This window comes from Ochotona curzoniae, unplaced genomic scaffold, assembly GCF_017591425.1.
Source record: "Ochotona curzoniae isolate NIBS_2020 unplaced genomic scaffold, NIBS_Ocur_1.0 scaffold_1852, whole genome shotgun sequence".
In the NCBI taxonomy this organism is placed as follows: domain Eukaryota; kingdom Metazoa; phylum Chordata; class Mammalia; order Lagomorpha; family Ochotonidae; genus Ochotona; species Ochotona curzoniae.
In genome coordinates, this window is record NW_024467087.1 from 1,959,218 (window position 1) to 2,099,258 (window position 140,041).

General features: G+C 50.8%; 7 protein-coding genes, 1 long non-coding RNA gene and 2 pseudogenes across 18 annotated transcripts; 5 read left to right on the forward strand and 5 right to left on the reverse strand.

The window, feature by feature from the left end:
• The first annotated feature begins 7,997 nt into the window (after positions 1-7,997).
• LOC121169441 (extensin-like) lies at positions 7,998-10,442 on the forward strand. Its single transcript, XM_041000039.1, has 2 exons — positions 7,998-9,741; positions 10,048-10,442. Exons 1-2 carry the CDS (start codon positions 7,998-8,000, stop codon positions 10,440-10,442), a joined length of 2,139 nt encoding a protein of 712 aa, XP_040855973.1.
• A 96-nt stretch (positions 10,443-10,538) lies between these two features.
• Positions 10,539-16,927, forward strand: EOLA2 (endothelium and lymphocyte associated ASCH domain 2). Of its 6 annotated transcripts, XM_041000152.1 has the most exons (4): positions 10,539-10,682; positions 11,051-11,064; positions 15,505-15,792; positions 16,469-16,927. In XM_041000152.1, the coding sequence occupies exons 1-4, from the start codon at positions 10,645-10,647 to the stop codon at positions 16,690-16,692; spliced, it is 564 nt and encodes a 187-aa protein (XP_040856086.1). In that variant the 5' UTR covers positions 10,539-10,644; the 3' UTR covers positions 16,693-16,927. The 6 variants fall into 6 exon arrangements, with proteins under 6 accessions (XP_040856086.1, XP_040856087.1, XP_040856090.1 ...); XM_041000153.1 differs by lacking the exon at positions 11,051-11,064 and having other exon boundaries at positions 10,539-10,689; XM_041000156.1 differs by lacking the exons at positions 10,539-10,682; positions 11,051-11,064 and adding an exon at positions 10,690-10,725.
• Positions 16,928-18,816: 1,889 nt separating this feature from the next.
• On the reverse strand, positions 18,817-20,036 carry LOC121169442 (heat shock transcription factor, X-linked member 3-like). Its single transcript, XM_041000040.1, has 2 exons — positions 19,758-20,036; positions 18,817-19,392 (listed from the first exon to the last, which is right to left on the reverse strand). Exons 1-2 carry the CDS (start codon positions 20,034-20,036, stop codon positions 18,817-18,819), a joined length of 855 nt encoding a protein of 284 aa, XP_040855974.1.
• Positions 20,037-30,282: 10,246 nt separating this feature from the next.
• LOC121169443 (melanoma-associated antigen 8-like) lies at positions 30,283-43,729 on the reverse strand. The gene is made up of 5 exons (XM_041000041.1): positions 43,543-43,729; positions 42,065-42,155; positions 39,005-39,431; positions 34,282-34,287; positions 30,283-30,897 (listed from the first exon to the last, which is right to left on the reverse strand). Exons 1-5 carry the CDS (start codon positions 43,727-43,729, stop codon positions 30,283-30,285), a joined length of 1,326 nt encoding a protein of 441 aa, XP_040855975.1.
• A 4,704-nt stretch (positions 43,730-48,433) lies between these two features.
• On the reverse strand, positions 48,434-49,006 carry LOC121169541 (annotated as a pseudogene).
• Positions 49,007-51,401: 2,395 nt separating this feature from the next.
• On the reverse strand, positions 51,402-86,175 carry TMEM185A (transmembrane protein 185A). 2 transcript variants are annotated; one of them, XM_041000138.1, is made up of 7 exons: positions 85,980-86,175; positions 65,747-65,923; positions 63,301-63,508; positions 58,861-58,944; positions 55,556-55,732; positions 54,568-54,691; positions 51,402-53,010 (listed from the first exon to the last, which is right to left on the reverse strand). In XM_041000138.1, exons 1-7 carry the CDS (start codon positions 86,015-86,017, stop codon positions 52,766-52,768), a joined length of 1,053 nt encoding a protein of 350 aa, XP_040856072.1. In that variant the 5' UTR covers positions 86,018-86,175; the 3' UTR covers positions 51,402-52,765. The 2 variants fall into 2 exon arrangements, with proteins under 2 accessions (XP_040856072.1, XP_040856073.1); XM_041000139.1 differs by lacking the exon at positions 65,747-65,923.
• Positions 76,494-76,621, forward strand: LOC121169613 (annotated as a pseudogene).
• An 81-nt stretch (positions 86,176-86,256) lies between the features above and the next one.
• On the forward strand, positions 86,257-94,903 carry LOC121169543. The gene is made up of 3 exons (XR_005885855.1): positions 86,257-86,503; positions 93,157-93,256; positions 94,692-94,903. It is a non-coding gene; the product is annotated as an uncharacterized LOC121169543 (long non-coding RNA).
• A 15,590-nt stretch (positions 94,904-110,493) lies between these two features.
• Positions 110,494-111,126, forward strand: LOC121169445 (melanoma-associated antigen 10-like). The gene has a single exon (XM_041000042.1). The coding sequence runs from the start codon at positions 110,494-110,496 to the stop codon at positions 111,124-111,126; it is 633 nt and encodes a 210-aa protein (XP_040855976.1).
• A 13,154-nt stretch (positions 111,127-124,280) lies between these two features.
• On the reverse strand, positions 124,281-130,755 carry LOC121169342 (EOLA-like protein). Of its 5 annotated transcripts, none has more exons than XM_040999915.1 (3): positions 130,562-130,755; positions 125,460-125,747; positions 124,281-124,783 (listed from the first exon to the last, which is right to left on the reverse strand). In XM_040999915.1, the coding sequence occupies exons 2-3, from the start codon at positions 125,710-125,712 to the stop codon at positions 124,560-124,562; spliced, it is 477 nt and encodes a 158-aa protein (XP_040855849.1). In that variant the 5' UTR covers positions 125,713-125,747; positions 130,562-130,755; the 3' UTR covers positions 124,281-124,559. The 5 variants fall into 5 exon arrangements, with proteins under 5 accessions (XP_040855849.1, XP_040855851.1, XP_040855852.1 ...); XM_040999917.1 differs by lacking the exon at positions 130,562-130,755 and adding an exon at positions 130,526-130,556; XM_040999918.1 differs by lacking the exon at positions 130,562-130,755 and adding an exon at positions 130,227-130,244.
• Positions 130,756-140,041: the final 9,286 nt, after the last annotated feature.

Below are 140,041 nucleotides of genomic sequence, written 5' to 3' on the forward strand. Positions count from 1 at the left end.
GGCCCTGTTCCTATGTTTGAAAGAACAATTGATTTCCAGGACCTAAAGGTAGATTGCTGTATAAAGAAAAAAAACCCATTCATTTTATAAAACTAAGATCATGCTGACCACAAAAACTGATGAACACACACACACGAATAGACTGTGAAAGAAAACTGAAGGGGCCTGGCGCAGTAGCCTAGTGGCTGAAGTCCTGGCCTTGCATGCCCAGGATCCCATATGGGTGCCAGTTCATGTCCCACCCATTTCACTTCCCATCCAGCTCCATGCTTGTGGCCTGGGAAAGCAGTCCAGGATGGCCCAAAGCCTTGGGACCCTGCACCTGCATGGGAGACCTGGAAGAATCTCCTGGCTCCTGGCTTTGGATTGGCTCAGCTCCTGCCACGGCAACCACTCGGTAAGTGAACCAGTAAATGGAAGATCTTTTTCTGTGTCTCTCCTTCACTTTGTAAATCTGACTCTCCAATAAAAATAGATAAATCTTTTTTAAAAAGGAAAGAAAACTGACTAATGTCATGAGCACAGATTCAAAATCCTAAATGAAATGCAGCAAGAGGTGTGTGATGCATCACTAGCAACTCCAGACTCACAGCTGATTGCAACTAATAGTTGCAGAAGAAAATCTACACAGATGACAAGGGTGATGATGTGATGGTTATCAGTCAAAAATAAAAGCCAATACAAAACCATCAAATTTAGCAAAAGGAAAAATAAAAATGTTCAGTTTCACTAGTAATTAGATAAATGTATAAATGTACATTTAAAATGAGATATCAATTCTATGTAATTAAGAAAACTAGCAAAATGATCAATGGTATCAAGGACTCACAGGACAAAATTAATTCCTATATTCTGCTACAAAAAAAAAAAAGAGAGAATTGGGATAGGCCATTTATGGATAGTCATTAAAAGTCTAAAGTTGCACATACAGAACCATTAATTACTCCACTAGAATTTTATTCAAAGTAAAGAATATAACAACTTTTATAAAAACTTAGCCACAAAATACTCTTTTTTGCATTGCTTATAGCAGTTTAAAAAAATAGGCCAGAACGTAAACAGCCCCAGTCCTTGGACCCTTGCCATCCACGTGGGAAACCAGTGAAGCCCCTGGTTCCTAGCCTTTCCCTGGCCTAAGCCTTTGAGGTCATTTAGGAAGTAAGGAAGACTTCCCTCTCTCAATATTGCTCTCTCTCAATATCTCTCTCTCTCTTTCCTTCCCTCTCTCTCTCTCTCTCACTCTCTGCTTTCATGTAACTACGCTTTTCAAATAAATAAATCTCCCCCCTCCAAATCCCACCCCTGACAGATTTTTCCCCATGTTGCTACAATATAGTCCTTCATAAGGAGTCATGATTCCATCAGTCTGTTATTTAAGTGTGCCCCGACATTGCTGGTACAAAATCTTTTTTAAAAAAAGAAAAGAATAGAATCTAAATATCCAACAGTAACAGCTTGATTGAATAAATTGTGGTATGGTAATACAATGAAATGTTTGCAACCAGTGAAGGTGCAACAATGGACTTAAAAGGATGTTCAGGATACATTTAGTTAAAAAAAAAAAACTTACAAAAGAGCATGTAGAATGGAAAACTATATGGTTATAAGAAAATGTTAATATTGGTAATCTCTGAATAAGGAGAATATGGGTAACTTTTGAGCTCTCTTTGGTATAGCTTTCTTTTCTGCATGTTCTATTAATTTGCTAAGGAAAATACAATACAGAGTGTCCTTTAATGTTTATACTCTTCAACTAAGAAGCCTCATCACCAGAAATTCATCCGGAGATGAACACAGTGTCACAGCAAAAAAGAAGCCAACTTATTGTCTAGCAACAGCAATTATAAAGTACAATATAAATGTATTTCAAATAGTTTCTGGGACTATATGATTAATAGATAAGTTTGTTTTAGTGCATAAATACTGAGATCCAATATAATATTTTCCTTTTTAATCATAATATTTTTTTATAACACTCATGTTGTATGAACTTTTTGAAGATTCCTCATTTATCTATAGGATGGAATTGTAGACCACTGTTAACATTCATGAGGTAGGACATAATCAAACAATAAAACCAGAAACTAATTTTTAAAGCTATGTAGAAATGGAGGGAAATATATAACAATTAAAATAACTATGGTTCTATTCAAAACTTAGGACTCCATGTGATTTATTTTCCCACTTTTGTCTTTTGCATATTTTCAACAAAATCCAGGAAAAAGCAAAGTGCATTTCAGGAGCAAGGAGAGAAAAGGTGGAGAAACATGATGCTTCTTCTCTGTTGCTGTTATGCTGTGAGACATTTGCGAGAGAACGCGTTTGTAGCCCATAACTCCATTCAATAATTGGCCCTGTTAGAGAAGGACAGGCACAGATGAAAGCAAATGAGAGAAGGGAAAGTGTAGTAACATGTTATCTGGGAAATTTTCAAAAGCATAAACATATAAATTTGTAAGCCAATTTATCAAGAGATTAAGAGTGATTCACTCTTGTTGGTAGGGACATAGGTGATGGTTATGCTCATGCATGTGATTTTCCAGTGTCTTTATGTAAAAAAAAACAAATACAAGCAAACGATAGAGATCTAAACGCCTTCCTCCTTAGTGTCTCAGCCACGCAGGCACACTTGATCCTTTGTCTACGATTATGGGAGAACTAATCAGTTCCTAGGGTGGGAGGGAGTCTTCCTGGCCACTGGCGAGTGAAACGGCTCAACAATGCTGGCCTAGCCATTCAATGTATGCCAGGTAGCCCTCACCTTGTGCCAACAGGGCGGGGAGACAAAATCATGAATCCCCAAACCGTCAACACCTCCAGTCACTCAGCATACCCAGTCAGAAGCATGTTCTTACACATCATGGCCCTCTCTCCAAATTTTTATGCATCTGGCACTCTAATAGTAAACTATGAGTTTCTGGTTTAGCTCAGATCTTGCCTCTCCGTGCTTGCCATAATGCCTGGGCTAAAATAGGCATTCAGTGAATATTTATGAGGCTTTGGGGAGGTAGAAATGGGGAGGCTTTTGGGGAGGTGTGAAACAGCATTTAGGTACCTGCCTTGGAAGTGCAAGGTCATGCATAGTGGCAACCCAGATATCTCTCACCTTAGCAAAACACAGCCCAGCCAGGCGTTTGGCTATTTCTTCACGAGCTTATTGCTAGGTGTTGTAGTTTTATGGGTAAGAGTGTCACCTAGTGGTCAGCAGGTGGCATGAGCAGTGAAGAAAGCAAGTCAAAGAAAAAAACTGAGTTCAAACAGCTCTTTGAAATTAGACATATACACACCCCGACCCCCACACACATGCATGTTATCACAGTAATTGCAATGGTGAATATCAAATAAGCAGTCTATATAAGATGACGTGAATAAAGTAAAAATGGAATCATTATTCAAACTTACCTATAACAAAACAGGTTTTCTTTGATCCAAGGAATCCAAGGATGCATCCCATTTCATTGTTACGGAATCACAACTGAATTCGAGCATTAAGGCTCCAGGGAATTATTAAAACTTCCTGTGTATTCTGTGACAATCCCATAAATATCAAAGTGACCCACAACCTCACATCTATTACAACACAATTCACACTCGCAGAAGACATGAAAACCCAGACGCTTGTCAAAGAGAAATGAATAAAGAAACCGCAGTACATCTACTGCATGAAATACTACTCTCACATTAAAAATGAAATTTCACTATTTGCAACTGGAGACCATTATACTCAGTGAAATAAGCCAGTCCCAAAAGGATAAATACCATATGATCTCCCTGATATAAGGCAACATTCATGCAAAATGCAGCTTAAATAGATATATGGGTAAACATGCATTATACACATATTTTCCTTTTTTAAAAAGATTTATTTTTATTGCAAAACAGATATACAGAGAGGAGAGACAAAGAAGATCTTCCATCTGTTGATTCATTCCGCAAGTGAGCGCAATGGCCAGTGCTGTGCTAACCCAAAGCCGGGGGCCAGAAACCTCCTCCAGGTCTCCCACATGGCTGCAGGGTCCCAAGGCTTTGGGCCGTCCTCGACTGCTTTCCTAGGCCACAAGCAGGGAGCTGGATGGGAAGTGCAGCTGCCGGGATTAGAACCGGTGCCCAGTATATGAGCTCTACAAATGTACTTGTATGCAAATAAGCTCCCAATCAGTACCAAGTGTGTTGCTATATTTTCACGGCAACACTTATTAGGAACCTGTATTTGTTTTACCATTCGTTGTGTGTGTGTCATCTGAAACATGCCTTGGAAAAATTAGAAATATGGAGAGTGTCGGAGTTGAAACCTTGCCAGCAGGCCCGAGGTCACTGAAGCTGACGTGATACTTTTTCCCATGCAAGAACCAGAAAAGACAAACTGGTGAGGAATGTCTGCTTTATTATTCACAAGTTCCCAGTTGTAAAGGTGCAGCACTTCCCCACCTCCCTACCCAATAATGCCACTGATTGGCTAAAGGGCATGTCTATTCCTCTTGACCTTCCAGTCATGACACAAGTCACTTTCCACATTTGTTCTCCAACTCAGACTGTTATACACAGCACAAAATCAACCCCGTTGTGGGGCCTGAAGGGCTCTGATCCCAACACCCTGCTTTCTCCTTCTTCCCTCCCCACAGCAGTCCTCCAAACTGACAGACCTGACATCACAGCTCCAAGCATCAGCCTTCAGTCAGGAACAGGAAGCGGGAAGCCCCTGCAGGCCCGAAGAGCCAGGTCACCTTTGGGTTGGTCCCAAGGAAAAACCAGAGTTCAGCAGGGGGGGGCCAAGAGCCCCTGGCAAACAGGGACTGCACAAGGCTGCATCTTGTCAGCCGCTGCCCTCGGGGTCCACACGCTGCTGGCCCAGCAGAGGGACACCAAGGCCTGCCAAGCCACAGGCCACACAGCTCAGCCCTCAGGGCCTGAGGGCTCAGAAGAGGTCCAGGCAGCTGCTTTGCACACACTCCCAGGGAGCCCCTGAGCTGCAGCCCAGACTGGTCTCTTCTCCCTCCCGCTGCCTCCACAAAGAGCTGTGCTTCAGCCAGGAGCCGTCTCTCAGCTCCCTCCGGGCGGCTGCTCCCCCACTGCTCAGCAAACAAAATCCCTTTGAACAGGACACAGCTTGGAGCCCCTCCTGTGTGAAGCCTTCCCAGAGTGAGCAGTCTGCTGTTCACACTGACCCAAGCGCTCCTGCCTCACTTGAGGCCTCACAGCCCAAAGGCCTGCCCGCAGGTGCTGTGGTACTAGATTTTGAGATCCCAGAGAATCATCCAGTGTGATGTGGCTGCGAACGCATAAAGGTGGTTTACTCAAGCCAACCTGGGTCCCCCAGCCTTCCCCTGCAGCCCAGCAGGGCTGAGGCGGGGAGGGGCAGCTGCAGCTGCGGCTGCACAGGAACAACAGGGCAGAAAAAGAGTGTGTCCACCAGCACAGGGTTCTTGTACACTTCAGGCCAATTCCACGTAATTATACAGTCATGATGGGTCAGTTTCTCTGTTAACTTTTTTAAAAGGAACAAGTTGACAAGCTTGTGTTGGTGGGTTTGAAGCAAGCAACTTTCAGAAAGTACAAACCGAGGGGCTATAGGGCAGCGGGCGACTCACCTAACAAGCACACGGGGTCTCCTTCCTGAGGAGTGCTCTGCCTGCCAGGCATCCTGCCGCGTGTCACGTGGACTGTCAGGCCTGGACTTCACACAGCCCCCAGACAAACCAGTCAGGCACTTGGGGTCTCCAGTGCCCCAGCCCCCAGCAAGCCCGGAGGACCCGAGCAGGGACCGTGTCCCTTCCAGGGGCTCTTGCAGGAGCAGAGTCTGCCGACTTCAGCCCGCTTTGCGCCGTGAAGCCTCCGGGCTCAGATCTGCCCTCTGCCACCCCACCGCGGAGAGCAAGAGATACTCTGTTAGCAAACTCCCTGCAGGGACATCCCCTTCACAGCCTGGGCAGCCGTGCAACACCCCAAAACACGACCTGGGAACCAGCTGCCGGGCTGGACACGGTTCTGCCCCTGGGAGGGAAGCAGCTGGGTCCTTCCCTGTGCTGTTGGGCACACATGCACGCCCCAGGAGCTTGCTTCCGGGTGTCAACTCACCTAGTCAGCCAGTGTGACTTGCATGGCCTACTGCAGCCCAAGCACCAAAAGGACCAGCAGATCTGTGCCCCACCGGGTCCCTCTAGTGGGCAATCCTTGCTCTACACCTCCTTGTCGGGTAAGTGCAGAGTAGCAGGTCAGGCCCAACCTGCTTCGCAAGCCTGCAAGCTTTGCCAGCCAAGCATCCTTCCTGTGCCAACAAGCCTTGGCCTCTGCTGACGGCCTCTCCGGACTGCTTCCTGGAGGACCCGATCGGAGGCAGCTGGCTGCAGAGAGGGCCAGGGCAGCAGGCGGCAAGAAGGGCCCTGGCGTAGGAACATCACACTGCCTCTGCTCCTCCAGCAATGAGCATCCCTCCCAGGGGAGAGGCCTGTGCGCAGCCCCACGCACAGGTGGCAGCGACCTGTGCTGCGGGAACGTGGCCAGTCTGTGGGGAGGAAGTCCCGGGAGATGGAGGAAAGGGCGTCCCCCAGAAGCTAGTGGTTCTGCAGTGTTTCTGTGGGGTGAGACTATGGGGGTGCTCCAGGAGCAGGCTGCAGCCTGACTCACCAAGCGCGGGGAGTCACGCCCACTGACGAACAGAATGTAATGTGCTAGCAGGCCTCCCAGGAGCGGGGCACACCTGATGAGGAGGCGCCAACTCCCGTAGGAACGGCCGAGCAGCCTGGTGACAGCAGTGGGCCCGTGAGGGATCCCGGGGGCCTCCACGGCGAGGCAAGACGAGGACGGAGCGAAGCAGGCCTGTGGGGCTCAGGGAGCCAAGGGGAGGCAAGATGAGCCCTGGAGCACTCTGCTCCCGACAGCACCCAGTGCATCATCGCGAATGCAGTGGAGAGGGGGCGCTGGCACCATTTGGAAGCTCACTGCGGGCTGGGAGGCCACTCCTCTGCCCTCCCAGAGGGCAGGGCCGACCACAGGACAGGGCCCACCACGCCAGGGCCCACCACATCACAGCCTGTCACGGGGCTAGGCCCGCTGAGAGCAAGGCCTGCTGGCCTGTGGCCTCCACGTCCCCCGTGGCAGCGGCAGCAGAGGTCAGGGGCAGCACCGAGCCCAGCCGAGCACAGAGCCCAGCCCAGCCGGACTGAGCAGCCAGAAGCAGGGGGCTAGGAAGATTACTCGGCTCCCAGCGGGGAGTGATGGGCCTCCCCGGGTGCACGGCCACACTGCTACAGTCCCCACGGACAGGCAGAGAGCAAGGGTGAGAGAGCGAGTCTCCAGCCCTGCTCCAGGGTCTGTCACCGTACCAGCCCCTAGAGCTGGAACCCTTGACCAGAGCGCTGGCTGGGGCCCCGGGGGAGGGGGACGCCGTGCCTTGGGCAAGGAGACTGCGGCACCAGGTCGGTGCCTTCTCACAATAGGCCTTCTCACAGAGCGCGGGAGTGGGCCAGCTCGGGTCTCCTAACCACGGGCCGCCAGCCTGTCCTCCAGCCCCTCAGCTAAGCCGGGTCAGCAGCAGCACCGCCGCGATGCTCACGTGGCCAGGGCACCGCCTCAGAGTCCTTCCTCCAGCGGCATGGCCCCGGCTCGTGGGGCACACACTGCACAAGGCCTGAGCTCTCAGGCTTAGGGGGCAAGGAGGAAAACCCCAGCCCAGTCCACAGCTTGCTCAAGGCTCCGCCCCACCCTGCCTTCGCACAGCTCCACCAGCTGCTCTCCCCAGGGGCTGCGAGCCACCCAGCTTGCGCCAGGCTTCCAGCCGGTTCACTCCACAGCCCGGCCTTCAAGTCCTGCTACTACAGCCGCTCCTCCTGTAGGACCAGCTTCCCTTGCGCCGCTCGTCCCACTCGGGTGCCCTCAGCGTCTCCCCCGCTTCCTGCAGCCGGGCCCTTGCGCCTGCTCACACAGCTCCTGCGCACCCAGCTTCGCCCCAAAATCTTGGCCACAGCTCCGCCTAAGCACCTCTCCACCTCGCCGCTCCCATGGCCACCCTTGTCAGGCCGTTCCGGCTGCCCTCTGCCCCAGGGCCGCTCCTGCTGCTTTCCAACCTCTGCGCAGTGGCTCGGGCGAAACCACCCCTCCACCTCCGCCCCCTTTCTCTCCATCACACCGGCTCCAGCTCAGCTCCTCCGCCAGCACGAAAGCCACAGCCACGGACCAGCCCCTCCTTCCGCACTTTCTTAGAGCCGCTCCCCTCCTCCAGCCACAGCCTCAGGCTGCACTCCTACCCAGGCGGTTGTTATGGGTCCCATCTTAAGCAGCCCCGCCTCCGAAAGTGCTGCCCCAATGCTCCCAAAGGACACGCCCTACTACTGCTCCCCCTACAGGCAGCCAGGGACTCAAGACCAGCCCTGCCTCAAACCCGCCCCCCGGTCCTCACAGCCACGCCCCTTCGCAGGCCCGCCCCCAGGTCCTCACAGGCACGCCCTTTTCAGGCCCCGCCCAAGTCCTCACGACCACACCTTCCTCAGGCCCGCCCCAATCCTCACAACCACGCCCCCTCTCAGGCCCTGCTCCAAGTCCTCACAGCCACGCCCTTCTCAGGCCCTGCCCCAAGTCCTCAAGGCCACGCCCTTCTCAGGCCCGCCCCCAAGTCCTCACGACCACGCCCTTCTCAGGCCCGCCCCAAGTCCTCAAACCACGCCCCCTCTCAGGCCCTGCTCCAAGTCCTCAAACCACGCCCTTCTCAGGCCCGCCCCAAGTCCTCACAGCCACGCCCCTTCGCAGGCCCGCCCCAAGTCCTCAGGACCACGCCCTTCTCAGGCCCGCCCCAAGTCCTCAAACCACGCCCCCTCTCAGGCCCTGCTCCAAGTCCTCACGACCACACCTTTCTCAGGCCCGCCTCAAGTCCTACGACCACGCCCTTCTCAGGCCCGCCCCAAGTCCACACAGCCACGCCCTTCTCAGGCCCGCCCCAAGTCCTCAAACCACGCCCCCTCTCAGGCCCTGCTCCAAGTCCTACGACCACGCCCTTCTCAGGCCCCGCCCCAAGCCCTCACGACCACGCCCCCTCTCAGGCCGTCCCAAGTCCTCACAGCCACACCCTTCTCAGGCCCGCCCCCAAGTCCTCACAACCACGCCCTTCTCCTGCCTCGCCCAAGTCCTCACAGCCATGCCCTTCTCAGGCCCCGCCCAAGTCCTCACAGCCACGCACTTCTCCTGCACCACCGAAGTCCTCACAGCCACGCCTTTCTCCTGCCCCGCCCAAGTCCTCACAGCCACGCCCTTCTCAGGCCCCGCCCAAGTACTCACGACCACACCTTTCTCAGGCCCCGCCCAAGTCCTTACAGCCACGATCTTCTCAGGCCCGCCCCCAGGTCCTCACATCCACGCCCTTTTCAGGCCCGCCCCAAGTCCTCAGGACCACACCCTTCTCAGGCCCGCCCCCAAGTGCTCACGACCACGCCCTTCTCAGGCCCGCCCCAAGTCCTCAAACCACGCCCCCTCTCAGGTCCTGCCCAAGTCCTCAAGGCCACACCCTTCTCAGGCCCCGCCCCAAGTCCTCAAAGCCACACCCTACTCAGGCCCGCCCCGAAGTCCTCAAAGTCATGCACCTTCCTGGCCCCGCCCCCAATGCTCCCACAGGACACTCCATACTACTGCTCCCCAGCCTCTATGGCAGCCATGGGCTCAAGACCAGCCCCGCCTCAGACCCCGCCCTCACGTCCTCAAAGCCACGCCCCTTCCAGGCCCCGCCCCAAGACCTCAAACCCACGCCCCTCTCAGGCCATCACCAAGTCCTCGCAGCCACACCCTTCCAGCCATGCCCCCAATGCTCCCACAGGACACACCCTACTACTGCTACCCAGCATCTATGGCAGCCCCGGGCCCAAGACCAACCCCACCCCAGGCCCCGCCCCCAAGAACTCAAACCCACGCCCCTCTCAGGCCCTCACCAAGTCCTCACAGCCACGCCCCCTCACGGGCCCTGCCTCTGACACCCCCCTGTACGTCCTTTCAGCCCGGCCCCTTTCCCCAGCCTAGCCTAAGACTCCACCCAACACGTCGTCTCGGTCCCGCCCCCTTTCCCAGCCTCGCCTCACACCCCGCCCCGCACGTCGCTTCAGCCACGCCCCTCGGCTCCACCTCAGGCCCCGCCTGCACGCGCTGTCAGCCCTCAGCAGCCTCAGGCCACGCCCCTCACGTCCTCTCAACAAGCTCTTGCACAGCACGCCAAAGACCCCGCCCCGTACGCCACCGCAGGCCACGCCCACAGGCCCTCTCAGACCCCGCCCCGCGCGTTTTCCCAGCCCCGCCCCTCACAAGACCCGCTTCAGACCCCGCCCTGCACGCGCTCTCAGCCCCGCCCACCACAGCCCCTCTCCTACTGCCCCCACGTCCCCGCGCCGGAAGCTGCTCACAGCCAACCAGGCAGCTCCGCCTCCTCGCCCACAGCCTCTCCCACGGCCGCGCCTGCAGAATGCTGACTAGTCCCCTCTCCCCGCCCCTTCCGCTTCCGGCCCCGTTTCCTTCCCCTCCCCTCGGCGGGCCGCTGGGTTCCAACCCTGGCTCTCTCCCCAGCTGCTCCCCGGAACCCGCCTCGCCATCCCAGAGTCAGTGGAGACGCCTGGTGCCCCATGTGAGCGTGCACCAGTGCGTGACCGTGTCCGTGCGTCGCTGCGTGACTGCATGGTTGTGACTGACCCGTCGAATACGTGCGTAGTGCGTGCATAGGTACGTGGGTGTGGGCACTGCGTGCCTTGTACGTAGGTGCGTGGGTGTGGGCACTGCGTGCCTGGTGTGTGCATAGGTGGAGTGGGCACCATGTGCCTGGGACGTAGGTGGGTGTGGGCATTGCATGCCTGGTACGTAGGTGGGTGTGGGCACTGCGTGCCTGGTACGTAAGGGATGTGGGCACTGCGTGCCTGGTCCGTAGGTGGGTGTGGGCACTGTGTGCCTGGTACGTAAGGGATGTGGGCACTGCGTGCCTGGTACATAGGTGCATCAGTGTGGGCACTGCATGCCTACTGTGTGCATAGGTGGGTGTGGGCACTGCGTGCCTTTTACGTAGGTGCGTGTGTGGGCACTGCGTGCCTAGTGTGTGCATAGGTCGGTGTGGACACCACGTGCCTGGTACGTAAGGGATGTGGGCATTACATGCCTAGCGCATAGCTATGTGATGTGGGCACTGCGTGCCTTGTACGTAGCTAGCTGGGTGTGGGCACCGCGTCCCTAGTGTGTTCATAGGTGGATGTGGGCACCATGTGCCTAGTAAGTACGTCAGTGGGTGTGTGCACTACATACCTAGTGCATAGGTACGTGATGTAGGCACTGCGTGTCTGGTACGTAGGTCGGTGTAGGCACTGTGTATCTTCTGCATAAATACGTGGGTGTGGGTACCGTATACCTGGTAGGTAGGTACACCCCCTTCCCTGGCTCTGGCCCGTCCCTCGTTGACCGGAAGCCGATTATCCAGGGCCTGGCTGGCAGCCTTGCTGAGAACTGCCCTCGCATATGTCCGCAGGCGTGCCCACTAGTGCTTCCACTCCAGGGACCGTTATAATGGTCAGGGGGCAGTGAGCCCAGACACAGCCAAAGGCAGCCCGGGCACGTCGTGCCAGCGCTTGAGTGTCTGCCTTCTGCAGAACACCCCTCTGGGCTGGGGCGCTCCCGAAGCCATCTTGCCTGTGCCCTCCTGCCAGCCTCTCCCTCCCTGCCAGCCTCCCCCTCCCTGGCAGCTTCAGAGCGTGTCCCTGGGGTGTGGCAAGCGAGTCAACTGCCGCACACGCCCTGGCCTAAGCTTGGCCCACTTGGTGGCCTGTGTGCTGTGGGACCCGTGGCTGCTGGGCCCTGCCTACACTTACACACAGGGGCCTGGGCTCCCCCACCTCTGCCCTTTAGCGCTGTGGGCGACGGGGGTGGGGATGGGAGCAGCTTCCTCCTCTTAGATCGGGCTTGCTCCCTGCTGCCTGGCGCTGTGCGTGATCCTTGCCTCAGACAGCCTCCCCCAGCCGTGATAGCAGGAGCCGCGTGTGCCCCGCATGCTGGCCGCCCAGCTCTTGTTGGCCTGCGGCCTGTGCTGGGACAAGCCCTTCCCGTGCCATTGGACCCCGGTGCTGTCTTGTGCACGGAGACCTTCTCCCTCATCCATTATGTTGGTGTAGGGCACCCGAGGCAGGCAGAAGGGTGCCCCCTGCTCAGGCCAAAAGCGGGGAGCCCCCTCCTCAGGCCAAAAGTGGGTGCTGCGTGCAGCGCCAGGCAAGAGGAAACGGAGCACCCCGTTGCCTCTAAGGGTGCCTCGGTTCTCTGTGCCCGCACCACACCTGCACAGGTCACGTGGGATTGTGGTGACGTGCCTGGGAAGCTGAGGGGCTGGGCACACCCACGTCCTTGTTGCATCTCTGAGTACAAGTAGAAATGGCTGGACCACGGTTTCTGCACGCAGGCCCCCTCAGAAGCACCTCCGAGCCCAGGGCCGGGGTGACTGTCACCCAGGAGCAGCAGCACCCTGCTCAGGGCTGACAGGTGTGTGAGAGCTCCCTTGGTGAGTGCAGTGTACCCTGGTGAGGCTTTGTGCGAGGCCGTGGGTGGCGCAGGGCAGCGTCTTAGATGCCCTTGCCCTGAGAGCAGCCTCTGCCCCACGCCCTCAGGGAATGTCAGGGCCCACGCCCTTGCTGGTGGCAGAAAACAGAAAGCAGCTTGCGAGTCTCTGTGTGTCGGAGGAGCAGTGGCTCGCTCGGCTCTGAGATGAACAGCGGTGCGACAGCACAGAGACAGTGAGGATGGGGGCAGGGGAGGTGTTCCGATCCAGAGTGCTCACGGTGCGGGTCGTGGGAGGAGGGTGCTCTGCCCCGTGACGTGCTCAGGCAGTGTCCCGTAGCCGAGGGTGGGTGTGCAGAGCCGCGCTGGGTCAACAGCAGCACGCTGCTGTGCCACACAGCTCTGGGGGCCCCGAAGTCGGAGAACACGGTGTTCCTGGCAGGGTGCTTGTCTCCGAGCGCCGTGAGGATGTGTCCTGTTCCTGCCTGCTGCCTGCTGCTGCCTGCCTGGGACTCGATGCCGCTCCTTGCCATGAGGAAGCATCTCTGCTCCGCCTTCCTCTTCTCACGCTGCCCTCCCTGGGTATGTGGCTAGCTGTCTCTGCATGTGCTGGTTGCATTGGGTGTTGACCCATGTCCTTCCGACGTGGTGGCCTCTGAGAAGGCCCTGTCCTTCCACGCATTCTCAGTGCTCAGGTTAGCCCTTCCAAGTGGGCATTTTCTGAGTGTACACTGGGGCTTACCATGGCCCACGGAGGCCTTGGGCTGGGGATGGAGTTGGCGTGGATGTGAGGCATGTGGCTGCAGAGCGGTGGGGTGCAGGCGACAGGAATGCAGGAAGCGGCCGGGGAAGCAGACCCCGAAGGATTGCCCAGGGAGAAATGGCAGTCTCTTCTGCTCGGTGCAGGAGGGCCTTCGTGGGTTCTGACAGAGGCGTGGCGGGCCCCAGTTGTCCCCGTTCCAAGGTCATGGACAGGCGAGGCAGAGGGCACCAGCCAAGGCCCTGAGAACGCTGCCCAGGTGATGGAGGCAGGCAGCGGATTGTGACCATGGAGGCTTGTGGAAAGGGGTGAGGTCCAGGGAAAGTTTTGAGGTAGCGCCACGTGCCGTGGGGACTGGAAGGAAAGGGAGGGTAGGTGGCCTGTAGGTGTGGAGCAGCAGCCCCAGGTAGATGGTGACGCCACTTAGAGAGGTGGGAGAAGGTCATCTTGGGGTGGCCCCAGATAGGGTCCCAAGTCTGGGCTGTGACCTGGCCAGGTAAGGCTGGGACTGAGAAGGAGCGGCCTGTGCGTGGGGAGGCAGAGCGGACAGCAGGAAGCCCGCCCGGGAGCCTGGTCAGGAGAGTGGAGCGCCACGTCGGGTCTGCAGAACTGATGGCGGTCGACCGTGGGTGCCTGTTGGGACCTGTTGGTTGGCGAGGAGCAAGAGGAGTTAGCGGGAGCGCATGGCCACCCCGTGCACGGCTGCCTGCTGTGCCACGGCTCAGAGAAGGCCGCCTGGGCTCAGAGAAGCACCTGTCTTGCAAGGAGGAGTGCGCAGGCTTCGTTCTCTGGAAGCAGAGTTTCCTGGCGGGAGTCAGAAGCAGCAATGCAGAGGGCGCACAGCGGCGGCACCTGGGCCTGCAGTGAGCTGCAGAGGCAGGATTTGGGCATCCCGGCTGGGCCCGAGAAGCCAGGGGAAGGGGGGTGGTGGGGCAGCTAGCCCCGCAGGCCTGCCTGCAGGAAAGCGGTGAACCCCCGGTAGCTTCCCTCCTGACCACGCCTGGTCTTCTGAGGGCGGGCCCATTTCCTCAAAGCTCCAGGACACACTGGTAAGCTCTTGTCCTGGCTGAGACAAGGGGGGCCGGGCTCGAGCTGGAGTAGAGGCCCATGGCTCCCGGGTGGGGTGGAGCCCTGGGGAGGGGCTGCTGGCCCAGTGAAGAAGATGGCGATAATGAGAGTCGCCACCTTGGGGGCGTGTCTGATCAGAGGCCAGGTCCTGGCTGGGGGCTCTCAGTGCCTGCTCTGCGTCCCCCCAGCCACGTGCAGACTGAGGCTGCCAGCCATCTGGTGCTCGGGCGGAGGTTTGGGCTTCAGGCTTGTGGTTCCCTGTCTCTGAGGACTGTGCTGCTGCCTTTGCTGCACGGTACTGCCTTCCACTCAGGGCGAGCTGATGCCATGCCAAGGGACGCGTGGAAGCAGCAAGGCCCAAGGTGTGGGAGTGTGCAATCAGGGCCCAGGTGGCTGTGCTGTCACTCCTCAGCCCCGAGGGGCCTGAGAGCAGATCCTGCTGTGCAAGGCAAGGGTTGAACTGGGGGATCACAGGCCCGGGGCTGGCTCTAGGAGAGGCACGCTCACTGGGGGCCCCTGGTTCTCTTTCTCACTATTCGTTTTTCAGCTCCACCCGCGGGGCAGGTCCTTGAGGGCTGGTGGGGTCAGGAGGCCCAGCTGGTGGCAGCCATCGGAGATGTGTGCTGAGGTGGGCTCCCAAGGCTTTGTCCTCAGCAGCCCTGGGTGTGTGAGGGGGAGCCGAGCAGAACCAGGCCGACCTTGTGGTGGGGCAGAGGTGCCTGGGAGCTGAGAGCATTGGCGGGGAGTGGGGGGGCAGGAAGAGAAGCAGAACCCAGCATGGCACCTCTGTGGGGAGAGGCGATCACTGCAGTGCCTGCCCCTGTTGGCTGTGCAGCCCCAACCCTCACGCAACCAAGGGGCCTGCCTTCCTCTGCGGTTCCTTTGAGCTTGGTGTCCCCGGTTGTAGCGTTCACCACGTGCCATCATTCCTGGACCTTCCCTGTCCTGCCCTGTTCCCCAAGCTCCCCAGAGGCCCCATCTGGTGGAGCTGCGTGAGCCCAGGCTCTTGTTCCATACCTGCGTGGGGCGGGCCCTCCGTGAGTATGTGATGGCCAGTGGAAGGCGGCGAGGCGTGAGGTCAGTGCGGCTTCGTGACCAAGTCTCAGGGGAGACATGGAGGAACGATCAGGCTCCCTGGCCGCGAAAATGGCGGGCTGGCATGTGATTCTGTGTTTCCGCAGGCCCCCGGCCCCAGGGCCCTGGGAGCTGGCGAGAGATGAAGTTTGGCTGCCTCTCCTTCCGACAGCCTTATGCGGGCTTTGTGTTAAACGGAGTCAAGACTCTGGAGACACGGTGGCGCCCTCTGCTTAGCGGCCACCAGAACCATACCATCGCCGTCCACATTGCCCACCGCGACTGGGAAGACGTGGCCTGGTGGGAACTGCTGGTGGAAAGACTCGGGATGACTCCCGCCCAGATCCAGGCCTTGCTTCAGGAAGGAGAGAAGTTCGGCCGGGGAGTGGTAGCTGGTGAGTGAACAGGTACCTGAGCTTGGCAGTGGCTTTCCTGGGAACGAGTGGGTGTGTTTGTGCGGCTTGCTGAAGCAGCATGCCTTGGGACAGGTAGCAAGGGCCTCATTTTCCCATTGGAGTCTGACGGGCTGCCTTAGGTCCGTGACCGCATGTGGCACCTTTGTGTGCCTGTGCACGCAGGGGTGCGTGGGAGCAAGTGCAGTGCAGTCCAGAGCATCTCTGGTGCCCTCCAGGGGCAGGCTTCCTGCCGGGCCTCACGGGCCTGCCCCACCTCCAGGGCCATCAGTCTCCTGGGCGCGTCCCCTGGCCTCTCAGTGCGAGAGGTCTCCTCTCTTGCATCACCTGTCACCTATTACCTGCCACCTGCTTGGGCTTCCTGTTGCCTGTTGGCACCCTATCAGCAGTGGCGCTGGGACCCATGCTTCGCTTTCGCGCCCCCAATGAGGGCTGCCTTTTTTCGGGAGCCTTCTGTCTGCCTCGCCCAGGACTCCCGGAGCCCTTGTGAGAATGTCATGCGTGCTCAGTAACAAGGAGCCTGCTCACTGCGTGCCCCTCGCTGACGTCATCTTGGTCTGCAGCACTCCACACCTCCCACAGCCCCGTGGTTATGCAGGTAGGTCCTGTGCAGGGAAGGCAGCGTCAGTGGTGCGTCTCTCTCTCTCTCTCTGCACAGGGCTCGTTGACATCGGGGAGACTTGGCAGTGCCCCGAGGACTTGGCTCCTCAGGAGCTTGTGGAACTGGAAAGTCAGGCTGTCCTGACCAACCTCCAGCAGAAGTACCTGACAGCCATCTCCAACCCCAGGTGGCTGCTGCGGCCCATCCCTTGGCCAGGAGGGAAGGATGTGTTCCAGGTGGACCTCCCGGAGCACCTCATCCCTCCGGGACACAAGGCGTGATGAGCGTGCAGCCCTCAAGAGAATGTTGCTGACGGGGCAGCTCAGCAGCCTGGTGCGGGTTCCTAGCAGTAAGATCAGGTGAGAGCTGCCACTGCGGAAGACTGCTACGCCAGGTGCAGTTCGTATCCATGGACTGCTTTACTCCCATGCAACAGAGGGGCTGGGCTTATCTGAGCTCACTGACCTTGTGTCAATGGTAAGGAAATGTCTTGGCTCGATGATGATTGGGGTCCTGCTGATTTCTGCACCGTTCAAATAAACGCGCTGAAGATGACTGTGCAGCGTTTGCAGCTCCTTCGTGTGTGTTTCCCCTCTCTTTGTTCAGCACGTGTCTGAACGGCATCCAGGGCTTGTTGTCGGGTGTCTGGGAGCAGGCACTGAACGTGTGCCTGAGAGTGCCCAGCCATTAGGCTAAGTCAGACACAGAGCAGCTGTCCCCCTGGGGCGCTCTCGCCCTGCTCTGAACGTGATCTGGCATCGGGAAGCTCGTGTGTCACGCGTGTCACATGACCAGCTGCTGGCTGCTCAAGTGAAGGGTCCTAAATACAGATACGCTAGAGGGAGGTTCACGGTCTGTCTTTCTTTTTGAAGATTTACTCATTTTTATTGGAAAGGTAGATTTGCAGAGAGGAGGAGAGACGAGATCTGTTCGCTGGTTCACTCCCCGAGTGGCTGCAGTGGCCGAGCAGAGCTGAGCCAGTCTGAACCCAGAAGCCAGGAGCCTCCCCCGGGTCTCCCACGCAGGTGCAGGGTCTCAAGGCTTTGGACCACCCTCAATTGCCTTCCCAGGCCACAGGCAGGGAACTGGATGGGAATTGGAGCTGCCAGGACGTGAACTGGCGCCCAAATGAGATTCCGGCACATGCAAGGAGAAGATTTAGCCACAAGTCTACCACGTTGGGCCCCGAAGTTCACTTTCAATAGTGATGGAGTGGTATTCCTTTTATAGCAAGACTCTTTTCTCCAGTGTCTCCTTAGCAATGTTTCTAAGGGGTTGTTCTCTGTGAGGGCTCTGCCCCCTTCCCTGGGCACTGAATGGACTGGCAGATGGGACGGGGCGTTCCTCTTTGCAGGGGCCCTGGGTGCTGGATAGCGACGCTCGGAGATCTGAAGCTTGCTGGCAACACTGAGGGCCCCGAGCAGAGCATGTCATCGCGAGATCCATGAGTAGTGTGATACCCCCGATGCCAGAAGGCAGGCTCTTCTGTCTCCTGACCAACAGCAAGTCCCAGCGTACTGGATCTCTTTGGGCTTCTCTCAGCACTTCCTAGCAAGATCACTTTGCCAAGTATGTGGAAAGCCTGTTGCTTTAAAAGAGAGAAAGAGAGAGAACGACAGGGACCACAACACCATGTTAGAATTTTCTGCTTCCTCGGGCTCCTGCCAGTGAGTTGGTATACTCTAGTCCGTGGTTTGCAGTGACTTGACGTAAAGGTTCATGTGTTGGCAGTGGGGCTCCCTAGGGTGGCAGTACTAGGCGGTGGTGTCCCTTCTTCCGTCTGCTGGTCCACTCCCCAAATGGCTGTTAACAGCAGGCATACACCAGCCCGAAGCCAGGAGCTTCTTCCAGGTCTCCAACATGGGAGCAGAGGCCTAAGTTGGTAGCCTAACATGCTGTGCCACAGTGCCAGGCCCGATGGTGGACCTTTCATAGGTGAACCTAGGAGGAGGTCCTTAGATGCTGGGCAGGTGTCTCCCCACGCCCACCCTGTCCTCGAAGAGAGCGGTGGGACCCAGGCTCTGGCTTCCTGCTCTGCATCGTGACCTCATACCCCTGCAGGAGTCCCCACCGTGACAGCACAGCAGCTGCCGTCAGCCCTGCCCCCAGCCCGCCAAGGCCCAGAGGCCAGGGTCCCTCGCTCCTGAGCTTCCAGCCTGCAAAACCGAGTACACTAAGCCCCTCTATGAAGTCAGCTTGCGTCGGGTATCTCAGTGTAGGAAGGAGAAAGGATTTCATACCGTGTGAGCAGTTAGCAAGAACACAGACCGGGATTCTCATTCATATTGCTTTTTTGAATCTCGTGAATATTTATATTTTATTAGGACTGCAGACAGGTGGTTGTTGGGAAATGATGTGTATTAATCACTATTAAATTGATCACTATGAAGCACTGCTGTGTGAGTTCACAGAGGTGGCTCGTCCCTGACCCGCTCGCAGATGACACGCCTACCTTCAGTGGAGCCCTCCTGCTCTGGGGGCTCACTGGAAGTCTTGGTGTTGAGGGCAGCTACAAGGGTGGAGTAACAGGTGTTGTACAAAGAAATCATGGACTCGTAATCGGGATAGGTTGCGGGGCCGCGGGGTGCTTCTGCAGCGCCTTGCGTCCCGGTGGGACACAGAGGTGCTTGCATGACATTGGGAGTGGTGTCCTCCCCACTTGGGCCACCTGGCTCCTGAGAGGTGTAGATTCTCAGGGGTCGCACTGTGAGATTACTCATGGACCAGATGCCGGAGAACATGAGTGAATGGCCGGCACTGGGTCTCTGGACACTGGTCACTTCCTCCTGGGCCCTCCTTTCCGCTTCTTCGTCCTCTCTGTTGGGGTGCATGCGGGGGGAGCGCCTGGTAGCTAGCTCCTTCCTCTTCTTCGCACTTGATCCGCACAAGGCTTGCCGGCTGAAGCGCCGCTGGCCCCCCTTTCTTTGGATATTCATGAGAAGGGCAGGTTTGTCTCTCTGGAAATTGACATTGCAGTATATCTGAAACAAAATGGAAGATGTTAGTCCTGCGGGGATAAAATTTGTTTCTGGGAAGTGTTGGGATGCCAGGCAGCACCAGCGCACTGAAGGCAAACAGTTGCTAGGTTAAGGCAGTCGTGCATCTACTGGACATTGGCTGGCCTCTGGGAGTCTGCCCCGCCTGCGGAGCCTCTCCCAGCGCACTGTGAGTTCCCGGCAGAATCGACCTACTTTCACGTTTAGACTTTGAGCTTTCAGTAAATAAGGTCTCACATCTAAAGAAGCAGTGCTAGGGAACTAAACACATACAGTGTTGCGTTGACCTGGAGCTCTACAAGGACGTCTGAGTGACAGGATGTGGGAAAGAGCAATGCTTTCTACCTTACCAGCATGCCCCTGTTCTCTGGACCGTGAGCAGCGTTCCTTGGGCGTACTTTGCTGAAGCCGTAGAGGTTCAGCTGACGAATGAAGGCCTTCAGGCTGTCGGTTTGAAAAATCCTGTCTTCCTCTTGCTGAAGAAGGACTTCCCTCTGGAAAAGGTCATCCTCGATGACCACGGCGTCCCCGTCTTTGTTCCAGTGCACAGACTCAAATGCTGGATCCTCTACCACAATCCACAGCTTCCTGGGGAAGGACAGCCCCCAAGGGATGCTGCTGCCTTCCATGTTGATTGCTAGTTGTTCTTGGGAGCCTGACACCTGCAGGCTGGGAGCGGGAGCCTGGCTCATGGCCTCCTCGCCGACCTGGACCAAAGGCTACCTTGAATCCGCGTTTGGAACAAGTGAAGAATCAGACAGCACCTCGATAAGTGGCCCTTCGTTGGCAGAGGGTGTCAGCTTGTCCTCAGACTCTTCTAGATTGCCACCACTAGCCGTGGAGCTAAGTCAGCATTGGGGACATTGTGCACCCAAAGCTGTTGTCACTCCGCTGGCGAGTCGAAAATGGCTTTGGTCTCAAGTGTGCTGCCCGGAATATTCTGTCCACGAGGTTCTAAAGTGTTTGTGGTCGGCCAAGCAGCCGCTGAAGCCCTCATCTTTGTCTTGTGATGTCACAGGGAGGTGCAGAGCCAGGATGCTGAGGGTGGGTGGAGGAAGGGGATAGGTGGATGGGTGCTTGACTTCCCTCTTTTCTCAAAATGTGCAGACTTACAGTTTCAGTTCCCACAAAAGCCTCCTGTCTGGTGACAGGTACATCCTTTTGCCAGTTCTGGCCCTGGATGAGTGGAGAGACTGTGATCCATCCCCGTGGCGCTTGCACTCTTGAAGATGGCGGAGGCTCTCACTGACCTCTCTGATTTGCTCAGCAGCCGGTGCTCAGTTCACTCTGATTTTGGCATCACCAAGACTGTCTGAGTCAGATGGGCCCCTGGGTGACTGACTGCCCACGGTGGTCCCTGCCAGGCGGGCTGGTCGAGACCTTCTTGACACCTCCCCCCACCACGTTCTGTTTGGTGCTTTCAAGCTACTGATGGATGGATCTGCTCAAGTTGCCAACTCCCTACACCTGCCCTGCTTTCTCTTGGGTATCCTCTACCTCACCAGCTTTCTGTTGGTAACTTGCAAGTACTGATGGATAGACCAGCTCGGATTGGCAAGCTCTCTCCCACTGCCAGTTTCTGCTAGGTCGCCTTCCACCCGCCTCCCGCCAGATTTCTGCTTTGCTGTCTTCCGACTGCTGATGGGCTAGATCTGCTCAGACGGGCCCATATGCAGATACGTGTTTTGTTGCCACTCATGCAAGTTGTCGCAGAGGAAGGCTGCACCCGGCCACATTGGGAACACTCTTGGTGCGCCTCAGAGGCGCTCATAATGTCACTCACAGCTATGTTGTGTGGCTCAGTGACCACATCCTCAGCTGTGCCTGGCGTGTGACAGTAAACTCATCTGGCCCTCAGATGTCTGTTTGCAGATCACAGAAAGATAGCCTTTAGTTCCCGTTTCTTCCCCGTAGATGCTATTCTCACTGCCAGGACATGCCCCTCTTTGAGGCCTGCTCTGCACAGACACTGGGGGCAAGTTCCTGCTTGTTTAGGCATGATGATAGCAATCCATGTAGCAAATGTATTTGTGTTTGGAAATCACACTCTGTGTGTGAGGGGAGGTGTGGAAGAAGGTCATTTTCCACCATAGATGATTCGACACAATGGGTTTTGATGGCAGGTAACATTTAGCGATGGTACGCAGCTGAGTCCTGGGGCTGGCGCACGCTAATCCTCCACCTGTGGTGCTGACCTCTCCTATGGGCACCTGTCTACTGGCTGATCCACTTCTGCTCCAGCTCCCTGCCGATGGCCTGGGAAAGCAGCAGAGGGTGGCTCAAGGCCTTTGCACCTGCACCCCCATGGAGATCTGGAAGAAGCTCCTAGCTGCCAGCTTAGGACCAGCCTAGCTCTGGCCATGGCGGCCATTTGGGGAGTGAACCAACAGATGGTGTTATCTCTCGGTTACTCCTCACCTTCTCGCTCTCAGTAATTCAAGCAAAATAAATAAGTCGTTGAAAACAAAAGACAAAGAAAACCTTGTGCCCAGCTCGGAAGTCTAGTGGCTAAAGCGCTTGCTGTCAGCCTTTCATTCAGTCCCTCAGATGCCTACAGCTCTCAGGGCTGGGCCAGACCAAAGCTAGAAAGCTGAACTGAAGTCTCCTCCACATGTGACAGGGACCCAAGCACTTGAAGCATGACGTGCTGCCTGCCAGGGAACACGTGACCTGCATCCTCTTGGGATGCCCAAAGTATGGTTCACTCTGGTTTCCAGGGGGCCCACGAGTGCCCTTGGGGGACATACATCGTGTGAGTGCCCTGGCATCACACTCCTGCCTCTGGAAACCCTGGAAGGTTTTCAGGTCAGCTGTCATGGGCCAGAGTTGTGTGCTGCCTGGGATCATGCCCCTGGCCAAGTCGGAAGACATTCACACCTCACCTCAGCGAGCTAGCCTAGTGGCTAAAGTCCTAACCTGACATACACCAGGAGCCCATATGAGTGTCAGTTCGTGTCCCGCCCACTTCCCTTCCCATCCAGCTCCCTGCCTGTGTCCTGGGAAAGCAGTCAAGGACAGCCCAAAGCCTTGGGACCCTGTACCCACGTAGGAGACCCGGAAGAAGCTCCTGGCTCATGGCTCCTGGCTTCGCATTGGCTCGCTCCAGCTGTTGCAGCCACGTGGGGAGTGAACCAGCGGACGAAAGATCTTTTTCTCTGCCTGTCTGCCTTTCCAATAAAAATGAATAAACCTTCAAAGGAGAAGGAAGCCACTTGGTTTTCTATGATAGACCTTAATGCCTAGCAAGGTTTGTGGTAACGACTGGAGTCGAGGGCCCATGATAACAAACCCGGGCTGCAGCTTAGCCAGGTCCTGCGGGCCTTTCACACTCCTTAGCCAGGTCCTGCAGGCCTCATTTTGCTGTAAAGACTCCTTGACCAAATGGGGTGCACCCTCGGAAGCACATTTGCACAGCAGGCTCATTGCTGGCCTTAGGCGAATCTGCCGTCAGTTGGACCTTGGCCTGTGTCTGAGGATATGTGTTTGAAAATAGATGCCAGCGTTCTTAGAACTGACAAGGGTGATGTATTGTGTCTCAAGTGTTGGCATTTTTAAAAATTAATTTATTTTTTTAAATGATTTTACTTAGTTGTTTAGGGTACAAAGGGTCAAGGGCTACAGGAAAGTGGGTAAGATATTGTTTCCACACTAATATCATTTTTCCCTGTATCTGGGGCCAGGGGAGAAACAAAGGGAACAGCCCCGCCCAGCCCTCCACCCATCCCAGGTCCCCGATGTGAGGCATGCTCCGAGGGTCCTGCTCAAGCAGTTTTGATAGTTCAACAGGTCTGAATTGCCACCAATCTTGCAGTTCCAATCGCGATGAAACCTATTTAGAATCCACTGGCTGACATAGTCTGTATTATGTCTCAAGTGTTGTACAAACAACATCCCCGATGCTGGGTTTCCTCCTGGGAGTCTGGATTTTGGGTCCCTGCCATGCAGAGCTGCCTACATGACCCGCCACTAGTGACAGTCCTGGGCCCCTCCGTGCCTGGCAGCTGTCCACACGATGTGGGGGAATTGGGCATATCCTGTGTGCTCCTCCCGGACGTGTGTCTCGTTTCCCCGGCCTTCCCCGCATGTGTCTCTCCCCTTGGCTGAGGCTGCACAGTGTCCCTCTGCTGCAGTAAGCCCACCATGAGTGTGGCTGCACTGTGAGTGTGGTGAGTTCTCCTGGGAACTAGCAGCAGTGATTCGGTGCTTTGCAGGTCTCTTACTCCGTCTCGGTGAGGCTGACACACCTGTCGAGGCCATCCGTCTTCCACTGCACGTTGTTGCGTATCAGGATGCTGCTGAGACGGATCCCGATGGGTGAGCTCTGCGAGAGCTTCCTGAGTCCGGGAGACTGCTCTGGGGCAGCCACCTCAACCCTCACCTCTTCCCGTTGAGACGGGTCATGCCAGCCCCCTCCCTGGCCATTTTCTGAAGGAGTCTGTGCTGTCTCTACAGCTCTTCTCTGAACCTCTCACTGTCCTCACATCCACAGTTTGTTTTTCTCAAAAAAGCAAACGGTGGAGGCCTGGGGAAGGAAACTCGAGGTTGGAGTAAGATGAGCATGGGGTGCGCTTGCTGCAGCGTTGTGCCCTCCCCTGTCTTCCTGCTATCTGAGACGACGAGTTCAAACTAACACGTGAGGTGTGGGCAGAAAGTTCTATGATGAAGAGCCAAGAGACAGGAGGGGGCTCACTACAGGCTACAGGCTACAGGGCATGGGGAAAGAAGCTTTTGATCCTCGTCGCCGTGCCCCCAGGCCAGCTCCAGCCCTTACTCTAACCGTGCTTGTAGCAGCAGCCACAGCTACATGGGCGTCTCAAATTCCCAGGGAGGGGAATTTACTCTCTGACAAGAACGCTGGTCCAAAAAGTGCCAGGGCACTGGGAGGGGGGCATGCAAAGAAAGCACCTGTGCAGGTCACGGCCAGGGACCCACGCAAACAGAAAGACTTGCTTGTACGACTGTGGAACACTTGCTGCCACGACGTTAGCACGGCCCCTGCAATGCAGCCTGGGAAGGACTGTGCATCTCAGACCTGGTGGAAGAAGTCTACGGAAACGCAGGACAGCAGGGGAGAGCAAACAGAGGGGCATTTCAGCTCTGGCTCCTGTAGCTCCTGCAAACAGTAATCACCGCCTGACTCGCAGGCAGATAGAAAGAAAATCCCATATTGAAGGCCTGTACTCCTCAAGTCCTCCTGCTCAATATACAGTCTCTGGCCGGTAAGTACAATACGATATGTACCTACAATGGGGTGCTGTGCAGCCTCAAAAGGGGAGGAAATTGTGACACGTGCTGCAACAATTACCAGTGATTAGAACGTTTTGCTAGTATACTCAATCAACCACAAACAGACTGCACAATTCTACTTAAAAAATGAAATGCTTGGGTTGTCGAACGCATAGATGGAAAATAGAGTGATAGAGCTAATTACCTGGGCATTGGGGGAGGAGAGAAGGAAAGGTTGCTGTTGGATTTAGTGGAGGTTTTTAACATTATTTTCTATGATACAGTGTTACAGGCAGAAGGGTTCATCTCTCCCTCTTCCTCTCTCCCCATCTCTCCCTCACAGCATTTGTCCTTGTGTTTTCAGGATAACATAGTCCCCCAGTACACGAGCTTCACTTTCTGATATTTGCATGTCATGGAAATGGTAAGTAGAGGAGAAAGTAGAAAATCTGCTATTGTAACATAAAGGTATATCTATTAGTTTCACTGAGAGTCCTACTTTTATTCATGAGTGGAGAACACACACTATGTGGTGCCATCCTTCCCCAATCTCCCTTGTACTGTACTCTGTGGACCTGCCGTGTTATGTGAGAGAGAGCATAAGTGCCTAGTGAAGTAAGCCAGTGCCGGAGCAACCTAGTGTTTTGGTTTTTGCAGAGGGAAAGAGCTCCTGATATGAATGGTGGCTATAATTGCGTACAAGTGTGAATGTCCTTAATACCACGAAGCTGCCCTCTTCCTCTCCAAAAAACAAAGCATGCAGAAGATGGAATATTCAAGAAGCAAGGGGCAGTTAGAAAAGTTCTCACTGTGGAGCTTGGCGTTGGTGTCACAGCGTATTATGCCAACGATTGTGATGCTGACATCCCATTGTGGGAGTGCCTGGCTCAAGTCCCAGCTGTTCTGCTTCTACTGAGGCTCCTGCTGGAGTACCTGGGGAAAGGAGCCAAAGATGGCCCAAGGATTTGGACCCCTGCCACCCACAGGAGAGACCAGGATGCAGTTCTCAGCTCCAGACTTCAGCCCCAAATGCTCTATGTAATTGGGAAGTGAGCCAGAGGGTGGAAGACTTGTCTGTGTGTTGCTCTCACACATACACGCACACACACACGTCACTCTCTTTCACATACTTATTCATGTGAAAGGAGAGACAGACAGACAGGGAGGCATCTTCCATCCTCTGCTTTACTCCCCAATTATCACACCAGCGTGGTCTGGGTCAGGCAGAACCCAGAACCCAGGAATTCCATCCTGGTCTCCCACACAGGTGCTAGGGCCCCTGGTACTCGGGCCATTTCCTGTTGCCTTTGCAGGCACAGTAGCAGGGACCTGGAAGGGAAGTCAATGATTAGAATGCTGACACTCCCATATGGAATGGTAGCTTTGCGAGCAGCAGATTAACCTGCTGCAGCACAACACTGTCCCCTAACACACACACACACACACACACACACACACACACACACACACACACACACTGCAGCACAACACTATCCCCCCAACACACACACTGCAGCACAACACTATCCCCACAATACACACACACTCTGTATCGATACACTATCCCCCCAACACACACACACTGCAGCACAACACTATCCCCACAATACACACACACTCTGTATCGATACACTATCCCCCCAACACACACACACTGCAGCACAACACTATCCCCACAATACACACACACACACTCTGTATCGATACACTATCCCCCCAACACACACACACTGCAGCACAACACTATCCCCACAATACACACACACTCTGTATCGATACACTATCCCCCCAACACACACACACACACACACACACACTTTTTGCTTTTTTGTCTCATTTTCACGTCTGGAGAGACCAGGCAGCTAGAGGTTTTTGGGAGTTGAATATTCTACTTCTGTCAGATGAGTCCGTGTCTGCTGTACACCCAGCAGGGATCCCACGAGGTCATGTTCACAATGTCCTTCACGTCCCAGCTGGCGGGGACAGAAGTGGAGGAGGCCTGGTAGGTAGATGCGAGGGCAGGGCTCCTTCCTGGATATTAGTGTGTGTGCCAGAGGGCCATAGCTGCAAGCCCCGCATCTAAAGCCCTTCTGTAGCTTTACCCCCGCTCTCCTACAGCCCAGTGTCCTGCTGGGCCCTGGTCTGTACTGCAGAGGAAAAGATGAGCAGACCCAGCTGGGAGAGGCTGAGAGCGCTGCATCCAGAATGAGTCTCTCCATGGCTTCCCCACGGTTCTCAGCCGCGCAACCTGAGGCATTCAGTAACTGGTTGAGAGCTGCCCCCTCTCCGGTGCCTGAGGGCCACAGCTCGGGTCAGTACGGGGACAAGGCTATGGAAGCACAGGCGGTTTGGTTTAAATTCTGCTCCCGCGGCTTTAAGGAGATTCCAGCACTTCACTTCCCTGCACCTCGGTTTCCTCATCTGCATGTCAGGCATAAAAGAACACCAGTGCAGAGCTTTGGGGTGACTTGAGACCAGTGTCAGCTGCATGTAAGATGTGTGACCTGAATCCACACATGTGTGGTGTTGTGACACACGTTTGCACTAATGGTCGCAGGATTTCTTTCCCCTCCCGAAACCTGATCTCATGGAAGTTTCCTCTCAGTTCGAAACACTGCAAACCTGGTGGAACGGGCTCACACTCCACTGCCAACCATGCAGCACAGAGTGGGAGAGGGAGCTGCATGGGATCAAAATAACAAAGGAGACAGAGACACAGAAGGTTACACAAGTGGGCAGGCACGGGGAAGCCTCCTTTGGCTTGACAGGAGGACCAAGCCTGCAAGCCCTGCACCAGCTTTGTATTGCACCACGTAGGGCATCAAGTTACAGAAACTGATGGGACACAAACATGAATGGCCATGCCCTTTGTGCACGTGAAACAGCTAACACTCCATCAGAAAGCAAGAGTGTGAGCCCAGGAGCAAGTCAGTACGATTGTCTCCAGGATTTCCGTGCAGCATCCAGCTCTGTGCCATTTCCAATGCTAGCTCTGTGAGATTTGCACACGTGGAAGGTTGGGGGTGACCTCAACATTGTGAGGAATGTCTCCTATCAGAAGAAGCAGTCATGAACACTACTCCTCCCCTGAGTCTCTGTAACCTGAGGCATGCCTGGTCTTGCCTGGGCACCTGTGTCAATGCCATCGGTCACACCAAAAGCAAGTACTTCACCGTCATTCTGAGGTAGTGCAAGTGGGGTTTGAGACCTTTTCTCCTCGAATTGGAGCTGCAAGAAACGGTTTTTCATGTTGGGGTGTGTCCCAGTGACCAAGCCCCGAAGATGGCTGCCTCCACCATCATTATGAGTGGGGTGAGAGTCCGACCCTGAAAATGACCTCTGACCACTGGGTAGGTATTCACTACTCAGAAGCTCATGTAAATGCCACTGCGAAAATTGTCTTTTCCTCATCATCTGTAACTACCCTCACTACTATCCTCAGAGCCACTTGATTGTGGACACAGCACGCACACCCTCTCGTTGCCAAAGCTAAAGGACGTTGGCAGCTCCCAGGGAGGCACGACCAGGTGTCTGAGATGGTAGTTCAGACTGAGCTCTGGCCGTGTTAGGGTGAGGCTCTCAGAAAGGACAGAGCGTGAGCCTTGGGAGATGAGGGACTCGTGCCGGCAGCAGGCCTGCTCTGCTCTGCGTCACAGGGAGGGCGTGCGACCGACCCTGCAGCCTCCACAGGGGCCAGGCAGCAGAGGAGGACTCGGCAGCAGGCCAGGGTCCAGGGTTGGATGGAGGCATTTGGAAACATAATGGAACAGGCTCTGCACTACTGGAAGGTGCAGTAGTCCCACAGAACTAGCACTCTGCCAACCTCCAAAGTGCGTTTGACTCTCACAGTCACCTTCTAGTGGTCCACTTGGGCATGCTGCCCCATCGCCCAACCCCAGGAGACTGTTTCCTTTCTTCGTCAGAGATATGCTGGGCCATGCTGACAGTACACATGGAAAGTCAGAGTCGGCCATGGCCTGAGGTTCGTGAAGCCCAGACAATTCAAGAACCAGGGCTCCTCTCAGCTCGCTCACGCCCTAGCCACGAGTCCTGAGCTCTTCCCAGGCCCTGCGTGGTGGGTCACATCTGTTCTGGGTGGTCACTCCAAGGAGGGTTTCCCTGTGCCTAAAGCACCGGTCACAGTGCCTGGGGAATACAGGCACACTTGCATGACGGGCAGGTGGCTGTTCCTGTGTTATCCTGGAGCCCCAGGCCTGGCCCCTCTGAGATGCTGCTGTTGCTCTCCTGTTCTCCAGGAGGTCGCAGAGAAAACTCTGCCGAACGTGCATGGACCCTCAGCCAAACAAAGAATCCTCCTAGAGGACACCTGCAGTTTCCGCACGTGGAGGAGCACGGTGGGACTCAAGCAGCGAGATGTGGAGTCCAGGACCAGCTCCATCCCACCCTCCCAACTGCTCTCCCACCAACATCACTATTTCATGGGATGATTACCACAATGTGGTTCTGCCTAACATTGGCCAATGATACTGAAGATGAGCTACCCGCCATGTCTAATAGTTAGCACCTGCCTTTGCAGCCTGGCACAGTAGCACTGCCACCGTCCTCTGACCTCACTCTCCGGGAGATCCGCCCTTATCTCTCAGGAGTGCCCTGCACCTGAGGGCCGTTGGTCATTTGATTCTGGCTCTGTGTTCCACTGCACCGGGACAAGCGTCCAAGACACATTCTGCAAGACGCACGCTGCAGACGGATGCTCCTCTGCCGTAGCTGACACGCGGAAACACCTGCACGGAGAAGTATTCGACTCACGGCTTTTCTCAAGTCAAACCCACACTGCCTGAGCCTCTGACCTCCTGCCCCACCCAGCTGCACCGTAGTGAGCTTCCGCAGAAGGGGTGTGGTTGCACAGACCCCACAAAGGGTCCACTCCGCACCCTCACGCTCCCCTGGTGGCCCACCTGCTCAGCCTTCCTTCCCTGGCTCTGTGGGTCTCCCAACATCTCAGCGTCTTCCTCCTACCATGGCCGGCGCTGGACTGTACCCTTGTCTGGGAGGGTGTGTGTGGCTGTCCCACAGCTCCACTCCCGGTACAAGGCCTTCTGCAGAGAACTTGTCCAATGCATGTCTCAACTTCAGAACGTTTTCAATACGCGTCTCTAGCCTACTTTATTTGTTTACATGTTATCAGTTGTCTAAGATAACACTTTCTAATTTTGGAGGCAGAAGAAAGGGGAAAAGGGAAATCAGGAGCCAACGACTTCTTCATCTATTTTATTAACTGCATCGCTGTTAACTTGTTCACATTGTCCAAAGAAAGAGCTCTTGCACTGCTGTCATTTGCTCCTCCGACTTCAACATAAGATACACTCCCCAGTTTGTGGCTAACACAACAAAATTCTTCCCACTCAAAGTGCACAGCAGCAATAGATGTGTGACAACTGGGACTCCCCAACCCCCGTGATGTGATGAACATATTTACACCCTGATCGTCGGGAGCCATGTGTTTCAAAATACAAAGATCCGCTTGTTGTACATCAATGAAACAAAACAAGAGAACACAAACGCTACCCAGTGCCTGCACTCCAACCCACCCTGCCTTGTAGCACTCTGACCGCTGACCAGAGTCCTGAAGGAAGAATGGACCCAGACTTCCAAAGGGTGGGAAAAGTGGCTGGCAGTGCGCCTGGCTCAGGCTGCATCTCCCAGTTGGGCCCTCTGGTTCTCCTCTCTCAAAGCCTCTAGATACAGAGATGCATAGGATTCGGGCTCCACAGAATAGTACCTGGCCAGGTACTGCAGGACTCTCATCTTGGTGGTTTCAGCACGGGTCCTGGGACCCCACAGGAACTCATAGCGAGCAGGCTCACTGCAGGGCACCTGTCGGTACTCAATGTACCTTTCCCGCACCCACTCTTCAGTGAGGAGCCGCCGGGGCTCCCCGTAGATGTAGTGCTCCCTACCATCATATATTTCTAACACACTCAGTGCTTCCCACAGCTCCTCCTCAGAGACACGGTTGCCGTTCGAGAAGATCAGGCCCAGGACCATGATCAGGAAGCTAGTCTTGGGCATGCTCCTGTCATGATCCTGCATCCCATTGTAGGTGAGGCCCAGGGCGGTTTCGAGCACATAGCACTGACGAACGGGGTCGACTTGCTTTACGTGTATGCCCAGGGCCACCTGGATGCACTCAGACACCTTCCTGAACATGAAAGGGAAGTATGCTTCGTACTCTTTGGTCACATGGGACAGCATCTCTGCCTTGGTGATCGGCTCCTTCAACCGATATTTAAGGAGGAGGAGCTGCAGCAACTCAGCCATCTTTAGCTCTAGTGCGTTATGCTGGGCCCTAAGCTCTGCTACACCCAGACAGGCCCCTGCGCCACCCCGGGACTCACTCCCTGCAGTGGCAACTCTGCCAGTGCCAGAGGAGGTGCTTGGACGGCTCGGAGCGTGAATCGGGGGCCCAGCAGCAGACACCTCCCTTTGGGTAGGCAAGGCCGGGGTAGAGGAGGCGGCGGCAGTGGACTCCTGTTCCTGAGACACAGGAAGCCTCACCCACGCCCTGCCAGGTGCCCCTCCTCCAGCCTGCAGTTCTCCCTCCAGCCTGCAGAGCCGACTCTTCTGATGGTGAGGCATCATGGCTATCTTGGGGACAGCTGGCAGACAGGTGAGTGACAGCCGGGCGATGCGACCACAAGCCTGGGGAAGAGAGGGAGGGTGTGATGGCTAAGCTGGATGCCACAGCCTCCCTCGAGGGGAGAGATGAAGGCCCACTTGCATGCCTTCTCTTTGGGTGGCGGGCAATGAGCGCCACACGGGGCTGCTGGGCCGCTGCTGGGACTGTGCCCTGAGCAGAGGAAGGAGGAAGGGAACCACTTGGCTTCCCAAGGGAGCAGCCATGCACACGTGGAGGCCAAGTTTCCCTTATGGACGGCCGGCGGGGAGGGGTGCGACTGCACGCTGTGGGGTCACCTGTGTCCACTTTCAAGGGACACTCACCTTGACTCCTGGCACTGCCTGGCCCTCTTTCTTCTCCGTGACCTGAACACACAGACTCAGACTGAGACCGTCACCACAAATGTGAGCTCCTGCAAAAGAAATTGTGGGACATTCAAGCTACACAGACTGCAAGCAGCCCCACTGGAAGCCCGGGTCTGACCAGAGGATGGGCCAGACACTGCGAGGTCCCCACTGTGCTGGGGTGGACCCATCTGTCCCCTCTCTGCTTGCTCAGGATCCTCACTCCCGACATGGTCTGGACTCCACCCCCTCTGCTGGCCTGGGCAATGTGTCTCCTCTTCCAGAGGACACAAAAGGCCCTGCGAGCCTCACATCCGGCCATCCCTGCCCATGGGCCACAGCAGCACGTGGCCATATCCACAGGCCCAAGCATCCTGGAGGGACCCTCCTGCTCAGTCCCCACCACGCCAAATGGCAGAGCCTGAATCCCCGGGTCTGTTTCCTGAAGCCGCTTGCTTAAACCAGAGCCCTGTCCCCGTGAGCTGCCCCAAGTGCAAGAGCTGCAAGGCAATGCACTCCTTCCCTCTGTCTTCCCAGGGCTGAGATAAGGGGCAGGGTGAACCTAGAACATTCTGTGTTCCAGGGAGCAGTTCCCCTCTGGCATCTCCTTGACACCCAGCAAACCCACACCCTCTCTCTTCTGACCTACGCCTAAGTCCCACCTAGCAAGGCCTGAGAATACCCATGAGCAAGTATGCGGAGTCTCAGCCTGCCTGGAGATTCCTGCGGGCCCCGTTCTCTCTTCCGGGCTGCCTGTACCCTGAACACTTGTTGTTGACCCTGGCACTGGCACACGAGAGAGCATGGGATCTGTGTGTCAGGTCACCAGTTGGTTTCCCTGTGTGCGCCAGATATCCCCCACTCAGAACAAGTTCCTCACTTCCCTGGTTGCACCCATGGGGGTTGAGGTGGTGCCTACGTTGTCACCATGTGTGTGGGGTCCCCAGGGATGCCAACAGAATGCCATCTCTTGGCCTGCAGGTTCCTTAAGTTCCCCCGGGGCCTTATTTCATCTGGAAGACTCCTGGCAGCGCGTGCCCCTCCTCATCCCACTGCAGCTCTCCCTTTTGACCAAGACCTCCACTGCCTTAGGACTCAGCACCTGCTTACTCCCGGGAGAAGCCAGTATGCCACGTAGGGCTACTCTTGAGTCAGTCCCCTAGGGGTAGACAAGACATTCAGACTCAGTGAGGCTCCCCACTTCCTTGGCTGTGGGCATCTTCAGACCTCACCAATATCCGCCAGTGCGCACCTTGGGTCCTGGTAGATCCGGGCACTCCTGCCTCTGCTGGTCCACTCTGCTTTTCTGGGCCACAGCACCTGCCTCCTGGTGCAGATCAAAGACCTGGGAGACCCAGGTGAGTGTGCACCACACCTGGTCAGCCTGCATGAGGTTTCCAAAGAGAAATGAGATTTCATGGGGCCCTGCCCCGCCCTGCCCTGCCCTGCCCTGCCCTGCCCGGGGTTCCTCAAGGTATGCATACATGGTCCTGAGAGACCCAAGGCCCTTTCGCTTCTCTAAGTGCAGACACGTCTTGCAGACCAAGAATACCGTCTCCCTGAGATCCCAAAAGAGGCTGCTTTGGGCAATGTCTCCCCACACTCCAGTCACTTCCTGCAAAGGCCCTCGTAGATCAGGTGCACACATGTGGATGAGAGAAATCCACCAATGTCCCCTTGGCGGTACTGGAAGTTACCCTCTGCTGACCTGAGGGCAGCAACTGCCTTCAGGAGGCCACCTCTCTGAAAACTTGAAACACTATAGTCGCATGGCCTGGTGTCTGTGGGACTGCGAGCAGGGGCAGAGTTGCACCCTGCATTCTAGAACGAGAATGATGGGTCCCTCTGTGTCTGCCCTGGACCCAGGCCTGACGGCAGGGCCAGCTGATGTGGCGCCCTGTTTCTGGAGCCTTCCTTCCCCCTTGTCTGAGAGGAAGGCCCTCCCGTCTCTCTGCCCCGCGGGGGGACTGTGTGTGGTTCCCAGCACCAAGAACAGGGGCAGAATTTCGCCTTCCTTGTAGATCAGAAAGGCCGCGGCCCTCAGTCCACCACGGGGCCTGTTTCTGGCTCCTTCCCTCCCCCTTGTCTGAGAGGACGGCCCTCCCTTCTCTCAGGGCCCCACGGAGGGACCACACAGCTCGGCCCCACGTGAGGGACTGTGTGGGGTTCCCAGCACCGAGAGCAGGGGCAGAATTGCCCCTTCCTTCTAGAACAGGAAGGCCGCGGCCCTCAGTCCACCGTGGGCCCTGTTTCTGGCTCCTTCCCTCCCCCTTGTCTGAGAGGAAGGCCCTCCCGTCTCTCTGCCCCGCGGAGGGACCACACAGCTCGGCCCACGTGAAGCTCCTCCCAGGGCTGACCGCAGGGCACGGTGGCCTCGGGCCCCAGTCTTGGGGTCACGGGGACCCCCTCACTGTGGTGTCTCTCAGGGCCTGTCCCGAACCTCCGGGCACCCTGGTCCTTCCTCCCCGTTTCCTTCCAGGGAGAGCCATGCAGAGTCGCAACATGTACCATGGAGACTCCGGGCCCAGCGCCCCACGCCGGCCCTGCGGGGCACGGCCAGGAGAAGAGCAGTAGACCTGGGTTCTCCGGGGCCCCAGTGAGGGCCTGGGGCTTCCTGGGTTCCCTCCCACCGTGTCTCCGTCGCCTCCTCAGAGCCAACGCTACACGTACCTCAGCCAGTCATCTTGGACCAGGCGGCGGAAGTCGGGGGAGCACTCCCCATCCGGGTCACTGGGGGCGTCAATAACCCGTATGGGGGCGTTGCATTTCTCGGGGCCCCGGGGCTTCATGAGGCGCCTCCCCTTGCTGCCTGGTGCAGGCCGGAGCTCATGTGCTCTGCCGATGTGGGTCGCCTCCCGTCTGACCAAGGCTCTGACCCTAGGCTCCTCCGACGTGCCACTGGCCAGAGGGCAGTGGTGCGGCTCCCCGTGCCGCGTGGGGTCCTTCAGGGCCTGGCCCAATGTGGGTGGGGTACACCATCTGTCCTCGGGTGTTGGGGAGGGAGAGGGCCGGTCCCCTGCAGGCTTCTGGCTTAATTGATCCTGCAAGCCTGATGTCCCTGCCACCCGGAGTCCCTCTTCCAGGGCAAGTGTAGCGCCAACAGTCTGCACGTGGCAGGCCAAGTGCTCCGTGGCACGTGCAGGACTCCTGAGTGTGACCCTTGGATGGAGGGCGTGCCCCCCCCCCATGCCTTCAGCAGCCAAACGCATCACGTACTTGAAAGGCTCCTGGAATATTTGCTTTAAAATATATGCTATTTGCGTGTTTTAATATAAAGAGCATAGAGGGCGTGTGTCTCCACGATCTACTTCTAAGAACCACTGGGCCTGGCTCGATGGCTTAATCGGCTCATCCTCCCTTGCAAGCGCCGGCCTCCCATATGTGTGCCGGTTTTTATCCCGGCAGCTCCACTCCCCAACTAGTTCCCGGCTTGTGGCCTGCAAAAGCTTAGGAGGATGCCCAAAGTCTTGGGGCCCTGCACCCACTGAGAGACCCAGAGGAATCTCCTGACTCCTGGATCCCATGGGCTCGGTTCTAGCCATTGCGTCCATTTGGGGAGTGAACCAGAAAGGAAGATCTTTCTTTCTCTCGTTCTCTACCTTTCCAATACAAATAAATCAATCTCTCTCTCTCTCTTTTTTTTTTATATAAGGAAGTATTTCTGTGCTTTCTTCCCTCCTTCCTTAATTTCTGTTAATAATTGGGATACCATACTTCCAGTTGATTTTATAATCATACGCTTAAGAGTCCACTGAATATTATATCCATTTAGTTGTGAAAAACATGAACCACATTCGGAGTTTGCAACCAAAGTGCCTGGACAACGCACATTATGAGACAAATGTGCGTATGTTCCAGAGTTGTTTTTAATTAAATTAAACTAATCTTTCATTTTGAATTTTTTGTTTTTATTTGTTGGACAGAGTGGGGGACAGACATGCAGCTTTCATTCATCAGAAATAGATTTTATTCTAAAAATGAAAGCATCATCTATTTTACATAAAGTCTAAATACAAAAATTTGTAATCCTCTTCGAACAAGTCGGTCTGTACACTTATTGGAAAAAAAAAAAAAAAACTGAATTTGGTCAGACCAAAGGGTACAGAAACGCCTGGGAATACACGTCAGGAATTCATCTCTGAGATGGTCACACTATTAATTTCCTGGTAATCATTCAATATCCAATCTATGCGAGCCAGTCATTGCAGCCAGGGCATTGGTCACTCTTCCACTTGCAACAACCTACAAGGAAGTGGTCTGTGAAACCATTTCGCGAGTGAAGGGCCTGGGGATGCTAGGCTTGTCCTGGTAGTTTTGCAGGAGAGTGCGGCTAGTAGGAGCTCCCACGTAGCCTACACCACTCCTACTCCCTCCTGCCTGAGGCACTCCTGTGTCTGCTAATGCATGTCTCTGTTCCAGTTGCTACAGTGTCTCTCAGATAACCAAAGGAACCTAATATCCATGGCACAGCTGAAAGAGGAGGTGACCTGACAATGAAACTCGGTCCCAGGGCTCTCTAACACAAGGCCCTCCAGCCTGGGTCCCAGGGTTCCTTGCATGTGGACCCTCCCCAGGAACTGGCAATTCCATCTGGTCTGTACAACTGTGTTCTTCCCCTTGGCACCCTCTTTGTGCATGCCTTTGCCATCACTGGATCCTGGCTTGCTCCTGGCTCATCAGTGGTCCCATGGAGCAGCTGCCTGGGATCCCCACCTGTCTCCCAGACCTAGGACCCTCCTAATCATGGCAGGAGTGCCCTGGTTCCCCCACAGCTCACCTTGGAGCTTCTGTAATGGGCAAGCCACTTCCAAGAAAAGGTTTGCTTTGGACAATTACTTACGTGTCTGCTCCTCCTCTCGAAGTGCCTAAATGCTCTGTCCTTTCCACATAGGTACTGAGTGGAATGTCCTGCAGCGTATGGTCTATCAGCACTCTGGTTTTAACTTACAATGCTTTCCTTTGACATGTTTGTTATAGAGGTGAGGAGATTGGAGACCCTTGTGGGTCTCTGGGCAAGATGGGAAGGGATGGGGTAGGAGTTGGGCATGAGGCAGAACCCCCAACTCTCCTGTGACAGGGTGGAGGAGATGTTGCACAGCTCCCTGCTTCTGGACCACTCAGTGCCAGGGGGAAAAGATGGTACCGTGGTTTTGTCCCAGGGGCCCTGATGGGGGAAGGAAGTCCTGAGGCCGTTGCTTGAGGAGCCTGCACTGTTCTGATAGAGTACGAGCTTCTTTGCACCAGGTGTGAGATGCCACTTCCCATACTTGCTAGCTGCCTATGACTGTTTCAGCATGTCCATAGCCTCAGATGCTTGGCGGAGAATTTGGCCTGTAGCATTGCTCAGCCTGCTCTGCCTTCCATCTTCCGGAGAGGCACTCAAGGTCCTCTGTTGAAACAGAGAGACTGGCTGACCCACCTTCCATGAGCAGCCCAGCTTCCTTCCAGAGAGTCAGCAACAGGGGCACCTCTGCCCCCACAACATGTACCCCAAGGCCAGACCAGACATCCTTGTGGTGTTCCCTCAGCTAGGGGATCAGGTGGAGTGGACCCATTGGGCCCACTCCTAACAGCCACGACAGGGTTGGTCCCCAGATCTGGTTCTTGCATGCACCAGCAGGCGCTTCAACCCAGCTCAGCTCTGCCCATCGCCAGACCCAGCCCTGCCTGCACCAGTGGGTGCTAAAACCTGGCCAGGACCACCCCCAGACCTAACTCTCAGGCACACCAGCAGGTGCCACAGCCTGTGCCAGCTGGGCCCCAATCCAGCCACTGATTTGTACCAGTGAGTGCCGTAGTCTTGCTGAGAAGACGCTTGTGGATCCCTTCCGGGCCTGCCCAAGTCCCAGTCTTTCCTGTGCCTGCAGGTGTTGTGGCCAGGTGACAGTGATTCCCCAAGAATCCCAACCCGCAGCCTGAGACCTAGCTCTTTCTTATACTTGCTGGGGGTGCTATAGCCTCATAGGAGCAAGCACTGAAGCCCCTTGCAACCATCCTCACAGCCCAGGCTCTCACACTCAGCCGTGGGTGCTGAGGCCCAGCCCAGGGCAGCCCAGCCCAAAACCAGCCCTGGCTTTTACGTGTGCCAACAGGTGCTGGGGCCTCATCCAGCCCAGCTTACTCACAACTCATGCCAGTGACACTACCCTGCACTGCCCTGCCGGGAGTCCCACCAGCTCACCCCAACTTCTTACACTCCCCGCCTTTCTTTTGTTTGTTTGTTTCCAAATATGAGAACATCTCTCCATCTTCCTCTTCCCAGGATGGTTACTGCCGCTGGACTCCACGTTTCTCTGGTAGGTGAGTGTGCCTGTCTCAGCATCTACCGTCCTAGCACAGGGCTTTCCAAAGTACAGATGCTCAGTGGATGCACACTGATTCAGTGAGGCTGTGAGTTAGCTAACTTGTTTATTAAGCCTTAATTATTTTTACACTTCCATATAAAGCATTCTACAGAGCAAAGCAGTGAGTGAGTGACCATGGAACTGCACATACACACATGCAGACACTGCTTAGACCTCAGGGTGACAGAAACACATTGTATGTATCAAATGGGGTGGGGAGAAAAGTAACTTCCAAGTAAGCTACACAGAAAGGTCACAAAAGCCACAGCCTGTGTTTGTGTTTCTAAAGCCCCTCTGTCCCTCTGCTAGTCAGAACTCTCACTGCCATCTTCCCGTGGAGAGCAACGACCAGGATGCCTTTCACAGGGCGCAGCACAAGCTGCTGGCTCTGTCCCTACCCTGCCCCCCTCACTCCCAGTGGCCCTGCCTGCATCTGCTGCCTCAATGCCCACTTCCTCATCTCTCACACCCCCTTCATTTAACCTTGGGCAGAATCTGGGGTCATTCCTATTGAACCTGGCCAAATACTGCAGGACTCTCATCTCGCTAGTTTCAGCGTGAGCCCTTGGACCCCACAGGAATTCATAGCGAGCAGGCTCACTATGGGGCACCTGCCGGTATTCCAGGTACCCATCCTGAACCCAGTCTTTGGTGAGGAGCTTCCTGGGCTCCCCAAAAATGCAGTTGTTTCTCCCAATAAGCAACCCCATCATGCTCAGAGCTTCCCAGAGGTGCAGCTCAGGGACATGCCCACCCCCAATGATCACCAAGCCCAGGACGATGATCAGAAGGCCGGTCTTGGGCACGCTCTGGTCACCCCCCTGCACATCATGGCAGGTGAGGCCCAGTGCAGGGACCAGCACATACACATTGTCAGTGGTGTCTGCTTGCTTCATCTCAATGCCAAAGATCAGATGGATGCAATCAAAGGCTTTGCAGAAGATCTCGGGGAAGTGGTCTTCGTAATACACGGTGACACAACTCAGCATTTCTTCCACAAAGATCGGCTCCTGCCTGCGATACTTGAGGAACAGCAGCGCTACCAAGTCAGCCATCTTCTCCTCCAGTGCCCCTTGGAACAAGGACTCTGGGTCTTGCAGGCACTGCCAGGGGCTTGGGCCAGCCTCGTCTTGGCTGCTGGAGCTCTCCTCAGACTGGGTAAGTGCAGGTGAGCTGGTAGCAGGGGAAGAGGCTCTGTGGGGACTCCCGGGAGGACTCCCAGGAGGACTCCCGGATCCAGCAGCAACCTCCTTCTCGTGGGCTGCTGCTACCGGAGCAGAGGAAGAGGAGGAACCAGCAGCAAGGGCCTCCCCTTCTCCAAGCACGAGAAACCCAGCAGCTTCTTCTTGGGCCTGATGGTCTCCCTCAACCTTGGCAGGGACACTCTTCTGACCGAAAGGCATCATGATGACTTTCTTGGGGACAGCTGGCACAAGGGTAGGCAGCAGCTGGGGATGGGAGCCCTCAGGCCTGGGGAAGAGACAGGTGGTGTGAGTGACACCTGCTGAGAATTGCACCCTTGAGGCCGTGACAAAGGCCCCCAACCAGGCTTCCTCTCAGGGTAGGGAAAGAGGCCCTCAGGGGCCTCTCTGCTGCGGTTCGTCCCCCTGAGATGTGCAAGAGGTGCTCCCGTGAGAGACAAGGCTTCCCAGGAGCAGCCAGCGGCCAGCCAGCAGTGTGCTAGGCCACAATGATGGCAACAGTGTTGGTCGGGCCAGCTGCCCTGTGGTCCTCCCACTTTGGGATGGGTGGGGCCCTGAGCCCACTTTCACGGGCTACACCTTACCTTGGTTCCTGCCACTGCCTGTGCCAATGTGTTCTGTGGGCCGAGGGCACCGCTCAGGAAAAGCCCTCCACCAGCTCCTTGCCGCAGCTCCTGCATGGGAAGTGAGAGGATCCTAGGGCATCAGACCGCTGGCACAGCTCTAGTTCGTGAAGCTCACTGCAGGCTGTCCCACAGGCTCTGAGCATCCCCCTCTGCTCGTGTGTGGGCTCCCCTCCTGTGCTCACTCACACCCCTCACCGTTGATGTACTTAGTCTTGCACATATGGAAAGGGAAGGGCGCGTGTGTATCCCATATACACGGTGTTTAGAACAAAATGGTAGTTCCCGCCCTGCCTCTCCTCTTTCCTTCCCGCCCTCATTCCTACCTACACCATGGCTCATTTAGCTTTTAATGTTTACAGTAACGTGCTTTCAACATCATTATAACTGTGACTTACATGAAGAATTCAACAAGTTGTAGGAAGAAAAGCTACCGGGCCCGGTGTGGGAGCCTAGCAGCTAAAGTCCTCGCCTTGAACATGCCAGGATCTCATATGGGTGCCAGTTCTAATCCCAGCAGCCCCACTTCCCATACAGCTCCCTGCTTGTGGTCTGGGAAAGCAGTAGGGGACGGCCCAAAGCTTTGGGACCTGTCACCCGTGTGGGGAACCCGGAAGAAGCACCTGGCTCCTGGCTTCAGCTCAGCGCAGTTCCGGCCATTTGGGGAATGAATCAATGGACCGAAGGTCTTCCTCTCTGTCTCTCCTCCTCTCTGTATATTTGACTCCCCAATAAAAACAAAAATAAATCTTTTTTTAAAAAAGGAAGAAAAACTACTCTTTCTAGTGCAACAGACAAGGGCTGTGCAAACAGTCAAACCTAAAAATGCCAATTGCATTCACACCCATTTCATTCTTCGTAATCTCTAAATTAGTTATCACAAATCTTGGAAAACCCTTTTACGCTTTTGGGAGGAGCTGATTTCACTGAGCACGTAACGATCTCCTATTGCATCCATGCTGCTGGGAAACACCTGGTAGCAATCCTGTCCGGGCTGGGCAGAATTCCATGCTGTGTCTACGCCACGGCTTCTCTATCAAGCTGACCAGTCCTTTACATGAAAAATGCCATCTCCCTGACCCGTCCCAGACTGCCAAGCCCCGCTAGAAGCGCATTCTTGTGGCAGCATACTCCTGACACGGTCTTTTCAGACCTGAGAACCAGGCTATCAAAGCCGTGGGTCCTTCCTGCTGGCCTGCGGGTACTTGGAGCTCTCAGCAATGGCATACCCCTGGCGTCCTAGCGGCCACTAAGACATCTCGCCCTGCCCATCAAGTGTGGCTTCCTGAGCACAAGACCCAGACACACTGAAATACCCCTCCCATCCTCTTCCAGACTCTTCTCACTAGACCCTGGCAGAGCTGGTCTAGTGAGAAGACCCCTCTTTGGAGGATTACGAGACTTGGTTTTAAGCTCTATGATAGGCACAGGTGCAAGAGAAAGAAACAGACAAAGAGAGAGAGAGAGAATCTCGCTTCCACTGCCCCGCCAAACCCTGCAACACACACAGACACACAGACCATGGCTCAGTAGAGCCCAGGAGCCAGCATGGGTCTCCCCCGTGCTGCCGGAGGCCCCAGTCCTCAGGCTGTGCTCAGCTGCCTTCTCAGGCACACTGACGGGGCACTGGATCCCAAGAGGAGCCCGAGGACTCACATGCTGGCTTGGCCAGCAGCGCCTTAGCTCAGGGCCCTCGCTCCAAGGCAGCCACCACCGGCTGGCTCCCCTCACCTCTCCTGGGGCCCAGGGGTCCGGGGTGGGACAGCCACACGTGGAGGCCCCCGTGGGGCAGACAAGCAGGGGCTGGAGGCCGGCACTGCGGGCCCTGCTGCGGGGCACAGGCGGGACCCTCAGGGCCTCCCACCACCTCCTCCCTCGGGCGAGGTCTGGCCACCCCCACCCTCGGCCGAGTTCACCGAGTTCACCGCGTGCCCTCGAGGCTCGGACTCCCCGGGGCCCCGGATGTAGAAAGGGCGTGGGCCAAGGTGATCAAGCCGTGGCAGGCAAGAGACTGGAGAGAATTGGGCCCTTTGGGGACCCTCCACGTGGGACGGGGCGGGGATGCCTTTGGGCGCCGCTCAGTTTCTCACCAGAGCCCCGACCACAGAGCGCGGGCGGCCGAGCCTCTGCCCAAGAGAAGGGCAGCTCCCTGAGGGAACGCCGCCCGCGAAAGCGGAAGTGAGGGGGCGTCCGCTCACGCCAGGCCGGATCTTCTGAGGGCCGTCGCAGTGGGTGCGGAATTCCCCCAGGACTCCCTGTCTGCTTTCGGGGTCCTCACCTGTTGGCAGGCACACCCGCATTCCTGCCGCCTGTAGACTCGGGGCTGACCCCAGCGACCCAGGGTCTGCTCCCAGAATCTCCGGACAGTGCTGGTCGGCATATTCGGCAGAGGCTGAGCACCCTGCCTACATCTTGGTGCCCTCCCTTCCCCTGAGCTCCTCATTTTGGTGCCTGGCAAAGCTTGGATCCCCGACTCGGGCCAGCATGTCCGTTCCCCTCAGAACGAGGCTCTGGAACTCCGGTGTCTGTGGTCGTCCACAGAAAGGAGTGAGCCGACTCCGTGCCGGCTGGGCTGTGGGCGTGCTCAGAGCAGGAAATGGGCCGAAGCTCCTGGGGTGTGATGGGTTCCGCCATTGGGGGTCCCTTCACTGCTTTGTCCCCTCACCCACGTCTTCTATATGCCCCCCACTTCCCCCGCAATGATTGGCCTGTTCGTGTTGCCTGCTAGCGGCTGCCTCTGGGTACCTGTCGGGGTAGGGTAAAGAGAGGGGATAGAGTGAGAAAGACAGAAGTGTCTTGTACCATCTCATTTACTGTGCAAACATATCCAATGGGTGGAAAAGCTCCAGGTCCAATATTGGAAGCTTAATTTTAATTTATGCCTCCTGCGAGGGTCAAGGGTACTTAGATCTTATGACTTCGTCTGTTTCCTGGAGTATATGGTAGAGAAAACGGCATTGGAACAGAAGAAAACATTTTCGGACCAAGGTCTCTGATACAGCAGGATTCTCAAGAGACTAAATGATGCATCCAATATCTACATAACTTTTTTTTTTTTTTTAGTGTTTTCTTTTTACTCTGCGGTCTGTAGTACTGAATCTGGGCTACATTGCAATACAGAAGCATAGAGGTGCTTGCATACAATACATCGTAGCTTACTTGAATGAAATGCACCTGACATTTCATATAAAAGCATGTTTGCTTTAATTTATTTTTTATTTTTTCCCTTTTGCTTCAATTTTAAGAGAAGGAAATTCCAGTGTTCATCCTCTGACTTAGACAGTTTCCATCTTCTGATTCGCTTTCCCAATGTCTCACGTGTGGCAGTCCAGATTTTGGAAACTCATTCCTGTTGTCTCATATGAACAGCAGAAATCCTGTCACTTGAGCCATCACTTCTGACTCCCATGGTATACATTAGGACTGTGTTTCAGTGAGGGCCTTACAACTGTTTTTTTTTTTTTTTTTTTAAGATTTATTTTATTTTATTGGAAAGTCAGATATACAGAGAGGAAGGTCTTCCGTCTCTTGATTCACTCTCTAAGCAGCTGCAATTGCTGGAGTTGCGCCAATCCAAAGCCAGGAGCCAGGAGCCTGGAGTCTCTTCTGGATCCCCCATTTGGGTGCAGGGTCCCAAGGTTTTAGGCCGTCCTCGATGGCACCTCTGCTGGTCTTCGATGGCACCTCTGCTGGTCTTTCAATTCCTTCAGTCTTCTGATCGCAGACTTGACTGTGACGGCAGAAGTGGTGTTGTACATCCAGGCCCCCGCCCCCCCGCCACTGTCTTGATGCAGGAGCCACAGTGCCAGATGCCCACGGCATGCCTCTTCATCTTGGTTTTGCCACAGAAGGAGCAGGTGTACTTGGCATGCTGGCTGATTTCAATCTTCTTCACCATCTTCCAGAGGGAGGCACCATAGCTGGTACCGTATTTACCCGCCATGTTGACGCCATAGAGGTCCGAGCCCAGAGAGGAAGAGCAGCTGTGCGCAGTCGCAGTTTTAGGCAGGCAAGCGGAAGCAGCGCCCCTACAACTATTTTAAACTCGAGGTGTATGAAATAGGATGAGCCAGCACTGAACAGGCACAGGCATGCTAACTGGTTTTCTAAATGCCTGTCTCTGTAAATTCCAATTTCACCTTAGTTTGCTGAAATAATTAGATGGATTTTCTTTCAGAGGGCTTTTCTGCACTCATAAACATGACCAAATGTTTTTTTTTTTCATTATGTTTTAGATACAGCTTTAAAATTAAGAATTATTCTGGGCTTGGCGTGGTAGCCTAGTAGCTAAATTCCTTGCCTTGCATGCGCCAGGATCCCATATGGGTGATGGTTCATGTCCTGGGGGCCCTGCTTCCCAACCAGCTCCCTGCTTGTGGCCTGGGAAAGTAGTCGAGGACGGCCCAGTTCTTTGGCACCCTGCACCTGCGTGGGAGACCCACAGGAGGCTCTGGGCTCCTGGCTTCAGATTTGCTCCTTCATTGCCACTTGGGGAATGACTCAGCAGAGAGAATCTTCCTCTCTGTGTCTCCCTCTCTCTGTATATCTGCCTTTCCGATAAAAAAAAAAAAAAGCAAATCTTTAAAAAAACTAAGAATTATTCCAAGGTTAAAAAACAAAACTTTAATTTCTTGAATACAATCCCATTTAAATATGCTATTAATTTCTTGGATGTATTTGCTCCTCTCCAGATAAACACAGCCCATATGAGCTTCCCATAGGGAGTGGATCTTCATGTGACTTTGTAGTTTTTGTATTTTTTCATTTCTACTACTAACTGTATGCTTGATATTTTTCTTGATTTTCTAGGTTCTATAAGTTTTAAAATCATTTATTTGATATTCTCCCAATGTTTTGTAATAGGCGCTCATTCCTATAAACTGTGCTCTTAATACTCCTCTTGCTGTATTTCATTAGACTGTTGTGTTTTTATTTCATTTGATTTCTTGCATTACCTACTTTTCATTGACCCACATGCAGTTCTGTCTCCATGTACTTGTGTGTATTTTACAGTGTTTTAAAAAAGATTTATTTTATTTTTATTGGAAAGTCAGATATACAGAGAGAAGGAAGACAGAGAGGAAGATCTTCTGTCCGATGGTTCACTCCCCAAGCGGCCACAACGGTTGGAGCTGAGCCAATCCGAAGCAGCAACTGGAAGTCTCTTCAGGGTCTCCCATGTGGGTGCAGGGTCCCAAAGCCTTGGGCCATCCTGGATTGCATTCCCAGGCCACAAGCAGGGAGCTGGATGGGAAGCGGGGCTGCCGGGATTAGAACCGGTGCCCAGATGGGTTCCCAGCGCATTCAAGGCGAGGACTTTAAGCACTACACTATTGCGCTGGGCCCTTTCTCCTTGGTCTGTCTTAACAGTTTTCACATACTTTATTTTATCTGATATAAAATAGCTACTTCTATTCATTTCTGATTCTAATTTCCTATTTGTTCACTTTCAGTGAAATGTGTATCTTTATTATTGAAGTGTGTTTCACATAGGCTGCATATAGCTGCATCTTTTATTAATCCAGTCTGTACCTTTAATTAATAGAATATTTAATCCATGTACATACATGTTTATTATTGGCAGGTAATGACTCAGTTTTACCATTTCCCATAAATATTCCTATTTGTTTTGAAATGTCACATTGTGTTTTCTGTCTTCACATTTCATCATGATGATTAATATCTTAATTTCTCTGTGTAGTGCATCCTTAAGTATCATTTGCAAAATTGCTTGGGTAGTGATGGTCCCATGGGGCATCATTTAAAAGCTATTTGTTGCTTCTGACTTGCACATTTTAGAATATTTTCTTTTTTAAAGATTTATTTTATTTTATTGCAAAGTCAGATATAAAGAGAGGAGGAGAGACAGAGCAGAAGATCTTGCATCTGATGGTTCACTCCCTGTGGCCGCAACAATTGGAGCTGAGCCAATCCGAAGCCAGGAGCCCGGAGCTCTTCTGGGTCTCCCACACGCGGGTGCAGGGTCTCAAGGCTTTGAGCTGTCCCCTACTGCTTTCCCAGGCCACAGGCAGGGAGCTGGATGGGAAGCAGCACTGCTGGGATTAGAACCGGTGCCCATATGGGATCCTGGCAGGCTCAGGGCGAGGCCTTTAGTCATTAGGCCATGGCACTGGGCCCAGAATATTTTCTTTCAAATATTTGAGTATGATGTGTTATGGTGACTATCTTTTCTGATTATAGCTGTTTCAAATTCTGTATTTTCCTGTATTTGGATGTTCATATCACTGTAACTGGATAATTCTGCACTATTTTACAGAATAAAGTTCCTAAGTATTTTTTTCTCTGTAACTTGAGGAAACTTTAAGTCACATATATTGGTCATTTGATGGTGTCTCACACAACCCACACACTGTTGTTGTTTTGGCTATTGGTTTTATAATTATTTCTCAGATATTTCCAAAGACCTTTCCTGTAGATTAGGTGTTGTTTCTTCTGCCTCACAAAATTTGTTATAAAGGCTTTCCACTTTTATTAGATTTATTAAGAGCTTCATTTCATTTTCTTCTGCATTTTTTCTGTATTTCTACTGCATTTCAGAATGTTTTATCCATGTTGTGTACAGATTTCCTGCTTTCATGCAACTATTTCTCTGTGTTTACAAGTAATCTTAGAATCATTCTTTTGAACTCACTTTCAGGCATTTCATTAATCTTTGTTTTTTCATTGCTCAATATTAATACATTGTTGTATTCCATTTGGCGGAGTCATATCACCTTTCATGTCTATATTTCCTGTATTTCTGTGTTGGTTTTTATGTATTTGCAGGATAACATGTTATCCCCTGTGGGGGTTATGTGTGTGTGTGCATAAAATATATATAACTTGATTGAAGGCATTATTCTGAAATGTGCCTCTCAGGTGTGGATAACATTTGAGGCGTTCTTTTGGCTCCTACACTGTATGCTGGGTAGGGCCATGGAGCACTGTTTATTGTGCCATGAGAATCCAGAGTCAAAAGGCACAAGTTCAAGTTGGATGTGATATAGTACTTTGGCCTCAGTCAGTAAGGGGAGATGTTGAAATCAGGTAATGTGTTCACAACCCCAGCCTTTCTCTATGCCTAGATGTAACACAGATTTACAACACAGTTAGCATGCAGTGCTTGGGCACCTTATCAATCCAGGCACACACAGCATACAGAACACTGACTCACTTCATAATATGTCCCTTTGACCCTCTGTGAGATCTGCCCCCAGTGCACAGGGAGCTGCAAGGATCTGCAGTCAGACCGCACGGGTGCACAGAAAACTAGTCACAATCTGTGTCCCTCCCTGCTTTATAACCTTTGTGCACCCTATGCATAGGTGAGTTACTGTCTCCCAGAGGTGCATAGGGTGCAGAGTCCATTCTCCACAATCTGAGCTTGCTTTTCCCTGCTGTGAGCTGCCTGACACCAGTCCCTGAATCATGACAGAGATCAGCTTCACCTGAGCTGATTTAGTCTGATTCTTTGACGGAGGGAGAGAAAAAAGCAATTTGACCTCCTTTCACAGAGCAAAGTGTATCAGCTGCCTGCCAGTTCTCTGCCAGGCCAGGCTCAAGGTCACTGGTCATTTAGGTTGTGGGACCTGCTCTCACCTCCCTGAAGATGAAGATTTTCAGCAAGTCACTGACTGTGTATACACAGGAGTTGCTTACTGCGCATGCCCTCAGCTTCATGCCTGCCCTCTCTCCTCATGGCTCTGAATTTCCTACTGTGTTTTGTTGATTTTCTACTGAAAAATTTTCTCAATCAGTCCTTTAAAAATATTGACTTTCCTTTCTTTTCCTGGTATCTGATGTCACTGCAGTTTCTCCTGATTCATCCATCTTTCCTTTTTTTCTTTTTTTGAGAGAAGCTAAGTTTTATTTAAGTAGGAAAAACAGAAAATTCAAATGATAGAATCAATCAAGAGGGGCTGATTCAGAGAACAGTGAGCCACGATATCTTACAATTTGGAGATATTTGTTCGTGTGTGCCAGGAATTTAAGGAGACTCACACGGTAGCAGATGCAAGGTAGATCAATGATCTTGCTTCATATGTCTGATTCAGTGGTCTGTTGGAATGCCGTATATAAGCTCAGTCTTCTAACTGTGGTCACTGTCTGTCACTTCGAGCATAGCAGAACGGTGTTGGGGAATGGAAAAAATGAGCACTACTCCTACCATGTTCTCCTTGCTGCCTCATTTACTCCTGCTGCTGTGCTGAATGTGGCAGGGACCATACACCAGTTGGTCCCAGACAGACCAATAGAAGGGGCCGATCACGCTAACTGTAGCTGGATCCTCATTCACATCAGGGCCTGTGGACTTAGTTTAGATTCCCGTGCAAGAATCCAGCTCTGACAGTGGCATCTGGGAGAGTAACAGAATCTCCCAGTGAATGAAGGAAGTTGGATAAATGAATAGGTGAACTGCAGTGGTCACTGCAAAGTAACCAGGAGTGATATGGAGACAGTAACTCATCCAGGCAGCTGCTTTTGTGCTCTTAACTCCCAAACCTGCCTGGGCACTGAGAAAAACCATCTCCCATGTTAGTAAAGTCAGCAGGGTGGGACGCCGTACAAAGTTTTCCAGGAGACTGTGCTGCATGGTACAAGATTCCTGGTTCCTTATTCTCAGCTATCTGCTCTGCTCTTCCTTCTCTCACTCCTTATGCTGCTGCTTGTATTTCTTCCCCCTTTGCTGCCTTGCTGTCATTGCCTGTGTAGCTCTCAGAGTCTAAGCTATCAGATTCTTTCCTGTCTCTATGTTTCTTCTTTCCTAGATTTTTTTTGTGAGGTCAGACTTCTTAAATTCTGCTGAGTTTGTCTCTCCCTTCTCCCCTCCCCTTCTACAATCAGTGAATATTTGGTCCCACCTGGCTGCATGAAACAGTCTCTTGTAAAATGAGCTTTACAGCCACACTTCTTGCAGGTAGTGTTCAGACCGGCGTCAAGGGTGGTCTTCTGCCTGCTGTAATCCTGGAAGAACTGTCTCTCTTCTTGCTCAATGATAGCGCTATTGGGATTCAGGTCTTTCCCAGTTCCTTGGTTAATAACTGTCATGGAGACAGACACTTTTATCCTATCATTTTTCGTCTCTTGACCATTACCTTTACCCACACTTCGTCTCAGAAATCTACAATCTCAGAGGGCTTATCCACCCAACAGGATGACATATGAGATTGATGGACCAGACCTTGCTTCCAACAGCCCGGGGTTTTGATAAAGGCTCCATAATCTGTCACCAAGGCAACCTCTCCTTGAAAAACAGTGTAGAGAAGGGGCAAGTTTTCCATGGTCTCAGGCCTTCCTGAATTCATTGTTAATGTTGTATTGCTCCTCCAATTCTCTTCTGCTAGACCTCATTCAGATGTCTTAGGATCAGCTTTACACCTCCCTGCCATTGCACTGTGCAAAATATCAACCCTAGTCAGCCTATATGTTTTTATCATATGTTTTTATCATATGTGACCTCTAAAAAAACAAAGGTAGTGGTTATACATTAGTTAATGCAAATGCTGCGTGCAGTCTTAATGAAGCCCTTTCTGGCTTTTTTTTTTTTAATCAAAATCTAGCTGCTGCCATCAAAACTGACATCTTGTCATTGGTGGTACTTCTTACATGGGGCTTCCATCTTGTTCTGCTTAGTGAGTATGTGTTAGGGAAGAGCAGCAGCATAACTGCTGGCAAGGAGCTGTGCAAGGGTATTAGTCTGGCCTACTTTTAGATCTAAGTTCCCTCATTCCCCCCTCTGTTTAAGGAAACCATAACCACAAATAAGGATTAGGGCAACAACTGCTCTGGCTTCTTCAAGCTGAGTAGAGGAGAAGTTGGGGCCCATACTCACACCACGGCTCCAGAAGGTGGCCTTTCCAGAGTACCTCAGTACCAACATGCAGGCACCATTCCATCCATCTTGTATCTAGCTGAGATTTTGTATTCAAAGTTTGATTCAGAGAAGTTGGTGCAGGTGTACTGTCTGCCAATGACAGAGATACCTGATACCTTGCTGTCCCACACATGAAGCTGAGCAGACTGAAGGCTATAGCAAATGATGGAAGAGCAGCATCAGGACATTGTTCAGTCCAGACCATGGCAGAATTTGGAAAGGAGCTGCCCTCCAAAGACTCTACCTACTGGATTCCGGGAACAGAGCTTAGTTATCTTAAAGATTTTTTAAATTGGAAACTCAGATATGGAGAGGAGGAGACAGAGAGGATGATGTTCTATCTGCTGATTCACTCCCCAAGTGGCTGCAACGGTCAGAGCTGGGCTGACCTGAAGGCAGGAGCCCAGAGCCTCTTCTAGGTCTCCCATGTGGGTACAGGGGTCCCAAGGCTTTGGGCCATCCTTGACTGCTTTCCTAGGCCATAAACAGGGAACTGGATAGAAAGCAGGGCTGCCGGGGTTAGAACTGGTACCCATATGGGATCCTGGGTGTGCAACACAACGACTTTAGCCTCTAGACTACCACACTGGGCCTGAGCTCAGTTATCTTCCAGACATTTCCATGGATCAATAAAGCCTCTATTCTTGAGATAACATGGCCCCAGTGCCGCCACGACCCTCTTGTCATCACAGGTAAGGTATACTGGTGCCTTGGCTTTGCCATTTCTTAGCTTTAGGCAGATTACTTACTTCTCTTACCTCCCCCTTTTTTTAAAGATTTATTTATTTTTATTGGAAAGGTGGATATACAGAGGAGAGACAGGAAAATCTTCCGTCCGATGATTCACTCCCCAAGTGACTGCAACAGCTGGAACTGAGCCAATCCGAAGCCAGGAGCCCAGAGCTCTTCCGGGTCTCCCACGTGGGTACAGGGTCCCAAGACTTTGGGCCGTCCTCGACTGCATTCCCAGGCCACAAGCAGGGAGCTGGATGGGAAGTGGGGCCGCCGGGATTAGAACCAGTGCCCATATGGGATCCCGGGCACGTTCAAGGCGAGGCCTTTAACCACTACACTATTGCGCTGGGTCCAACCCCCATTTCTTTATGGGAAAAAGTACAAAGTTCAACCTGCCTTATGGGCTTGGGAGGACTCAATTGAATTTGTAGGTAGCAGCACGTTCCCTTATATAGTCATAACTATTGCTCTTATTTTAGATGATTTTTGCAAGGGCCAGGGTCATAGCTAATGATCGCAGAAAGGCCACATCGGGGGCCTTTGGCTATCTCCATAAGATCTTTCAGACAATAACAAGTGGATTTTGTTTCAATCTTTGTGAACTGTTAACTGAATTAACATCTTACTAAAATGTAGCCGTAGCAAGGGTAAGCTAGGCGGCAATCACAGAGTACCTGGTTGACCTGTGAAATCTTGAGTGGTTGCCTTGTCCAAATGCTTGAAGATCAGTGCCAGGGTAATTTCCAATGTAGACCATCTTGGAACCCAAGAAATGCTCTGGAAAGTGTCTTGAGGTGTAACCATGATGGTCTGGCATTACCAAGCCAATGGAAAGAAGCCTGCCCTCCCTCCCAATGCCATTCCCTTTTGTCTTCCATATAGCCTTCTGGACGTAGTGCCAGCCCCACAAGCCTCAGCTGTCCAGAGTAGCTAGGGGCTGCCATTCACACTGGCTGAGAATCACGGGTTTCCCTGGCCTTTGGTGCGACAAGATGCAGTGCACCTGTAAAATGAAGAACCTGTTTATTGACAGCGAAGGGGAGCAAAAATAGTGGATTTAGCTATTTTCTTTTTTACACATGGAGCAGAAAAGCCTACACAATTCTGTTTCCCCCTTTCCCTTCATTCAGAACAGGCCAGTGCCCGGGGTGGACTGAAGAATCCGTAGGACTTGAATTACACCTAATATATGCCATTTCCCAGCTGTCCACATTAACAGCCTAACACATCCTTCTGGATGGAAATGTCCACATTCCTTTTCACCTTCCCTTAAAAGTCATCTATTTACTTTCTTACACAGGATAGTTCACTGGATAGTTGAATCCAGAGTGGAACCAGAAGTACCCAGAGAAGTTGTGCTCATGTGTGACCGCCTCAAGCCTGGGCTAAAGTGCTTTTGTTGCAGGCATACAGAAAGCTCTTGACTTGAACAGACACTGCTCCACAAAGTCCTGCCTCAGGCAACACTCTGCGGATTTTTGCTACCTGGTATCCACCAGGCCACATGTTGCTCCTCACAGCTGCTCTGGCGGAGGCAGGTACTATGTGCACAGGGGAATTTCAGGGTGTCCACGGCATGCCCGTTGCAGGTGTGGCATCCCTTGGGGCAGCACTAGGATGCCGTCACCTTCTCCTTCTTCAGCAGAACACAACATCTTCAGCATAAGCTTGTAAAAAAATACTTTAACAGGATATAATGTACAGAACTAGGATTTGACATTGTATATTACAAGGCTAAAATATTTGTATAAATACTGTACAGGCATGGAGTCACTCCACTGGAATGGGCTCATTAATGCGGCCACTAAAAGCTGCTGTGGGTACTCCCAAAGCAAACTACTTCACAGTGGGAATAGGAAAAAAGATGACTATGCTGTGTCTATACACATCACAGGTGCATCCGAAATATCTTATAGATCCCACCAACCGCCCACCACCAGACACTCAGTTTTATATGTGCAGGCAAGCCCAATGGAAAACATTTTTAAACACTTGGTATAGAAATTTTAGCACTTTGGAAACTCCCATGTAGACCGATTTCTCCTTCTGTGAGCCTAATAACACAGCCATTCCCTGGTGATTATGGAGCCAAGCAAGCACCTCCGGCACCCACCAGGGGGAGGCTGGCCTCACCTCTGATGCTCTCTCTGGCATCCACATCCCACGGACACCTGACCCAGTCCCCTGCCATGTCTGCGTCCCATAACTGTAAGTGGCTAATTGGCACTGAATGCAAACAAGGCATGAGATGGACTTCCCTGGAGGCCCAGCTCCAGTTCTGGATCTGAGCTGGAGGGTGAACAAAAGGCAGAGAGAAGTGCAGACAGAGTGTGTCCCAGTTCATTGATACTCTGTCTCTGTAAGTGGCATTTAGTCTGGCATTTCGATATTCAGTTTGGGAGGTGGGAGGACATATTTTCCAGGGCTCTGGGTAATAACTACTCTGGCCTTCTTTCGAAACATAGGAGCAATTTTAGGGGGTTCTGGAACTGGAGTTTCTTCTGTTTCTTCATTGTCTTCATGATGGAGGTCATATGAAATGTTTCCATATTCTCTCAGAAATGGGAAGATTTCCAACAGAAATTGGCAGAAGTCTTTGCGAATTCCAAACCACCCTGAAAAACAAAAATGCTCTTTTTCACATGCTAGGATCCACTGCTTTTTTGGGAGCAATTCTCTCTTCCCAATGCAGATTTTATATATATATATATATATATATATATATATATATATATACACATATATGTTTTACTTCACCCAGATTCTATAGAAATGAAGGCAGTCCCAAACTTGAGTGCCCAATATGGAGAAGTGTAGCATATTGCTCCAGAGTTCCCTAAAACGAGCTCCTGGTTCTGAAGTGATAGCATTCTGTAGGTCCACCACTTCATAATCAGAAATCGTGGGGTGAGATGGGGCCAGAAGAATCCTTAGCCTGGCCCAGCAGGGATTTTGGGTGTGCTCACATTTGAGAACTATTACTCTAGCTGAGGGGCCAATGCCCTTGGGGCCTAGATTATCTCATTGCCCTATCATGTACGCTGTACCAGACAAACTCATGGATAACAGTATCTTCCAACAGGAGGCAGTCTGAGCCCATGAAGTCACCTCACAATTATATTGCTGAGGTCCTATTCCCTCTAGATAACATGGGGACTCTCCAAGACCTGCTCCCCTTCCTGGGAAGCCCAGGACTACCAGCGCCCAATGCCTTCCCTGAGTACCATAGGACAATGCACTCAGTGCCATCTCTCCTAGAGTGCAGGCAGTAAGCATGGCTTGGGCTGGAGGCTAGGTACTAACCCCATCTCTACTGGCTCTCAGAAGAGCAATGTCCTGAGGTTACATGCAGTGGAACTCAGTTTCATGAGAAAGGAACCTTCGTCTAAGATAAGTTCAAAACAGCATGCTTTAGGGCCAGTATTGTGGTATAGCTGGAAAAGATGCTTCCTGTGGCAACAGAATCCTATATAGGTGCCACTTAATGTCCTGGCTGTTCCACTTCCAACCCGGCTCCCTGATAATGGCGGGAAAGTACATAAAGATATCCAAGTGTTTGGGTTGCTGTATCTACATGGAGACTGGGATGAAGCTCCTGACTCCTACCTTCAGGCTTGCCCATTGCAGGCTTTGTGGTAATCTGAGGAGCAAATCAGTGGATAGAAAATGTGTCCCTCTCCCTTCTCTCTCTGTAACTCTTTCTAAAATAAGCTATAAAATATGTGCACAGCATGCAGCTGGAGAGGAAGAGAGCCAGCAAGGAACACCTGGCAAGACTCAGTGATATCACGAATAACATGAAGAGAGGAGCAGGGCTAGAAAAGAGTGTGTGATGATCACCAGGTTCTGGTGTGAAACATGGATTTCTCATCCCATTCTCATGAACTCTAGAAGGAGGAAACTTGATCCCTATGTTGAAGCACATGTTCTAGAGACTCAGAGAGGGCACTTGATTGGTCCTGTCTCAAGCTGCAATGTGCACTGCAGGAAAGCCATGTTGCAGGAAGTGCAAAGCCAGGGAGATAGCATATATGCCCTGTGCATGGAAAGTCCCTGACTTTCCTCAGCCCTGCTTTTCCCACACATGCCTAAATTGCATCCCTTCTCCAACACACACACACACACACACACACACACACAAAGTCAAGGACTCTAAAGCACTGAGTACATACAGTGGTTTCCTCCTTTCTGTCCAAATGTGGTTGCCATCAGAGTTATCAGCGAGAGCCACAGTGGGACAAATATTGGAATACATGAGAATGCGTTGTGGCCGTCCAGCTTGTGCACCAGCAGAATCTACAAAACGACAGTTCAGGTCCTGTTGATACAACATCTGAAAACCACTTTAGTAGGATGTCCCAGTCCATCAGGCCTCACAGGGGAATGTCTCCACCCAAGGGTCTACAGAAAGTTGTCTGTCTTTTGGGGACTGGGTGGAGCAAGCCTTCATATGTCTCCTGAGGATCAAGCAAAAGTCATCTATTCAACATGGGTCAGCACCAGAATTTTAGGGGGAAATCCTTCCTGTGTTTGTTCTAAGGAGTTATCAGTCCCCATTCTAGAATTACCCAAAGATGCAAAGATGAAAACATGAGACCCAATTTTCTTTTCTGGAAAGTAGAAATGAGGAGGTGACACTATGGCATAACGAGTTAAGCCATCACCCGCACCTGGTACCACATATTATGTATTCATTTGTGTCCTGGCCGCTCTACTTCTGACTTAGCTCCCTGCTAATGTGCCTGGGAAAGCAGCTGAGTATGGCCCAATGGCTTGAACCCCTGTCCTCACATGGGAGAGTGGGAGAAGCTCCTGGCTCCTGGTTTCAGCTTGGCCCAGTCACGGCTGTTACAGCCATTTGGGGCAGTGAACCAGCCGAGGAATGATGTCTCTCTCTAACTCTGCCTTTCAAATAAAAAAAAAATTCTTAACAGCAGAAGCAAAACACATAGATGCAACCTACATAAGAGGTTTGCACCCCACTGCCAGATCTACCCTTCTCCCATAAGATAAAGGACTTCTCATTTCGCTGAAGTGTGCTCTCTGCCTTCTCTCACAGAGGGGATCATCACCGCTTCCAGGATAGCAGGCAGATTTTCCAGGCATGCAGTGTGCTGTGATAGGGAGGGCTGGGCATTTAAGGTTCCTATAGCAGCTCACCTCAAAAGTCAGGAGAGGCACGACAATGGTCATCCAGCTCAATGCCATGGTTATATGAGTCCTTCGCTGTTCTGCAATCACATCCATAGAGCGCAAGAACAAGACAGACCACACAATGTAATAGAGGACCACTAGGCACAGAAAGGACATGAGAATCCATAGGGGGACACACACCACCTGAGGGAAGGAGAACAAAGGCCATGGGATTTAGAGCTTTTGATGCAGCCACCCTGCCAGGCCTTTCAAGACAGTCTCACCTCCCAGGACTGAACAACTTGGAGTTGTTCAGCATGGGGCCTGCCAGAGGGACACCCTGAGTCACTTATCCCTCTGCCCTTCTATGAAGTTCCACATCCAACCTCAGTGACCCTGTTTCCTGTTAGAGACTGCACTCACTTCACTCTGTCATGCACAAACACTTTACTCCTTGACTCCCTCTCATTCCTTTCTCACTCTCACCTCTCATTCGCACTTCAGTGTATCCCTCACATTTCAATATCACTGTCTCCCAGCACACTCACTCACAGACACACACACCTTGCTATGCCACTCACATCTTTGCCTTCTGCTCACAAGCTTCACTCTGACTCACTCTACCACTCACACTTACCTGATTCTCACACCTTAAATGGGCCACCAACTCACTCACATACATCATTCTTTCCCACCCCAATCAAACTCACAGATACCTCACTGTGGTACTCACATCCGTCACTCATTCACTTACACTTCACTGTGTTACTTGCTCACATACTGACTATCATTCACTTACCCACACCTCACTGTGACTCATTCCCTCATACCTATGAACTCATTCACTCATATCTCACCATGTCACTTATAAATGCACACCTCATTGTGGCACTCACACTTTTGACTTCCTCATTTGTTTACACCTCACTTTGTCATTCACTCAGTCACACCACTCACACCACCCAGTCACTTCACTGTCACTCAAAAACCTCACCCTTACTCTGTGACATGTCATTGACACTAGCACACTCGCACCTATTATTCATTCAGTCATATGTCGGTGTCTCTCATACCTGATTCTGTCATTCACACCTTTTATTCAGTCAGATCTCACTCTCTCATATCCTACACATTCACATCTCACTTGGTCACTCATGGTCAAACTCTCACATCTTCACTGACTCATATCTCACTTTCATATACATTCATTCACTCATTCATACAAAACTGCCCCACACTCAGTAACTCAGATCTCATTCTGTCACTCACTCACTAGTGCATTCATTCACTCACAATCACGCATACACTTTCTCAGACACTCAGGAACTCAAACATATACTGCCAGTCATTCACTAAGTCATACAATCACCTATTCATACAGTCACTCACACATCAAGCACTCTTGCAAGTCACTTGATGACTTATACACATAATCATTCATCTCCTCACTCATATCCTCATTTACTGAACCATTCAGTCTCTCCTTCACTTACAGTCACTAAACTTACACATCCCCCCACTCACAAACTCATTTACATATTCACTCACATACTGACTCATGCCCAATTTAATCACACACATTCAGGAAGTTATTATTATTCAACCACTGACTCAATTCATCTACTCACACACTCAGAATTCATTTACACACATTCAGTCACCCACTCACATAATCACTCACTTACACATTCATTAAACAAGTACCCCATGCAGTCTCACTCAATTACACATTCATCCAAACATTTATGCACTTACACACATAACTCACTTATATGTGCATGCATTCACTCAGTCACCCTCATAGTCAACCCAATAACTCATACATTTGCTTACACACAGAACTCAGTCACATACACATTCCATTATTCATATACTTCTTCACATATTCACTCAAAAAAATACACATTCATATACTCAGAAAGTTTCTCTTGACTAGTTTCTAGGCTTTGATTGTGGGTTTTGCTGAAGAATTTATGCAAGCTTGTTTTCCCCTTTCTAATGCATTTCTGTCATAAGACTCGTTTACTGGAGTTCCCATCAGAGGTGGTGGGCTATTAGTGACCTTAACAGGCTTACTTGCTCTCCCTTGCATAATAACACTGCTTCATCCATTGAGATCTTCACGGGATCAAGAGTGAAAAAAGATTCCTATGTCTATCTGCATTGGAATCCCTAAATATTCTTCTTCCTAAAAATTTGCTCTTCTCTGACTTTGTTTCTTCCACATTAAAACAGAAGCAGGTACAGTGCTCTGGAGAACAGGATGGACGCCTGACAGTGGTTTTCGTTATGAATACGCCAGCAAAGAATTTTAGCAGAAGTGCTTAGTTTCACCTACACTTTCATTCTGGAGCACTTATGTCTCCGAATTTTCTTCTCTGTCCCAGTGAGTAGACTATTTTTTATGCTATGTTTATTGGTTTTTGAAAGGTAAATTATGTTTAATACAGAAATTGGTTTATATGCAAAGCACACATCAAGCAGCACAGAAAATAAAATGCTAGAATGAAACTGTGTAAGTCTTCTTTCTTTCCATCTGATATCTATGAATCTACAAATTTGCAAGTTGAAATCATGATTCATTCTTTACTTTGTAGCTTGTCATTTATTTATCAAGGCTTCTATCCATCTAGTCAGTTTTCACCAAACACTTACTAAGTCAGCCACAGTTTAGAGTCATGACTTAGAGCCCATCCTTGGCAGGAATTTAAATTGGTACAGCTTTTTAGAAAAGCAAGTGTAGTATTAGAATGATACTTCAAAAATTTTTGAAATTCATATATAATTTTTTATAATTCACATCTTTAACAAAAACTTTTTAGCATCAAATTACACTCATGCTTTAAATTATATTTTTCTGTGAGCTGTTTACAAGTTTCAATAAAGTTCTTACCCTGTAGCCTAGCAATACTGTTTCTGCAGTATTTTCTAAGAAAATAATCACCTATTTTATGTACAAAAACATATACTACAGCATGATATAAAATTGCAGAACACTAGAAATAACAATATTCAGACATGAGATGATTTCACAAACACATTTTAAAGAGTATTTTGCGTAAATTAAACTTTTAAGACTTGTGCTCATAAAGAACTTTTATTAACATGGAAAAATGCTTGTGGCACAACATTAAGGTAGAAAACAGAATATGAAATTATATACACAGTAGGATCCCAACTGTTTTTATAAAACAAAGACATAAAAATATTAACATGTCATTGCCTGGGTCATTATTCATCTGTTACTTGTGCTTTTCCCAGTTTTCTACAATGAGCACAAATTACCTTTATAATAAAACAAGAAATTTTTAAGGATTTAAGAAGTTACATACAAGCCAAGGCCAGTGGATGATCTTGTCCAGTCGTAATGCAATGAATATGAACTGAAGAATGTTGACAGAACACAGGATTTCTAACTGAAAATCAAGAAAAGAATCAGTGAAAGTCATATTCAATATTGCAGTTCTTTGGTAGCACACTGAAAGTGAATGCAAATTGTAATGCACTGAAAGCTTTATTATGCAACAGAGGAGACTTCTAAGTTGCAGCACTAGAGCATAGCTGTGCCACATCCAGGAGAAATACATGGCTTTCTGCCTTTCGTGTCTGCTCAGTGGTGGCCTTACCACTCTGTGACCTAAGGCTGGATCACTGTTGGCTCAAAGCATGACTTCATTTTCAGGAGCACCAGGAACAAAGAGCATTGGGAGCAACAAGCTTCCTTTTTCCTCTACCAACACTCACCTCTCTTCGTAAGCATCTGTGTGCTTCCTTCTTGTACCCGGGGTTTGGCCTAGCATCCTACCCTTTCCTTTCAGTTTTCTTGAGCCCCTTGCCACATCATCATCATTATGAATTCTTCATTGCATTTTTCACTTAACCTACTCCACTGATTCCTCCTAGCAGCGCAGAAATGAGTCAACAACTGATTAAAGACAGGAAAATCTTCAAAATCAAAGAAATCCACCCCTACCCTGATCTAGCACCTCTTAGTCTTGGCTCTCTGTGCTGCAGCCAAGCTTTGCAGACAATTGTGGTCACTTAAGCTGACAGTAGGTAACTTTCACATGGGTCACTGATAACCAGGAAGCAGCAGAACATTTCAGTTTGTATCTTCCTGAATGCCTTTACAATATCTCATATTATTGACTATTCCTTCTTTCTGAAACCTCAGTGTCTGTACTTCTAGGAACCCATCATGTGGTCTTCATGTCTTACATGTGTGGTAAGTCCTTCTCCAGCTCCTCTCCTCTCTTTAAATGGGGATACTTCCCAGAGCCATGAACTTAGCCTGCCTTCAGGAAACCCTACACCCAGACAGGTACCCTGTCACTCAAATATTCCACCACGGGGTTGGGGGAGGGGAAATTTCAGCCACATTCCTGGCTTGTTTTACTTGCTAGAGGGTGCTTCTCCAGGCCTCCTGCTGTGCACCAAGCTCTGTTGTGCACATGCCATTCTTGCCTCTCCTAAAGGTACTTCAAATTAAGCCAAGCCCCAAAGGGGTTCATTATACACTGCATCTTGAACTGTCTCCTACCTACATCTTCTTATCTCAGTGAAAGGCATAGCAGAAGCCTAAATATCCAAACCATAAACCTGGCAAGTACCTCTACTATTTGCCCACATTACCCTGAATCCCAACTGTGACTACCTTAACAGACCTTCTGCATCATCAACTCTCATACCACTCCACAGCCCCCACTGCTTCCCTGCCTCTGGTCTTACCAGGCCCTGCTCACAAAGGCCCTCTAGGCTACCCTTCACTGAGGTGACAGTTCTCACCTCACCTGCAGAATGCAATTTGTGTTTGAACCTCAAGTCTACTGAAAGTTTTCAGTTCACAGGGCATTTAGTGACAGCAATTATTTCACATCCCTGTAGGCTAAAAGAAACAAATAACAATATAACTGGCTTAATTAGGTAGGCCTAACCGTAGTATTTCTGTCCTAAACAGTCATTTGGAAAAAAAAAATTCACATACTTCATAATAAAACTATTATTTTTAAAGTTTTATTTTTTAAAAACCCACCGTTCTCTCTTACTGGGATGCATGTGCCAATCAGCACACAGGTTCACCCCCCTTGCCTGCTCTTCACTTGGACTTTGGCACCAGTGCTAGTTTTATTCACAGCAACTGCTACAAATATGGCTTCCTAAAGATACAACACCATCAAAAGTAATGTGTGACTCAACCATAAATCATGTAGTGGTCGGTATGATGTCAACAGATGTTAGGTATGACCGTGTTCCTCAAAATGTGCACTGTCCTCTGGTGCCTTGGGAGTTCACTAAGTGTGCCTTTGTAGAAGCTCCCCTTCCCTCAACTCCCACCCTTTCTTCCTTTGTTCCTGCCACATGTGTGAGGTACATATAGTCTACTTGGCTTACAGAGTTTTCCTTCCTCTGTGTCTCAGTGTGCCTGAAAACTACACTTGCTTCTCTCTAGCTCTGGGGCTCCCCAGAAGACCCCAACTTCTCCACATCTCCACAGGACTCTACCCCCACCTGACCTTGCCTGCAGAATCAGATCCAAGAACTTACCTCCTAGTATCCTATTTTCTTCTCAGGGTAGTAAACCTAAGAGCTCAAATATATGAAAGGCTTGTTCCTCACAAATCATGCCTCATGCAGTCCTATCCCTGGGCTATGCTTTTGCTTCCAAAACATAAAGTTCCAGATTTTAATTGGTCTCTGAAACTTTCTTATCATCTACTGCCCAACACATAACTATTAGATAACTATTCATGCTGTCCCTCATGGTTTAAAGCAACCTGGGATATGGGCATAAGTGCTTTCAGATGATATAGGCTTGGAAGGACAGTATCTTTAGTAATATTTGGTAGGTAAAAATCAGGGATAAGTGGCTTAGAACACATGAGACAATCCCACTCAACAAAAACTTTCCCTTCCAAAATGCCAGTAACACACCACTCTTCTGTTTGGAGAAATTAAAAGAAAAAAGTAACTACCTAGAATGCTTTGATTTCTGTGGTTCTGTTTAGTGCAAGATCTAAAAAAAGATTTTGAAAGCTGACTCTACTTCATTTGCTTATATAATAGCAAAAAAGCACACATGTAAAGTAAGAGGCATAAAACATAAACATACGTCTAGATGGAATGGTGTCTTTATCCAAAAAGAGAGAAAAGTGATTGGGATGAAGCTGATTAAGGAGTCTGGAGCTGATACAGAAATGTGAGCTCTGGTTGAGCCTTATACCACCAGCAGTACTCTTCCTGACAGCCAAACCTGGGCCATGGTCTTGTCACCAGTACAAGTCAGGGATCATTCCTACTGTTCAAGATCAAACCCTCCCTGGTACTAAAGGTCCCCGGGGCCTTGTTGCATCACTGTCCCTCTTCTACTGATGGCTTTTCCTTAAACCTGCATCTAGTGTTAAGGAGCACATGCCAGATCCAGCTTCGGGCTCCCATATTCCTTTCTAACCAAACCACAAACTTTTTTCCCCCATTCCTGTCCTTCATGGCTCAAAACAAACTTAGGAATCTACAGTTGTCCTTCTCTTATTTTGAAGAGATACGTTCTAAGACTCAATGTACCTGGAAACATGGATAGTGCTAAACCCTATTATACTATGTTTTTTCATACACACACACACACACCCATGGTATGATAAAGTTCAATTTCTAAATCAAGCACAGTAAGAGATGAACAACAATTAAAAGCAAAGTGGAACAATTACAACAATCTGTGTCGTATCTCTTGCTTTCAAAATCTTATTATACTGTTTTGTATTTTCAGACCATGGTTGATCAAGGACAACCGAAACTTTTAAAAGAAAAATTATGGCGAAGGCCACTGAGAGCCTTTAGTTCTCCTCCACATTCCATTAGCACATGCCTGGAGTTTGTATACAGGACAACAGAAATAAAATCTTAGCCCTGTCCTTTAATTATTTACTCTCTCTCTGAAAAACAACTGCCCCTACTTCACAGAGATGTCATGACTAGTAAGTTGGTACTACATGTGAAATGTCTAACACAGTGCCTGGCATACAGTACGTTCTTAAAAAATGTATTTCCACAATGATTTTCACTACTAGCATTAGTGCTATTAGTACTAGTATCCCATAGTCAAAGGCAAAAGGACCTGGCATATAGTAAATTTTTATAATCAGTATTACCTGAATAAAGAAATATACATACGGACAAATCAGCATGTGCTAATCAGAAAGCAGCAGAGGTGCTAGATCACAAAGCCTCAGGCAGTAAGATCGTTGGCTGGGCTGCAATTTCTTCAAACACTAAGCTAGGGGTTGTAGTAAAGGTATTTACTTTAAATAAAGGCAAATGCCCTCACCAAAGCGGTGGGCCTCATCCCGCCAGTTGGAAGGCGTAAGATCAAAGGCCAGTTTCCTGGAGAGGAAGAAAATCAGCCTCAGGACTACAGCATCAATTCCTGCCAAGCCTCCAGGCTAGCTGCTTGCCTTAGAGAATTTAGACTTTCCGGATCCCAGAATCATGACAGCCAGTCACTAAAATATATCTCTCCATGTTTGTATCTCTACCCATCTTGATAAATTGATAAATTGTGTTTCTCTGCACAAGTATGAGCAGGTTGGAAAAGATGGGAAGGAGGGAGAAAGCTGAAGGTCTAAGGAGCAAGCCAATAAATAAAAAATAATATTTACATCGTTTTTAATTCTCTTATACACCATGTTCTAAAGTTAAGAATCAATCTCTTCCAATCAAAAAGAAATTGACATTAGAACAACTGGCCCCAACATTTCTTTTAAATAATGAAATCTCACCTCCAGTGATCTGTCATGTCGAAAGCCCCAAACACAAGCTGCAACAGACACGGGGGAAACAAAGAACAGCGGCATGAAGACCAGAAGCCAGAAGTGGCTTCCTCTCTCGATTCTGTCACAGACCAGCACTTCAAACATCAACAGGAGCAAGTGGATGCCCACTGCAATTAACATGGCTTTAAACTCCACACATGTTTCTCCTTCTGCTCTATAAGGGAACAGATGAACAAGAATGTCACCTCAGTTGAAAATCTCTGTTATAAACAAACAGTCCAAGGTGAATATCATCTTATATTGATTGATACATTTAATTTTCTTTGTAAATCTGATTTTTAAAAGTGAACAAACATGAGATGGAAAGCTAACTTAAATGTAATCTGTTTAAAATTTTTTAATTTCGTTTTTGAGAGGGAGAGAGAAAAAGAGAGAGGGAAGAAGGGAGGGAGGGAGGGAGAGAGAGAGAGGAGATAAAAGGAAGGCCTGAGGCCTTATATCCACTGAGTAACTCCACAATAGCTGGGGCGGAGCTGGGCCAAAGCCAGGAGCCAGGAATGCAATCATTTCCCATGTAAGTAATAGGAACTCAATCACTTGAGCTGTTGCTGTGCCTCCAGGGCCTGCATTAGCAGGAAGCTGGAGTTAGCTGCTGGAGCCAAGTATGGGATATGAGCATCTAAAAGGCCAGACCAAATGCCTGGCTCAAACCCAACTAATAGGGAACCCTTTAATTATCAAAGAACTACTATAGGACAAGGAATTAACTTGACAACCAAAACAGACTTTATTATTTTAATAGTTTATATATAGTCTCAGAATTAATGCTCATAGTTATTATTTCTCTGGTAATGTACATAAACACTTAAGCTGATTTTGAAAATCCGATAAATATTCCTTAAGATTCAGGACCCTAATTACATTGGGAAAAGCATATTATATAAGACATATTTCATGCTACACTAGCTTTATGAAAAATACAGGCTACATTTCAACAAGATACAACAATTATTGTTAGGTGCAATTTCAAAATGTGTAAATGTTTCCCCTTTCTATTTCATTAGGATGAATTGAATTAACACCTGCAGTTGAAAGAGAAATAAGAACAAATAATTTAAATCGTTCTCAGGAAAACAATTTAATTAGCTGCTTAAGCATCATGCATGAACTTAACTAACAACTGAAAACTGACATGGCTGCTTATCAGGAAAATGTTATGATGCCTTGAAAAGCCTATGTTGTTTATTAAAAATGCAGACGGATAACACTGATACCTATTATCTTGCTGGGATAAATACACCTGAGCTTAGGACCCAAAGAATGAGATTAGATCACATGTTATCCCTGTGGGCCTGTTATGTTGGTTAATTTTAACACTAGAAAAACCACATCAATATATACAATCACATTCATACAACTCTTTCCCTTGCCTGCTCTTAAACCAACAAAGAACAGGGCAAACATAATCACTGAAACCAAAAATGTTTACTTATTTCACTTTTCATTCTTTCAGAACAAACATCAGATATCTGAAAATATCTCATAAAAAAGATGTATAGTTACACTGGTGATCAAGGTTTAAAAAAATGTAAGAACTTTAAAATAGTTACATGAAGAGCCTTGGCAAATGAAGGCTACTTCTAAGTAGCTCTTCTAAAGTTCTTCAACATGTATGTGATTTATAATTTGCATGATATAAATTCAAAGTTATTTTTAAAGTCTTTAGTAACCAAGAATTTCAAAAGTGGAGATGGACCCAAGTTCAACTGTTTTGCTACATCTCATAGCTCCCTCTTCCCTTCCTTCTGGGTGTTCCTTCTATCCCCACCTTCCTGGTGAAGTTTGTCATAGCCCATACTTCCCAGCATCCCTTTTTCCTGTATGAAGTTTTAGACTCATAAACAGGGTCTAATGACATAAGGCTACAGAGCATCTTCCCTGCCCCTAAAGGCTCTTCCTTCCTTTTTAGCATCTGGTTCTCAACTGTCTGCATTTCCCTATCTCAGATACTCAGAGCCTTCTGTCCAAGCTACACGCTATACCTTGCAGGACTAGGAGATGGGAAGGAGGATGGCCCAGTTCCAAATCTGAACTGGGAAATACAGCTCCCTGTTGATCAAAGTGAGAACTATAAAAGCCTTCTGAACACAAGCTGCTTTGATGCTTCCAAGTCTAGTATGGCAGAACAGTTTTGTATTTTGAGTATCTTTTTATTACAAAGAGATCTGTAGGCTGTTGAGGTACTTAATTACCTAAAATAACATTGCTTTTATAAGTGAATAGATATCAAGGCACCTAATTTTTAAAAACACATAGACAGAAGCTCATTTTATCTATATTAGTTTTTACAGATAAGTAGAAAAAGAAATGGTCTTTATCAAAAGTGGGGAAAAAAACCCACAAGAACTTGTTCCCTCAGGACAAACGGACAAATTCTGTAAGACAGTATTACCGATATTGAGGATTTCGTGCCCAGACTCCAGTTCCAACTGATGCTCCCACAATGACCATTAACTTCCACAGCCATATTGGAGCAAAGACAGCCCAGTAACTCCACTGAATAATGCCATCCAGACGAAGGGCCAGCAGCACAGAAAACAGCAGCAGACACGCATAGATGAGGAATTTACTAGGAGAAAAGCAAAATGATTAAGTAGGATTCATTTTGACAAATATCTGATACTGCAACGGGTAGGAGTAACAGCAATATTTTTCAGTACATAAAGCAGTAATTTAACTATCAATAACTGAATAGCTCCCTATATTAGACATATTCCTACTGTGTCAGTGACAAAAGAAACAAAGATGCTTAAAGTAAATTCCTTGCTTTCCAGGGCAGAACAAGGTCTAACAACCAGGAAAAAGCAACACAAAATCAGTCAGAGGCACCAGGAAGCAGAGGGGGCAGCTCTGGCGAGATGATGAAGCATCCCAGGCAGAAGGAAATGGAAACTAGTTACACCGCGACATGGAGAACAGGAAAAGGTTGAAGATATTCAGGAAATGTTCAAGTTGTATCACTGATTACTACATCAAAGTTTATTTTTTTAAAGGCAGCCACTTGTCATGTTAATAAGGCATGCACATTTCAGTACATTATATTTTCCATGACTGACTGACTTAACACATACACATATGCACACACTTCCATGTCTCACACTAGAGGGAATTTCTGTAGAAGATATACTTGAAACATTAATTAGAAATTACATTACTGAGGACTTGTACTTCCATCACTGATATACCAACAGGGTTTATCTCGCTTCCTTAAACAAAGAATGGACAAAATATGTGAAACAGCATGTTGCAGACACTGGATGGCAGACAGTGAAGAACGGGGAGGCGGGAAGCAAAGGAGCTAATCCCCACCAGTGCAGGAGTTTACAGACAGGAGGCAGTTTCCAGGCTGGAACAAACATGTGGAGAAAAAACAACCTTTGAGGCCAGCATCTGGTCAGCTGCCTGTGATGCTTGCTTTTCATATGGACTCTGGCTTGTGTTCCAGATGTTCCACTTTTTCATTTGGCTCCCTGCTCGTGACTTAGGAAAAGAAAGCAGCAGAGGACGGCCAAAGTGCCCGGGCCCCTGCCATGCATCTGGGAAACCCACACGAGGCTCTAGTCTTGGCTTGAGTCTCATTCCACCTTGACTACTGCAGACATTTGAGGAGGGAACCACACATCCATCCCAAACCTCTCTTTCTGACCCTGTAACTTTGACATTCAAATAAGAAATCTAAAAAAAAAAAAAAAAAAAGCCCTGTCATTAATTACCTTAAATGCAAATTATCTGACAATTTAAAGTCAACGATGATTGGATGGGTTAAATAGGGCAGCTTTTATATGCTGTCTAGAAGAAACTTCACCTACCTGTAAAGTAACAGATTAAAAAAAAAAATAGAAAGATTAAAAAAAATAGAAAGTTATTACCTGCCTCCTCCCCAATAAACCATGCAACTATATTAATATGTTTTACTTTTTTATTGTGGCTATAACAACTTGCCACAAATTTAGCAAGTAAAAATAAAACTTATAGTGCTGCATGGAAAATGGCCACTGGGTTTGTTTTCTTACAAAGAGTCTCACAAAGCCAAAAAATCCAGATGTGTACTGGTGGTACTCTTCGCAGGAGAATGAGCAGAACCTACTTCCAAACTCATTTAAGTTCATTTGCTGAATCTAGGGCTTTTTGGTAATTAAGGTTGAGGTTTCTCTTTCTCTGCTGCCTGTCAGTTGGGAGCCATCTTTAGATACTATAGGTCCTATATTTTAAACTCAGGAATCTTTCTCATGCTTCAATTTTTTTTCTGAAGTCTTTTACCATATCTCTTTTGCTTCCAGTCAGGAAAAGTTCTGTGATTTCAAGAGTTCATGTGATTAAATCAACTCTATCCAAATAAATCATGCTACTTACCATAACTGGAAGTCCATTGCTATGTTATAAAAATTCTAAACATGTATCCAATTAATTGGATTTAGGTCCAATTAAATGATAATCTGGGTACTAATGTGAATGGGTTTTGCAGGTAGAATATTATCAACTAATCTTAAAATACGTAGATCATCCTGGATTATGCTGGTGGGCACAAGGCTTTAAAAGAAAAGGAAGGCAAAAGAATAATTTAAAAAAATGTGTGAAAGAAGAGAGATGAGGTAGAAGAAACCAGATTCCAAACATTAGGATTTGAAATGCCATTGCTGGCTTGTAAGACAAAGAAACCATCAACCCAAGGATGCAAGCGGCCTCAAGAAGCTGAGAAAGACTTGCAGCTGAAAGCCAACAGGAACATGGGGGTCTTCTATCCCTACCACAGCAAAACACTCTGCCAACAGCCCACCTGGGTCTGCAAGTAGATTAATGATTAATCCCCAGAGCCTCCAAAAAGGAAACACCATTAACATCTTCATTTCCATCCTGTGATACTTTAGGCATCAGACACAATGAAGGGATATCTATATTGCTTATGTAAAAAAACAAAAACAACCCGTGAGCTACAGTTCATATAGCTTTTTCCTATAAAACAAAAGGGTTTTTTTTTTTTAATTGGAAAGGAAGACCTACTGAGATAAAGAGTTACACAGAGTAGGAGTTACAAAGAGAAAGATCTTCTGTTCGCTGATTCACTCTCCAAGTGGCTGCAATGGCCAGAGCTGAGCCTATCTGAAGCCAGGAGCCAGGAGCTTCTTACTGGTCTTCCACGTGGGTATAGGATTCTAACGCTTTGGACCATCCTCTACTGTTTCTGCAGGCCACAAACAGAAAGCTAGAAGGGAAGTGGAGTAGCTGGGACTTGAACCAGCGCCATATAGGATCCTAACACATGCAAGATAAGGATTTTAGCCACTAGACTATCAAACCGGGCCCAGTTTATACAGTTTTAAGCCAGTGAGTTTTGCAAATATGTCACAATAACAATAGAAACTGTAACTTAAATGCACATATCAAGTACCTTTTCTATGTCATGACATATTCACAAGTTCAAGAGTGCAGAATATTTTGGGTCATTATGATTACCGTAATAAAAATCAAAATATAGTTTGAACAAGGAATATTATTAGGAACAAAACAGAGGCAATTCATAATGATAAAGGGGTTAATTTGTCAGAGGACTGAATACTTGTAAATATCTATGTACTTAATAGTAAAGCTTTCAAATACATGTAAAATTATTAAGCAAAACTGCATCTAAAAACCAACAGTAACTTTCTGGAAAGAAAGGCAATATCAAAGTTAGCAGGAGAACAAATAGATACTCTCATATCAATGTACCTATTAAGGAAACTAAAACCTAGTTAAAATTGTTTCAACAGCAAATACCAGGCCCTGACAAATTTCAGTTTACATGTAAGAATGATATAGCACCGATTCTTCACAAACTCTTGAACAAAATGTATATGTGGTTGAACATTTTTTATTATATATTATATATTATATATATATTATTTTAGATGGTGTTAACATAGTTGATTAGGGTGGGATGGATCAAGGGTTATAGAAAAGTGTATGATCAATGTTTCCCAATTTTCTATCTGTACTTCCTGGGTTTTTTTTTGTGGGGGGTGGGGATAAGGGGAGAAGCCATGCCCAGCCTCCCAACCACCCCAGTACCCAGGGATAGGGAATGCCAATCCGATATCAACTCAGGGTCCCAATGTGGCACACATTCTGATGGTTCTGCCCAGTTGGTTTCGATAATTCTGAAATGTTGATCTTACCAATCCAAGGATGAGGGAGCCTTTCAAATATCCATTGGCTGATATAGTTGACTTCAAAGTTTCCATTCACCCAGATATTTACTGTTATCATCTGGCTGGGACAGTTGTCCAATTTGTGTTGCTCCTTGTGTCCAATTTGTGTTGTTCCTTGTGTCCTTCCTCTGGGATGGTACAGACGTCCCTTGCAGGGCTCAGTGGGCTGCCATATCCTCCACGTGGATCTGGGCCAGCTGTCTACAATTCTGTCCTTTCCCCTGAGGAGGACCAGTTCTTGCAGGTGGCCCAAGAACCCAGGCCAGGCGACCCATGCCCGCTGCACCCCCCACCCCCAGGGCTCACTGATCCGGCACCCACCACACAAGTGTGCCAAAGGACCCAGGCCAGAAGACCCAGCACCTACCGTGCAGGTGGGTCCAAGGATCCGGGCCAGACATCCCAGTCGCTCCTGCTGGGTTCATGAACCCACTGTGCTGGTGGGCCAAAGACTCGAGCCAGATGACCTAGGTCCCATCAGATCTCCCACCCCTGGGGCTCATATACCTGGCATCCACCACATAGGCAGGCTGAGAATCCAGGCAAGGTGACTCGAATCCCACTGGACTCCCTGTCCACAGGACTCAGGGATCCAGCACCCACCGTGCAGGTGGGCCAAAGAACCCAGGCCAGGTGACCAAAGTCCCACCAGACACCCAGACCACTGGGGCTCATGGACCCGGCACCCACCGCACAGGCAGGGCAAAATGAAGATAAAAGCAGGACCCCACTTCCTCTGAGAACTCTAAGGATGAATCCATTACTGGCCTTTGCTAGTTTCTGAAATGATACTCCTTGACTTACAGATCTTTCCTCCTTTATCATAACATCATTCAGGATCTTCAAATTCCTTTTTTTCTGCTTCCATTAAATGGCCTTCTCCTCTTAATAATATCTGCCTCTATCTCTCTTTCATAAGAATACTTGTGGTTGCATTTACGGACCTTCTGGATATTATAGGCAAATACAATCATATAAAGATCTTCAGAGTAACCACGTCATTTGCTATGGAAGATGATATTCAAAGATTCAATGGAAGTGGATGTCTTTGAAGGCTACACTCACCAAATTAATCAAGTTATTATAAATATTCAAGGAACTCTCAATGAAAGTCCCAGCAGAACATTTTGAAGAAACTGACATCTGTCTCTAAAAGTTATATGAAAATGCAAAGGCTCCAGAATGCACAAAAAAATTGTGAAAAAGAGTAATGTTGGACAATATACACTATGTACTTTAAATGCTCACTGTAAAGTTGGCAAGACAGTGAATCCTGACTTCACAACTCATAAAATATTTATGTAAAATGGATCACAGATATAAATGTAATATCCCAAACTATGAAATATCCAAAACATGTAGGAGAAAAGATACTTGCCACACAGATTTTGGCAAACATTTCCTAAATGAGATAAAAAATTAGACTTCTCCAAAAGTAAATTTCTTAACTCTGCAAAGGATACACTAAGAAAATGAAAAACAAATTTCCTACAAATTGGAAAAGCGTATTTTGAAAACATGTATTTGATTCCCTACCTCTGTCCAGTAAATACGTAGTTTTACAACTTTAAAATAAGAAAGCAACCTGATAAAACATGGCCAAAAATACAGAGACACCATCAAATAAGCTATACAAAAAGTAAACAAGCACATGAAAGATGCTCAATATTTTCAGTCATTAAAATGCAAATTAAACCACAATAAGAGAACACTACTCATTACAATTACAAAAAAAGTAATGATTAACCATAACAGGTGTTGCCAAGGAGGTGCTACATCTAGAACTCTCATGTATGTTGGTGGGAATGACAAACAATAAAGCTACTTTGGAAAAAACACTGGCAGTATTTTAAGTATATAGTTATTTTATGACCCAATAACCCCTCAATTAGATACTTATCCAAGAAAAGGAGTGACTTGAAATGACCCAACTGTCCATAAATGTATGAATTGTTCAGCCAACTGTGATACATTCATTCTATGGAATACAAATTACCAGTGACAAGGAACAAGCTATAGATGCATACAAATGCGTGCATGAAATTGAAATGTATTGTGCTAATACAACACACTGTAAATGTTAAATTATTTGATATTCTGTCTATAGGTAAAACTATAGACAGAAAATAAATCAGCACACTTGCTAGTGGCTGTGTTGACTACACAGGGGTATGAAGGAATCTTTCGTAGAGATGAGACTGGTCTTTATATCTCTGGGTGGTAGATAATGCAATTATACAAATTTGTCAAAACTTAAAATAACTTTACACTAAAATCATAAATTTTAATTTATAAACTTTAATTTGTAATTATACATTTAACAAGCATTTACTAACTGGGATATACAGGGAACATGATAACAAAACACAAAGGAAGACATATAAACGTCCTTTCCAGTACATTAAAAATGTTCAATATCACTAGTCATCATGAAGATGCAAATCAAACTACACTGAAATATCATTTTCTACCATTTACACTGACTACTATCAAAGGCAAAAGGGCACCAAAACAGCATTTGGGAAGCCCACTTCCCATGTTGGAATCCCTGGATTCAGCTCCCACCCCTGCTTTGGATTCTAGCTTCCTGCTGATGCACAGCCTGGGAGGCAGCAGGTTTGAGACCAGCTCAAGTGAGAGACCTGGCTCCTGGCTTTGGCCTGGCCCAGTCCCAGTTGTTGTGGGCATCAGGGTACTGAACCAATAAGACATCAGTTTCTCTTTCTTTATGCCTGTTTTTCTCTCGGTCTTTTGTCTCTCTGATTTCATGTAAAATAAATTAAAAAATGATTCAAGACAAAGAACAATGAATGCACTGGGATCCCATGTGGGCACCAGTTTGTGTCCCAGCTGCTCTATTTTCTGTCCAGCTCCCTGCTTGTGGCCTAGGAAGTCGGTGGAGCATGGCCCAAGGCCTTGGGATTCTATACCTGCATTAGGGATCCAGAGGAGGCTCCTGGCCCCTAGCTTCAGATAAGCTCAGCCTCGATCATTGCAGCCCCTTGGGGAGTGGACCAGTGGACAGGGAATCTTTCTCTCCCCCTCCTTCTCTCTGTAAATCTGACTTTTCAATAAAAAACGAAGAAAAACTAGAAATAGATCTGCCAGATGATCTAGCAACCCCACTACTGGCATGTGCCCAAAAGACAGGAACTCACTGCACCAAAGAGATGCCAGTGGCGCCATGTCCACAGCAGGACCAGTCACAACAGCCAAAATATCAGATTCTCGGATAAAGCAAATGTGGTATATACACATAATGGAATACTATTCAACTATAAAACAAAATGAGGAAGAGGAAATCCCTGAGTCTAGGGAACTGTATCATGAAAAAATAAATTTTTTAAATGAAACCCTATTATTAGTAGAAAAATGGTTCATGTTCAGTGAAATAAGCCAAATAGAAAGACAAATACTGTGTGTTTTCCCTTATATGCAGGAGCCAGAATTTTTTAAAAAGCCCATGTATATCACTTTTGCTGCAAATATGGTGTTTTGTCCAACTTTATATCTGCCAAAGAAAGTGACAGGAATTATATACTACTGTAGTCTTAATGACCACTTTAACATCTGTATGAGTGAATTCTTTCATTTGTGGTTTATAACTCTTGTTTAGTTTCCTGAAGGACTATGGTTGCTTTGCTTTGAACTCTTTATTTTAGTCTTTGACTATAATATATTATTGAAAAAGTTGCTGCAAAAAAATAATAAAATATTAAATTGAAAAGTATCTTTAAAAAGGCAATTCTAAGAATGTACAGTAAGGGGAACCCTTGTACATCATCGGTAGAAATTTAAACTAGTACAATAATTGTAGAAAACAGTATGGAGGTTCCTCAAAAAACTAAAATGGGCTAATATTTAATTTTGATTACTGTTTATAGCCATTGTCTATACTCTTGAGAAACACTGTTTTTTCTACTTACTACTTATTGAATTCTTTTTTTTTTAAATAACACTTCACTTATTTTTTTTTAAAGATTTATTTATTTTTATTGGAAAGGTAGATATACAGAGGAGGAGGAGGAGCGACAGAGAGGAAGATCTTCCGTCCGATGATTCACTCCCCAAGTAACTGCAATGGCCGGGGCTGAGCCAATCCAAAGCCAGGAGCCAGAAACCTCTTCTGGGTCTCCCACATGGGTGCAGGGTCCCAAACCTTTGGGCTGTCCTCGACTGCTTTCCCAGGCCACAAGCAGGGAGTTGCATGGGAAGTAGAGCTGCCGGGATTAGAACCGGCACGCACTTGGGATCCCGGCGCGTTCAAGGCGAGGACTTTAGCTGCTAGGCCACCGCGCCAGGCCCTACTTACTACTTATTGAATTCTTTAGTGAAATTTATTATAAAATAAGCTGAACATATGTAATTGTAATATGAAAAGGAAAAGAAAGGCAGGAGGAGGGGGATGGGAACATGGGCATAATAGAAGGTATAGCAGGAAGTATCGTTATACTCTTAAATCTGCAAATATGAAATTTGTTCACTTTGCAAAAATTAAACTACAAAAACCCTAATGTAAAAGCAATGTCAGCTACTGATCTGCTGTTTATGTATTATCTTATTTAAGCCTCATTTAAGCTTTATTTAAGTGGACCTGTTCATTATTTTCATCTTACATATGAAGTATGGAGGCTTGTATGTTTGTAAAAAGTGTAAGATCTCCACTTGACTCTACCATACTTCTGAGTTCACTATATTGTTTTTATACTCATGACTAGGTACATTTAGAAAAATATTTGAATAAACACATAGAGAAGTTAAAGTTCTCGCCACTGGCAAGAATACAAAACAATTTATACACTCTCTGTTTTTGATATCCGAATTTTCTACAGGGTACACTTACTGCTTTTGCACTCCACAAGATAATACATCTAGTTGTGGGGTGCAGTCTGGGGGTCACAGCCTGTGGTGCCAACATCCCATAGGGATGTCAGTTCCTTTCCCAGCTGTTGTTCCACATCTGATTCAGCTCTGTGCTGGTAATCTTGGAAAGCAGTGAGGATGGGCCAAGTCCTTTGGCCTCTGTCCCCACATCCAAGACCTGGAGGAGGCTCCTAGCTCCCAGCTTCAGGCTTCAGATTGGCATTTGAGAGTGAAGCAGCAGATGAAATATCTTTCTCTCTCTCTCTGTAAATCTGCATTTGAAATACAAATAAATAAATCTTTAAAAAAATTAAACTCATTAGCAAACGTCCAAGAGGGTAAACTATAGTGGGACTGACCATCAGATCTAGAGGAGTGGCTTCCTTGTTTTGCAATATTCTTATCCCTATAATTAGGGTAATAATTTGTACCTTATAAGGTGGTTGAAAATCAAAAGCAATAAACATGCAAAGAACTCTTACAGAGCACCAAATTAGTTGTTATCAATACTTTTAGCGCTGGGACACTTTTACACTCTTTGAGAAATATTTAAAATTATTTGAAAGCCAGAGCTACAAAGAAAGAGAGAGGTGACAAGAGACAGAGGTTGTGCATCTACTGGTTCACTCTCCAAATGGCCACGACAGCCAAGGCTGGGCCAGGCTGAAGCCAGGAGCCAGGTGTTTCCCCTGAGTCTCCCATCTAAGTGGCAGGGTCTAAAGACCTTGGGCCATCCTTGGCTTTTTTTTCCCCCAGATCATTAGAAGGAAGTAGACAGAACTGGAGTGAGCCAGTATTGAACCTGCATCCTTATGGATGTCGTAGTCACAGGCAGCAGGCAACATTACCAACTATGCCACAATGTTGTGCCCTGGCACTCCAAAATTTAGAATTCTTGAATGTCGTAACAAAGAAATGACAAATATTTAAGCCAATAGGTCTATTAATTACTCTGATTTGTTCATCACAAATGCATATATACAACAAAGCACAAATTTCTGCTCCATAAATTTATACAAATATTATATGCCAATAAATTGTTCTAAAAGACCTATTTCTTTATGTGAAAGGTAGAACTGGGGAAAGAGAGAGAGAGAGACCTTCCATTATTGGCTTACTCCCCAATTGGCTGAAAAAGCTGGGGTTGGGCCAGTTTGAAGCCAGGATCCAGGAGCTTCTTCCAGGCCTCCAAGGTAGGTGTAAGTGCCAAGGATTTGAGCTATCTTTTCTTGTTTTCCCAGGCACCTTAGCAGGGAGACTTATTCAAAGTGGAGCATCCAGAACTCAAATCTGTGTCCATATGGGATGCTGGCATCATAAGTGGCAGCTTTATCCACAATGCCACGGTGCCAGCCCAGACCTATTTTTTTTTTTAAATCACTTAGCTTCTACCAGGAACTTCAGCTGAAATTGATTTTCTCTATAAATATTTGCTGTATCATATACAAAACGGTTATTTTAAGACATTTAATATTTAAAATAATAAACACATTGCCATAGTTTTTTGGAAAAATCTAATTTGCAACACCAATATAAATCCAGTGAGAAGAATGGCACTGTTTCTATAGTTTTGCAAAGTTTTAAATTCTGGTTTTACAGAAGATATGTAGATTTTAATATCTATATTTGCATCCATTCTATTGTAATGTGTTGCTTTGGTTCAAATATGTAAAGAAAATCTGCCCTTACAAAGATATGTAGTTAGAAAAAAGCATATTTTTAAAGATTTTTTTTAATTGGAAAGTCAGATACACAGAGAAGAGGAAAGACAGACAGGAAGATCCTTGGTCTGCTGATTCATTCCCCAAGCGGCCACAACGGCCAGAGCTGAGCCGATCTGAAACCAGGAGCTAGGAACCTTCCCCAGGTCTCTACGCAGGTGCAGGGTTCCAAGGCCCCAAGCTGTGCTTAACTGCTTTCCCAGGCCACAAGCAAGGAGCTGGGTGGGAAGCAGAGCCACAGGGATTAGAACCTGCGCCCACATGGGATCTTGGCGTGTGCAAGGCGAGGACCTCAGCCACTAGGCCACTGTGCCAGACCCCCCAAAAAACGATTTTAATAGTTCTCTGAAATAAGAGTTTATATTTCATCACTTCTCGGCCTTTTGGCTAAGATCAAGTGTAGAATAAGAGTTTATATTTCCTTCAACAATATACCAAAATTCAACACTTTTTTTTAAGGTGTATTTTTTTACTTGAAAGATAAGGAGAGGTGCGGGGAGGGGATTAAGAAAGGAAAGGAAGAAGGCAAGAGGAAAGAAAAGAGATTGTCCAGTTTAGGAAGACGATTGGTCAGATTTGTAGGAAAGCAACTGAGTAAAGAGAGGACATTGGGAATCCTTGCCACTGTGGAGACAAAGCTAGTTTTAGGTCCAGCACAGTAGCCTAGTGGCTAAAGTCCTCACCTTGAACATGCCGGGATCCCATATGGGTGCCGGTTCTGTTCCTGGCCACCCTGCTTCCCATGCAGCTCCCTGCCTGTGGCCTGGGAAAGTAGTCGAGGACGGCCCAAAGCCTTGGGACCCTGCACCCATGCGGGAAACCCCGAAGAGGTTTCTGGCTCCTGGCTTTGGATTGGCGCAGCTCTAGCCATTGAGGCTGCTTGGGGAGTGAATCAAAGGACGAAGATCTTCCTCTTTGTCTCTCCTCCTTTCTGTGTATCTGACTTAATAATAATAATAATAATAATAATAATAATAGTAAAAAAGCTAGTTGCAATTTCGCCGGGAAGGCCCTGGGAGCAGTCGATATGGAAAGCAACAGGCAAGATGGGGAAATCCTGGTTCCTGGAGTTACGAAGATCTCTCAGTGTTGGTTCATTTCACTGGATGATAGCAAACAGCAAAAATCACATTAGTTGTTATCAGAAGCATTTTAAGTACTGACAGGTTGTCAAGATACTCGCAGTGGATGGAAGTTTCTAAAAATTCTGATTTTCCCATGGTATAGAATATCATGAATTATTTTCTTTAAAGTATTCAATTCACCTTACATTCTTGAGACAAGAGCTGCCAAATAACCCGAAGCAAACAACCCCAGCCTCGTTTGTTGGTTGTCCTTCCAGATAAAAATGGTGCTCCATGGAAACAGCAGTTTGCAACTTCGATATACACATCTCCTCGAGTCAGCTGTTGTATCTCAGTGTCCAGGAGAAGGCCTTTAGGCACGCATCCCATTTCTTTACATGGAATGTTAAAACAAATGTGTACTCAGGGGTCAGGATTAAGCGAGATTAATACTTCCTCTGCTTTATGAAGGACATTCCTAAATAAAGCGGGTTTTTTTTTTTTTAACTGCAAGTCTAAAGTGGTAATAAAGCGCTAAAATGTAAGTGTTGGAAAATGATTTTTTAACATAATTTAAAGGGAAATGAGGTTTTTTTCTCCACAAAAAAAGTTTCTTTTTTAAAAAACCTACTTGAAAGGCAAAGAGAGAGAGAGAGAGAGATCTTCCATCTGCTAGTTCACTCCCCACATGTTCCCAACAGCGAGGCCTGGGCCAGAAAGAAGCCAGAGGCCCACAAGTCCGTGTGAGCCTCTCAAACGGATGGCAAGAACCCAGTTACTGAGCCACCATCGGCTGCCTCCCAACATGCATCAGCAGCAAGAGAAATCAGAAGCACAGCAGCTAGGATGTGAACTGGCACTCCAATATGGGATGTGAAAATGCCAACTCAGAAATTATAAATTTACGATGGGGCTGGTATAGTGGTGTAGTGAGTGAAGCTGTCTCTGGCGCACAGCATATAGGCACTGGTCCATGTCCCTGCTGTTTACATAGTTGAGAGGGGTGCACACCCATCAGGGCCTCTGACTAGGGTGGGGAGATTCAGGTAGGGAGGAAGGTAGGTGGGACACGTTTCCATTTTCTTTTTTTTTAATTATTATTATTATTATTTTAATTGTTAATAACATTGTATTATGTGATACAGTTTTATAGGCACATTTTCTTTATTCTCCTGTGTCTGCAGGGCAGTAGGAGGAGGTGGTTGCTCTTTGCCGGCAAACTACATCAGCACCCAGGGTTGGGGGACGATTATTTGATGACACGTTAGAGACCCAGATGTGCGGAAGAATGGTTCCAGGGTGTTACTTGAGTGGTTTCAGTAAGCTTGAGACATTGTGGGGTTTGCTGCTCCAAGGTTGAGAATATATTTCCAAGGTCTCTTGATTGATCAAGTCCACCTTAGTGCATCCACAGATCCAGGAACATGGTGCAAGCCTTACTTAGGAGAATTGTCCAACCTGTTCTGTTTTCCAACCTCTGATGAGGCAGTTGACATCCCTACTGTCCTAAATGAGCTGGTCATCATGTCCCCTGCGTACATCTGCATGTGCTATCCATTGCAAAGGCCTCAGCCACTGAGGAGGCCCAAATCCTGTGATTTTTCCTGTGGCTGGCGTTTGAGTCCAGCAGTTCAGTTCAGGAGTTCCCCAAGAAACTTTGCCTGAGGGACCTCAGACTTGATTCTTTGTGTGCCAGCCAGGACAGGGTCAGGTATGGTCTGTCACCTGCACTGGCCAACACACATAGTGGTAGATGCAGCTGCCTGGTCAGTTCTGCCTCAGCGTCATTCTGTACACGGATTGATGGGTGCTAGGCTGCATAAAGCTTGTGTTTTTAAAAAGTCACAAATTGTAAACCACTTTGAGATACTATTTTTTAAAAAGATTTATTTATTTGAAAGACAGAGTTACACACAAACACACACAGATATCGATTTTTCATCTGCTGTTCATTCTCCAAATGGTTGCAACAGCCTAGGCAGGGCCAGGCAGAGACCCTCAAGCACTTAAGCCTCTCTGGCCGTTTGCCCAGCTGCATTAGCAGGGAGCTGATCAGAAGCAAAGTAGCTAGAATTTGAACTGGTGCTCTCGTATGGGATACTGATACTGCCGGTGTCAGTTTAATTTGCTAAGACACAACACCTGCCTGGAAACATTCAGAACAGAACAGGGTCCAAGTGTAAAAACAAACTTTAAGTCTCCATAAACCAGAAAATGAGGATTTCATTGGATATTCTAGCACTATACCACTTCCTAGATTTCACTTATACCATTTCACTTGGATTTGTCTGTTTTCTGCTGTTAGGACAAAATATCTGAGAGTGGGTAATTATTAAAGACTAGAAGTTTATCTGGCTTATAGTTCTGGAGCATGGCACCGGGATGTGTCAGGCATCACAACAAAAATTATCACAGGACAAGACAGAACAAGCATGCCAGTTTGAGTCTCTCTGTCCTTACGGTCCCTCCTACCAGTACAGCAGCCCTACCCTCATGACTGTACGTAATTCTAATTACATTTCAAAGGCCTCACCTTCCAAATATCATTGCTTAATGAATTCAGGGGAAAACAGATGTTCTATATGCTTTACAAACCGTAAATCAAGTAATCTGTTTAAATGACAATACTGCAATTTTTGACATATGGTTTGCTTTGCTTAATCACAATTCATAAATACAAAGTTCTTTTACCATACTGTGTCTACTGTATCATGAGAGAAAGGAGTTGTCACTAAATTAGAGAAATAACATGGCATGTAAGAAAGAGCAGACTTCAGAAAATAACTGATCAGGAGTAGAATCCTCACTGGTTGTTGTACAACTTTAGAGAAGTCATACTCTCACTCTAAAATGAGGGTGGGGGCATTGTGGTATAATGGGTTAAGCCCCCACTTGGGATACTCGCAGCCCGTATCAGAGTGCCTGGCTAAAATCCAAGCTACACTACCTCTGGTTTAGCCTCCTGCTAACACATCCTGGGAAGGAGCAATGATGCCCAAGGTGCTTGTGTGTATGCTACCCATGTGGGAGATCCACGTGGAGTTTGGGGCTTCTGGTTTTGCCCTGGCCCACATCAGGCTGCTGCAAGCATCTGAAAAGCAAACCAGTATACAGAAGAACTCTGCTTCACTCTCTCTATGCTTTAGGTGAAAATAAGCATTTTTTAAAAATAAGGCTAAAATGTAACTTGCAGAGTTGTTGTAAAGATCAGGGATAATGTGGGCTGGTGCAGCAGTGTAGAAGCTCAGCCTCTGCTTGCAGTTCAGCATCTAATATGGACATCAATTTGAGTCCTAGCTGCTCCACTTCTGATCCAGCTGCCTACTTATGACTTGGGAAAGCAGCGGAATGCTGGGTCCATGCAGTGGATGTGGGGGAAACGAAGGTATGAAGAGTATTGTTCCATTGCAGGCAGGGCCGCAAGGAATTTCCCGCTGCACGGCAGGGCCCGGTGGATGTCTCTACAACTACCAGAATGCAGTTCCACCTTCCTTTGCAATGAACACCCTGACCACCTTGCAGAATAATTCTAATCCACTGTTTGCTACTATGGAGTTGGCTTTCTACTCAATGTGAACTTGGAGGTTAATGTCAATAATAACGTCTTGCAAAGGGCCTTTCACTATTCCTACTGTCTTGGCTGTCCCCATTGACCTTATGCTAATCAAGGGACCTATATTTAGAGTTTCATTTGTTCCTTGATCTTTAGGTTCCCCTTTTCTTTGTGATACAAGACTGAGTTGTAGAATAAGAATTGTAGTAGGAACTTCTATTGTTTTTAGGTGAAACAAACGGGAAAATTATTCTTGAATACACCCACTTGACCATGACATAAAAAGTCTGTGCCAGGGCTTATGATCGCTTCTGTATAAACAAAGAGGACAGCTTTCTCGCACTGTCCATTATGATTATGAAAGCGTAGTGGTCCATTTGCTTCCTCTTTATGCCTCATCCATGCACCCTTCCTGAGTTCTGAACTCAGCTGGAGCTGGACTCCGGCAGTGGAATAGCTGAATTCTGGCAGTGGAATACTTGAGCTCCTGGACTCATGGGAGACCTGGAAGAGGCCCCTAGATCCTGGATTTGGATCAGCCCAGTTTTGATCATTACAATCACTTGAGGGTAATAAAGTGGATGGAAGATCTTTCACTTTGACACGAATACAAATTCTCTCTCTCTCTCTCTCTCTCTCTTTTTCTCTTCTATCACTCTGGCTTCCAAGTAAAAATAAATATTTTTAAAAAGATTAAGGATAATGGATATAAAGCAGTTACATAATGCCTGGCATGTGAAAGACACTCCCTAAGACACAGACATGATTAATAATAATAATAATCTCAGTAATATCATGACAATTTTGCCACTGTAAGTGTCTTAACAGGGCAAAGAGTCACTCCGGTGATCAGTTTCCTGATGATCAGTATCAACAATGCTCTCATACTGATGAGCTGTTTTGTAATAAGCAATAGTGTATACAGAATACCTGCAGGAAATAGCACTACATATTGTCAAGTTACATGCCAACTGTAGCACTCTGACAACATTTCTGTTCACTCTCACGGCATCCAAGGCTCATGTCTCCAGGCCTGGGTATACTTCTATATCCCTTTTAAGATGTCATTCTTATCTTCTGGCCTGACAAAAATCTTAAAGTTATCTTTCAAAATCTAGTGTAAGTTACTTTTACTATGGAATCTGTGGTGCCTGTTTTAAATAGAATCGGAGGTTCTCCCCTACTGTACGCCCACAGCATTTGGTTCCTGGCTCTGCAATACCTCAAATTCTGTTGAGTTTTAATTTCTCTTTCCATTTCTGATTCTTCTCACTAGGCCTGGGTACTAAGAAAAAGAGAGCAAGAGAAAGAAAGAGAGAGAGAGAGAGAGAGAGACTCATTTATTTTTGTATTTATTGTAACTAGCACATCTCTTGGCACATGACAGACATTCAAGAGACATTTGGTGAATTAATGCTTTAAAAATATTTTTGCAAATGACTGAAACATGCCAGTTGGCTGCCTTTAGTGAACTTTTACCAGCAATCATATTCATTTTTCCTGACTTCAAATAAAAGACAACTTATAGCACTAACATTGCAAAATAGTGGGTAAACTCATTGCCTGTAATGCTGGCAACCCACATGGGCACCAGTTCATGTCCCAGCTCTATCACTTTTTTTTTAAGATATATATATATATTTTTTTTATGAGAAAGGCAAATCTACAAAGAGAAGGAGAGACAAACAGAAAGATCTTCCATCTGTTCCATCTGTTGATCCATTCCCCAAGTGGTTGCAATGGCCACAAGCAGAGAGCTGGATGGGAAGTGGAGCAGCCAGGACATGAACCGGCACCCATATGTAATCCCACCCAGTGCTACAAGGCGGGGCTTTTAGTCACTGAGCCACTGCGGTGGGTCCATTGCTCCAATTTTGATCCAACAACCTGGTAGTGTGCCCAGGAAAAGCAGAGGAAGATGGTGCAAATATCTATGCCCCTGCCACCTATGTGGAAGACATGGATAAAACCCTTCCTTCCTGGCTTCATCTTGGTCCAACCCTGGCGGTTGAGACCATCTGCGGAGTGAACCAGCAGGTGGAAGATATCTCTCTCTCTCTCTATTTTATTCTTTTAAGTAAATGAATAATCTTTTTTAAAAGGCCATTTACCCAGCAATACCACTCTAGGAATACATCCAAAAGGCTTGTTGTATGAGAAAGCAACGTACACCCGAATGTTCATGGCAGCACAATCAACAAATACAAGAACATGGAAGCAACCTAAATGCCCTTCAACAGAGGACTGGATAAAAAAACTGGGGTTCTCTACTTTCAGACTAAGATGGACTCCCAAAGAAACTGTTTACTATATCTTGACAATAGGATGCTAGACTCTCTGCCATTGTCCATGGCCACAATGAAGGACATATGACTGCATGAAGAACTATATACGGGCCCGGCGCGATGGCGCAGTGGTTAAAGTCCTCGCCTTGCACGCCCGGGATCCCATATGGGCACTGGTTCTAATTCCGGCAGCCCCGCTTCCCTTCCAGCTCCCTGCCTGTGCCCCGGGAGGGCAGTCGAGGACAGCCCAAAGCTTTGGGACCCTGCACCTGCGTGGGAGACTGGAAGAGGCTCCTGGCTTTGGATCAGCATAGCATTGGCTGTTGCGCTCACTTGGGGAGGGAATCATCGGACGGAAGATCTTCCTCTCTGTCTCTCCTCTCTGTATATCCGCCTTTCCAATAAAAAAATAGTAAAAATAAATCTTTAAAAAAAAAATCTTAGTCTTGGGCCCGGCGGCGTGGCCTAGTGGCTAAAGTCCTTGCCCTGAACGCACCAGGATCCCATATGGACGCTGGTTCTAATCCCGGCAGCTCCACTTCCTATCCAGCTCCCTGCTTATGACCTGGGAAAGCAGTTGAGGACGGCCCAAAGCCTTGGGACCCTGCACACGTGTGGGAAACTTGGAGGAGGTTCCTGGCTTCGGATCGGCACAGCACCAGCCATTGCGCTCACTGGGGAGTGAATCATTGGACAGAAGATCTTCCTCTCCTCTTCTATGTATATCTGCCCTTCCAACAATAAAAATAAATAAATCTTTAAAAAAGTTAGTCTTTTTTAAAAAATGTAACTTGCGAATATCACCTTGTTAATTTCTTCTGCAATATGTGTATGATATCACTGCTCACTCCCACCTGACAAAACTGAAATCAGCAAAAGAGAACAGTAAAAAACATGTTCAAATTTTTCAGGCAGATGTATTTTAATCTTTGTATAATTAAGAATAAATACACTAGTGATCATTAAAATCTATTTTGCAATTAGTAGCTTATCATAAAATAAATTCATTAAAGGTAAAATGTTAAAGGGTGTTTAACAGTGCAGTGCTATTTTGCTTTGGCAACTCTGCCTGCTAGCCTGTCAGATCACTTCAGGCAGCTCCTGTGCTTTCCAAACTAGCTGTCATAATACATCAACTCATGAAGCTTTATATTTGTAAAGTACTTTACAATCAATCATTAATTCAACCTCCCCATCCTACTTGGATAGTACACTCATGCTACAGATACAACACAGATAGGTGGCTTGCCCAAAGACACTAAACAATTCTGCTTTTACTTATCTTTCTTATCATTCTCCCCAATCAAAACACAGAAAGCAGAAAGCTCCAGCACACAGCTTCCCAGCAGGAGAGCAATCCTAATCCCCAGGAACAGCGGAGGAAGACACTGCTCCCCGCTAAACAAGCTCCACCACGGAGACGGTCAAGACCCTGTGATACGGCCACTGGCACTGAGGTTCAGGATATTAACCGACAGAGAAAGGGTAGCACATTTGCAGGCACCATGGCTCATAGCTTAAAATTTCACCATCGCTAAGGAGACAGCACCCTTAGTATATGCATTCCCCCAAGCCTTCCTTTTATTCCCAAACAAGCAATCAAGACAGTAGTTTCCACTGGGCTCTCAAAAGCAAAATCCTGCTCAGTACCAGAAAACATCTATTAAAATGCCTTCTACATCTGTAAAACCTGAAACACCTGGCATAGGACCTGCCATGCAAATAAATGGTTTATTAAATGCGTGACTTCCCACTAGCAAGTGGATGCACTAAATACTGCCTTCACGGAGCAGCAGACTTGAGAGCTCAGTCGGCGCAGGGACGCAGGGACAGGAGCCGTGGGAAATCATTACTCTGGTCCTTCCAAGGCAACCCCATCAGGCCCCACCATCAATAGCTCTATACAGCAGGCTCCTTTGTAAGGTGCTAACTCCATGAAGCCTGTGAATGATGCACACATACAAATGGCCCCTGACACAGAAAAGCTGCTCGCGCTTGACTTAGGTGGACCTTTTAGTTCTCAGGCGGGCCAAACGAGGCCGGAGACACAACCAGTTACATGTAGCCTAGTCTCCAATGTAGGGCTTGTGGCTGAGTTTATTGCCACAAAAATTTAGAAGTGTCTCCAATGTATTATACACAGAAGTTGGGACTAGCAGGGATAGCAAGAGGAGGAGGAGGTGGTCTGTTTTTCAGGGAGTTCACACCCTCGGAGACGGAACAGTTAGGAAACACTCCGGCAAGTGAGCAAAAACTACTCGATTCCTTAGCCAGCATTTTCTCCACACTGTCCACTGAATGTTCCCTGTCTGGGAAATAAGGACAACAATATCTATTTCCTGCAAATAAACTTACAGTGAAGAGAAAATGCGTATGAAAAAATGATCACCTCCAAAGACATTATGTAAGGATTGTCATATCCAATCCAAGAATTCAACAATGTTTTAAATATCAATTCAACAAAGAAGCAAACAAGTAATGGGTGGGTATAAATCCAGGAAAAGCTCAGGGGCTGAGAAGAACTGGAGGAAAGCTCTAGCGTGAAGGGTAAGGCTGTCAGGTCCAGCGAGATGGCCCTGGTGCGGAGAATGGAGGGCAGACAGCAGAGTGAAAGAAGACGCAATCGGAAATCGGAAAATCAATGAGGGAGGGTGAGCAGAGAGGAATGGGTTCCCTTGGAGGCAGGACAAGGCTCCAGGCCAGGCGGCTCAGGCCGTGGCGGGGCAGTCACAGTTGGCACAGCGGGTTGGCTGTGCAGCAGAAGGGAACCAGCACAAACCAAGGCCGACTGTTTACCGAAGAGGCGCTCACACACGCGGAGAGGCTCGGCGGGGACCGCGTTCTCGGGCGGCAGCATCTCGACCGCCAAGCCCTCCCGGAGCGCGCGTCCCAGTGTGCGACCAAGCTCGCGGGGCGGACTCCTGGCAGCGCTGCCAACGCCGCCGCCTCACCTCGGGTTGAAGTCCTGGAAGAGGCCCCTCAGGTTCATGGCGGTGAACTTCAACGCGGCGTCCTCCTCTTTCTCCCTCCTCTCGTGCCGCGCAGCATGCGCGTTACAGCGGATTCATGATGCTAGCGCCAGTCGCGTCCCAACTGCCGCCGCCCAGAGAAACCTGAGCCTCGCTACCTCCCGCTCCTCCTTCCGGGCTTCCGTACAGAGGCTTGCTGCGCATGCGCCCCGGGCCCCCTTTTCCCCCCTCCCCTTCCTTCTTCCCCTCCCCCCTCCCCTGCCCAGGGTGACCACTCCACCTCCAGAGGAAACAACTGGGAGATGGAGGCTAGGGAACAGAGGGATGACTCCCAGAGGCCCGAAGGAGAAGGCAGAAGACCTCTTCGGTACGCTGACTTGCCTACGCTAAGGCCTAGAATGGAGAGTTTGTTGCCTGGCAGTCTCACAGTGACGTGTTCACAGACATCTGTCACCTTGGCCTGCTCTGACTTCTGTGGATTTCTTCCAAAGACTACTGAGCCCAAGGTAGGGGTGGAGTGGGGCAGGGCGAGATTAGTGGCAAAGTATGAGACATTGCATCTTTGCGATCTTATCCCAGGCTTCAAGTCAGATCTGTCAGTGACTAGAAACTTTGTGGTACAACTTCCCCTCTAAGCCTCAAGCCAGAGCATCAAATTATGATAGTCATCCAAACCACACTATGGTCTCTCTCCTCATTGGTCCCTCTCTCTGTTGGCGCTTAGGCAGGACAGATTCATGAAGGATGCCTGAACTGGAGATGTTGAATCCATCCTCAGTTTGCTAAAGTACTGAAGGATTCCTTGGCTCTCGCCTAGACTTTGTGGTCGCTTCACAGTGCCCTCTTTCTCCACTTCAGGTCATCCTACATATAAGGGTCAGGATTTTTTGTTTTGTTTTGAAAATTTACACATCTCCGTGTTTGATTTTTTCTGCTCTTCAAAATAGAAAAGGTAAAATCAATTTCCCAAGTTTGTAGGAAAGGTCCAATGAGATAGCCTACAGAATGCACTTCCTCATGCATTCTACATGCTCAACAAATGCTGTTATCTGGTATTGTTGGATACCAGCCTCCTTAAGAATTTCATTTGCTTTGAAGTGCAAGAGCAGAATAAACTCATATTAGGTGACTTAGTCTATTGTCTCCACTTCCTGATGATTTAAGAATTTTCATGAGCAGAGCAATACCTTAAATACTAGTCTAGTATTATTATGGATAATAGTCATAGTTTGTAACAATAGCAAGTGTTCATGGTAATGTTGTACTGACTACCTCCAGAAGCCGCTTCAGAGGTTCACAACTGGGAGAAGCACACTTTGCTATGATGTATCATCCTTCTTCTGAGAACTTGAAAACATTTCACAAGCAGTGATTAGGCTTCCCAACACCCACTGGGGAGTAGACATTATTGTATGAGCTGCTTTCAAGGGTGAGTAACCTGAATCAAGTTTCCAGCTGCTGAAGCACCAGGATTCAATAGGAAAGTATTTGGTTCACCTCCCCTGACAACCTTTCTAGTTAAACACTGACATCTGGTTTTGAGTTGGTTTCCAAGGAACATTCAAATTCAGAAGAGAAAGCAAGATGCAGAGAAGCCTGTATAACATGCCCTGAGCCATGCAGCTAGTGACAGTAGAGGAGTGAAGATACAGATCAGGATCTGACTGAACTCACAAGTCTACACTGTGCTATTTAGAGAATCCTGCCCATGACCAGATTAACCAACAGCTTAATAAACAGGCACCAGGAGGGAAGAGAGTTGTCACTTCAGATACTTGAACGACAGGCACTGTAACCCTTTCAATAACTTCACACCCTGGACAGGTAGATTGCTCAGAGTCCTTGGCCTCATGGATAGAAACTACTTTCATGAAGTCAGAAGGAATCCTGGAACAGAATCCTGCTCTGCAGGCTCACAGATTATATTTTATCACTTCTCCTAGAGAAGGTCAGGCCATTGGGTATATCTCACCTGGAGAACAGGACATTGACACACAGATCATTTGCTATCTTTATTCTTTTGCTCTAGCAAGGCAAGCTGTCAGAGAGTATAAACCTGTCTGTGAGGAAATACAAGGAGAATTGGACTTTTTTAAGGAGTCATGTTCCCAGTATTTAAGAATTGTGTTACCAGGAGTGCCGCTCCATTCCACTTGCAGCACAGCACTGTACTCTACTGGTTCTGTCATAGAAACAAGACACTGGAGGTATTCTCTCTCCAACAAGTGCCAAAGACCTTCCTTGCTACTAAGATTCTGCCCACTTATACCCCTTGTTCAGCATCTAAACTGGATGACCGAAACTTTCATATGCTATGTGGATAGACCCTTCAGAGAACTGTGACGTTTGGGAACGTCACTGTGCCTGGAATATGCCTTCATTTTCTACACCCCCCCCAGCAAAGTTTGACTTTGACTTTATTTCAGCTTTCCCTTGACTTGTCACCAGATGCCATGGCTGTGTGATTAGAAGGTTGACTATAATCTCCACCCAAGAATAAGAAATAACTCTGGATTGAAAAACCATGACCTTAAGTAAGCCAGAGGGCAAATGCATGTGATTTAGGGATGAACACATGTTATATTAGTCTAAAAGCATAGGTATGTATCTCGACCATGGCGTTAAAGACTATGTTGGATTCATGTTTCCCTTCTGATAAATTGGGGGAGGGGGCAGATTTCTGAAGATAAGGGTCTTGGAAGAGAGAATTGTTGTGTAGTCTAATACTTTTATTGGGATCCTGGGTTAGGAAAAATAAGCAAATGTGACCCAAAACTCCATCTCCCTTGTTTGACAACATCACCAACACTCTAGTTTGGGGAGAGGCAGCTGGGATTCAATCCTGGGAAATGCTAGTGGGTTTTTTAAGGAGCTCCAGGGATGTCATATTGATAAATTATTTATCCAGAAAACATAAACGTGCCAGCCTCCAAGGCTGATTCTCTCTTAGCATAAAATTTCCCACCCTACAATTACTAAAGTTCACATCTTCAATGCCACCAATTAGAAGACAAGGTTCAAACCCCTTTCCCACCCCATTCACTGCCACCCTTCAAAGAAGGCTTTTGCTTCTAATAATGTTAGTTTGACTTGGATAAACATTTGGGAATTATTTTCCTGAGATCTTCCCAGGAGACAGTTGAACCTGAAATTGAGACATGGGTTTGGTAGGATATAAGCCTGAATTAGAAAACTTGAAGAACTAGGGAAGAATTTTAGAGGGGCAGAAGAATAGACCAAGGATGCAATAACTGTGATTCTGCTTGAATTTGCAGCTGGTCTATAGTCTTTTTCCACGGTCCATAAGGATTCACTCCCCTCAGGCAGGCTTCCCTTTGAACTTGCAGATTACAGTTTCTGAGACATAAGCGGAAATGACAAGAGTCTCAAGACTCCAGTGGCCCTCCTGATAAAGCAGCATGGCTCAGAGGTTCTGGGCATAAGTACCTCAACTTGTATTCCAGGTTCTTGTGCCCACATAGATAAGAATTTGAAGCAGAGACATATTTAGCACATATGACAGCAGGATTTATTTTTTAAAGTGTGGGAAAGAATATACACACAAGAGTGTGAGCAACCTCACATGGAGAGATAGCTGTCATGAAAGGGCCAGATAATTGTTAACCAGGAGAGGGCATGTGAGGAGGCCAGAGATGGACTCATAAGCAAGGTTCAGAAGCCAAAATGAAAAAAAAAAAAGGCATTCTTATGTTTAGCAGTCATTTTCAGATGGTAAGGAGTGGTACCCTAAATTAATATAGAAATGAGGTGGAGAGAATCAAGATAGCAGAATAGGGTAAGGACACGTTTAAATGGATGGAGAAACATTTAATCAGAATGAAGCAGAGAGGACACATTCCAGAAAATAGGAGAGGACAGAAAAACAGCAGAGGGGTACCTGGAGACTGACAGACACAGGAAAGCAGCGGACACAATGGTGTGGTGTTGCAGTGACTGATACTCCAGCAGCACTCAGGTAACGGCCTTCTGAACTCCACCAGCAGCTGGAACTCCACCAGCAACTAGGTGGGAAGGGACTTTAACTGGGAGCTTGGGAGGTGAACCCAAAGAACTGTCTGTCCTGCTAGTCTGTTTGATTTGACCAGGAGCAGAGACAGAGTGGGGGATCCCAGATGGGCAATGCGAGAACAGGTGGATTTCACAGCCCAGTCAGCCCCCTAGAGCTGAATTGGGTGCCATTTTGCATAAGGAGGCAAAGGCTAGGGAAAGGACTGAGCATACGCTGAACTGTGAGTGAGTTCATTTCTGACTCAGTGAACTGCAGCATCATGGCATTCTACAGGTTCCACCCAAGATAGGTCTGGGTAGCCTCCAGACCTGACAGCCAGCAGATCAAAAACTCTAATAGTGGTACGTCAGGCACCATTTTGTACAGTGTGGCAAAAATTTTAGGACTGCTGGGGACAACAGTGAACTGCGCATGTGCTGAGCTCATGAGAACTCACTGAGTTCAGTGGATTGCACTGGTCCCACAGGAAAATAATACCAACTGTGGCATCATATGGGTCAAAATAGGCCCATGTGTCACCCAGACCTAACAGACAACAGGTTCCTGCAAGATCAGCACCACCAATAACCTAGCTATGTAGGACACCTGTTGTCTCTCTAATCCTGGGACCTGCTCCAACCGGAAGAGGGAGAAAGGTTGCAGAGACAACAGTGCAACCTCAGCATGATATCACAGGAGGTGGAGAGTGGTGAGCCAGGAGCTGGGGCTACAGAGACCATGGTGGAAATCTAACATGAGAACCCAGACCTGGAACTTGCTGGAGGTTGTGGTACAATTGGCTGCAAGCAAAGAGCTGTGTACCAACTGTAATAAGTAAAATCGCATTGTAGACCTGTGGGTGACACAGCTTAGAAGCCTGCCCCAAGGAGAAGACTCTGCTAACCAGAAGTACAATGATCAAAAGCAAGAGACAAAGGCACAATGAATATTACTGAAGGCTCCCCTGCAAAGGAGCAAAAGCCTATACCAACCTCAGAGTTCACTGAGGAAGACATCAAGAAAATGGAGGATACAGAATTCAGAAAACTCATTTTAACACCTCTGATCAACAATGATAAGCACATACATGTGTTCAGAGAATTTAAGGAATATGTTACACAAGAAATAGCAGCAATAAAGCAAATCAAGGTTTATATATCAGAAATTAAGAGCACAGTAGTGCAAATTAAAAGTACAATGGGAAGTCTCCAAAATGGAATGAAGCAAGCAGAAGAATCTCAGAATTGGAAGTTATTTCCTGTCGCCAGGGGGAAGCAAACAAAAAGCTGGAAGCAGAGCTGGATCAGGCCAAAAAAAATATTGAAGAATTGAAAGACACTATTAAGAGGCCAAGTATCAGAGTTATGGGAGTCCCAGAAGGTGCAGAAAGAGAAGCTGGGTTTACAAATATATTTAATGAAATAATAAGGGAAAATTTTCCTAATCTAGAGAAAGAATTGGGAAACAAGATCCAGGAGGGGCACAGAACTCCCAATAGGCTTGATCAAAAGCGATCTTCACCATGACACATGATCATCAAGCTCTCTTGTCAATTGAACATAAGGAAAAGATCCTTAAATGTGCACGTAAAAAAAAGTAATTGACATATAAAGGAATGCCAGTTAAACTCAAAGAAGATCTCTCACAGGAAACTCTACTGGCAAGAAGAGAATGGAATAACATATTCCAGATTCTAAAAGAAAAAATTTTCGTCCTACGATAACATATCCAGCAAAGCTTTCTTTTGTCTTTGAAAATGAAATAAAATTCTTCCACAGTGAAGAAAAGTTAAAAGAATTTGCCTCTTCCAAACCTGCCCTACAAATGATAATTCAAGATGTTCTCTTGACAGAGAAGAGGAATAGCACCTACCAAAACCAAAGGCAAATGTGAAGAACATCCCAGTAAAATGACAACAGAAGACTAAATCAATGAACAACCCATTCCTAAAATGACAGGACCAAATTACTACCCATACATATTAACCCTGAATGTAAATGGCTTGAGCTCAATCAAATGTCATAAATTAGTATAGACTGGATTAAAAAGCAAAACCCATGTATTTGTTGCCTAGAAGAGACATTTCACCAAAAAAAAATCAGCGGAAACTATTTCTCATGGACTTTGATGTTTTTGTTTCTGTTGGTTTCATCTCTTCAAACCACTTTCTTCTGATTAAATTCTTCAATGACTCATAGATCATGCAGTAGCATAATTTTCTTCAAGAAGGTTCTTGATTTTTTTTTCATTTCTTCATTGACACATTAGTCATTCAGTAGCATGTTATTTAACTTCATTACATTGGGGCCCAGCGGCGTGGCCTAGCGGCTAAAGTCCTCGCCTTAACATGCCGGGATCCCATATGGACGCCAGTTCTAACCCTGGCAGCTCCACTTCCCATCCAGCTCCCTGCTTGTGGCCTGGGAAAGCAGTGGAGGACAGCCCAAAGCCTTGGAACCCTGCACTGGGTTGGGAGACCCGGAAGAAGTTCCGGGATCCTGGCTTAGCACCGGCCATTGCGGTCACTTGGGGAAGTGAATCATCGGATGGAAGATCTTCCTCTCTGTCTCTCCTCCTCTCTGTATATCTGACTTTCCAATAAAATAAACAAATCTTTAACAACAACCAAAAAAACTTCATTACATTGTTAATTTCTTTTTTCTTCCTGTTGTTTATTTTGTATTGTGACTTTTCATTAAAGGGGATGTTCAGTAAGTATGAAATGGAGACTAACATATCCAGATGTGAGGATACAATGCAGTATGCATCTCCACTTCCAGACAAAGATGGACTTACATCATTGAAACTGTTTACTATATCTTGATAATAGGATGCTGGACTCTCTGCCATTGTCCATTCGTGCAATGATGGACATATGACTGTGTATGAAGAATGAAGAACTCTATGTTATTAATGATATAGGGGAACTTGGTGTGGGGGGGGATGGAGGGGATAAGGGAAATCCCAGAAGCCTATGGAACTGTATCATAAAATAATAATAATAATAATAATAAAGATTTAAAAAGAAAAAATAAATGAGGTGGAATGTTGAAAGGATTTAGTATGTGTAAGACTTTTGGGGAGTTCCATAAGACCTCTACTTACAACTTAACTTCCACGTGACCATAATCCACTCCTTTCTGATTCCAGATGAGACACAAGTGCCTCATGGGAAAGTAGGCATACTGGATTGACAGGATGGAAGTGTAACAATGAAGGACTGGAAGAAATTATTAGCAATATCTCCCAGGTAACTTATTCCTACTTCATCTTCCTGCCTAGTACTTTCATGTGACAGGGAGGAAGTGAGACATCCTCACTTAGGAAGCTAGCTTCCCTCTGTGAGGGGCAGGGGCCATTTGCTCTTTGAAAACAGACCTAGGAGGCTGTGCCTGGATCTGTAGAGTTCCCACTGTGTCCCTGCTCACTCCCTGTGTGCTTCTGCTGCCACCAGGTGCAAGAGAGGATCCTGGGACTTCTGAGCTAAGCCTGCAAAGCCTAGGTCAAATGTATGTGGCCAAGAATGTAGAGCAGACAAGAAGGAATATACCTGCCCAGAGCTCACCAACAAACTACTGTTTTATTCTCGTCATCATTCTGCTCTTATTCCTGAGTGTCCACTTATTGCTGTTTTCTCTTTGTATGCGTTCACAGAATTTTGTCATAATCTTCTGGGATCCTTGTCCTAACAAATGAGATGTCTTCTTTAGTCTTTCACCTTCTAATCTACCTTTGTACCAGGCAGAGCCTGTAACCTTCGGTACTTCAGTGGCCTTCATAAAATACATGATGTCTGAGTCATTTGCTTTGTGCCAGACACTATAGGAAGCACTGAGAACATATAGATAAGAATAATCAAAATGAAACATTGGGTGCCAGCACAATGGTGTAACCAGCTAATCTTCCACCTACAGTGCCAGCATCCCATATGGAAAAGCAGTTCAAGTTCTGGCTACTCAATTTCCAATCCAGCTCCCTGCTACCAGCCTGAAAAAGCAACAAAAGATGGATCAAGTACTTGAGCTCCTGCTTCAAGCTTCAGATCAGCCCAGCTCTGACCTTAGCAATCATATGGGGAGTGAACCAGTGGATGGAAATCTCTCTCTCTCTCTCTCCTTCTCCCTCCCTTTATCTGTCTATAACACAAGTAAAATAATCTTTAAAACATGTAACATGGAAAAATGAATAAATAAATAAAAATGCAAGATTGTACACAATATGGTTATATGATTTTTCACTGAATCTCAAAGGAAGAGAGGAAGTAAGATTTAAGCCAAAGGAAACATGTTAAAGGCACATGAGTCAGCTGAATTTCTGAACACAGGGCCTAGCATGCTGGCTCAACTGGCTGAATCCTCACCTTGCAAATGCCAGGATCCCATATGGGTGTCGGTTTGTGCTCCAGATGTTCCACTTTCAGCTCCCTGCGTTTGTCTTGGGAAAGCAGAGGCTGGCTCAAAACCTTGGGACTCTGCACCTACATGGGAGACCACGGAGAAACTCCTGGCTTCAGGTCAGCTCAGCTCTGGCCATTGTGGTCATTTGAGAATAAGCCAGCAGATAGAAGATCTGTTTTTCTTTCTTTCCTTCTCTCTATAAAATCTGCCTTTCAAATAAAAATATATCTAAATAAAAAAGAGAAAAAATATTAACTACAGCTACTCTTAGATTTACTTTATTTTCAGGCCAGTTTTTCATCCAGACTGGTTCACATTGTCTTAAAATAGCTATGTGATGAGGATAAATTGACTGAACTCCAGATTCCAAACATGGGATTGAGTAGCTCCCATCCAACCTTGAGGAAACTTTCCATGGGAGCTCCAAGGCATGCTCCTTTTAGATAGGTCCTTTGATTTGGTCTCTGAGATCTCCCTGTAAAATTATTTTCCATGGGCTTACTTCTGGATTAAGTCAGGGCTCAGCTGCACACAAACACACTTTTAAAAGAGGCTTATTTATCTAAAACGTAAAGAGAGAAGTGGGGTGGGGGTGTGGAGAGAATATCTTCCATTTGGTGATTCACCCCCAGGTGGCCACAAACTCCAAGACTAGGGCTGGTCCATGTTGAAACCAGGAACATGAGATTTCATCCAAGGCTCCCTCATGAATGGCAGAGGCACAGTTCTTGGACCACCCGCTTAGTCTGGTGCTTTTCCAGACACGTTAGCAGGGAACTGGATTGGAGTGGAGTAGCTAGAACTTGAACCTGTACTCTTGGAGTGCTGGTGTAGAAAGTGGCCTGAGTAACTTGTTGCACTAAAGCACCAGCCCCAGTGCTTATTTTAAATGCAGCTGGATTGTCTTTGTCACAGTCTCCTTTTTATAAAAATTTTGGATCTTTCAGTTTCCTAAAATCATGTTTTCCCCTTTATCCCGTTCAACCAGCCTTCTCTGCCTCACTGTGGCCCTTGTTCACTCATGCACGGGCTTTCTCAAGGTTGCATGGAAGGCTCAGCTTAGGATATCTTGATGCTGCCAGCCACCTCCCTGTGTCCTTGCAAGCTAATTAACAGTCCATGCTCAGGGAGTATTTGCCCCTGCAGTAAATGTCACTGCTGGACATTTGCAAGGGTCCCACATATAAGCAATTTTTTCTCCCTGCCTCAAACTGGATACTTCATGTCTGCTGGAGCAGAGATCTTTACTTCCGAAATTTCTAAAGGCTACAGGCATTATCTGTGAGCACCCAATTTCCATTATCTTATCTGGTTTTTGAGGTCATTGACTCACTGAGTTTTTTTTTTTTTTGTCTTGTCACAGAACATCTTATACCATGTTTGCTCAATTCTAAGATGTGAAATGACCATCCATTTAGTAACATATTTTCAAGGAAAAAAAAATATTCATCAGTTCATGTACATATTAATCATAGGATATGTATTGTTTCAAAAATATTAAAAAGTTAGAGAAAATGTACCTTAAGTGTGCAGTAATAACAGCTCCTTTTTATAGACCACCCATTTTGAGCCATCTTTTTTGTCAATAGAATTTACTTGTATATTTTTTTCATTTTTATTCTAATTAGAAGCATAGGATAGCTTTATATTAGCTTTCTACAATACTGTGTTTTAACTTTATCTAGTAAAATAAGATGCAGGACAACTTTTATACAGCTTAGGGGATTTAAAAAAAAATCCACAAGGGAAAGCAACTCAGCAGACCCCAGTGTTACAACAGTTTCCAAGAATAAACAGGTATGTATTTATTCCAAGGCAGTTGTCAAATGTTTAACCTACACTAATATATATTGAAAATGTTTGTCTTGCTCAAACCAGTGTAACAAGCTCATTACTAACACTGGGCAGAGGGCATTTATTATTATTATTTATTATTTTTTTTAAAGATTTATTTTTATTATTTTTTTATTGGAAAGGCGGATATACAGAGAGGAGAGACAGAGAGGAAGATTTTCCGTCCAATGATTCACTCCCCAAGTGAGCGCAACGGGCCGATACTATGCCAATCCGAAGCCAGGAGCCTCTTCCGGGTCTCCCACGCGGGTGCAGGGTCCCAAAGCTTTGGGCCGTCCTCGACTGCTTTCCCGGGCCACAGGCAGGGAGCTGGAAGGGAAGCAGGGCTGCCGGGATAGAACCGGCGCCCATATGGGATCCCGGGCGTGCAAGGCGAGGACCTTTAACCACTTGCGCCACCGCGCCGGGCCCTATTATTATTTTTTAAAGATTTATTTTATTTTTATTGGAAAGGCGGATATACAGAGAGGAGAGACAGAGAGGAAGATCTTCCATCCAATGATTCACTCCCCAGGCGGCTGCAATGGCTGGAGCTGAGCCAATCCAAAGCCAGGAGCCGGGAAACTCTTCAGGGTCTCCCACACGGGTGCAGGGTCCCAAAGCTTTGGGCCATCCTCGACTGCTTTCCCAAGCTACAAGCAGGGAGCTGGATGGGAAGCGGGGCTGCTGGGATTAGTACCGGCGCCCATATGTTATCCCAGGCGTGCAAGGCAAGGACCTTAACCACTGCGCCATCGCACCAGGCCCCCCCCCTTTTTTTAGGGCATTTATTTTTATACTTTGATTTGTTTCATCTGACTCCTGGTACCAACTTCATGCAAATGCAGACCCATGAAGGCAATGGGTAATGGCTTAGGTTGCTGAGTACTCATTATGATGTGGAGATTTGGCAGCAGTATCCCTCCATCTCCTGGCTCTTCATATAAAAATGAAATAAAATATTTTAAAAGATACTTGCCTCTGTGTGTTTTTGGCTCAAAATGTTCATTCACTGGTAGAATATTCCCCTGGTATCTAAGTGAAGACAGCTAGCCTGGAAAATTAATTGAAACATTGCTTAAATTTGATAGGTTTTTGGAGAGTTTTCTTAAGATAGAAATGAGTTTTTTCTGACAGACTTGTAGCACCAGCCTACCAAATACTATATCCTGAGACTATTGAGTGTGCTGTCAGCAGTTTCAGGCCTGGCACAATGGCCTAGTGGCTCAATCTTCACTTTGTAAGTGCCAGGATCCCGTTTGGGCACTGGTTCCATGTTCCAGCTGCTCCACTTCCCATCCAGCTCTCTGCCATGGCCTGAGAAAGCAGTTGAGAATGCCCCAAAGCTTTGGGACCCTGTACCTGCATGGAAGACCTGAAAGAAGCTCCTGGCTCCTGGCTTCAGATTGGCTCAGCTCTGGCCATTTACATCCACTTGGGGAGTGAACCAGCAGGTGAAAGATTTTCCTTTCTGTCCTTTTCTCTCTGTAAAATCTAACTTTCCAAGAAAAATAAATAAGTCTTTTAAAAATGAATTAGAATGGTTTCATTTTGTAGGATGTGATTAAAGAGCATACACTTTCCTTGGAACATATTACTTGTATAGTCATTTCTTCTTTTTTCTTTGGAAAAATAAAAGACTTATTTATTTATTTGAAAGACTTACAGAGAAAGGTGGGGGATAGAGAGAAAGTTTCACTCTCAAGGTAGCTACAACAGCCACCAATGGGCTAGACTGAGTTCAGGAACCATGTTGTCTCCCACATGGGTGCAGAAGCTAAAATACTTGGGCCTTCTTCCACTGCTTTCTCAGATTGTTAGTAGAGAGCTGGCTCAGTGGTGGTGAAGGCTAGCATCCAACCAACATCCATATGGGGTACTGATGTCATAGATGGCACTTTACCACTAGACCACAATTCCAGCCCCCATGTGCTCATTGTTTAAAACATGGCAATTTCCTATAGGTGAGTTTTGTTTTCATACTTAACAGGCATTATATTTTAAAAGAAACATTTTATTACAAAGAATCTCAAAGCAAATATAATTGAAATATAAGCAGAATATTTCAATGAACAGAATGTTCTGTAGCCATACTCCTCATTATCTGGTCAATTTGCTTCTCCTGATAGCCCCCACCCATGCTGCTTCTCAGAAGGTAAAAGAATGTGAAGCAGATATGAAACACCACAGGCTCTCATCACCAAGTCAAGATAAAACCATGTAACACTACTTTCTGAAAACCTTCCCAATGTTCCCTTACTTCCCAAAGCAGCCCTTCTTGTGGCCTCCCACAGAGATGAGCCCTCAGTACAGAAGCCTATGCCTGTAGTAATGGGCCCCTCAGGAAACCAGGGTCCACCCTGTAACAAGAGCACTAGGATCACCAGAGAGGTGTCTGCTTTGCTGTGTACCCATGGAAATAAAAGGCATTTTCCTGCCCATTGTAATAATGCTGCAGCAGCAGCAAGCCAGCGCACTTGGCTGTTTCAGGAAGGGACACCTTCCCAGCAGCCTTTCTCAAGGCACATGTCAGCTAATTAACCAGGGTAGAAACTTGGGTCTGGCTAGCAAGCTCACGGCCTAGTGAAACTGACCTTGCTCCAAGCAGCCTATGGATCAGTGCATTGTGCCACACCTGCTCCCTGGCTCAACAGACCCTCTATACCTGGTTGGATAGAACCTGCCTCTCATGCTCTCTTTCAGGACTCTGAGCTACCACACACCTCTGTTCTGTCTTAGACACTTGTTCTGGCAACACTGACCACAACTCTGCCCAGGTGTCCTCATGTCAGATCTCAAAGTGGTCTTCTCCATGTGGCTCTCTAAGAACAATTTTTTTCTTTTAAAATTATTTTTTAAATTTTATTTTCGATGATCTTTACATAGTTGATTAGGGTGTGAAGGGTCAAGGGCTAGAGGAAAGTGGGTGAGATAATTGTTTCCACATTCTCTTTTTTCCTTCCTGTATCTGGAGGAAGGGGAGAAACAAAGGGAGAAACCACACCCACCCTCCCACCCATCCCAGAGTCCCCAGTGTGGGGCATGCTCCGAGGGTCCTGCTCAAGCAGTTTCAATAGTTCAACAGTTCTGTATTGCTGCTGATCTTGCCACTCCAAGCACAATGAAATCTCTCCAGAATCCACTGGCTGACATAGTCCACCTTATTTGCCCAGATACTGCCAACGCTTGGCTGGGGTAGTTGATCAATTTGTTCTGTCCTCTGTATTCTGTTATGGTACCAGCTGTCCTCTGCATGTTCCAATGTACTGCCATGTCCTCCATGTGCAAATGGATATGCTGTCCACTGTTCTGTCTGAGCCTCTGAGGAGGCCCAGTGCTGACATGCACTCCATGATCAGACCATGGAACCTGCAATTCTCTCCATGGTTGACGTTCTGAGTCCAGTGGTTCAGCTGGAGGGATTCCCAAACAAACCCCATCTGAGGTGATTTCAGACCTGATTCTTGTGTGTGCTTGCCAATACATGGTCTGGCACAGTCCATTGCCCAAATTAGCCTATGCACACACTGGTGGTTGCAATTACTGGGTCAGTTCTATCTCCAGCCCTGTCTTGTATGCAAACCAGTGGGTGTTGCAGCCCATCCTGATCCTGGCCATGGCACACTTGGCCTTCACATAAACCAGTGGGAGCTGCAGCCTAACTGGAGTGACCCCCAATAACCCCCACCAGACCTGGCCTCTGCTCTGGTTCCCGTGCTTGCCAATATGTACAGCAGACTGGTCCAGTCTGTCCCACATCCCATTCAGCTCTCATACATGTCAATGGGCATTGAAGCATAGTTCATCCCAACCAGCCCCACTATCCAGTCCACACCAGTGCTGGTGGGTACCACTCTCTGTCTAGCCATGCTCGCTCCTAGTCCTGGTTCTCATGCTCACCAATCAGAGTGGCAACCCAAGAGGAAGGTGCCCACTGTTTACCTAATGGGCCATTCCCACTCCAGGATCTTGCACTCTCCAGATGGTTCTGCAGTTTAGCTTGACAGAATTTGCCCCCCACCCCATGCCAGCATGTCAGCTGATGTTGAGGCAAAGCCCAGCCAACTCACACCCACTGTGGCTTATGCCTGCACCAGTAGATACCGTCAAGCCAGCCTGGCTTTCCCCCAATCCAGCTCACATGAGGCTAATAGGTGTTGTAGCCCTGCCCAGCCTTATCTGCTCCCATCCCAGCTCTCATGCTCACCAGTTGGAGTGGTGGTCCAACAGGGGAGCCTCACACACCCCCCCTACTGGGTTCACCCCTGCCCCTTCCCCTTCCCCCAAGTCTCATGTATGCTGGTTGAGCACTGTGGCATGGCCTGCCTCACCTTGGCATTTGTCAGTGGATGCTATAGCCTGGCCTGGTCCAGCCCACCCCTAGTTCCAGCTCATGCAGGTAGGGGCTACAGGCTGGCCCAGCACACCCAGCCTCCAGTCCCGGCCCTAATGTAAATTGGCTGGTGTTGCAGCCTGACCCTTATAACCCGCACACCATTCTGGTTCTTGGATTTGCCAACAGGTAATATGAACTGGCCTAGCCTGGCTAGCCCCAGACCTGAGCCAAATGTATGCTGGTGGGTACTGTAACCTGGTCTGGTCTGGGCTACTCCCTTTCTAAACTACTGCACCAGCTCTCCAGAGCTCCTGATTGGGTTTTGCAGATTCCATTGGAAGCCGCAGCACACGTCACCATGAAACCCATTTCACTTGCTGCTTTGTACCATGGTTCATGGCACTCCTTCCCTACACCTGCCCACAAAAACAAGTTCCACATGTGCTGGACAAAGAACTGGTTCAATGCAGGGACCTCGGAGCCAAGAGCATAGCCTGCCTCCAGTGCATGCTCAGCATCCACTGAGCTAGGATGCATCCAGGCCCTGCTGTTCAAATACTTCCTGCACTATTGCCCAGAGTTTTTCTAGTCAACCCAATCAACCAACACCCCAAGTAGGAATGCTTTCCACCATGCATTCATGAATGCCACCCAAGAGAGGTAGGCAGTCCAGGTCTCAGGACCCCAAGTACCTGCTGGGTCACCTACTAGCCTGTACTTCTGGCCTCCTGGAAAAAAACTGCATGGCTGGACTCCAACTACCAATAGATACAAGTAGAAATACAAATTGTATATACCTATGACTGCCTATCACTCATTTGAATGTGTGAGTGTAAAATCGACATCTTACCATATGATTATTGTTATAAAGTTGTGAATACTGTGGTGGAATGGTGGTCTTTCAATATTTTAATTGTAGAGTGCTGTACTCAGTGGATTAGTAAGCCTATCATTGTAAATAAATTAGAAGCACGTTATTGCAATTATTAAAACAAAATGAAGGAATGAAGGAGGAGGGAAGCACAGAAATTGTTCCTTAAAAAAAAATTTTTTGGGCCTGGCGCGGTGGCGCAAGTGGTTAAGTCCTCGCCTTGCACGCCCGGGATCCCATATGGGCGCCGGTTCTGATCCCGGCAGCCCCGCTTCCCTTCCAGCTCCCTGCCTGTGGCCTGGGAAAGCAGTCGGGGACGGCCCAAGGCTTTGGGACCCTGCACCCACGTGGGAGACCCGGAAGAGGCTCCTGGCTTCGGATCGGCATAGTATCGACCCGTTGCGGCTCACTTGGGGAGTGAATCATCGGATGGAAGATCTTCCTCTCTGTCTCTCCTCTCTGTATATCCGCCTTTCCAATAAAAAATAATAAAAATAAATCTAAAAAAAAAAAAATTTTTTTTTTTTACTTATTTTTGTTGGAAGGCAGATTTACAGAGAGAAAGAGAAATAGAAAGGTGTCCCTTTCTGGTTCACTCTTATAGTTGCAGAACACACATTCTTTTCATCAATTCATAAAACCTATTTTAAGATTGACCACGGAGTTTGATCTTGGCAGCTCAGGTGACAGCAGCCCTCCGCACCGGTGGCGACCTGCTTGCGGAGAGTACCCAGGTTGAACCCAATGCCCAGAACTTGGCCCATGGGCACTGTCACCACATGGTGAGACTCCAAGGCTTTGGGCGGCCAGTGTGCCTATTTGGTACCAGACTCTGCCTGCTGGCTGCCCAGAGGCAGGCTCTAGGGTTTTTAGGGTATGTGATTGCTGCCTAGGTAAATCTATGGATTAGCCCAGTGTGAGTGTAGATGAGGGAGGAATCCTGTGTGACCCCCAGTGACAGGGTCATAGAACTTGCTTGCAAGCATGGGGACTGAGATCTGGTTGTTTGGAGCGGAGAGTCCATAAGATCTATTTGCACCCGACTGATTCACCAGCCCACTTGGGAATTCTGAGACGGGCTGTTAGCATAGAGCATCACTGACTGCCACACACAAAGCAACACAAAAGGTATGGATGGGAGCCTGTCTGGCAGGGCTAGGTACCAGTACCTGACTGAGTGGTGGAACAGGGGACAGGTCACACTTGGCAGGGTCAAGACACTAACCAGCATGTGAGAGAACCAGATCTAGAGGAGTAGATTCTGTGGGTGATGTGTGGGTCCAACCCTGTGGAAATACAAGTCCCGCCGGGTAGCTCAAGAGTTGGAGTGGTGATGGGCTGAGCTAGGTATGACCATGGAACCAGCCATCACTTAAGGGTAAAGGAACTGACAAAAGTCTGGGCAGGTCAAGGCAGTAGCACCCAAATGTGCATCCTAAAACAGGGTGTGGGGTGGGCAGGGCTGCAACTGGAGGTGGATGGACTGGGCAGCGCTGAACAATCCTTAGCTCACAAGAAAGAACAGTAGTCAGGATGGAGCACAGGTTATGCCAAGCTAGGCTCTTACACCAACTGGTCTGCGTGAGCTGGGAATGCTAGGCCACAGCATTGAAGGCAAAGGTCAAATCAGGTGGGGGACTGTGCCAGCTGGGTCAGGGCAACCACTGGCATGTGCATAATCTATGGCTGGGAACAGGCTCCCAGTTGGGGAGCTGTGAGAGTACACACTTGCTGGGTTGGGGTTCCCACTGGTGAGTGCGGGGGCCAGAGTTGGGGTTGCATTGTGGTCTGGATATGGCTGCAGTGTCCCTTGGCGCAAATGTGAACTGGGCTGGGCGCACTGAGCCAGGCTGCACTTCAGCACCATCTGGTGCTTGTGAGAACTAGGGTAGATGTAGGACAGACTAGGCTGGGTTTCTGCCCCTACTGAGTCATGTGTGAGCTGTGTCTGGGTATGGATGAGCCTTAGCTGGGCTGAAACATCCAACAGTAAGAACTGGAATGGGTTGGAGGCCAGTCAGGAAGGCCACTGTTGCTGCCAGGACAGGAGGTAGACTCAGTAGGGCCAGCCCATGGACCCACCAGTATGCGCAAGATCTGGCAATAGAGGGGCTCTGATGGAGGAGCTTGGGAAGCTCCTCAGTCGGGATGTAGTCCCTGCAGGTGAGTGCAAGAACAACAACAGGGAGCAGCCCAGACCAGACCAGGGAAAGGTACCCCGTGGCATACATTTGGCGTGGATCGGGCTGAACCAGAACTGTTCACATCACCTGATGGCGAATCTGAGCACCAGAACAATGTGGGTCAGGCCAGGTTCTGTCGCAACACATTCCAGTGCACATTGTGGCTGGGATTGGGTGCCTGCTGCACTGGGCTAAGCTGTAACCCCCACCAGTGGCAGCTGGAATTTGGGATGGACCAGGCCAGACCAGGCTACAGCACCCACTGGCAAAAGTTGAGGTGAGGCAGGCCATACCAGACTGGACCTCAGCACCCAACCAGCGCATGTGAGAATCGGGGGTAAGGGCAAAAGCCAGAGGGGGAAATGTGGAGGGCCCTCCTGCTGGAACACCACTCCAATAAGAGAGCATGTTGGGTTGGGGGCAGACCAAACCAGGCAGGGCTTCAGCACCTGTGGGCCTCATGTGAGCTGGATCGGGGAAAGGTCAGGCTGGGCTGATTGTTCTATTGGTGCAAGCATGAATTGGAGAGGGCAAGGGTTGATTGGGCTTTGTCACAGCATCAGTTTGCAGATGCTGGCACTGCGGAGTAATTCTGTCAAGTTGAACTTCAGAGCCACCTGGAGAATGTGTGGTCTGGGAGTGGGAATGGCCCAGTAGGAAAATAGTGGGCACCTCTCTCTGGGGTTAGCAGTCCCACTGGAGGGCATGAAGGCCAGGATTGGGGCGGAGTGGCTAGATGGGGCAGCTACCGTTAGCATGTGTGTCGGCTGGATAGTGGGGTTGGATGGGTTGAACTAGGTTTTAATGCCCAGTGACATGTGTGGGAGCTGGGTGGGATGTGGGACAGACTGGGCAAATCTGTGGTGCATGCTGGCAGGCATGGGAGCTGTGGGGGGGGGGGGCCTGGTGGGGGTTGTTGGCAGTCACCCTGACTAGGCTGCAGTTCCCACTGCTTGGCATGACGGCCGAGTGTGAAGTGGACAGAGTCAGGCTTGACTGCAACACCCACTGGCTCGTGTGGAAGACAGGGCTGGTAACGGAACTGGCCCAACAATTGCAAACAGCAGCATGTGCATGGGCTGTTTGGGATGATGGATGGTGCCAGACCCTGTACTGGCATGCATACACAAGAATCAGGTCTGGGATCACCTCAGACGAAGTTTCTTTGGGTATCCCTCCAACTGAACTGCTGATCTCAGAACACCAATCATGAAAAGACTGTGTCAGCTAGTGCATTCGGAAGAGATAACAAATGCATGGAGTGGCGGGATTGGCAGCAATTCAGAACTGTTGAACTGTCAGAACTTCTTGAGCAGGGCTCTCAGAACGTGCCTCACCTGAGGCACCTTTGTCTCTTCCCTTACCCCAGATACAGAAAAAAAAAATAATATTCATGTGGAGACAATGGTCTTGCCCACTCTCCTGTGGCCGTTGGCCCTTTGTGCCCTAGTCAACTGTGTGGAGATTATTGGAATGGAAGAATCAAAACAAAACAAATAAAAAAAGATTGACCACAAATTGGCCATTATGGAAACTTCGTCAAATCTGCATTCAAATTAGGGCAATTTGAGTTGAATGCCATTTACTGCTCCATACCAGAAGTGGAGCAGATTCCACTCTATGGAAAGCAAAATGGAAAAGAGCAGCAAACATCTAGTAGAGTAGAAACAGAATAGGGAATGTAAGACTGAAACATCACTAGTAAGATTACAATTGTTTAAGAACATATGCATATAAGAGCAGCTGAAAACTTGTGGAAAGTGGATATTTAGTAGTGGGAACGCATTTAGTGTGGTTGTTGAAGAACACACTTGGGAGACTAGCATCCCACATCAGAGTGCCTAGATTTGAGCCTCTGTTCCACTTAGAATTCCAGCTCCCTAGGAATGAGCAACCCAAAAGGCACCAGCTTAAGAACATGTCGCTCTACCATCAAGGGGGAGGATGCATGGAGCTCCAGCTTAGAGGCTTGAAATTAGCATATGACAGGGGTTTGCTAGCATTTGGGGAGTGAACCAGCAGGGAGAAGACTGATTTCTCTCTCTCAATCTCTTTCACAGACACACACACAAACAAACGGACACACACCTGGCAACTGTATCTGTTTGAAAGAAAGAAAAACAAAAAAATTAAAATGAAAAATAAGTTTGCTTTCATTAAAAATTTTACAAAATGTGCATTTACCAGAACTCTGAATTGGGTTCATAATATCTATTTCTGATGAATGAAAGCTGCATGTCTGTCCCCCACTCTGTCCAACAAATAAAAACAAAAAATTCAAAATGAAAGATTAGTTTAATTTAATTAAAAACAACTCAGGAACATACGCACATTTGTCTCATAATGTGCGTTGTCCAGGCACTTTGGTTGCAAACTCCGAATGTGGTTCATGTTTTCCACAACTAAATGGATATAATATTCAGTGGACTCTTAAGCGTATGATTATAAAATCAACTGGAAGTATGGTATACCAATTATTAACAGAAATTGAGGAAGGAGGGAGGAAAGCACAGAAATACTTCCTTATAAAAAAGAGAGAGAGAGAGATTGATTTATTTGTATTGGAAAGGTAGAGAACGAGAGAAAGAAAGATCTTCCTTTCTGGTTCACTCCCCAAATGGACGCAATGGCTAGAACCGAGCCCATGGGATCCAGGAGTCAGGAGATTCCTCTGGGTCTCTCAGTGGGTGCAGGGCCCCAAGACTTTGGGCATCCTCCTAAGCTTTTGCAGGCCACAAGCCGGGAACTAGTTGGGGAGTGGAGCTGCCGGGATAAAAACCGGCACACATATGGGAGGCCGGCGCTTGCAAGGGAGGATGAGCCGATTAAGCCATCGAGCCAGGCCCAGTGGTTCTTAGAAGTAGATCGTGGAGACACACGCCCTCTATGCTCTTTATATTAAAACACGCAAATAGCATATATTTTAAAGCAAATATTCCAGGAGCCTTTCAAGTACGTGATGCGTTTGGCTGCTGAAGGCATGGGGGGGGGGCACGCCCTCCATCCAAGGGTCACACTCAGGAGTCCTGCACGTGCCACGGAGCACTTGGCCTGCCACGTGCAGACTGTTGGCGCTACACTTGCCCTGGAAGAGGGACTCCGGGTGGCAGGGACATCAGGCTTGCAGGATCAATTAAGCCAGAAGCCTGCAGGGGACCGGCCCTCTCCCTCCCCAACACCCGAGGACAGATGGTGTACCCCACCCACATTGGGCCAGGCCCTGAAGGACCCCACGCGGCACGGGGAGCCGCACCACTGCCCTCTGGCCAGTGGCACGTCGGAGGAGCCTAGGGTCAGAGCCTTGGTCAGACGGGAGGCGACCCACATCGGCAGAGCACATGAGCTCCGGCCTGCACCAGGCAGCAAGGGGAGGCGCCTCATGAAGCCCCGGGGCCCCGAGAAATGCAACGCCCCCATACGGGTTATTGACGCCCCCAGTGACCCGGATGGGGAGTGCTCCCCCGACTTCCGCCGCCTGGTCCAAGATGACTGGCTGAGGTACGTGTAGCGTTGGCTCTGAGGAGGCGACGGAGACACGGTGGGAGGGAACCCAGGAAGCCCCAGGCCCTCACTGGGGCCCCGGAGAACCCAGGTCTACTGCTCTTCTCCTGGCCGTGCCCCGCAGGGCCGGCGTGGAGCGCTGGGCCCGGAGTCTCCATGGTACATGTTGCGACTCTGCATGGCTCTCCCTGGAGGGAAACGGGGAGGAAGGACCAGGGTGCCCGGAGGTTCGGGACAGGCCCTGAGAGACACCACAGTGAGGGGGTCCCCGTGACCCCAAGACTGGGGCCCGAGGCCACCGTGCCCTGCGGTCAGCCCTGGGAGGAGCTTCACGTGGGCCGAGCTGTGTGGTCCCTCCGCGGGGCAGAGACGGGAGGGCCTTCCTCTCAGACAAGGGGGAGGGAAGGAGCCAGAAACAGGGCCCACGGTGGACTGAGGGCCGCGGCCTTCCTGTTCTAGAAGGAAGGGGCAATTCTGCCCCTGCTCTCGGTGCTGGGAACCCCACACAGTCCCTCACGTGGGCCGAGCTGTGTGGTCCCTCCGTGGGGCCCTGAGAGAAGGGAGGGCCGTCCTCTCAGACAAGGGGGAGGGAAGGAGCCAGAAACAGGCCCCGTGGTGGACTGAGGGCCGCGGCCTTTCTGATCTACAAGGAAGGCGAAATTCTGCCCCTGTTCTTGGTGCTGGGAACCACACACAGTCCCCCCGCGGGGCAGAGAGACGGGAGGGCCTTCCTCTCAGACAAGGGGGAAGGAAGGCTCCAGAAACAGGGCGCCACATCAGCTGGCCCTGCCGTCAGGCCTGGGTCCAGGGCAGACACAGAGGGACCCATCATTCTCGTTCTAGAATGCAGGGTGCAACTCTGCCCCTGCTCGCAGTCCCACAGACACCAGGCCATGCGACTATAGTGTTTCAAGTTTTCAGAGAGGTGGCCTCCTGAAGGCAGTTGCTGCCCTCAGGTCAGCAGAGGGTAACTTCCAGTACCGCCAAGGGGACATTGGTGGATTTCTCTCATCCACATGTGTGCACCTGATCTACGAGGGCCTTTGCAGGAAGTGACTGGAGTGTGGGGAGACATTGCCCAAAGCAGCCTCTTTTGGGATCTCAGGGAGACGGTATTCTTGGTCTGCAAGACGTGTCTGCACTTAGAGAAGCGAAAGGGCCTTGGGTCTCTCAGGACCATGTATGCATACCTTGAGGAACCCCGGGCAGGGCAGGGCAGGGCAGGGCAGGGCGGGGCAGGGCCCCATGAAATCTCATTTCTCTTTGGAAACCTCATGCAGGCTGACCAGGTGTGGTGCACACTCACCTGGGTCTCCCAGGTCTTTGATCTGCACCAGGAGGCAGGTGCTGTGGCCCAGAAAAGCAGAGTGGACCAGCAGAGGCAGGAGTGCCCGGATCTACCAGGACCCAAGGTGCGCACTGGCGGATATTGGTGAGGTCTGAGGATGCCCACAGCCAAGGAAGTGGGGAGCCTCACTGAGTCTGAATGTCTTGTCTACCCCTAGGGGACTGACTCAAGAGTAGCCCTACGTGGCATACTGGCTTCTCCCGGGAGTAAGCAGGTGCTGAGTCCTAAGGCAGTGGAGGTCTTGGTCAAAAGGGAGAGCTGCAGTGGGATGAGGAGGGGCACGCGCTGCCAGGAGTCTTCCAGATGAAATAAGGCCCCGGGGGAACTTAAGGAACCTGCAGGCCAAGAGGTGGCATTCTGTTGGCATCCCTGGGGACCCCACACACATGGTGACAACGTAGGCACCACCTCAACCCCCATGGGTGCAACCAGGGAAGTGAGGAACTTGTTCTGAGTGGGGGATATCTGGCGCACACAGGGAAACCAACTGGTGACCTGACACACAGATCCCATGCTCTCTCGTGTGCCAGTGCCAGGGTCAACAACAAGTGTTCAGGGTACAGGCAGCCCGGAAGAGAGAACGGGGCCCGCAGGAATCTCCAGGCAGGCTGAGACTCCGCATACTTGCTCATGGGTATTCTCAGGCCTTGCTAGGTGGGACTTAGGCGTAGGTCAGAAGAGAGAGGGTGTGGGTTTGCTGGGTGTCAAGGAGATGCCAGAGGGGAACTGCTCCCTGGAACACAGAATGTTCTAGGTTCACCCTGCCCCTTATCTCAGCCCTGGGAAGACAGAGGGAAGGAGTGCATTGCCTTGCAGCTCTTGCACTTGGGGCAGCTCACGGGGACAGGGCTCTGGTTTAAGCAAGCGGCTTCAGGAAACAGACCCGGGGATTCAGGCTCTGCCATTTGGCGTGGTGGGGACTGAGCAGGAGGGTCCCTCCAGGATGCTTGGGCCTGTGGATATGGCCACGTGCTGCTGTGGCCCATGGGCAGGGATGGCCGGATGTGAGGCTCGCAGGGCCTTTTGTGTCCTCTGGAAGAGGAGACACATTGCCCAGGCCAGCAGAGGGGGTGGAGTCCAGACCATGTCGGGAGTGAGGATCCTGAGCAAGCAGAGAGGGGACAGATGGGTCCACCCCAGCACAGTGGGGACCTCGCAGTGTCTGGCCCATCCTCTGGTCAGACCCGGGCTTCCAGTGGGGCTGCTTGCAGTCTGTGTAGCTTGAATGTCCCACAATTTCTTTTGCAGGAGCTCACATTTGTGGTGACGGTCTCAGTCTGAGTCTGTGTGTTCAGGTCACGGAGAAGAAAGAGGGCCAGGCAGTGCCAGGAGTCAAGGTGAGTGTCCCTTGAAAGTGGACACAGGTGACCCCACAGCGTGCAGTCGCACCCCTCCCCGCCGGCCGTCCATAAGGGAAACTTGGCCTCCACGTGTGCATGGCTGCTCCCTTGGGAAGCCAAGTGGTTCCCTTCCTCCTTCCTCTGCTCAGGGCACAGTCCCAGCAGCGGCCCAGCAGCCCCGTGTGGCGCTCATTGCCCGCCACCCAAAGAGAAGGCATGCAAGTGGGCCTTCATCTCTCCCCTCGAGGGAGGCTGTGGCATCCAGCTTAGCCATCACACCCTCCCTCTCTTCCCCAGGCTTGTGGTCGCATCGCCCGGCTGTCACTCACCTGTCTGCCAGCTGTCCCCAAGATAGCCATGATGCCTCACCATCAGAAGAGTCGGCTCTGCAGGCTGGAGGGAGAACTGCAGGCTGGAGGAGGGGCACCTGGCAGGGCGTGGGTGAGGCTTCCTGTGTCTCAGGAACAGGAGTCCACTGCCGCCGCCTCCTCTACCCCGGCCTTGCCTACCCAAAGGGAGGTGTCTGCTGCTGGGCCCCCGATTCACGCTCCGAGCCGTCCAAGCACCTCCTCTGGCACTGGCAGAGTTGCCACTGCAGGGAGTGAGTCCCGGGGTGGCGCAGGGGCCTGTCTGGGTGTAGCAGAGCTTAGGGCCCAGCATAACGCACTAGAGCTAAAGATGGCTGAGTTGCTGCAGCTCCTCCTCCTTAAATATCGGTTGAAGGAGCCGATCACCAAGGCAGAGATGCTGTCCCATGTGACCAAAGAGTACGAAGCGTACTTCCCTTTCATGTTCAGGAAGGTGTCTGAGTGCATCCAGGTGGCCCTGGGCATACACGTAAAGCAAGTCGACCCCGTTCGTCAGTGCTATGTGCTCGAAACCGCCCTGGGCCTCACCTACAATGGGATGCAGGATCATGACAGGAGCATGCCCAAGACTAGCTTCCTGATCATGGTCCTGGGCCTGATCTTCTCGAACGGCAACCGTGTCTCTGAGGAGGAGCTGTGGGAAGCACTGAGTGTGTTAGAAATATATGATGGTAGGGAGCACTACATCTACGGGGAGCCCCGGCGGCTCCTCACTGAAGAGTGGGTGCGGGAAAGGTACATTGAGTACCGACAGGTGCCCTGCAGTGAGCCTGCTCGCTATGAGTTCCTGTGGGGTCCCAGGACCCGTGCTGAAACCACCAAGATGAGAGTCCTGCAGTACCTGGCCAGGTACTATTCTGTGGAGCCCGAATCCTATGCATCTCTGTATCTAGAGGCTTTGAGAGAGGAGAACCAGAGGGCCCAACTGGGAGATGCAGCCTGAGCCAGGCGCACTGCCAGCCACTTTTCCCACCCTTTGGAAGTCTGGGTCCATTCTTCCTTCAGGACTCTGGTCAGCGGTCAGAGTGCTACAAGGCCAGGGTGGGTTGGAGTGCAGGCACTGGGTAGCGTTTGTGTTCTCTTGTTTTGTTTCATTGATGTACAACAAGCGGATCTTTGTATTTTGAAACACATGGCTCCTGACGATCAGGGTGTAAATATGTTCATCACATCACGGGGGTTGGGGAGTCCCAGTTGTCACACATCTATTGCTGCTGTGCACTTTGAGTGGGAAGAATTTTGTTGTGTTAGCCACAAACTGGGGAGTGTATCTTATGTTGAAGTCGGAGGAGCAAATGACAGCAGTGCAAGAGCTCTTTCTTTGGACAATGTGAACAAGTTAACAGCGATGCAGTTAATAAAATAGATGAAGAAGTCGTTGGCTCCTGATTTCCCTTTTCCCCTTTCTTCTGCCTCCAAAATTAGAAAGTGTTATCTTAGACAACTGATAACATGTAAACAAATAAAGTAGGCTAGAGACGCGTATTGAAAACGTTCTGAAGTTGAGACATGCATTGGACAAGTTCTCTGCAGAAGGCCTTGTACCGTGAGTGGAGCTGTGGGACAGCCACACACACCCTCCCAGACAAGGGTACAGTCCAGCGCCGGCCATGGTAGGAGGAAGACGCTGAGATGTTGGGAGACCCACAGAGCCAGGGAAGGAAGGCCGAGCAGGTGGGCCACCAGGGGAGCATGAGGGTGCGGAGTGGACCCTTTGTGGGGTCTGTGCAACCACACCCCTTCTGCGGAAGCTCACTACGGTGCAGCTGGGTGGGGCAGGAGGTCAGAGGCTCAGGCAGTGTGGGTTTGACTTGAGAAAAGCCGTGAGTCGAATACTTCTCTGTGCAGGTGTTTCCGCGTGTCGGCTACGGCAGAGGAGCATCCGTCTGCAGCGTGCGTCTTGCAGAATGTGTCTTGGACGCTTGTCCCGGTGCAGTGGAACACAGAGCCAGAATCAAATGACCAACGGCCCTCAGGTGCAGGGCACTCCTGAGAGATAAGGGAGGATCTCCCGGAGAGTGAGGTCAGAGGACGGTGGCAGTGCTACTGTGCCAGGCTGCAAAGGCAGGTGCTAACTATTAGACATGGCGGGTAGCTCATCTTCAGTATCATTGGCCAATGTTAGGCAGAACCACATTGTGGTAATCATCCCATGAAATAGTGATGTTGGTGGGAGAGCAGTTGGGAGGGTGGGACGGAGCTGGTCCTGGACTCCACATCTCGCTGCTTGAGTCCCACCGTGCTCCTCCACGTGCGGAAACTGCAGGTGTCCTCTAGGAGGATTCTTTGTTTGGCTGAGGGTCCATGCACGTTCGGCAGAGTTTTCTCTGCGACCTCCTGGAGAACAGGAGAGCAACAGCAGCATCTCAGAGGGGCCAGGCCTGGGGCTCCAGGATAACACAGGAACAGCCACCTGCCCGTCATGCAAGTGTGCCTGTACTCCCCAGGCACTGTGACCGGTGCTTTAGGCACAGGGAAACCCTCCTTGGAGTGACCACCCAGAACAGATGTGACCCACCACGCAGGGCCTGGGAAGAGCTCAGGACTCGTGGCTAGGGCGTGAGCGAGCTGAGAGGAGCCCTGGTTCTTGAATTGTCTGGGCTTCACGAACCTCAGGCCATGGCCGACTCTGACTTTCCATGTGTACTGTCAGCATGGCCCAGCATATCTCTGACGAAGAAAGGAAACAGTCTCCTGGGGTTGGGCGATGGGGCAGCATGCCCAAGTGGACCACTAGAAGGTGACTGTGAGAGTCAAACGCACTTTGGAGGTTGGCAGAGTGCTAGTTCTGTGGGACTACTGCACCTTCCAGTAGTGCAGAGCCCGTTCCATTATGTTTCCAAATGCCTCCATCCAACCCTGGACCCTGGCCTGCTGCCGAGTCCTCCTCTGCTGCCTGGCCCCTGTGGAGGCTGCAGGGTCGGTCGCACGCCCTCCCTGTGACGCAGAGCAGAGCAGGCCTGCTGCCGGCACGAGTCCCTCATCTCCCAAGGCTCACGCTCTGTCCTTTCTGAGAGCCTCACCCTAACACGGCCAGAGCTCAGTCTGAACTACCATCTCAGACACCTGGTCGTGCCTCCCTGGGAGCTGCCAACGTCCTTTAGCTTTGGCAACGAGAGGGTGTGCGTGCTGTGTCCACAATCAAGTGGCTCTGAGGATAGTAGTGAGGGTAGTTACAGATGATGAGGAAAAGACAATTTTCGCAGTGGCATTTACATGAGCTTCTGAGTAGTGAATACCTACCCAGTGGTCAGAGGTCATTTTCAGGGTCGGACTCTCACCCCACTCATAATGATGGTGGAGGCAGCCATCTTCGGGGCTTGGTCACTGGGACACACCCCAACATGAAAAACCGTTTCTTGCAGCTCCAATTCGAGGAGAAAAGGTCTCAAACCCCACTTGCACTACCTCAGAATGACGGTGAAGTACTTGCTTTTGGTGTGACCGATGGCATTGACACAGGTGCCCAGGCAAGACCAGGCATGCCTCAGGTTACAGAGACTCAGGGGAGGAGTAGTGTTCATGACTGCTTCTTCTGATAGGAGACATTCCTCACAATGTTGAGGTCACCCCCAACCTTCCACGTGTGCAAATCTCACAGAGCTAGCATTGGAAATGGCACAGAGCTGGATGCTGCACGGAAATCCTGGAGACAATCGTACTGACTTGCTCCTGGGCTCACACTCTTGCTTTCTGATGGAGTGTTAGCTGTTTCACGTGCACAAAGGGCATGGCCATTCATGTTTGTGTCCCATCAGTTTCTGTAACTTGACGCCCTACGTGGTGCAATACAAAGCTGGTGCAGGGCTTGCAGGCTTGGTCCTCCTGTCAAGCCAAAGGAGGCTTCCCCGTGCCTGCCCACTTGTGTAACCTTCTGTGTCTCTGTCTCCTTTGTTATTTTGATCCCATGCAGCTCCCTCTCCCACTCTGTGCTGCATGGTTGGCAGTGGAGTGTGAGCCCGTTCCACCAGGTTTGCAGTGTTTCGAACTGAGAGGAAACTTCCATGAGATCAGGTTTCGGGAGGGGAAAGAAATCCTGCGACCATTAGTGCAAACGTGTGTCACAACACCACACATGTGTGGATTCAGGTCACACATCTTACATGCAGCTGACACTGGTCTCAAGTCACCCCAAAGCTCTGCACTGGTGTTCTTTTATGCCTGACATGCAGATGAGGAAACCGAGGTGCAGGGAAGTGAAGTGCTGGAATCTCCTTAAAGCCGCGGGAGCGGAATTTAAACCAAACCGCCTGTGCTTCCATAGCCTTGTCCCCGTACTGACCCGAGCTGTGGCCCTCAGGCACCGGAGAGGGGGCAGCTCTCAACCAGTTACTGAATGCCTCAGGTTGCGTGGCTGAGAACCGTGGGGAAGCCATGGAGAGACTCATTCTGGATGCAGCGCTCTCAGCCTCTCCCAGCTGGGTCTGCTCATCTTTTCCTCTGCAGTACAGACCAGGGCCCAGCAGGACACTGGGCTGTAGGAGAGCGGGGGTAAAGCTACAGAAGGGCTTTAGATGCGGGGCTTGCAGCTATGGCCCTCTGGCACACACACTAATATCCAGGAAGGAGCCCTGCCCTCGCATCTACCTACCAGGCCTCCTCCACTTCTGTCCCCGCCAGCTGGGACGTGAAGGACATTGTGAACATGACCTCGTGGGATCCCTGCTGGGTGTACAGCAGACACGGACTCATCTGACAGAAGTAGAATATTCAACTCCCAAAAACCTCTAGCTGCCTGGTCTCTCCAGACGTGAAAATGAGACAAAAAAGCAAAAAGTGTGTGTGTGTGTTTGTGTGTTGGGGGGATAGTATGCTGCAGTGTGCTGCAGTGTGTGTGTGTTGGGGGGATAGTATGCTGCAGTGTGTGTGTGTGTGTGCTGGGGGGATAGTGTGCTGCAGTGTGTGTGTGCTGGGGGGATAGTGTGCTGCAGTGTGCTGCAGTGTGTGTGTGTTGGGGGGATAGTGTTGTGCTGCAGTGTGTGTGTGTGTGTGTGTGTGTGTGTGTGTTGGGGGACAGTGTTGTGCTGCAGCAGGTTAATCTGCTGCTCGCAAAGCTACCATTCCATATGGGAGTGTCAGCATTCTAATCATTGACTTCCCTTCCAGGTCCCTGCTACTGTGCCTGCAAAGGCAACAGGAAATGGCCCGAGTACCAGGGGCCCTAGCACCTGTGTGGGAGACCAGGATGGAATTCCTGGGTTCTGGGTTCTGCCTGACCCAGACCACGCTGGTGTGATAATTGGGGAGCAAAGCAGAGGATGGAAGATGCCTCCCTGTCTGTCTGTCTCTCCTTTCACATGAATAAGTATGTGAAAGAGAGTGACGTGTGTGTGTGCGTGTATGTGTGAGAGCAACACACAGACAAGTCTTCCACCCTCTGGCTCACTTCCCAATTACATAGAGCATTTGGGGCTGAAGTCTGGAGCTGAGAACTGCATCCTGGTCTCTCCTGTGGGTGGCAGGGGTCCAAATCCTTGGGCCATCTTTGGCTCCTCTCCCCAGGTACTCCAGCAGGAGCCTCAGTAGAAGCAGAACAGCTGGGACTTGAGCCAGGCACTCCCACAATGGGATGTCAGCATCACAATCGTTGGCATAATACGCTGTGACACCAACGCCAAGCTCCACAGTGAGAACTTTTCTAACTGCCCCTTGCTTCTTGAATATTCCATCTTCTGCATGCTTTGTTTTTTGGAGAGGAAGAGGGCAGCTTCGTGGTATTAAGGACATTCACACTTGTACGCAATTATAGCCACCATTCATATCAGGAGCTCTTTCCCTCTGCAAAAACCAAAACACTAGGTTGCTCCGGCACTGGCTTACTTCACTAGGCACTTATGCTCTCTCTCACATAACACGGCAGGTCCACAGAGTACAGTACAAGGGAGATTGGGGAAGGATGGCACCACATAGTGTGTGTTCTCCACTCATGAATAAAAGTAGGACTCTCAGTGAAACTAATAGATACACCTTTATGTTACAATAGCAGATTTTCTACTTTCTCCTCTACTTACCATTTCCATGACATGCAAATATCAGAAAGTGAAGCTCGTGTACTGGGGGACTATGTTATCCTGAAAACACAAGGACAAATGCTGTGAGGGAGAGATGGGGAGAGAGGAAGAGGGAGAGATGAACCCTTCTGCCTGTAACACTGTATCATAGAAAATAATGTTAAAAACCTCCACTAAATCCAACAGCAACCTTTCCTTCTCTCCTCCCCCAATGCCCAGGTAATTAGCTCTATCACTCTATTTTCCATCTATGCGTTCGACAACCCAAGCATTTCATTTTTTAAGTAGAATTGTGCAGTCTGTTTGTGGTTGATTGAGTATACTAGCAAAACGTTCTAATCACTGGTAATTGTTGCAGCACGTGTCACAATTTCCTCCCCTTTTGAGGCTGCACAGCACCCCATTGTAGGTACATATCGTATTGTACTTACCGGCCAGAGACTGTATATTGAGCAGGAGGACTTGAGGAGTACAGGCCTTCAATATGGGATTTTCTTTCTATCTGCCTGCGAGTCAGGCGGTGATTACTGTTTGCAGGAGCTACAGGAGCCAGAGCTGAAATGCCCCTCTGTTTGCTCTCCCCTGCTGTCCTGCGTTTCCGTAGACTTCTTCCACCAGGTCTGAGATGCACAGTCCTTCCCAGGCTGCATTGCAGGGGCCGTGCTAACGTCGTGGCAGCAAGTGTTCCACAGTCGTACAAGCAAGTCTTTCTGTTTGCGTGGGTCCCTGGCCGTGACCTGCACAGGTGCTTTCTTTGCATGCCCCCCTCCCAGTGCCCTGGCACTTTTTGGACCAGCGTTCTTGTCAGAGAGTAAATTCCCCTCCCTGGGAATTTGAGACGCCCATGTAGCTGTGGCTGCTGCTACAAGCACGGTTAGAGTAAGGGCTGGAGCTGGCCTGGGGGCACGGCGACGAGGATCAAAAGCTTCTTTCCCCATGCCCTGTAGCCTGTAGCCTGTAGTGAGCCCCCTCCTGTCTCTTGGCTCTTCATCATAGAACTTTCTGCCCACACCTCACGTGTTAGTTTGAACTCGTCGTCTCAGATAGCAGGAAGACAGGGGAGGGCACAACGCTGCAGCAAGCGCACCCCATGCTCATCTTACTCCAACCTCGAGTTTCCTTCCCCAGGCCTCCACCGTTTGCTTTTTTGAGAAAAACAAACTGTGGATGTGAGGACAGTGAGAGGTTCAGAGAAGAGCTGTAGAGACAGCACAGACTCCTTCAGAAAATGGCCAGGGAGGGGGCTGGCATGACCCGTCTCAACGGGAAGAGGTGAGGGTTGAGGTGGCTGCCCCAGAGCAGTCTCCCGGACTCAGGAAGCTCTCGCAGAGCTCACCCATCGGGATCCGTCTCAGCAGCATCCTGATACGCAACAACGTGCAGTGGAAGACGGATGGCCTCGACAGGTGTGTCAGCCTCACCGAGACGGAGTAAGAGACCTGCAAAGCACCGAATCACTGCTGCTAGTTCCCAGGAGAACTCACCACACTCACAGTGCAGCCACACTCATGGTGGGCTTACTGCAGCAGAGGGACACTGTGCAGCCTCAGCCAAGGGGAGAGACACATGCGGGGAAGGCCGGGGAAACGAGACACACGTCCGGGAGGAGCACACAGGATATGCCCAATTCCCCCACATCGTGTGGACAGCTGCCAGGCACGGAGGGGCCCAGGACTGTCACTAGTGGCGGGTCATGTAGGCAGCTCTGCATGGCAGGGACCCAAAATCCAGACTCCCAGGAGGAAACCCAGCATCGGGGATGTTGTTTGTACAACACTTGAGACATAATACAGACTATGTCAGCCAGTGGATTCTAAATAGGTTTCATCGCGATTGGAACTGCAAGATTGGTGGCAATTCAGACCTGTTGAACTATCAAAACTGCTTGAGCAGGACCCTCGGAGCATGCCTCACATCGGGGACCTGGGATGGGTGGAGGGCTGGGCGGGGCTGTTCCCTTTGTTTCTCCCCTGGCCCCAGATACAGGGAAAAATGATATTAGTGTGGAAACAATATCTTACCCACTTTCCTGTAGCCCTTGACCCTTTGTACCCTAAACAACTAAGTAAAATCATTTAAAAAAATAAATTAATTTTTAAAAATGCCAACACTTGAGACACAATACATCACCCTTGTCAGTTCTAAGAACGCTGGCATCTATTTTCAAACACATATCCTCAGACACAGGCCAAGGTCCAACTGACGGCAGATTCGCCTAAGGCCAGCAATGAGCCTGCTGTGCAAATGTGCTTCCGAGGGTGCACCCCATTTGGTCAAGGAGTCTTTACAGCAAAATGAGGCCTGCAGGACCTGGCTAAGGAGTGTGAAAGGCCCGCAGGACCTGGCTAAGCTGCAGCCCGGGTTTGTTATCATGGGCCCTCGACTCCAGTCGTTACCACAAACCTTGCTAGGCATTAAGGTCTATCATAGAAAACCAAGTGGCTTCCTTCTCCTTTGAAGGTTTATTCATTTTTATTGGAAAGGCAGACAGGCAGAGAAAAAGATCTTTCGTCCGCTGGTTCACTCCCCACGTGGCTGCAACAGCTGGAGCGAGCCAATGCGAAGCCAGGAGCCATGAGCCAGGAGCTTCTTCCGGGTCTCCTACGTGGGTACAGGGTCCCAAGGCTTTGGGCTGTCCTTGACTGCTTTCCCAGGACACAGGCAGGGAGCTGGATGGGAAGGGAAGTGGGCGGGACACGAACTGACACTCATATGGGCTCCTGGTGTATGTCAGGTTAGGACTTTAGCCACTAGGCTAGCTCGCTGAGGTGAGGTGTGAATGTCTTCCGACTTGGCCAGGGGCATGATCCCAGGCAGCACACAACTCTGGCCCATGACAGCTGACCTGAAAACCTTCCAGGGTTTCCAGAGGCAGGAGTGTGATGCCAGGGCACTCACACGATGTATGTCCCCCAAGGGCACTCGTGGGCCCCCTGGAAACCAGAGTGAACCATACTTTGGGCATCCCAAGAGGATGCAGGTCACGTGTTCCCTGGCAGGCAGCACGTCATGCTTCAAGTGCTTGGGTCCCTGTCACATGTGGAGGAGACTTCAGTTCAGCTTTCTAGCTTTGGTCTGGCCCAGCCCTGAGAGCTGTAGGCATCTGAGGGACTGAATGAAAGGCTGACAGCAAGCGCTTTAGCCACTAGACTTCCGAGCTGGGCACAAGGTTTTCTTTGTCTTTTGTTTTCAACGACTTATTTATTTTGCTTGAATTACTGAGAGCGAGAAGGTGAGGAGTAACCGAGAGATAACACCATCTGTTGGTTCACTCCCCAAATGGCCGCCATGGCCAGAGCTAGGCTGGTCCTAAGCTGGCAGCTAGGAGCTTCTTCCAGATCTCCATGGGGGTGCAGGTGCAAAGGCCTTGAGCCACCCTCTGCTGCTTTCCCAGGCCATCGGCAGGGAGCTGGAGCAGAAGTGGATCAGCCAGTAGACAGGTGCCCATAGGAGAGGTCAGCACCACAGGTGGAGGATTAGCGTGCGCCAGCCCCAGGACTCAGCTGCGTACCATCGCTAAATGTTACCTGCCATCAAAACCCATTGTGTCGAATCATCTATGGTGGAAAATGACCTTCTTCCACACCTCCCCTCACACACAGAGTGTGATTTCCAAACACAAATACATTTGCTACATGGATTGCTATCATCATGCCTAAACAAGCAGGAACTTGCCCCCAGTGTCTGTGCAGAGCAGGCCTCAAAGAGGGGCATGTCCTGGCAGTGAGAATAGCATCTACGGGGAAGAAACGGGAACTAAAGGCTATCTTTCTGTGATCTGCAAACAGACATCTGAGGGCCAGATGAGTTTACTGTCACACGCCAGGCACAGCTGAGGATGTGGTCACTGAGCCACACAACATAGCTGTGAGTGACATTATGAGCGCCTCTGAGGCGCACCAAGAGTGTTCCCAATGTGGCCGGGTGCAGCCTTCCTCTGCGACAACTTGCATGAGTGGCAACAAAACACGTATCTGCATATGGGCCCGTCTGAGCAGATCTAGCCCATCAGCAGTCGGAAGACAGCAAAGCAGAAATCTGGCGGGAGGCGGGTGGAAGGCGACCTAGCAGAAACTGGCAGTGGGAGAGAGCTTGCCAATCCGAGCTGGTCTATCCATCAGTACTTGCAAGTTACCAACAGAAAGCTGGTGAGGTAGAGGATACCCAAGAGAAAGCAGGGCAGGTGTAGGGAGTTGGCAACTTGAGCAGATCCATCCATCAGTAGCTTGAAAGCACCAAACAGAACGTGGTGGGGGGAGGTGTCAAGAAGGTCTCGACCAGCCCGCCTGGCAGGGACCACCGTGGGCAGTCAGTCACCCAGGGGCCCATCTGACTCAGACAGTCTTGGTGATGCCAAAATCAGAGTGAACTGAGCACCGGCTGCTGAGCAAATCAGAGAGGTCAGTGAGAGCCTCCGCCATCTTCAAGAGTGCAAGCGCCACGGGGATGGATCACAGTCTCTCCACTCATCCAGGGCCAGAACTGGCAAAAGGATGTACCTGTCACCAGACAGGAGGCTTTTGTGGGAACTGAAACTGTAAGTCTGCACATTTTGAGAAAAGAGGGAAGTCAAGCACCCATCCACCTATCCCCTTCCTCCACCCACCCTCAGCATCCTGGCTCTGCACCTCCCTGTGACATCACAAGACAAAGATGAGGGCTTCAGCGGCTGCTTGGCCGACCACAAACACTTTAGAACCTCGTGGACAGAATATTCCGGGCAGCACACTTGAGACCAAAGCCATTTTCGACTCGCCAGCGGAGTGACAACAGCTTTGGGTGCACAATGTCCCCAATGCTGACTTAGCTCCACGGCTAGTGGTGGCAATCTAGAAGAGTCTGAGGACAAGCTGACACCCTCTGCCAACGAAGGGCCACTTATCGAGGTGCTGTCTGATTCTTCACTTGTTCCAAACGCGGATTCAAGGTAGCCTTTGGTCCAGGTCGGCGAGGAGGCCATGAGCCAGGCTCCCGCTCCCAGCCTGCAGGTGTCAGGCTCCCAAGAACAACTAGCAATCAACATGGAAGGCAGCAGCATCCCTTGGGGGCTGTCCTTCCCCAGGAAGCTGTGGATTGTGGTAGAGGATCCAGCATTTGAGTCTGTGCACTGGAACAAAGACGGGGACGCCGTGGTCATCGAGGATGACCTTTTCCAGAGGGAAGTCCTTCTTCAGCAAGAGGAAGACAGGATTTTTCAAACCGACAGCCTGAAGGCCTTCATTCGTCAGCTGAACCTCTACGGCTTCAGCAAAGTACGCCCAAGGAACGCTGCTCACGGTCCAGAGAACAGGGGCATGCTGGTAAGGTAGAAAGCATTGCTCTTTCCCACATCCTGTCACTCAGACGTCCTTGTAGAGCTCCAGGTCAACGCAACACTGTATGTGTTTAGTTCCCTAGCACTGCTTCTTTAGATGTGAGACCTTATTTACTGAAAGCTCAAAGTCTAAACGTGAAAGTAGGTCGATTCTGCCGGGAACTCACAGTGCGCTGGGAGAGGCTCCGCAGGCGGGGCAGACTCCCAGAGGCCAGCCAATGTCCAGTAGATGCACGACTGCCTTAACCTAGCAACTGTTTGCCTTCAGTGCGCTGGTGCTGCCTGGCATCCCAACACTTCCCAGAAACAAATTTTATCCCCGCAGGACTAACATCTTCCATTTTGTTTCAGATATACTGCAATGTCAATTTCCAGAGAGACAAACCTGCCCTTCTCATGAATATCCAAAGAAAGGGGGGCCAGCGGCGCTTCAGCCGGCAAGCCTTGTGCGGATCAAGTGCGAAGAAGAGGAAGGAGCTAGCTACCAGGCGCTCCCCCCGCATGCACCCCAACAGAGAGGACGAAGAAGCGGAAAGGAGGGCCCAGGAGGAAGTGACCAGTGTCCAGAGACCCAGTGCCGGCCATTCACTCATGTTCTCCGGCATCTGGTCCATGAGTAATCTCACAGTGCGACCCCTGAGAATCTACACCTCTCAGGAGCCAGGTGGCCCAAGTGGGGAGGACACCACTCCCAATGTCATGCAAGCACCTCTGTGTCCCACCGGGACGCAAGGCGCTGCAGAAGCACCCCGCGGCCCCGCAACCTATCCCGATTACGAGTCCATGATTTCTTTGTACAACACCTGTTACTCCACCCTTGTAGCTGCCCTCAACACCAAGACTTCCAGTGAGCCCCCAGAGCAGGAGGGCTCCACTGAAGGTAGGCGTGTCATCTGCGAGCGGGTCAGGGACGAGCCACCTCTGTGAACTCACACAGCAGTGCTTCATAGTGATCAATTTAATAGTGATTAATACACATCATTTCCCAACAACCACCTGTCTGCAGTCCTAATAAAATATAAATATTCACGAGATTCAAAAAAGCAATATGAATGAGAATCCCGGTCTGTGTTCTTGCTAACTGCTCACACGGTATGAAATCCTTTCTCCTTCCTACACTGAGATACCCGACGCAAGCTGACTTCATAGAGGGGCTTAGTGTACTCGGTTTTGCAGGCTGGAAGCTCAGGAGCGAGGGACCCTGGCCTCTGGGCCTTGGCGGGCTGGGGGCAGGGCTGACGGCAGCTGCTGTGCTGTCACGGTGGGGACTCCTGCAGGGGTATGAGGTCACGATGCAGAGCAGGAAGCCAGAGCCTGGGTCCCACCGCTCTCTTCGAGGACAGGGTGGGCGTGGGGAGACACCTGCCCAGCATCTAAGGACCTCCTCCTAGGTTCACCTATGAAAGGTCCACCATCGGGCCTGGCACTGTGGCACAGCATGTTAGGCTACCAACTTAGGCCTCTGCTCCCATGTTGGAGACCTGGAAGAAGCTCCTGGCTTCGGGCTGGTGTATGCCTGCTGTTAACAGCCATTTGGGGAGTGGACCAGCAGACGGAAGAAGGGACACCACCGCCTAGTACTGCCACCCTAGGGAGCCCCACTGCCAACACATGAACCTTTACGTCAAGTCACTGCAAACCACGGACTAGAGTATACCAACTCACTGGCAGGAGCCCGAGGAAGCAGAAAATTCTAACATGGTGTTGTGGTCCCTGTCGTTCTCTCTCTTTCTCTCTTTTAAAGCAACAGGCTTTCCACATACTTGGCAAAGTGATCTTGCTAGGAAGTGCTGAGAGAAGCCCAAAGAGATCCAGTACGCTGGGACTTGCTGTTGGTCAGGAGACAGAAGAGCCTGCCTTCTGGCATCGGGGGTATCACACTACTCATGGATCTCGCGATGACATGCTCTGCTCGGGGCCCTCAGTGTTGCCAGCAAGCTTCAGATCTCCGAGCGTCGCTATCCAGCACCCAGGGGCCCTGCAAAGAGGAACGCCCCGTCCCATCTGCCAGTCCATTCAGTGCCCAGGGAAGGGGGCAGAGCCCTCACAGAGAACAACCCCTTAGAAACATTGCTAAGGAGACACTGGAGAAAAGAGTCTTGCTATAAAAGGAATACCACTCCATCACTATTGAAAGTGAACTTCGGGGCCCAACGTGGTAGACTTGTGGCTAAATCCTCTCCTTGCATGTGCCGGAATCTCATTTGGGCGCCAGTTCACGTCCTGGCAGCTCCAATTCCCATCCAGTTCCCTGCCTGTGGCCTGGGAAGGCAATTGAGGGTGGTCCAAAGCCTTGAGACCCTGCACCTGCGTGGGAGACCCGGGGGAGGCTCCTGGCTTCTGGGTTCAGACTGTCTCAGCTCTGCTCGGCCACTGCAGCCACTCGGGGAGTGAACCAGCGAACAGATCTCGTCTCTCCTCCTCTCTGCAAATCTACCTTTCCAATAAAAATGAGTAAATCTTCAAAAAGAAAGACAGACCGTGAACCTCCCTCTAGCGTATCTGTATTTAGGACCCTTCACTTGAGCAGCCAGCAGCTGGTCATGTGACACGCGTGACACACGAGCTTCCCGATGCCAGATCACGTTCAGAGCAGGGCGAGAGCGCCCCAGGGGGACAGCTGCTCTGTGTCTGACTTAGCCTAATGGCTGGGCACTCTCAGGCACACGTTCAGTGCCTGCTCCCAGACACCCGACAACAAGCCCTGGATGCCGTTCAGACACGTGCTGAACAAAGAGAGGGGAAACACACACGAAGGAGCTGCAAACGCTGCACAGTCATCTTCAGCGCGTTTATTTGAACGGTGCAGAAATCAGCAGGACCCCAATCAGCATCGAGCCAAGACATTTCCTTACCATTGACACAAGGTCAGTGAGCTCAGATAAGCCCAGCCCCTCTGTTGCATGGGAGTAAAGCAGTCCATGGATACGAACTGCACCTGGCGTAGCAGTCTTCCGCAGTGGCAGCTCTCACCTGATCTTACTGCTAGGAACCCGCACCAGGCTGCTGAGCTGCCCCGTCAGCAACGTTCTCCTGAGGGCTGCACGCTCATCACGCCTTGTGTCCCGGAGGGATGAGGTGCTCCGGGAGGTCCACCTGGAACACATCCTTCCCTCCTGGCCAAGGGATGGGCCGCAGCAGCCACCTGGGGTTGGAGATGGCTGTCAGGTACTTCTGCTGGAGGTTGGTCAGGACAGCCTGACTTTCCAGTTCCACAAGCTCCTGAGGAGCCAAGTCCTCGGGGCACTGCCAAGTCTCCCCGATGTCAACGAGCCCTGTGCAGAGAGAGAGAGAGAGACGCACCACTGACGCTGCCTTCCCTGCACAGGACCTACCTGCATAACCACGGGGCTGTGGGAGGTGTGGAGTGCTGCAGACCAAGATGACGTCAGCGAGGGGCACGCAGTGAGCAGGCTCCTTGTTACTGAGCACGCATGACATTCTCACAAGGGCTCCGGGAGTCCTGGGCGAGGCAGACAGAAGGCTCCCGAAAAAAGGCGGCCCTCATTGGGGGCGCGAAAGCGAAGCATGGGTCCCAGCGCCACTGCTGATAGGGTGCCAACAGGCAACAGGAAGCCCAAGCAGGTGGCAGGTAATAGGTGACAGGTGATGCAAGAGAGGAGACCTCTCGCACTGAGAGGCCAGGGGACGCGCCCAGGAGACTGATGGCCCTGGAGGTGGGGCAGGCCCGTGAGGCCCGGCAGGAAGCCTGCCCCTGGAGGGCACCAGAGATGCTCTGGACTGCACTGCACTTGCTCCCACGCACCCCTGCGTGCACAGGCACACAAAGGTGCCACATGCGGTCACGGACCTAAGGCAGCCCGTCAGACTCCAATGGGAAAATGAGGCCCTTGCTACCTGTCCCAAGGCATGCTGCTTCAGCAAGCCGCACAAACACACCCACTCGTTCCCAGGAAAGCCACTGCCAAGCTCAGGTACCTGTTCACTCACCAGCTACCACTCCCCGGCCGAACTTCTCTCCTTCCTGAAGCAAGGCCTGGATCTGGGCGGGAGTCATCCCGAGTCTTTCCACCAGCAGTTCCCACCAGGCCACGTCTTCCCAGTCGCGGTGGGCAATGTGGACGGCGATGGTATGGTTCTGGTGGCCGCTAAGCAGAGGGCGCCACCGTGTCTCCAGAGTCTTGACTCCGTTTAACACAAAGCCCGCATAAGGCTGTCGGAAGGAGAGGCAGCCAAACTTCATCTCTCGCCAGCTCCCAGGGCCCTGGGGCCGGGGGCCTGCGGAAACACAGAATCACATGCCAGCCCGCCATTTTCGCGGCCAGGGAGCCTGATCGTTCCTCCATGTCTCCCCTGAGACTTGGTCACGAAGCCGCACTGACCTCACGCCTCGCCGCCTTCCACTGGCCATCACATACTCACGGAGGGCCCGCCCCACGCAGGTATGGAACAAGAGCCTGGGCTCACGCAGCTCCACCAGATGGGGCCTCTGGGGAGCTTGGGGAACAGGGCAGGACAGGGAAGGTCCAGGAATGATGGCACGTGGTGAATGCTACAACCGGGGACACCAAGCTCAAAGGAACCGCAGAGGAAGGCAGGCCCCTTGGTTGCGTGAGGGTTGGGGCTGCACAGCCAACAGGGGCAGGCACTGCAGTGATCGCCTCTCCCCACAGAGGTGCCATGCTGGGTTCTGCTTCTCTTCCTGCCCCCCCACTCCCCGCCAATGCTCTCAGCTCCCAGGCACCTCTGCCCCACCACAAGGTCGGCCTGGTTCTGCTCGGCTCCCCCTCACACACCCAGGGCTGCTGAGGACAAAGCCTTGGGAGCCCACCTCAGCACACATCTCCGATGGCTGCCACCAGCTGGGCCTCCTGACCCCACCAGCCCTCAAGGACCTGCCCCGCGGGTGGAGCTGAAAAACGAATAGTGAGAAAGAGAACCAGGGGCCCCCAGTGAGCGTGCCTCTCCTAGAGCCAGCCCCGGGCCTGTGATCCCCCAGTTCAACCCTTGCCTTGCACAGCAGGATCTGCTCTCAGGCCCCTCGGGGCTGAGGAGTGACAGCACAGCCACCTGGGCCCTGATTGCACACTCCCACACCTTGGGCCTTGCTGCTTCCACGCGTCCCTTGGCATGGCATCAGCTCGCCCTGAGTGGAAGGCAGTACCGTGCAGCAAAGGCAGCAGCACAGTCCTCAGAGACAGGGAACCACAAGCCTGAAGCCCAAACCTCCGCCCGAGCACCAGATGGCTGGCAGCCTCAGTCTGCACGTGGCTGGGGGGATGCAGAGCAGGCACTGAGAGCCCCCAGCCAGGACCTGGCCTCTGATCAGACACGCCCCCAAGGTGGCGACTCTCATCATCGCCATCTTCTTCACTGGGCCAGCAGCCCCTCCCCAGGGCTCCACCCCACCCGGGAGCCATGGGCCTCTACTCCAGCTCGAGCCCGGCCCCCCTTGTCTCAGCCAGGACAAGAGCTTACCAGTGTGTCCTGGAGCTTTGAGGAAATGGGCCCGCCCTCAGAAGACCAGGCGTGGTCAGGAGGGAAGCTACCGGGGGTTCACCGCTTTCCTGCAGGCAGGCCTGCGGGGCTAGCTGCCCCACCACCCCCCTTCCCCTGGCTTCTCGGGCCCAGCCGGGATGCCCAAATCCTGCCTCTGCAGCTCACTGCAGGCCCAGGTGCCGCCCCTGTGCGCCCTCTGCATTGCTGCTTCTGACTCCCGCCAGGAAACTCTGCTTCCAGAGAACGAAGCCTGCGCACTCCTCCTTGCAAGACAGGTGCTTCTCTGAGCCCAGGCGGCCTTCTCTGAGCCGTGGCACAGCAGGCAGCCGTGCACGGGGTGGCCATGCGCTCCCGCTAACTCCTCTTGCTCCTCGCCAACCAACAGGTCCCAACAGGCACCCACGGTCGACCGCCATCAGTTCTGCAGACCCGACGTGGCGCTCCACTCTCCTGACCAGGCTCCCGGGCGGGCTTCCTGCTGTCCGCTCTGCCTCCCCACGCACAGGCCGCTCCTTCTCAGTCCCAGCCTTACCTGGCCAGGTCACAGCCCAGACTTGGGACCCTATCTGGGGCCACCCCAAGATGACCTTCTCCCACCTCTCTAAGTGGCGTCACCATCTACCTGGGGCTGCTGCTCCACACCTACAGGCCACCTACCCTCCCTTTCCTTCCAGTCCCCACGGCACGTGGCGCTACCTCAAAACTTTCCCTGGACCTCACCCCTTTCCACAAGCCTCCATGGTCACAATCCGCTGCCTGCCTCCATCACCTGGGCAGCGTTCTCAGGGCCTTGGCTGGTGCCCTCTGCCTCGCCTGTCCATGACCTTGGAACGGGGACAACTGGGGCCCGCCACGCCTCTGTCAGAACCCACGAAGGCCCTCCTGCACCGAGCAGAAGAGACTGCCATTTCTCCCTGGGCAATCCTTCGGGGTCTGCTTCCCCGGCCGCTTCCTGCATTCCTGTCGCCTGCACCCCACCGCTCTGCAGCCACATGCCTCACATCCACGCCAACTCCATCCCCAGCCCAAGGCCTCCGTGGGCCATGGTAAGCCCCAGTGTACACTCAGAAAATGCCCACTTGGAAGGGCTAACCTGAGCACTGAGAATGCGTGGAAGGACAGGGCCTTCTCAGAGGCCACCACGTCGGAAGGACATGGGTCAACACCCAATGCAACCAGCACATGCAGAGACAGCTAGCCACATACCCAGGGAGGGCAGCGTGAGAAGAGGAAGGCGGAGCAGAGATGCTTCCTCATGGCAAGGAGCGGCATCGAGTCCCAGGCAGGCAGCAGCAGGCAGCAGGCAGGAACAGGACACATCCTCACGGCGCTCGGAGACAAGCACCCTGCCAGGAACACCGTGTTCTCCGACTTCAGGGCCCCCAGAGCTGTGTGGCACAGCAGCGTGCTGCTGTTGACCCAGCGCGGCTCTGCACACCCACCCTCGGCTACGGGACACTGCCTGAGCACGTCACGGGGCAGAGCACCCTCCTCCCACGACCCGCACCGTGAGCACTCTGGATCGGAACACCTCCCCTGCCCCCATCCTCACTGTCTCTGTGCTGTCGCACCGCTGTTCATCTCAGAGCCGAGCGAGCCACTGCTCCTCCGACACACAGAGACTCGCCAAGCTGCTTTCTGTTTTCTGCCACCAGCAAGGGCGTGGGCCCTGACATTCCCTGAGGGCGTGGGGCAGAGGCTGCTCTCAGGGCAAGGGCATCTAAGACGCTGCCCTGCGCCACCCACGGCCTCGCACAAAGCCTCACCAGGGTACACTGCACTCACCAAGGGAGCTCTCACACACCTGTCAGCCCTGAGCAGGGTGCTGCTGCTCCTGGGTGACAGTCACCCCGGCCCTGGGCTCGGAGGTGCTTCTGAGGGGGCCTGCGTGCAGAAACCGTGGTCCAGCCATTTCTACTTGTACTCAGAGATGCAACAAGGACGTGGGTGTGCCCAGCCCCTCAGCTTCCCAGGCACATCACCACAATCCCACGTGACCTGTGCAGGTGTGGTGCGGGCACAGAGAACCGAGGCACCCTTAGAGGCAACGGGGTGCTCCGTCTCCTCTTGCCTGGCGCTGCACGCAGCACCCACTTTTGGCCTGAGGAGGGGGCTCCCCGCTTTTGGCCTGAGCAGGGGGCACCCTTCTGCCTGCCTCGGGTGCCCTACACCAACATAATGGATGAGGGAGAAGGTCTCCGCGCACAAGACAGCACCGGGGTCCAATGGCACGGGAAGGGCTTGTCCCAGCACAGGCCGCAGGCCAACAAGAGCTGGGCGGCCAGCATGCGGGGCACACGCGGCTCCTGCTATCACGGCTGGGGGAGGCTGTCTGAGGCAAGGACCACGCACAGCGCCAGGCAGCAGGGAGCAAGCCCGATCTAAGAGGAGGAAGCTGCTCCCATCCCCACCCCCGTCGCCCACAGCGCTAAAGGGCAGAGGTGGGGGAGCCCAGGCCCCTGTGTGTAAGTGTAGGCAGGGCCCAGCAGCCACGGGTCCCACAGCACACAGGCCACCAAGTGGGCCAAGCTTAGGCCAGGGCGTGTGCGGCAGTTGACTCGCTTGCCACACCCCAGGGACACGCTCTGAAGCTGCCAGGGAGGGGGAGGCTGGCAGGGAGGGAGAGGCTGGCAGGAGGGCACAGGCAAGATGGCTTCGGGAGCGCCCCAGCCCAGAGGGGTGTTCTGCAGAAGGCAGACACTCAAGCGCTGGCACGACGTGCCCGGGCTGCCTTTGGCTGTGTCTGGGCTCACTGCCCCCTGACCATTATAACGGTCCCTGGAGTGGAAGCACTAGTGGGCACGCCTGCGGACATATGCGAGGGCAGTTCTCAGCAAGGCTGCCAGCCAGGCCCTGGATAATCGGCTTCCAGTCAACGAGGGACGGGCCAGAGCCAGGGAAGGGGGTGTACCTACCTACCAGGTATACGGTACCCACACCCACGTATTTATGCAGAAGATACACAGTGCCTACACCGACCTACGTACCAGACACGCAGTGCCCACATCACGTACCTATGCACTAGGTATGTAGTGCACACACCCACTGACGTACTTACTAGGCACATGGTGCCCACATCCACCTATGAACACACTAGGGACGCGGTGCCCACACCCAGCTAGCTACGTACAAGGCACGCAGTGCCCACATCACATAGCTATGCGCTAGGCATGTAATGCCCACATCCCTTACATACCAGGCACGTGGTGTCCACACCGACCTATGCACACACTAGGCACGCAGTGCCCACACACGCACCTACGTAAAAGGCACGCAGTGCCCACCCACCTATGCACACAGTAGGCATGCAGTGCCCACACTGATGCACCTATGTACCAGGCACGCAGTGCCCACATCCCTTACGTACCAGGCACACAGTGCCCACACCCACCTACGGACCAGGCACGCAGTGCCCACATCCCTTACGTACCAGGCACGCAGTGCCCACACCCACCTACGTACCAGGCATGCAATGCCCACACCCACCTACGTCCCAGGCACATGGTGCCCACTCCACCTATGCACACACCAGGCACGCAGTGCCCACACCCACGCACCTACGTACAAGGCACGCAGTGCCCACACCCACGTACCTATGCACGCACTACGCACGTATTCGACGGGTCAGTCACAACCATGCAGTCACGCAGCGACGCACGGACACGGTCACGCACTGGTGCACGCTCACATGGGGCACCAGGCGTCTCCACTGACTCTGGGATGGCGAGGCGGGTTCCGGGGAGCAGCTGGGGAGAGAGCCGGGGTTGGAACCCAGCGGCCCGCCGAGGGGAGGGGAAGGAAACGGGGCCGGAAGCGGAAGGGGCGGGGAGAGGGGACTAGTCAGCATTCTGCAGGCGCGGCCGTGGGAGAGGCTGTGGGCGAGGAGGCGGAGCTGCCTGGTTGGCTGTGAGCAGCTTCCGGCGCGGGGACGTGGGGGCAGTAGGAGAGGGGCCGTGGTGGGCGGGGCTGAGAGCGCGTGCAGGGCGGGGTCTGAAGCGGGTCTTGTGAGGGGCGGGGCTGGGAAAACGCGCGGGGCGGGGTCTGAGAGGGCCTGTGGGCGTGGCCTGCGGTGGCGTACGGGGCGGGGTCTTTGGCGTGCTGTGCAAGAGCTTGTTGAGAGGACGTGAGGGGCGTGGCCTGAGGCTGCTGAGGGCTGACAGTGCGTGCAGGCGGGGCCTGAGGTGGAGCCGAGGGGCGTGGCTGAAGCGACGTGCGGGGCGGGGTGTGAGGCGAGGCTGGGAAAGGGGGCGGAACCGAGACGACGTGTTGGGTGGTGTCTTAGGCGAGGCTGGGGAAAGGGGCCGGGCTGAAAGGACGTACAGGGGGGTGTCAGAGGCAGGGCCCGTGAGGGGGCGTGGCTGTGAGGACTTGGGGCGGGGTCTGAGGCGGGGCTGGTCTTGAGCCCCTGGCTGCCATAGAGGCTGGGGAGCAGTAGTATGGAGTGTCCTGTGGGAGCATTGGGGGCGGGGCCCGGGAGGGCCGTGACTTTGAGGACTTGGGGGCGGGCCTGAGTAGGGTGTGGCTGTGAGGACTTGGGGCGGGCCTGAGAGGAGGCGTGGCTGTGAGGACTTGGGCGGGACAGGAGAAGGGCGTGGTCGTGAGGACTTGGGCGGGCCTGGAAGGGGCGTGGCTGTGACGACTTGGTGAGGGCCTGAGAGGGGCGTGGGTTTGAGTTCTTGGGGGCGGGGACTGGGGTGAGGTTGGTCTTGGGCCCGGGGCTGCCATAGATGCTGGGGAGCAGTAGTAGTACATGTCCTGTGGTATCATTGGGGACATGGCTGGAAGGGCGTGGCTGTGAGGACTTGGTGAGGGCCTGAGAAGGGGCATGGCTGTGAGGACTTGGGGCGGAGCCTGGAAGGGGCGTGGCTTTGAGGACGTAAGGGCGGGGTCTGAGGCGGGGCTGGTCTTGAGCCCATGGCTGCCATAGAGGCTGGGGAGCAATAGTAGGGCGTGTCCTGTGGGAGCATTGGGGGCGGGGCCAGGAAGGGGCATGACTTTGAGGACTTGGGGGCGGGCCTGAGAGGGGCGTGGCTGTGAGGACTTGGGGCAGGCCTGAGAAGGGTGTGGTGGTGAGGACTTGGAGCACTGCCTGAAAGGGGGCGTGGTTGTGAGGACTTGGGGGCGGGCCTGAGAAAGGTGTGGCTGTGAGGACTTGGGCGGGGCCTGAGAAGGGCGTGGCCGTGAGGACTTGGGGCAGGGCCTGAGAGGGGCGTGGTCTTGAGAACTTGGGGCGGGGCCTGAGAGGTGGCGTGGCTGTGAGGGCTTGGGGCGGGGCCTGGAAGCTGCATGGCTTTGAGGCTGTGAGGGCAGGGCCTGGGCTGGGGCTGGTAGGTTGCCAGTGGCTGTCATAGAGGCTGGGGAGCAGTAGTATGCCATGTCCTGTGGGCGCATTGGGGGCGGGGCCTGAGAAGGGCGTGGCTGTGAGTACTTGGGGCGGGCCTGAGAGGGGCGTGGTCTTGAGAACTTGGGGCGGGGCCTGAGAGGTGGCGTGGCTGTGAGGACTTGGAGCGGGGCCTGGAAGGGGCGTGGCTTTGAGGCTGTGAGGGCAGGGACTGGGCTGGGGCTGGTAGGTTGCCAGTGGCTGCCATAGAGGCTGGGGAGCAGTAGTATGCCATGTCCTGTGGGCACATTGGGGGCGGGGCCTGAGAAGGGTGTGGCTGTGAGGACTTGGGGTGGGGCATGGAAGGGGCGTGGCTTTGAGGACGTGAGGGCGGGGTCTGAGGCGGGGCTGGTCTTGAGCCTATGGCTGCCTTTGAGGCTGGGGAGCAATAGTAGGGCGTGTCCTGTGGGAGCATTGGGGGCGGGGCCAGGAATGGGCGTGACTTTGAGGACTTGGGGGCGGGCCTGAGTAGGGTGTGGCTGTGAGGCCTTGGGGCGGGCCTGAGAGGGGCGTGGCTGTGAGGACTTGGGGCGGGGCCTGAGAGGGGCGTGGCCTTGAGGACTTGGGGCAGGCCTGAGAAGGGTGTGGTCGTGAGGACTTGGAGCAGGGCCTGGAAGGGGCGTGGCTTTGAGGACAGGAGGACAGGGACTGGGCTGGGGCTGGTAGGTTGCCACTGGCTGCCATAGAAGCTGGGGAGCAGTAGTATGCCATGTCCTGTGGGCGCATTGGGGGCGGGGCCTGAGAAGGGTGTGCCTGTGAGGACTTGGTTGGGACCTGAGAAGGGCGTGGTCGTGAGGACTTGGGTGGGGCCTGAGAAGGGCGTGGCTGTGAGGACTTGGGCGGGGACTGAGAAGGGCGTGGTCATGAGGACTTGGGGCGGGCCTGAGAAAGGTGTGGCTGTGAGGCCTTGGGGCGGGCCTGAGAAGGGCGTGGCCTTGAGGACTTGGGGTGGGGCCTGAGAAGGGCGTGTCTGTGAGGACTTGGGGCGGGGCCTGAGAAGGGCGTGGTCGTGAGGGCTTGGGGCGGGGCCTGAGAAGGGCATGGCTGTGAGGTCTTGGGCGGGCCTGAGAAGGGCGTGGTCGTGAGGACTTGGGCGGGGCAGGAGAAGGGCGTGGCTGTGAGGACTTGGAGCAGGGCCTGAGGGGGGGCTTGGCCTTGAGGACTTGGGGCGGGGCCTGAGAAGGGCGTGGCTTTGAGGACATGGGGCGGGCCTGAGAAGGGTGTGGTCGTGAGGACTTGGGCGGGGCCTGAGAAGGGCGTGGCTGTGAGGACTTGGGGGCGGGCCTGAGAAGGGCGTGGCTGTGAAGACTTGGGGCGGGCCTGAGTAGGGTGTGGCTGTGAGGACTTGGGCGGGGCAGGAGAAGGGTGAGGACTTCTGGCGGGCCTGAGAAGGGCGTGGCTGTGAGGACTTGGGGCGGGGCCTGAGCAGGGCGTGGTCTTGAGGACTTGGGGCAGGGCCTGAGAAGGGCGTGGTCGTAGGACTTGGGGCGGGTCTGAGAAGGGCGTGGTCGTGAGGACTTGGGGCGGGGCCTGAGAAGGGCATGGCTGTGAGGTCTTGGGGCGGGGCCTGAGAAGGGCGTGGTCGTGAGGACTTGGGCGGGGCAGGAGAAGGGCGTGGCTGTGAGGACTTGGAGCAGGGCCTGAAAAGGGCGTGGCTGTGAGGACTTGGAGCAGGGCCTGAGAGGGGGCGTGGCCTTGAGGACTTGGGGCGGGGCCTGAGAAGGGCGTGGCTGTGAGGACATGGGGCGGGCCTGAGAAGGGTGTGGTCGTGAGGACTTGGAGCAGGGCCTGAAAAGGGCGTGGCTGTGAGGACTTGGGCGGGGCCTGAGAAGGGCGTGGCTGTGAGGACTTGGAGCAGGGCCTGAGAGGGGGCGTGGTTTGAGGACTTGGGGCGGGCCTGAGAAGGGCGTGGTCCTGAGGACTTGGGGCGGGCCTGCGAAGGGGCGTGGCTGTGAGGACTTGGGGCGGGCCTGAGAAGGGCGTGGTTGTAGGAGTTGGAGCAGGGCCTGAGAGGGGGCGTGGTTTGAGGACTTGGGGCGGGGCCTGAGAAGGGCGTGGCTGTGTGGACTTGGGGCGGGCCTGAGAAGGGCGTGGTCGTGAGGACTTGGGCGTGGCCTGAGAAGGGCGTGGTCGTGAGGAGTTGGGCAGGGCCTGAGAAGGGCGTGGCTGTGAGGACTTGGAGCAGGGCCTGAGAGGGGGCGTGGTTGTGAGGATTGGGGCGGGCCTGAGGAAGGTGTGGTCGTGAGGACTTGGGCAGGGCCTGAAAAGGGCGTGCCTGTGAGGACCTGGGGGCGGGCCTGCGAAGGGGCGTGGCTGTGAGGACCTGGGGGCGGGTTTGAGGCAGGGCTGGTCTTGAGTCCCTGGCTGCCTGTAGGGGGAGCAGTAGTAGGGCGTGTCCTTTGGGAGCATTGGGGCAGCACTTTCGGAGGCGGGGCTGCTTAAGATGGGACCCATAACAACCGCCTGGGTAGGAGTGCAGCCTGAGGCTGTGGCTGGAGGAGGGGAGCGGCTCTAAGAAAGTGCGGAAGGAGGGGCTGGTCCGTGGCTGTGGCTTTCGTGCTGGCGGAGGAGCTGAGCTGGAGCCGGTGTGATGGAGAGAAAGGGGGCGGAGGTGGAGGGGTGGTTTCGCCCGAGCCACTGCGCAGAGGTTGGAAAGCAGCAGGAGCGGCCCTGGGGCAGAGGGCAGCCGGAACGGCCTGACAAGGGTGGCCATGGGAGCGGCGAGGTGGAGAGGTGCTTAGGCGGAGCTGTGGCCAAGATTTTGGGGCGAAGCTGGGTGCGCAGGAGCTGTGTGAGCAGGCGCAAGGGCCCGGCTGCAGGAAGCGGGGGAGACGCTGAGGGCACCCGAGTGGGACGAGCGGCGCAAGGGAAGCTGGTCCTACAGGAGGAGCGGCTGTAGTAGCAGGACTTGAAGGCCGGGCTGTGGAGTGAACCGGCTGGAAGCCTGGCGCAAGCTGGGTGGCTCGCAGCCCCTGGGGAGAGCAGCTGGTGGAGCTGTGCGAAGGCAGGGTGGGGCGGAGCCTTGAGCAAGCTGTGGACTGGGCTGGGGTTTTCCTCCTTGCCCCCTAAGCCTGAGAGCTCAGGCCTTGTGCAGTGTGTGCCCCACGAGCCGGGGCCATGCCGCTGGAGGAAGGACTCTGAGGCGGTGCCCTGGCCACGTGAGCATCGCGGCGGTGCTGCTGCTGACCCGGCTTAGCTGAGGGGCTGGAGGACAGGCTGGCGGCCCGTGGTTAGGAGACCCGAGCTGGCCCACTCCCGCGCTCTGTGAGAAGGCCTATTGTGAGAAGGCACCGACCTGGTGCCGCAGTCTCCTTGCCCAAGGCACGGCGTCCCCCTCCCCCGGGGCCCCAGCCAGCGCTCTGGTCAAGGGTTCCAGCTCTAGGGGCTGGTACGGTGACAGACCCTGGAGCAGGGCTGGAGACTCGCTCTCTCACCCTTGCTCTCTGCCTGTCCGTGGGGACTGTAGCAGTGTGGCCGTGCACCCGGGGAGGCCCATCACTCCCCGCTGGGAGCCGAGTAATCTTCCTAGCCCCCTGCTTCTGGCTGCTCAGTCCGGCTGGGCTGGGCTCTGTGCTCGGCTGGGCTCGGTGCTGCCCCTGACCTCTGCTGCCGCTGCCATGGGGGACGTGGAGGCCACAGGCCAGCAGGCCTTGCTCTCAGCGGGCCTAGCCCCGTGACAGGCTGTGCTGTGGTGGGCCTTGACGTGGTGGGCCCTGTCCTGTGGTCGGCCCTGCCCTCTGGGAGGGCAGAGGAGTGGCCTCCCAGCCCGCAGTGAGCTTCCAAATGGTGCCAGCGCCCCCTCTCCACTGCATTCGCGATGATGCACTGGGTGCTGTCGGGAGCAGAGTGCTCCAGGGCTCATCTTGCCTCCCCTTGGCTCCCTGAGCCCCACAGGCCTGCTTCGCTCGGCCTCTGAGCCCATTCCGTCCTCGTCTTGCCTGGCCGTGGAGGCCCCCGGGATCCCTCACGGGCCCACTGCTGTCACCAGGCTGCTCGGCCGTTCCTACGGGAGTTGGCGCCTCCTCATCAGGTGTGCCCCGCTCCTGGGAGGCCTGCTAGCACATTACATTCTGTTCGTCAGTGGGCGTGACTCCCCGCGCTTGGTGAGTCAGGCTGCAGCCTGCTCCTGGAGCACCCCCATAGTCTCACCCCACAGAAACACTGCAGCACCACTAGCTTCTGGGGGACGCCCTTTCCTCCATCTCCCAGGACTTCCTCCCCACAGACTGGCCACGTTCCCGCAGCACAGGTCGCTGCCACCTGTGCGTGGGGCTGCGCACAGGCCTCTCCCCTGGGAGGGATGCTCATTGCTGGAGGAGCAGAGGCAGTGTGATGTTCCTACGCCAGGGCCCTTCTTGCCGCCTGCTGCCCTGGCCCTCTCTGCAGCCAGCTGCCTCCGATCGGGTCCTCCAGGAAGCAGTCCGGAGAGGCCGTCAGCAGAGGCCAAGGCTTGTTGGCACAGGAAGGATGCTTGGCTGGCAAAGCTTGCAGGCTTGCGAAGCAGGTTGGGCCTGACCTGCTACTCTGCACTTACCCGACAAGGAGGTGTAGAGCAAGGATTGCCCACTAGAGGGACCCGGTGGGGCACAGATCTGCTGGTCCTTTTGGTGCTTGGGCTGCAGTAGGCCATGCAAGTCACACTGGCTGACTAGGTGAGTTGACACCCGGAAGCAAGCTCCTGGGGCGTGCATGTGTGCCCAACAGCACAGGGAAGGACCCAGCTGCTTCCCTCCCAGGGGCAGAACCGTGTCCAGCCCGGCAGCTGGTTCCCAGGTCGTGTTTTGGGGTGTTGCACGGCTGCCCAGGCTGTGAAGGGGATGTCCCTGCAGGGAGTTTGCTAACAGAGTATCTCTTGCTCTCCGCGGTGGGGTGGCAGAGGGCAGATCTGAGCCCGGAGGCTTCACGGCGCAAAGCGGGCTGAAGTCGGCAGACTCTGCTCCTGCAAGAGCCCCTGGAAGGGACACGGTCCCTGCTCGGGTCCTCCGGGCTTGCTGGGGGCTGGGGCACTGGAGACCCCAAGTGCCTGACTGGTTTGTCTGGGGGCTGTGTGAAGTCCAGGCCTGACAGTCCACGTGACACGCGGCAGGATGCCTGGCAGGCAGAGCACTCCTCAGGAAGGAGACCCCGTGTGCTTGTTAGGTGAGTCGCCCGCTGCCCTATAGCCCCTCGGTTTGTACTTTCTGAAAGTTGCTTGCTTCAAACCCACCAACACAAGCTTGTCAACTTGTTCCTTTTAAAAAAGTTAACAGAGAAACTGACCCATCATGACTGTATAATTACGTGGAATTGGCCTGAAGTGTACAAGAACCCTGTGCTGGTGAACACACTCTTTTTCTGCCCTGTTGTTCCTGTGCAGCCGCAGCTGCAGCTGCCCCTCCCCGCCTCAGCCCTGCTGGGCTGCAGGGGAAGGCTGGGGGACCCAGGTTGGCTTGAGTAAACCACCTTTATGCGTTCGCAGCCACATCACACTGGATGATTCTCTGGGATCTCAAAATCTAGTACCACAGCACCTGCGGGCAGGCCTTTGGGCTGTGAGGCCTCAAGTGAGGCAGGAGCGCTTGGGTCAGTGTGAACAGCAGACTGCTCACTCTGGGAAGGCTTCACACAGGAGGGGCTCCAAGCTGTGTCCTGTTCAAAGGGATTTTGTTTGCTGAGCAGTGGGGGAGCAGCCGCCCGGAGGGAGCTGAGAGACGGCTCCTGGCTGAAGCACAGCTCTTTGTGGAGGCAGCGGGAGGGAGAAGAGACCAGAAGGTGCATTGGGTCCAACTCCTGAAGGCTCCCAGGGCAGCAGTCTGGGCTGCAGCTCAGGGGCTCCCTGGGAGTGTGTGCAAAGCAGCTGCCTGGACCTCTTCTGAGCCCTCAGGCCCTGAGGGCTGAGCTGTGTGGCCTGTGGCTTGGCAGGCCTTGGTGTCCCTCTGCTGGGCCAGCAGCGTGTGGACCCCGAGGGCAGCGGCTGACAAGATGCAGCCTTGTGCAGTCCCTGTTTGCCAGGGGCTCTTGGCCCCCCCCTGCTGAACTCTGGTTTTTCCTTGGGACCAACCCAAAGGTGACCTGGCTCTTCGGGCCTGCAGGGGCTTCCCGCTTCCTGTTCCTGACTGAAGGCTGATGCTTGGAGCTGTGATGTCAGGTCTGTCAGTTTGGAGGACTGCTGTGGGGAGGGAAGAAGGAGAAAGCAGGGTGTTGGGATCAGAGCCCTTCAGGCCCCGCAACGGGGTTGATTTTGTGCTGTGCGACATCCTGATCTAGGGAGCTTGAGTCAAATTGATGCTGCTAATACCCAGAGCAGTCTGCTGCCGAAGCCCCTCCAAACAAGATGGGGAATCTACACGAGATAACTGGTCCACACCCAGTTGATTTCGGGCAGGCATGTGGAATATTACTTGGTGCCATGAACAGTTTTCCCTTGTGGAATTGGGACAAAAGTAGAACTACAAATAGGAAGAAGTGGTAGGTGTGTGTACACTATCATTTTTACTACTGAAATCTGACTATGTGCTCTTGTCAGCACGTTCTGCACCCTGTGCTGCCATCCAGTACAGTCGTACAAAGTCTGTGCCCACTCTCACACTTATGGGGCATTGTGTGGCTGAAGAGTCTCTTGATTTTGAGGTGTTGGGATTACAGGACGCTTGGTGCAATCCACTCACCCAGTGGCTTCTCAAATGCTCTTCACATACATGGAAAGAGATGCAGATGGAGGAGAGAAGCTGAAAGAGCTGTTCTAAATGGCCCTGCTGTGCTGTACCCTCTGTCTGTTGGGTAACTTTTAATAAAATGGGGTGATGACTGAATACCACTTCTTTAAGTGTGTCTTTATTCCTAGTCTCATTTTCATGGTCTCCTGCTCCGACCAGCAGAGCCAGTAACATGGACATGGAGAGAGTCTGGGGATGAAGCACCAACAGGAGACCAGTGATGGTGGATGTCTCTGCGAAGTCCAGGTTTATTGCTCCTTCACCTCTCCTTATATACTCTTCCCCCCCATTCTCACTTAGTAGGATACAGATGAGTCCAGTTAGTCTAGGTGTTTTTAGCCACAACCCCAGTTCCTGTTCCTGCTCAGCCTGTTCCTGCTCAGCGCTAATCAACTCCTTAGTCCACAAGTCTCCATTTTGGCCTCTGGGAGGAGTGTGAGTAGAGGTCATTGGACTTGCTACCAGCTGGAGTGAACATGGAGGAGACAATGTGAGTAGTTGAGGTCACATGGCCTCAAAGCCAGAGACGGCCTGGCACTGTAAGTGTTCCACGCACCTGTCGTCCTCACGCTGTCATTCCCTTCTTCACCAGTCAGCACAGAGCACATGAGGAGGCTTCGCACCAGGCAAAGCTGAGCTTTAGGCTTACATTTGTCACTCACTAAGTGTGTGATCCAAAGCAACTTACCACTGTTTTTCATTGTCTAAAAGGACGATAGTGGAATGCCTGGCCTGGCATTGTTCAGCCATAGCACCCTTCAGGCAGTGGTACACCGGGCTCATTGGCTTAAGGCTGGCTAGCTAGTAGTGACACTGATTAATGTGGACTCTTCCTTTTGAACAGTTCTTGTTCTTTGAGCAAAATTGTGAGTTTTGTCTGACCATGACCTGGCAGCTCTCACCTGCCAGTTCAGCCCTTTTGTGTGCTGAGTGCTTGTGAGAACACACTATGATCCCCTCCTGGTTCAGGAGTGAGCAACCCAGCACAGTGTGACACC

What these genes read in the sequence shown, in the direction of transcription:
- LOC121169441 (XM_041000039.1), top strand. Translation starts at nt 7,998, where the DNA reads ATGGCCACCCTTGTCAGGCCGTTCCGGCTGCCCTCTGCCCCAGGGCCG. An exon ending in CAAACCCACGCCCCTCTCAG is followed by an intron (nt 9,742 to 10,047) that starts GCCATCACCAAG and finishes CCCCTTTCCCAG; the next exon opens with CCTCGCCTCACACCCCGCCC.
- EOLA2 (XM_041000152.1), top strand. Translation starts at nt 10,645, where the DNA reads ATGGTTGTGACTGACCCGTCGAATACGTGCGTAGTGCG. An exon ending in CGGCCGGGGAGTGGTAGCTG is followed by an intron (nt 15,793 to 16,468) that starts GTGAGTGAACAG and finishes CTCTCTGCACAG; the next exon opens with GGCTCGTTGACATCGGGGAG.
- LOC121169442 (XM_041000040.1), bottom strand. Translation starts at nt 20,036, where the DNA reads ATGGAAGGCAGCAGCATCCCTTGGGGGCTGTCCTTCCCCAGGAAGCTG. An exon ending in CAGAGAACAGGGGCATGCTG is followed by an intron (nt 19,393 to 19,757) that starts GTAAGGTAGAAA and finishes ATTTTGTTTCAG; the next exon opens with ATATACTGCAATGTCAATTT.
- LOC121169443 (XM_041000041.1), bottom strand. Translation starts at nt 43,729, where the DNA reads ATGGCGGGTAAATACGGTACCAGCTATGGTGCCTCCCTCTGGAAGATG. An exon ending in GGGGGGGCGGGGGCCTGGAT is followed by an intron (nt 42,156 to 43,542) that starts GTACAACACCAC and finishes TATGCCGACCAG; the next exon opens with CACTGTCCGGAGATTCTGGG. An exon ending in GCGGGTGTGCCTGCCAACAG is followed by an intron (nt 39,432 to 42,064) that starts GTGAGGACCCCG and finishes TCTCTTCCCCAG; the next exon opens with GCCTGAGGGCTCCCATCCCC.
- TMEM185A (XM_041000138.1), bottom strand. Translation starts at nt 86,017, where the DNA reads ATGAACCTGAGGGGCCTCTTCCAGGACTTCAACCCGAG. An exon ending in GACATGACAGATCACTGGAG is followed by an intron (nt 58,945 to 63,300) that starts GTGAGATTTCAT and finishes CTTGATTTTCAG; the next exon opens with TTAGAAATCCTGTGTTCTGT. An exon ending in TGCCTCTCCTGACTTTTGAG is followed by an intron (nt 54,692 to 55,555) that starts GTGAGCTGCTAT and finishes GTCGTTTTGTAG; the next exon opens with ATTCTGCTGGTGCACAAGCT.
- LOC121169445 (XM_041000042.1), top strand. Translation starts at nt 110,494, where the DNA reads ATGGCTGAGTTGCTGCAGCTCCTCCTCCTTAAATATCGGTTGAAGGAG.
- LOC121169342 (XM_040999915.1), bottom strand. Translation starts at nt 125,712, where the DNA reads ATGAAGTTTGGCTGCCTCTCCTTCCGACAGCCTTATGCGGGCTTTGTG. An exon ending in CGGCCGGGGAGTGGTAGCTG is followed by an intron (nt 124,784 to 125,459) that starts GTGAGTGAACAG and finishes CTCTCTGCACAG; the next exon opens with GGCTCGTTGACATCGGGGAG.